The sequence below is a fragment of the Melitaea cinxia genome, chromosome 20, assembly GCF_905220565.1.
Source record: "Melitaea cinxia chromosome 20, ilMelCinx1.1, whole genome shotgun sequence".
Taxonomy (NCBI): Eukaryota; Metazoa; Arthropoda; class Insecta; order Lepidoptera; family Nymphalidae; genus Melitaea; species Melitaea cinxia.
The window spans coordinates 2,873,224-3,000,922 of record NC_059413.1 but is presented as its reverse complement, the minus strand read 5'-3'; the positions used below and the strand labels follow the sequence as shown (position 1 = coordinate 3,000,922).

At 33.5% G+C, this 127,699-nt stretch overlaps 1 protein-coding gene across 1 annotated transcript; it reads left to right on the top strand.

Annotated features, from left to right (window-relative positions):
- Positions 1–22,258: 22,258 nt before the first annotated feature.
- On the top strand, positions 22,259–80,110 carry LOC123663636 (LIM/homeobox protein Lhx1). The gene is made up of 6 exons (XM_045598304.1): positions 22,259–22,467; positions 32,570–32,778; positions 55,649–55,806; positions 56,768–56,986; positions 78,865–79,123; positions 79,956–80,110. The coding sequence occupies exons 1-6, from the start codon at positions 22,259–22,261 to the stop codon at positions 80,108–80,110; spliced, it is 1,209 nt and encodes a 402-aa protein (XP_045454260.1).
- The last annotated feature ends 47,589 nt before the right edge of the window (positions 80,111–127,699 follow it).

Sequence of the window (127,699 nt, the reverse complement as noted above, 5' to 3'; positions counted from 1 at the left end):
ATCCCTAGTTTTGTACCATGATAAGGAAACCAGGATCTGATGATGGGATCCCAGAGAAATCGAGGGAAACTCTTGAAAATCTGCAATAACTTTTTACTGAGTGTACCGATTTTAATAATTTTTAATTTAATCGAAAGCTGATGTTTGTCATGTGGTCACATATAAATTTTATTGAGATCTGATAACTACGTTTTGGGTAATCTTTGATAACGCGTAGTTACTTGACTATTATCGTCGATCTACGTTGCGCTCGTCGATGTAATTGAAGTCGGTTTTTTTTTCGTTTGAGAGCAAACACAATTATGTTATTTAATAATTCTTTCAGCATTACTAAGAATAAAGTACAGTACCTACTGCATTATTTTAAAGGCATGTAGATAAGGTACCTAAAAAACCGCTAGTGAAAACATGTGGGCTGTCTAGTCAAGTATTGAATACACATAAAATTTTTCCGTGTCTATCACCAGCGCAGTCCCATTACAAATTAATTTTATTTATATATGTTGATTAATAAAACGTCAATAAAACTGTAATCAACGTGCTACAAGCTCGTGTGTTTATTTCACGTGTTTTTGTATCATATTCGCTCTCGGGAAACATAAACACTGACAACAAACTACTACAATAATTTCGATACAATTTGTCTGTTTGTTTTGTTAAATCACCGTCTCATTTGTTATGCTGCGCTAAGCGTAATTTAAACTGTACCTACCAAATAATTGTATTTGCTAGCATACGAATAAAAAAAACCTACTTCAAATTACATTGACAAGTAATACAACATATTAAACAAATAAAAACCGAAATCGGTTCACCTTCACCCAGTAAGAAGTTATGAGGCACATAAAGATCCTGTCGAATTGAGGACCTATTGCTTTTTTTGAGTCGGTTAAAAATTATAGTTATGTATGTGCCTATGGCATATACGATATTAATTTATAATTTGAATCCGCGATCAGTCAGTTGATGAGACAATCGCACCAACACCCCGTCATGATAATCTTTGCGTATTTAAAAATATACTAACTTGTTTGAACTGTTTCTTATGAATTAGAAATTAGAATTCGGTATATCCGGGTTTTTTTCTTCATTATTTTATAAATGGGTATACGACTCTCAGCCGAAATACAGGCCATGCCTAGTTCGGTTACAGATGCTAATCTCATTACTTCTGATATTGTTGCCACATTATCATTGTAATATAGTTCTAAGTTTGTGAAATAAAGATATTATTATTATTAATTATTAAGATATGTTGTCATCATCATCATCATCACATTATCACTTCAGCCTATCGCAGTCCACTGCTAGACATAGGCCTGCCAAAGTTCGTGCCAAACATTATGTCGCGAACTCATGTGTTTTGCCCATAGTTACCACTCTGGGCAGGCGGGCTGGTGACCGCAGGGCTGGCTTTGTCGCACCGAAGACGCTGCTGCCCGTCTTCGGCCTGTGTATTTAAAAGCCAGCAGTTGGATGGTTATCCCGCCATCGGTCGGCTTTGTGTTCCAAGATGATAGTGGAACTGTGTTATCTCTTAGTCGCCTCTTACGAAACCCTCGGGAAGAGAACGGGTATATTCTTTACTGCCGTAACCACGCAGCTAATATATTGTATGAAATATTTATTAATATTTAAGATTTTATGATTTTGATAATTATTATTGAAGCTTGATAAGTATCAAATGTAGCTTTAATAATAATCGCTATAAGCGATATTGTTGTTTTTCGTGGTCTGTGCGTTTATAATTGTATTGTGTTGCCGAAAATTTATATTATTAATTTTATATTGTATTTTAGAAAGCTGTATTTTTAGAACCGAAATAACAATATAAATATTTTTAATTAATTGTCCACCAAAATATAAATATTACATACTAAAGAATTCGGCCTTTGTACCGTTCGTACCTTTGTACATTAGCTTTATCGCAGAAATGCGATCTTTTTCAGATATCCTTGGGTCAGAGGGAATGATCTCGTATAAGTTTAATATACTTACATTTATAGTAGATAAATGTGTATGCATATATTTATACATACACATATAAAACTAAGGTTAAAAAAACATGTAGGTACATGTTTCATGGAGTTTTTCGAAAAACCTAAAATTTACATTGGTATTAAGTTCCATAAGGTTTTTTACTATTTTTACATCAATAAATATATCTATCTATCTAATATATCATTGTATTGTAATGATAGATTTGCGTTTGATCACTATTTCACCTGATGAAAAGTGAAAATACGGACTAAGATATGGAGCACGCTTACCACACAAGTAACCTATTCACTTACATACAAGTAACCTATTCACTCGCGACTTAAAGATCCCCAGGTTATAGTTTTTCGGAAACACAGACGCTGGTAATCGGCCCTGTGGCGCAACGGATAACGCGTCTGACTACGGATCAGACGCTGGTAGAGAGTTCAATTCTTTGGCCGTACGGATCAAGAATGTACTAGCGAATCGCTTAGTGCGTATAGAGTATATAATATTCGTATAGGTATAGTAAATGTAGGATATACGTTAATTTAATATTTTTTTCTGAATAAATGTAAACGTATATTACATAAATAAAATTATTAAAAAAATGAAAGGAAATATACGACCGTTTTGCCTATTACACGAACTCATTCGTAATCAGTAAATAATACATACCTAGAGCTAAGTTAATGTAGATAAATCGCAGATATAAACTAATTGGAAGTTTATGCTTTTTTTTTACTACAATTGGAATGGAATGCTTCATTAATCAATTTAAATCTCACTTTTTCATCATCATCATCATCATCATCATCATCATCATCATCATTACAGCCTATTCAGTCCACTGCTGGACATAGGCCTCCACAAGTTTACGCCAAAAATAGCGTGAACTCATGTGTGTTGCCCATAGTCACCACGCTGGGCAGGCGGGTTGGTGACCGCAGTACTGGCTTTGTCGCACCGAAGACGCTGCTGCCCGTCTTCGGCCTGTGTATTTCAAAGCCAGCAGTTGGGTGGTTATCCCGCCATCGGTCGGCTTCTTAAGTTCCAAGGTGGTTGTGGAACCTTGTTATCCCTTAGCCGCCTCTTACGACACCCACGGGAAGAGAGGGGGTGGCTAAATTCTTTAGTGCCATAGCCACACAGTACACTCACTTTTTTAATGTTAGGCAATTTTTAAATAAAGTATGTGTTATTGTTATTAAATAAAAGGTAGGTATGATGCGCTCTTTCAATTTCTATAAAGTTATTAAATATAAGAATACTATCACAAATAAATATTTTAATAAGAACTTGATTCAATTATGGTTACGACCCAACGTTCGTCTTTCATACTTTCCAATTAGAATATCCAAACAGCCGCCGACGAGATTCTACCGTGCTAAGAAAACAATATCTAGTTGAATTCTTTTTTCCATTCCCTGGAAATGGAAAATAAATTTAAGTGAGGCAAAGAAAAAATAATGGAGAGAAAAACAATTTCATAAGTTTTCGTAATATCTGTAGGGATATTATAGTACATAGGGATAGGTACATAGTTGTAGAAATGATTGTTATGTTATAAAAAGTGTGTATCTATGTGTACGTGTAATCGACGGGAGTTGAACTCATGTGTGTTGCCCAGAGTCATCACGCTGAGCGGATTGGTAACCGTAAGGCTGGCTTTGTCGCACCGAAGACGCTGCTGCCCGTCTTCGGCCTGCGTATTTCAAAGCCAGCAGTTGGGTGGTTTTCCCGCCATCGGCATCGGTCGGTAGTGGAACTGTGTTATTCCTTAGTCGCCTCTTACGACACCCACAGTTAAATATGTTATAGTTAGTAAGTACCTACATACGCCAGTTGATTGGTACCTAAAAAGAGTTTACCAACCCATTGGAACTGTAGGTTGGTATCTAGGCAAACAAAAGCTAAAGCTATGATTATGAAATGATAAATATTTATTCCTCAACTTGCACGAAAGTTTTCTAAGCAAACATAAACAAAACAAAACAAAAAAAAATCATAATAGTGTAGGTAGGTATAAATACCTACAACAGTCATGTTTTTAATACTAATATGAAATTATATTAGTAATTGGTGATTTGAGAATTTGTTAACAATAAATATAATTAATTATCAATTCAAATTGATTGTTTTACTAGTGTTCAATTTGCATAATTAAATGATTTTGCAAATGTTACGTAGAAAAGACAACTTAGACACATAAGACACGAGAGATTGGTTTGGTTGAGATTACATACAATCTCAGTAGAACTTCGAAAATCGTAGAATGTGATTTATTTTTACAATTTATGAATTAAGTATTCAAACGATATGATACTAAGACTTTATTTTTTTATTTGTATAGGTACCTACATTTATAATTTGTAACTACTTAGGTAGTAAATTCTTTGTAGAGCTTGGCAGGCAGGTACCTATGGTTCATGGAGCATATGCTATGGTTTGTTAATATTGGTAATTACTTTATCCACAAAAAATCGATTGTAAACGTAAATATAATCAAAATATTCTATTTTATTCTTAAGGAATTATAAAGAGTGAGTTCTTTTTATAAAGTTTGTTTCTTTCGCATGATTGAATGAGGAATAATTTCATTTATTTGATTACACAATGAAATAAGAAACTTAATTTTTAAGAATTTCAAAGCTTCCAAAATTGTAGGAATGAATAGGGATAGGATGTCTTTAGTACATAGGTATTCAATTCTTCTTTGAATTAGTTATCTATGTAGAGATACATTAAAAGCATAAAATTAACAAAACGCAATCGTAATAAGAAAATATATAAATATAAATATCTTATAACACACACACACACACGGTCGTCTGTTCCTATGATAAGCAACTTAATGCTTGTGTTACAGGTAACAACCGACTGGTAAAGCTACATATTTTTTTATATACAAATATCACAGCTAGACTCAGGCGGGAATCGAACCCGCAACCCGCGGACCAGAAAGCAGGGAGAGGGCACTACGAACTGCGCTAACGGGCTCATCAAATAGAATGAAAGATATTCATTGTCAAGGATGACAAAATTAATTAGGTACAATTTTTCTATTGATCTTGATCAGATTATTATATTTAATTTTAAAGATAGTTTTAAAAAGTAGAATTTTAATATCACGAAAACAGTAGACAGTACAATGAAATAGTTATAACCGTTGAACTTAAAGCTTAGATAACACCCACTCAGCATCGTTATTCGCGAGGGCAAAGTGGAATCGTCAAAATAAAGAATAACTCGTAGCTCGGAAGGCGGGCGCGGGGCACGTCTACACAAACATCCATTACGTTACTTACGCCCCCAGTCAAAACATCGAAACATGAAAATCATAAGACGAGACGTAGCTAGGCGAGCAACCGAAAAATTCAGACTATAATTATACAGCTACCCGATCTACCAGCCAATTTAAATTTACTGCGGACGCCGCACGTGTCCCACAAAATGAAATCCCACTACCGCGCGGTACACGCACGGAAAAAAATACTAGAAGAATATACAGGCGCCACCCCTTCGGCGAGAGTGGCCGTTCTCTCGAACCACGCCCGCCTCGAGCGCCACTCGCGCGCCCTCCCTGTCTCGCCTGCCAGCCGTTCATCTGGCCGTCCTCGTCGGCTGCCTGGCGAGGCGGAAAAGCTGCGGGGCTGCGATCAGTACGCGTCAAGATACCGCGCGTGTTGGAGTGTCGCTGCTCCGCGTCTGACCGCGGTGTGTTTGTGCAGTGTCGTGTCAGGGTGTCGAAGTGGCGGGATTCCTTGCCGCAGGACGGGGGGCACATGCCCCCTTCCACCAGCACCACATTGGTAAAAGTCAGTGTCTCGTGTCGATAAAGTAATTGAGAGAAAATAGAATTTTTTTTTCACGTGTTCTCACGACTGAACTTTGAATGTGATTAGCAGCAATGCCGGCGTGCGGAGGTTGTTTTGTTTGTTTTTTTTTTTAATTTATTTACTTAACAATTTTTTATTAATATTTACTTATACTTCGAGAGAAATTATAGGGTATTATTTACTTATATATTAATATTTTCTGTTCATTATTTTTACTGAACATAATTTCTACTTTAAAATAGTAATTAATATATCATTATTTAGGTTCATTGATTAAACAAATAATTTATTGAACGAGGACAGCAAATTATATTATATTGAAAGGAGTGTGAACTTGTGAAGTTTATCTACCTACCTACCTTAATAAACATTTTTTATCAATTTAAATCAAGTTTTATGATAGTTCAAAGTAAACATATATTACAATGCAGTTTATGTTCGAATTCATATGTAATATATGAAAGAAAGATGGCAATAGCTTTGTGTTTTAGGCCTATGTTGACGGGCGCTGTATCTCTACTCGGAGAGCTTGCGAAAATTTCGCGGAAAAACTTGTAACTGTTTATATATCATTCGCTATATTTTTTGCTTAAAGCTTACATAATACTAACCATGATATTTTATTTTAAAATAATATCATTAAATTCATTAAATATTGGAATTAATAATTGAAATTTGCTCAATTAATTAACGCAAACAGTATACAACAGTAACAGATGAATACGGCAATAATATTAATTATTACTTTATTTTTATTTTATTTTGATTTATGTGGAAAACAGACAGTGTACAGAGACTTAGTTCAAAGCTAATTACATAAAAAAGAAAATAAAAATACACCATTTAAAAGTTTTCACATACGGTTGCTACATAAAAAAACTAGAGCTTGTACAGTAAGCAGTGACTAATATAAAACCATTGCACAGCGTTCAATTAAACATATTTACAAGTTATACAGAATTACGTTAATCCAGTGCTTTGTCGGCACAAAACCTAACTTTAAAGCTATTACACAAAAGACTCACACGTTTATACATACAGTTGCTAAATAAAGACCAAAGCTTAAACTGCAGGTAATGATTAATATAATAAATTATAATGATTAATATAATAATATATATTGATTATTACAAAAATGTTTAAGGAATAGATATCACTATATTGTATATTAATTATATGTTATAATATCTGAATATTTTTTTTTAACTTATGAGGCAAATAGCACACTTTTAAAAATACTTAAAAAAATTAAATTACATAGAGTAACCAAATAGTATAATATTCCTACTTACCAACTAGGAGTTAAAATGTAAAAAAAATTCTTTAATTAATTGAAAACAGTATCTATAGATGAAAAGGTTATTATAATTCAATTTTTTTACTTCACTTTTATAAGGTTATTACTATAATAACATATTTATTTAATATTAAATGTTTAGAACTTACACTAAGTACCTCTATAATAAAATAAAAACATTAAGCGGAATAATTCACAAAAGTTATGTTTTTAACTTTACATTAAATAATAGTTAAGTAGTATGAAATGATATTTTTATCATGTTATGTTGTCAAGGTGATAATTATAATGTTGATTACGTAGTAAAATCCACCCGTTTCCACTCGCTTTGACGCATGGCTACCATCTCGCTACTCCTTGACTATTGCTTGACAGCCTGTCATGTCGAATAATGTACATTTCAAACGATGAGAGGATTAATAAAATCGCTTTTTTTTGTCTAATTTCAAGAGTTTTTCGATTAAGTCGGAATGAACGCAATAACTAGTTTAACCTTATGGTAACGACGTGTGGTCTGACAGACACTTTAAGATGTTGGTAGGTCTCATCACTTCAGCCTATCGCAGTCCTCTGCTGGACACAGGCCTCCCCAAGTTCGCGCCAAAAACGGCGTGAACTCATGTGTTTTGTGCATAGTCACCACGCTGGGCAGGCGGGTTGGTGACGGCAGAGCTAACTTTGTCGCACCGAAGACGTTGCTGCCCGTCTTCGGCCTGTGTAATTCAAAGCCAGTAGTTGGAAGGTTACCCCGCCATCGGTCGGCTTTTTAAGTTCCAAGGTGGTAATGGAACTATTTTACCCTTTAGTCGCCTCTTATCACATCTACGGGAAGCGAAGGGATGGCTATATTCTTAACTGCCGTAACCGCACAGCAAAGTCTAGTCTTAGTTCTAGTTATATATATATTAGTGAAGACGTATTGCGGTCTTTTAGACCCCTCGGGAAGTCGCCTGGAAAATATCCCGAAAAGTGGCTACGCTGGAACATGTGATTTCGGTAAATTATGATTTACAAAATTGCGAGTGGTCTGTCAGTCGACTCAACTGTACTTACGTGACATTTTTTGGATACGTACTTTACCAGATTATATCGTTTTTCTCTTTTATTTTTAATCCATAATAAAAATAGATAAGCCAGGTATTTCGTGGAATAAAACAGGGCAGTCACTTATGCAAATAGTAAATTTAGTAAAGATGTTTCGCTGATTTCCCATGTGTAAAAAAAAACAAAAAAAAAAAAAAAGCTATTCTGATGCATTACGACGATGAAGACAGTAAACCGGAAATTATATCACACTATAACTCCACACATTGGGAGGTTGGACGAAATAAACTTAGTGTTCAATTTATAGCAGTAGTCGACGAACACGGCGTTAGCCAACGGTAATATTATTTCGGATGTTAGACCTAAGCGCCATAGAGTATTTCGTGGCCAGTAATTTGTACATCTCAAACTCGCATATAAAGTAGAAGGCAGATCTGTCCACTTCAAACTAGTCTACTTACAAGACAATTGCACTTCTCGATAAATAGAGTTCTTGGACCTGATGTAACAGATAAAGTAAGGAGATGAAAATGAAACAGAGGGTATCAAACCAGAAACTTTGCCATATATATTTATCCTTCAAAAGTAAAGTGCAAGACTGCTTACAAATGTGACTCTTGTATGAAACATGCCTACAATGCAACAACTTTTTGTACACTTTGACATAGTTCCTACAATTTTATGCCTTTGATTGCTTATATAACTATTATTCTTTAAGAAAAAAGTATAATCAATAACAAAAAAGGTTTAGTTGATAAATAATAGTCATTAAAATATAAGTGATTTTTTGTCCCAAATTATTTCAGATTGTAATATAAATCTTTATAATTAGTAATAAATGTAAAATTTTCTGTATTATGTCTTACGTATATTATAAGTAGATATACAAACAATATATAATAAATTTTAAGATGACTATGGAGAAACGTAAAATTCATTACTAAGCTACGGCTGTGTACCAGATCTCACATCGGTATTTATATAACCAAAATAGGACGTCGGTACTTTAGGGTTAAACAAAAAATTAAAGTTTTTATTCTTACTAGTATTATACCTGTGGGTACTTTATGATAACGAAGCTAAGACGGCAAAACTTTCTTTAAAAAAGGTTAACTGTGTTTACCGTTGCTACGATTATAGGTAAATAATGTATTACATATTAGGGAATCTCACAGAAGATAACAGCTAAACAGTATTGCTCCCAAGTTGTGTTGTATAGTAGGTAGGTTTCTGTGGTGAGTAAGGTAGTCAGAGTTCCTGGGGATACGCTATTTTGACAGATGTAGAGTTAACAACGCGTTTGTTATGCTCCTGTAATTGCAGGCGCGAATAGGCTAGGTAACTGCTTATCATCAGACAAACGCTTGTCGCCTTGATGGTATAAAAAGTGACGCTAATTTTTCTCCAATACACATTACAATTTTATACATTACAATATTATCAAGAAGTAATACAGGCTATAAAAAGTAACACCACGAGATTTAAAACAGTTGTCATAATTTATCGAAATAAATCCTAATAAATGTCTTTTTATAAGCGGAAGATTATAGCTGAATACCCACGAGTAGTGTTATGTTCCTGTAGTGAGGTAGCCAGAGCTCCTGGGAGAGACGGGGCTAAGGTCGGTAAAGGACTTGCAATGCTTTTAATATTGCAGGGGTCTATATCTAAGCTACATCACTTTAGCCTATCGCAGTCCACTGCTAAACATAGACCTCCAAAAGTTCGCAACCAAAAATGGCGTAAACTCATGTGTTACTCATAGTCACCATGCTGGGCAGGCGGGTTAGTGACCGCAGGGCTAGCTTTTTCGCACCGAAGACGCTGCTGCCCGTTTTCGGCCTGTGTATTTCAAAGCCAGCAGTTGGATGGTTATCCTGCCATTGGTCGGATTTTTAAGTTCCAAGGTGGTATTGGAACTGTGTTATCCCTTAGTCGCCTCTTACGACACCCACGGGAAGAGAGGGGGTATCCGCTTACCATCAGACGGAAGGTACGCTTGTTTACCACGATACGTATACGATTTCTATACAATTAATTTCTTTCATAGAACGTTAAAGACTATCTCTGCATCCGTCCTGTCTCAATTTATTTTCTCTTTCATCAGTACTTTGAACAGAAAACAGAAAGGAAACTACATATAAATTGCTTGTATAATTATAATAAAGAAAAACTTGTTTGTTCGTTTTTGCTATTCGTGTCCTCAAGAGAAATTGTTGTTGAAATTAAACCTTTTCTGTCAAGAGTTACTCGGAGAGCTTAGGATAAAATATCTATGAACTGTTTTTGTTGAAAAATACGTTTACTTGTACATATAAGGTTTATTTGGTTATTATTTTATATATAGTATAAAAGTATATACTTCTGAAAATTATGTATTATATTTCTGTTCAATAGATATATTTAACTTAGGTATTATAGTTGCTTTAGAAATTCGAACAAATTTGAAATAATTGTTTCTTTATTGAATTCAAATTTATTTATTGAAGTTTATTGTTATTTAATTATATAAATAAATGATTATGTTTTAACATACACACACGGTCGTCTGTTCCGATGGTGAGTAACTTAATGCTTGTTATAGGTAACAGCTGACTGCTTTAGCTATTTTTTTTTTACAAATATACAAATACTAGCGGTGCCCGCGGCTTCGCCCGCGTTGAAATCAGTGTGTCACAAAGTTTTCCCGGCAAACTTCCAGTGAAACTCTCATCAAAATCGGCATAGCCGTTACGTAAACCTTCCTCTTAAACCGCATGAAAATCCGTTCAGTAGATTTTGAGGGAATCTATCACATACGCTTTTGGAGACTTTGTTTTATAATACACTAACTGTTGCCCGCGACTACATCCGCGTGGTTATAAAGATATGCATTACTATAAAGATGTTTAACGCAAATTATTGTTTTATTTCAGTTACTTGAAATGCTTATCACACTGAGTAACTTTTTAAAAGGCACAATTTAGTATAATTTAATAGTTGTTTTTATAAAACCTCTCTATACACCACATTCTTAGTTTTATTTTCAGGCAGCAGTATAAATAATCTATCAGGCGAACTTATATGTTTCATACAAACTATCAACCCCAATTAAGCCCGTTAGCGGTGGAATATCGCAAAATCCGTTCTTAGCGGACGCCTACTAACTATAATCTACCTCCCTGCCAAATTTCATCTTTGTCCATCCTGGATGAATGAACCCTCCAGCGGTTTTTGAGTTCTCGTGATGAGTGAGTCAGTGACCTTTCTCTTTTATATATAGAGATTACGATGCATTATTTTGACATCATCTCATCATCTATAGAGTACACATTTTACATTTCAAGTCTCTTACTTCAAAAATATAGAACTTTCATACAAACTTCCAACCCCCGTTTTACCCCTTTAAGGGTTGAATTTCATAAAACCAGTTCTTATCAGATGGCTACACCTCATAAGGAAACTACCTGCCAAATTTCAAGTTTGTATCTGTTATAGTTTCGGAGATTTCGTTATGAGGGAGCCAACCTACCATTCCCCAGTTTAGCCCCAAAAAGGAGTTGATCTCTGAAAATACATTATTTGGACACCTTTTCACCATCTATAGAGTTTATATTTTAAATTTCGTGTCTTACTTCAAAAACATAGGACTTTCATTCAAACTACCAACCCCCGTTTCACCCCCTTAGGGGTCGAGTTTCGTAAAATCGGTTCTTAGCCAATGTCTATGTCCTATAAGAAACCTACCTGTCAAATTTCAAGTTTGTATATGTTATAGTTTCGGAGATTTCGTAATGAGTGAGTCAACCTACCATCCTCCATTTTAACCCCAAAAGGGTGTTGATTTCTTAAGATACATTATTTGGACACCTTTTCACTATCTATAGAGCATACATTTTAAATTTCAAGTCTCTTACTTCAAAAACATAGGACTTTCATACAAACTACCAACCCCCGTTTCACCCCCTTAGGGGTCGAGTTTCGTAAAATCCGTTCTTAGTAAATGTCTACGACCTATAAGGAGCCTACTTGCCAAATTTCAAGTTTTTAAGTGTTATAGTTTCTGAGATTTCGTGATGAGTGAGTCAACCTACCATCCCCCGTTTTAACCCCAAAAGGGAGTTGGTTTCTAAAGATACATTATTTGGACACCTTTTTATCATCTATAGAGCATACATTTTAAATTTCAAGTCTCTTACTTCTAAAACATAGGACTTTCATACAAACTTGCAACCCCCGTTTTACCCCCTGAGGGATCGAGTTTCGTAAAATTCATTCTTAGCGGTAGTTTACGCTGTATAAGGAACCTTCTTGCTAAATTTCAAGTTTGTAGGTGTTATAGTTTCGGAGATTTCGTGATCAGTGAGTCAACCTAAGATCCCCCGTTTTAACCCCAAAAAGGGGTTGATTTCTAAATATTCATTATTTGGTCACCTTTTCACCATCTATAGAGCTTAAATTTTAAATTTTAAGTCTCTTACTTCAAAAACATAGGACTCTCATACAAACTTCCAACCCCCGTTTCAGCCCCTTAGGGGTCGAGTTTCGTAAAATCCGTTCTTAGCGGATACCTACGTCTTATAAGGAGCCTACCTGCAAAATTTCAAGTTTGTAGGTGTTATAGTTTCGGAGATTTCGTGATGAATGAGTGACCTTTCGCTTTTATATATATTATTATAGATTACACCTAGATTCAGGCGGCAATCGAACCCATAACCCCCGGGGCAGAAAGCAGGGTCGATAGAATGATATAGATATAAAATAACAAAATATCAAACGCAAAACGTAACATACACAACATAAACAAACGCCCTGATCACGACATATGTTTTATGTCCTATACAAACATGAGGAGTGAGCAAGAATCGAACACGACACTGCTAACATATAACAGCCAGCTACTATGACTACTAGCGCACTGTCGCAGTATTTACTAAATATGCGTCAAATTATGTTCAGATACATTTGTACTTTATGCGTTTTTTATTTTAAAAAAAGGGCTTAATGCCGCCATTTTGTACCTTTGTTTAACGCTTAAGTTTTAACAATTGAATATAAAAACTCTGTAAGTATTTCAAGCGTCTCTACCTACTGCCATTATCATTATCGAGCAAAAACGAGCAAAAAGTCAGGTTTATTGTATGCGAGCCCCCTTAAATATTTATTTTATTCTGTTTTTAGTGTCTGTTATTTGTTATAGCGGCAACAGAAATACATGATCTGTGAAAATTTCAACTGTCTAACTATAACGCTTCATGAGATACAGCCTGGTGACGGACGGACGGACAGCGGCGTCTTAGTAATGGGGTCCTGTTTTACCCTTTGAGTTTCCTCAGTCGTTGATGACGATTCACTGGCTAAAAAGCAGCCCCCGCTATACGCCTCCACTTGATACGGTATTCAGTGTCTCGAGAACTCTGGACTATGGCGGTCTGTGTCGCAGCTTTGATGAGGACTGTCCAACGCTGAGATGATCGAACGCGTGACCGCTTGCCCTCTACCTGCCCCTAGACAATGAGTCGCTCCATGGATTGTTCGTTTCGAACAACGTGTCTGAAATATTTAAGGATTCGAGTGTGCACAGTCGACAATAATCTCTGCTCGATTTTTAATTCCTCCTGGATCGAAACATTGGTCCTAAACGCGGTCCAAGGGATCCGCAGCAGTCGCCACCAGCACCACATCTCGAGTGCATCGATTTTGCGTCGGTCTTTGAGTCTAACCGTCCACGTTGCTGCGCCATAAAGAAATATCGGGAATATAAGGCTTTATTAGGCGGACTTTCGTGGCTTTGATGATATTACAGTTGCACCAGACTCTTCTCAACTTGTCTACGGCAGATCGTGTAATAGCACATCTCCTTCGAATCTGGTCTTCGCATCCATCGGTGTTTGTGATAGTGGAACCATTACATACCTGCGTACCATACACATAAGATTGAACAACCTCACAGTTGCCAATCATAGAGATGTCAGGGGGACTTAGTTCAGCTCGATCCACTACCATCATCTTGGCCTTGTCTCTGTTGACCGTAAGCCCAAAGGAGAGGCTTGTTGTCTCTAGAAGTGTCAGCAGGTGTTCCATGTTCTCTTTTCTTTGAGTGAGAAGAGTAGTGTCATCGGCATAACTAAAGTTAGATATCTTTCTACCTCCCACTGAAATTCTCTTGTCCCAATTTTCCCGAACGATTCTCATAATACACTCCGTATAGATGTTGAACAGGAGCGGAGAGAGTATGCATCGCTGAAGCACCTTTTGAGAGAAACTTTTAAACCCTTTGAGTACGGAACCCTAAAAAAAACGAACCTAACAATACTTGTGTGTGTCAAAATATTATTTACAGTTTTATTGTGACATTGTGGTTTCTTTTTTTTTTAAACAATAAAATTTTTGGAAAACAATGCAGTGATAAGTGTATTGCAGAGACACATAATCCGCACAATTCTCCACGGGTAGCCAATTTTTTTTATTGTCTTAAGAAGTGCCCTTTAGAACCGATATTCTAGGAATTATTATTTTGAATACACATTTCAAGTTAAACATACAATTGTATGGATATACTTGATTTATTAAACTTGTGTTTTTATTCTTTTGTCTCAATTCTAACCGATTTGGACCATAATCCAACTCTTACGCTTGAACTATTATTTACAATAACTACTATAAAAACTGTACACATAAATCATTTGTAAATGAGTAACAAATACTGTTTTTAGTGAAGTGAAATTCTTTCTTCTTTAGAATCGTTGTGGTTTGGAACTCGATGAAACGAAAATGCGTCACGATAAAGTAACAAAAACATACATAGGATTAAGTTGGCAAGACTATGAGATAGAGTACATTACACAGTATCTTATATTCTCAGTGAACATGGAATTTACCTAGGCGTACTTTCCAGAAATTTCTCTTCTGCTGTATTTGACACACACATATATATTTTTTTAACTGACTTCCTAAAAAGGAGGAGGTTCTCAATTCGACTGTATTTTTTTTATGTATGTTACATCAGAACTTTTGACTGGGTGGAGCGATTTCGACAAATTTTCTTTTAATCGAAAGGTGGTATGTGTCAATTGGTCCCATTTAAATTTATTTGAGATCTAACAACTACTTTTCGAGCTATATCTAATAATGCGTTTTTACTTGACGCTTTTTTCGTCGACCTACGTTGTATTATACCGCATAACTTTCTACTGGATGTACCGATTTTGATAATTCTTCTTTTGTTGGAAAGGAGATATCCCGAGTTTGGTATCATGATAAGGATCTGATGATGGGATCCCAGAGAAATCGAGGGAACTTCTTGAAAATCCGCAATAACTTTTTACTGGGTGTACCGATTTTAATAATTTTTAATTTAATCGAAAGCTGATGTTTGTCATGTGGTCACATATAAATTTCATTGAGATCTGATAACTGCTTTTTGAGTAATCTTTGATAACGCGCAGTTACTTGACTATTTTTTCGTCGATCTACGTTGTATTACTCGTCGATGTAATTGAAGTCGGTTTTTTTTCGTTTGCGAGCAAACACAATTATTGGAAACAAACGGTATTACGGTAATATATAAAATTACGAACAAGATAATATTGTTTAACAAAAAAACAGTTCCCGATATTATAATAGAATATAGAACATAACAAAGTTAAGAAGAGATGCATAATAATTTGACTAGCCCGTTGGTGCAGTTTGTCACTACAAATGTAAAAGTATGGCCACTGCCATGCTTCCTGTGCCGCGGCTTGCGGGTTTGATTTTCGCCTGAGTCTGGGTGTAATAGTTGTATTTATATATTTATAAATGTATTAACTTCTATGGATATTTATCAAAAAAAAAAAATGTTATAACAGTCGGCTGTTACCTGTAACACAAACATTAAGTTACTTACCATAGGAACAGACGACCGTGTGTGTATGTTATAAGATATTTATTTATAATATTAATAGTTCCATATTGAATAATAATAATTACAATTACAATTATTATAACAAATAGCGAGAGAGAAAAAATATTATTGTTGCAGAAATTTGTAAGTAAATAAGAGCATTACCGAATAAAATACACATTGTTAACGGTACATAATCTTCACTAGCTCTTAGTACCTAAATGCAATGAGAAAAAGACAAAAAGTAATTTAGTATAATCCTAATTACCTATTGAAATGATACGTCGTAAAGGATACATGTATTGAGGTTACTATGCGATTCTTTGATTGAATCTTGAAGTTAGGGAAAGTAAAATAAAAGGGCAGACCTTTAAAGTAACTTTAAACTATATTATATAAATATACTTTATTGGACTTAAAAAAAGAATATACAGAATATTACACGTATAGTTGATGGCAAAGGTGAACTTATCTCTAGAAGAGATCTCTTCCAGTCAACCAATGGTCATGGGAGAGAGTGTCATATATTATATTGTATGATGTATAGATTACAAGAGACATATACTACCGCTTACAATAAACTACATATAACACACGTTTTAACGCCTTTTGTACAGGGGTTTATTTTTGTCATACTAAGACAGAGGTAGAGGCGAGGTAATATTTTAACTGAGGTAGGGCACAGCAGGAGGGGTCCTGCTCGCAATCTGAAGCACCCTGACTAGGGACGTACCTCGACTTACAGAAGATCACAGCTAAATAATACTGCTTTCAAGCGGTGTTACGTTCTGTGGTGAGTAAGGTGACCAGAGCTCCATGGGGGGATTGGGAGTAGGGTCGGCAACGCGCTCGCGATGTTTCTGGTGTTGCAGGCGTCTGTAAGCTCCGTAGCTTACAGACGCCTGCAACACCAGAATATTATTCGCTTACCGTCAGGTGAGCCTTACGCTTGTTTGCTGAACTAGTTGTTTAAAAGAAAACACTCACGACCATGGCGTCTGCAACGTCGCCAAAATATCGGGTGTATCGAAATAACACTTGCGGTAAGTCCCGTAAAGTAAAAGTGTTGATAGTGTCCACGAAAGTATAAAAAATTATGACACACCTTTATTTATATATTATTAGGATTAAAAATTTACATATATTGTATGATAATATTACCGTTAGTTCTTTTAAATGTTAGATTAAAATATCATCTTTAGTATTATTATTTTATTCAGACTTATCCATATTTAAAAAATATGTCCTATAGCTAAACATTATATAGGTTCAAGATTACCCTATATTATTAAACTAGCGACCTGTCCTGGCTTTGCATAAGTGCAAAAACTATCAGTGTTCCTCCACTATATTATGCATGTATTATACATATAACCTTCCTCTTGGATCACTCTATTTACTAAAGAAAACCGTATCAAAATCCGTTGCGTAGTTTTAAAGATGCATACAGACAGCGGGAAGCGACTTTGTTTTATACTATGTAGTGATGGTAAAGTTTGGGCTTAGTGGCGCTGTAATTCATGCAAGATATTATGACTGAATCTTTAACAAAAGACAGTAACTTTTTTAAAGACTAACTTCGAAGTTTCTTGTCGATTCTTCTCTGAAGATTTTACATTCCGAGTCGGTGGTACCATCATTTTAACATTAATAAATTCATTAAAAATAAATAATAAAATTATTATTTAGTAATGACTTAAAAGTGTTTTTGAAGCCTATGTGAATAAAGTTTTAATTTTGATTTTGATTAGAACCGTGAGAATGGTTTCCGTTTTTACATCACGTATAATTTGTATAAAGTCGTTTTGGATAACATTTAAACAAATCATGTTCTACGAGATATTAATGTGGTAATTTCATTTATCTCAACAACAAAAAAAAAATGTTACATATATGCACGCGATTTTTTAATTTTTTTATTTATAGTAGTAGCAACACTTAAAGTAATAATTTTTTTAATCTGTTGTTCGTGCAAAAGCGTTTATATATTTTTAGATTATTCTCTATACAAGCCAAAACAAATTCATTCACAATGTATTCTTATACTTTAGAAATAATTAGTTAAGTCAATGTATGTTCCATAAAAGCTTATTGTCAATAAATTGTCTCATGTATGTGTGTGTATGAATGAGTGCGTATTTGTATATAATATAAAGAATATCAATTCTTTTTGCTACATTATACCATAACAGCCTGTAAAAGTCCGATTTTTTTTTTGACAAATTCTTTACTCCCATTAAGGAGACCTCTCTCTTGTAGGAGTAAAATTTGAGCTGAGTTCGGCACATCGCTACTCTGCGGGTGGCGAATATATTAAATATTTATGCAGATTTGAACACTACATTTTAGTTTACTGCTAAGTTACAGCTTTAAAATACAAAAGTATTTGCCCAGATTTGAATTCACAACTATGTGTTATGGTTTTGCGATAAATTTTGTCTGTACCATCTCTGTTATCTTTTCTGGATATTACTCCTTAACAAACTATATAATATTCAGCATGTAAAATTCCACTGCTGGGGATCTTCTTTATGTAAAAGAAGGACCATAGCTTAATCCGTCACGCTACTCCACTGCGGGTTGGCGGATATATTCCCGGATATATATATATATACTATGAGTAACGAACGCTATCATGTGTATATGATAACAACCAGGACCGACAGCTTAACGTGCTCTCCAAGGTACGGCGAGGAGATCAAAAAGGACAGACAATCAGACCGGAAAGAAATATTTGTACAAATTCAAATGTTCATCCCGAGCAGGAAATAAATCTGCAAACTGCTTAGGCGGGTACATGGAACACGCGCTAATATATAGGTACGATTATATATATATATATATATATATATATATATATATATATATTTTTTTTTATTTTTTTTTATGGAAAGTAAAACTATTATAAAATTACAATGTATGCAACCATCTGTTGCGGTGAGATGTTAAGTGCTCATACCACGCTTATTAGCGAGCCCGGATCCTTCGCAAATTAGTTCAGCGGTTTTTCCGTAATTGGAAGATAAACATTCAATTTTATTATATTTTCGCGCACAGTTTATACGAAGTAGGATAGGTTAAGCCATAATACATTTCTAAAAAAGGAATTTAAGTTTTACGACTTTTTTAAATATAAATATATACTCTACAACATTTTAAAATACTACCTACAATTATTTGACAATTACACAAAAATATTCGCATTTTTGTAACTTTTTTGCAAATTAACCGGTTTTATCGATTTTATCGTCTCGGGCCTAATTAATACATATTTTTTAAATATTATTATTATATTAAACTTTGATGATTACTTTGACCAGTTAATTTCCCAAACAGTTCAAAAGATTAACATAATTTCCATAGTTTTAAATGCGTAACTTCACCTTAATACTATTTACACATTTTAAACCAAGTATTTATTTTTATAATACATTATTAAGAAGGATTTAACATCTTAAATAGATTCTTGTTAAGTTACAAGCTTAACGCAGCTTAAGAAGCGTGACAGCGTAAAATTTTAACGTTTAAAAAATAACACGTAACCCCTGTGAATAGCCGTCAGAGATTCGAACGCAATGTATGAAATGGTGCGCGACCAATCGGACATATAGATTTGAATATGGTGTTTAAAACCATCGTGACCTTCATAAATTTAACCAATAAATGTCACAATTTAAAATGAAAAAGAACTTCGCTAAGCGTTTCATCTTTCTTTTATTTTACTTATTTTAAGTCGTTCAGTGTTGACTTGACGTTGAAATTCCGTTATCAATTTTTGTTTTCGATTTTGTATAAGTAATTATAATTATAAAGTTATAAGAACTTCGTAATTTTTAAAACTGTCTAACTCTGTCGTCATCGAATGCTTAAATAAGGTGTCACAGAAACCAATAAATAATATTATACTGCCAGTACTATTTATGAGAAATAGCATATTGCAACTCTTCTATAGCTACTAAATTATATGGTGTAACACTACATAGTATAAAACAAAGTCGCTTCCCGCTGTCTCTATGCTTAGATCATTAAAACTATGCATATGATTTTGATGCGGTTTTCTTTAGTAAATAGAGTGATTCCAGAGTAAGGTATATATATATATATATACATATATATATACACTTATATATATATACATATATATATATATATATATATATATATATATATATATATATATATATATATATATATATATATATATATATTCATAATATAGTAGAGGGGCGCTGACAGTTTTAGAAGTTTCTAATGTGATGTCTTAAATAAACATATTTTTTTGCGCATATATTATATTAATTGTATATTATATATTTAGTATTAGGATTGCACCCGTGCGAAGCCGAGGTTTCGCTAGTTATGAATAAAATCTGTAAATCTGCGCAATATAGCATTTAACCCGAAACTTTAATAACCAAACTTTGCGAGAAAAGATTTGTTGTGTAATGTTGGTCTAATTTGTTAATTACATCTTAAAATGTAGTCAAAATTGTCTTATTGTACTTGATTAAACAAACACGCTTATATTAACTTCACACGTAAGTATGTATCTAATCTTTTAACTTAATTTCGGCCTACTTTAAGAAGTCTGATTAGTTAGAAAATATGTACAAGGGTCGAAGGCTACTAACAACAACTATACTAAGATTCTGACTAGTATCATCAGAAAAAATGTAATTAGCTACAAAGTTAGGCGTATACCACCAATATGACGGTGGTAATAATGTAATTCTTCCTTATCATCATACTAGATACGACTTTCTAGTGTCGTTTCTTTAATTTTTTAACTGTTAACTATAACACGCTTTAATATTATACACAATGAGTGTATACTTATATTATATTTTAGAAATTTTTATACACATGATCTATTTAACAATATCAATATAAAACGAATACCATGTGTATTTATGTTAACTCAGCGACGTAAATACAAATTTAATTAAGTTAAATATATACTATATAACGGTGGAACGTAAATCACATTACATTATATTTACAAAGGCCTATGTACGCGGACGGCAATAACGTATGTTAATAAAACTTTATTCAGCTAAGCTTTATCGATCGTAAAACACAATCCCATTATGCTTCAAGCTGTTATAGCTGGGTTTGCGATAAAGGAAAATATAGAAACATTTTCATATAATTTTATAATATCTATTTATATGTATAACTAGCACAGCCGGCTAACTTAGTACCGATATTTTGTTTGTGAAGACAAATATTTAAAAAAAAATAAAGTTTAATAATTCGTCTACGTATACTGCCATGCATAGGTAAAAGGTAACCTTTTCTCGCTGCTTTTGAAAATTTTTGACGCTATTACATAACTTTTTATTACACGTTTTTTAACTGACTTCAAAAAAGGAGGAGGTTACTCAATTCGACCGTATATATATATATATATATATATATATATATATATATATATATATATGTTCGGGGATAACTTCGTCGTTCATAAACCGATTTTGATCATTCTTTTTTTTTGTTGGAAAGAAGATATTTCAAGTGTGGTACCATGATAAGGAAACCAGGATCTGATGATGGAATCCCAGAGAAATCGACGGAAACCCTCGAAAATCGTAGTAACAACTAGTGCGTTTGTTAATTTTTTCGTCTACTTACGTTGTATTACTTGTCGACGTAATTGGAGTCAGTTTTTTTCGTTTGCGAGCAAACACAATTATTATTATTAGCTTTACGTGTATGTTTGTATGTTGTAGCCTACTCCTTTGGACTTCACTTTGACCCACTTCGAAAGTTCAGATTTCATTTAAACTCAGTAGATTATCGAGGACCGATGACAATACACTAATTTGATAGGATTATTTCTTTTTAGTTTGGTTTATTTATAAAAGCGTGTTTTTTAGTTTTTTTTTAAACTATTATTTATTTGTGTATTACGAGACAATGGTAGCTATCTTTGCCCGCCGAACGTGACAGAGTAAACCTATACACTTATCTACCGTGTCACGATGGTATTTTTGCTGGCAGGACAACTACGAGTATATTGAGTTTACAACACACTTGATAGAAGATCACAGCTAAATAACACTGCCCCCAAGTAGCGTTGTGTTCCTGTGGTGGGTAAGGCAGCCATAGTCCCTGGGGAGACTCAGGGGTAGGCAACGGTCTTACGGTGCTGCTTGTGTTTCAGCACTCTATAGGCTACGGTAACCGCTTACCATCTAGGATACGCATATTTGCAGACCTAGTCATTGCGTTACAATGATAACTTTGCCGGCAGGACGTGGCGAGGCAGGCGGCGCGATGGCGTGCGCCGGCTGCGAGAAGCCGATCCTGGACAAGTTCCTGCTGCACGTGTTGGAGCGCGCGTGGCACGCGGCGTGCGTTCGCTGTGCGGACTGCCGCGCGCCGCTCGCGGACAAGTGCTACTCCAGGGACAACAAGCTGTTCTGTAGGAACGATTTCTTTAGGTAAGTTAATGTATATTAGTAACACCTAACTTAACATTTCTGACTAACTTAATAGTGATAGCTGGTTAAACAAAGCCGTTTTGAGCGGGTATGTGTAAATAGGGAACGACGAAAGAGAGTTTATCCTACAAAAAACCCTGAAACCAGTTCGAACAATATATAAAATGGGTATTTTTGGGTATGGGTACACACTAAACTTTTTACTCAAAATATATTTTTTCTTTTTTATATAAGCACTTCTTAAAAAAATCATTACGTAATGAATGTCTAAACGAGTTTAAAACATTCTGACGACATTCTTCTGTAACAAATGAAAGAAACTAAGAGAAAAACTGTTTAGTTTTTTGCGGTATCACTAAATAGATCTTGTAATCAGTCACGTCTAGGTAAAGTCTATAGTGTCTAGATTATTTGTAGAGTCATGATGTTTCGAAAATTTGTGATGAAAAGTTACGAGAATTATTGTACAAGATTCTCAGTACGAATGTTACTATTTGAGAATAATCTTAACATACATAGGCATATTAAAATGTTAACCGGCAAAGGCTTTTAGGTGAGAGCTTTTTAGGTAAGACAAATTTTAAGATATCTAGGAAATAAAAACAATTGTTTTTTCGAAGTAGAACTTCTTTATGTACTGGGACTGGACTTGGGGAGTAAGGTGGTGCGTGATGAGAGCCTTACGCAAAGTGTGATCGGGCGAGACGAACGGAAGTTGAGAGGGAGAGTTAGTGTAGATAGAAATAAAGAGAGAGTTACGTTTCGTAAGTTTTATCTCAGTCGTGTGGTCTAAAGCACGAGTGGTTTCAGCTAAATAATACTGTTTTTAAGCAGTATTGTGTTCCTGTTGGTGAGTAAGGTGACCAGAGCTCCCGGGGGAGGGAGGGGGGGGGGGATTAAGGTCAGCAACGCGCTTGCGATGCTTCTGGTGTTGCAGGTGTCTATAAGCTACGGTAATCGCTTACCATCAGGTGAACCGTACGCTTATTTACCGACCTAGTTATATAAAAAATTCTTTTTTTACAATTATACTTAATATAAATGTATATTCGTATAAATTACTGTTTAAATTTGTAACCCTGCAGATCTAATATAGAATCTGATAAATATTTCATCTTGACACACCGTCTAGAAGCAGAATTATCAATCTATAAACAAATGTAGTTAAATTGTAACGAGGTCATTTTGTATTCACATTTAGTGCAAATGAAATCGCATGGCTCAGTTACTAAAGATTAAATCGACACCTTTGATCCAATACAATCGCGATTTAGCTTGTAGCATCCCACTGCTGGGCAGGCTCTTTCTCCATGCAGAAGGGTCGGAGCTTAATCCATGTTGCTGCTATATACATATATTTGCAATATGCATATATTTGCAGATATAATAATACAATGGGTCTAAGTAAAAAAAAAAAAAAAAAAATTAGTATTAGATGTTGGATCGAGTTCGATGATGTATTGATGAATAAGTGTTAGTGTCTTTAAGGGAATTCTATTTCATTCTCACTTCATATTAATATTGTGTCTATTTCTACTATGAGGTAACTTAAATTGTATATTTCATTTAAATGACTAAGTAATGTAACATTGACGAAGGATTAGGCGAAAAGTGCAATGGAACGAGCTAAGTTTGGGGTCTCTCTCAAAGATAGGGTCAGAAATGAGACTATCCACGAGAGAACGAAAGTAACCGACATAGCATATAAAATAAGCTTTAAACGAAGGAGAAGGTTCTCAATTCGACTGAACCAAGGTTTTTCTTTTTTGTTTAGAAGTTCCTCTGTGTATAAAGTGTTTTAGCGCAACGGTCACTCCATTAGATTAGGACTGTTCGATCCCTGCATTTGGTATAAATTTGTATTGGCCAGATATTTTTCAGATAATTTTGTTTGGTCTGGGTACTTGTGCTTGTGTATTTTGATTCCGGACCCCCGACACAGAAGTAAATCGTAGTGGGGGCCGTTGAGTGAGAGACATTTTTTTTATTGTTAGCCACATTTATTTGAACTGCAGTTTTTTTTTTTGAATATCGAAATTATAATATTATGAAGATAAATTAACATCGCGATATAATGCTAAAGAAATAGTAAGTAAAATTGTTTTGACACTTAGCATTCGACAAACTAGCTTCAGATTATTGCAATCAGCTTTACAGTTTTAATGATGTCATATTTTATAATATTAATAATAACGATTAATTCGATGATAAATAGTTCGTTTTTGCAAGGTGGTTTTATTCTAGATTTTAAGTAAGAATCAAAATCGAAAAAAGTTTTACTATAAAACATGACATTTTTTAAAGTATTTAGTACTAGTGAAGTAAATCATTTATTGGGCTATAATTATATTTGAGTAAATAATAACAATTATTTTGGCCTTTCAGTACAGTGGTAAGCGATTTTTCCGCGGCTGGAATCGATTCTCATTTCAAATATGGGTACATTGTATATTTATTTAAAAATGTATATAAGATTAAAATCTTATATAAATGTCAGACGTCTGTTACCTAAAACCAAGCATTAAGTTGCCTACCATAGGAACATACGACCGTGTATGTATACAAGGTTCTTAAACAAATTTATTTATTTGGTAATGTTGGATATATTTATGTACATTTTTTACATTTATTTATATTTTTTAATATACATAGAAACACCTAGTACCTACTCACACTTAGATATAATTCTAGTCATACGACTTTATAAATTTATAGTTTTAAATATGAATTGCGTAAAAAATATATTTCTAATTTTATTTTTGCAAGGAAGTAAGAAATTACCGCGAACGGTGTCAAGTTGATCGCAAGTTTGTGATAAACGATAAATGCAAGACAAATTTGTTCTCACATTATAAACAAGAGCAAAGAATTTAACATGTGAAAAAGATTTAATGAGATAAAATTTTAAACTGCACAGTATTATTAATTACCTCAAAATAATTCAAGTAGAATTTCTAAGTTTAAAAATTAAAAATTAAGTAATGTCATTAATATTCAACATGTTACTTTTGTTTCTTTTTTTTTCATTAAAAAAAATTCCATTCCATTTATTTAAAAAAGGAACAAAATAGTAGTTATCAAGAAAGTAATTATTCAAATATAAAACAAAAAATGAATAATAGTACTGTTGTTGAGTGTTTGCAATTTATAAACGAATTTTATCAATTGTAATTACTGAAACGTTCCATATAAATTTTATCATGTAACTGTTTAAGTTTAAAAATAATCTTAAAACACTTCTTGTTTGAAAACTTTTTGTTTATCTGTCGACTGTCTTCAGACAAGAATGGAATGTCAATTACTTCAATTACTTAATTCTTCGTATCAACCATCGACACTGGCTTTTTATTTAGATTATTAATCTTACATACTCTACCATTTAAATCAAGTTTTGCGCGATCTATGTTGATCCGCATGCCTTCTGTCGGGCGGTTGACAACTTTTACATATTAAATTTTTGCAAGATAGTAGGATTCGTTTGAGTGGTTTTTTACAGTTAATAAGTTTATTGTACTCATTTGCGAATGACTGTAGTAGAACCTTCGACAAACTTTCTATGTTTATGTAGAATATAAAATACTACTACACTAGTCTGTGGTACTTAGGTATTCTACAGATATCTCGCAATTCTATCTACTTTTATTGATTCTTAAATTATGGTAGAACAAAAAATAAATGCAAATTCTAAAATTTTGTTCAATTTTAAACGATATTCTTTTGCAAAACTTAAAATAAATCTGTCTAAAACTTAACTGTCACAGTTGAGATATCATTCGTACAGGAACTTAAAAGATAAAACTTAAAAACTTTTCGAAGTAAACTTTTTTGTTAAAACCGCAACCACGCAGTAATAACCATTATTAGCTATAGCGCTTCTCCAAATATAACTAAAAAACTTATAATATTAGATTGTTAAATGATATGGCGCCAAAATGTTAAAAAAAATAAGTAATTTTGTTTTGGGTCAGCGGAAAGCGGTTCACTCAGCGCTTCCGCTCTTTAATACTTTAATTTCATTCATTATAAAAAAAGAGACGTTTTTAATGGTTTTTTTTTAGAATAAGAACAAGGCACGATTTCGTGCTTTTATGATAATAAATATCGCTTGATGAATTATTGCGTCATATTTTAATGACTACTCGCTTTCTGGTCGCGGCTTGGCCCGCGTAGATTACACGATTGTGATTCTTCCACTTTTTCCCGTTACAATACAGCTTATGTATTTTGTACATATGGATAATATCACAGCGTTCAAAGCATTGACTGAACTAGCGCTTCAGCCGGTCGCGGGTTCGATCCTGGCTCGCGACGAATTTGTATAGGTCATACATGCAGCATATTGTGTGTGTTTCTAGTCCCCGACACAAGTGAAAATCCTACTTATGTCTATCATACTACATATAAAATTATTATGTACTGTTTGTTTTTATATAAATAAATAAAATAAATAATGGTGCAAGAATTTGTTACTCGGTTCCATAGTTTTTGGATTTAACGTGAATTTTAATTAGAATCATAATTTTCATGATCACTATCATTAAAATTATGATTCACTCTAATATATATACCTACATATCTATAGAGATAGAGGGAGAGTGAGAAATAGAATTAAGTATACTATTCCGTACAGTCACACATACGTCATTTCATCGATTTATTTTATTTATATAAATATGTTATATTTACAAACAGACAGGCAAGAATAAGTATATGTGTACAACACAAAGATAAAAATCGTTACAATATTTGAATATTAAATCAAATCATTGAATCATAATTAACTTGAATATGCATATTTTTTGTTGAAGGATGCGGATGTCAACAGCGTTCTGATTACTAAATTTTATCTTATATTTATTTATATATAAAGAGGTGAATATGTTCTTGTGTGTGCAGCTTCCACGTGCAGCTTTATGCTGTTTTACATATACTATATTTTATTAGAAATTTTTCAATTTAACTTATAAAATAGATTAACAGTATAAATTATGACTGTAAAGCAAACGACTACCAAAACGCGAAAGGAACGTCGTTGCGATCGGGGACCATAAACAAGTTTAGTGAATGAAAAATAATATATAAAAATTTGGTATCAGGTATGATTGTTTTCTATTCAATTTTGTTCAAGCGCTAAAAATGTTTTTGTATAATTTTCGTGTAATGCAGTTAAATTTTGTATATTTCAATATGTATGTGTATATATTATTTCCTGATTTCTTTTCTTTCTCGTTCTGCTACTCCTACTTTTATTCAACAGTTTAAATTACACTTAAAGGGCTAACATCTAAACAATTTAGGCAATAGGTATTAAGTGTAGGTAACTTGATGACTTCATTCAGTGATATTTCGACTTCGTATAACTTAAATGACGTCATTTCCGTTTCCCGACATGACAACGTTTTTGTTAAATTATAACAGTAATATAGGAGGTATTGTTATTTAATATTCTTTTTTTTTTATTAAACCTCATTTACTGTAAAAATTGCAAATATAGTAATAATCTATCATTTTCCAAACTCTGTAAAAATTTTCATTTTTCTGTAAGAAATTTAAGTTTTTTTTTGTACAATCTATATAAAATTAAAAAAAAGAAAACAGACTTTATTAATCTCGATTCTAGGCCTAATCTTTTGGCAATACAAAACTATTCAATTCGATTTTCAAACTCGAACTATTTTAGGAAAGGCGGCAATGTTCAAACTAACATGGCGGCTTGCCAGATTAGCGCCAAACGTAAATGTTTTATTCAAGCGGCCTCCGTCGTTTATGCAAATGACGCTGGTAATAATTCATCGTGATCATAAGATAATAAAAAATATTGCCGCCAATGTTTCACATGGCGAACCGCAACATCCAATACTTGTTCTTATGACACTTATTGCTTTACTAGTCAATCTACACGGCTTTATCTGCTTTGACATTATTTTTTATTTTACCCATTGAATTAACAGTCAATGATATTTTTTTAACTTGTTTTGATCGACTTGAAAAATAGGCTGAGTTCTCAATTTGCGTATTTGTTTTATGTTTGTCACTTTAGGACTTAATTTTTTTAAAATCAAATTTAAGGGCTTTATCGCGATTATGTCGCCATGGTCAGGAGACTTACATTAATACATATATACACAACTTAAGTTCTCTTATCCAAGTTAAGAACTTAATTTATGAACCAGTAGGGAAAATTATTTTTTGATTTTGAATAGCTTTCCGTTTTGTCTTAGTTAGAACCTGCAGTAGATCGCTATAAGGATTAAATTGGAGGTGAAATTTTTATTGGCTAACTTTATTTGTCATTAATCAGTTTATTTGAAGTATTTTTTTTAGAATATTATTGATTTTCTTATTATTAAAACTTGTATAGCGATTTTTCCAGTTCATCTTTGTTACATTATTCGCAAACTCTTCGAAACTTCTAAAAAACTAAAACTATTCGAAAACTTTATTTTTCTTTCTGTACTCCGGGTCTAAATCTGATCCGGGTCTTTTGAGCTTCAACCCTAATCAACCGAGTACTGGAATTTGACCGATTGCAACCCTTCTTATAAACGATGTAACAGTGACTACGCAGTATCAAAACATAACACTATTAGTATAATTGTAGCACGTTTATTTAATTTATTATGATATAACTTTGAATTATAGCAAACAAAATTTTCATTTATTGATTGTACAAATCATAACGAATTTATGACAGGGTACGAAATAAGATGATAAAAAGTCACAGTTTATTGAACAACCATTTCAAAATAATTACACCTTTGTATACAAATTTTATGACACTGACAAAATGAAGTTGAAATAAAAAAGGCAATCATCATCATCATTATCATTTCAGCCTATTGCAGTTCACTGCTGGACATAGGCCTCCGCAAGTTCGTGCCAAAAATAGCGCGATCTCATGTGTGTTGTGTTGCTACCACGCTGGGTAGGCGGGCTGGTGACCGCAGGGCTGGCTTTGTTACACCTAAGACGTTGCTGCCCATCTGTGTATTTCAAAGGCAGCAGTTGGATGGTTATCCCGCCATCGGTCGGCTTTATAAGTTCCAAGGTGGTAGTGGAACTGTGTTATCTTTTAGTCGCCTCTAACGACTCCTACGGGAACACTATACACTATATACTACGGGTGCAATATTATTTTTGAAGTTGTAAACTCAAAATAAAACAGAATAGTCTAAGTCATGTAATCTACGGCAAAGCCGCGGACAGAGAGCTAGTAATTAATAAAACAGGTGCTCGGTCGACCGGTTGCGTGTTAGACGATGACCGTCTGTCGTCACGATCAGCCAAAACACGATATTTCTAATTCGACCTAAAACTCAGATCATTACTCACAAATCAAGCGGACACCGTTATCGCATAATTTTAAAATTTTAATAGCTGTCATAACCGCTTACCTGTTTAGAGTTCTTTCGTTGCTATACAAACTCGTGAACGCGGGTTTGTTTGTGTATATTTATATTATTTATTTTTATCGTATCCGAACGATTAGTACTACGTCCATCCGAATGACTGCACCGAATTTGAAAATTCCTTTTATGTGTTCGTTATTTTCAGGACAAGGTTAAGCGGTACGAAGTTCGTTGGATCTGTTTATGTTTAACAATTATTTATCTATTTATTACATAAAAAAAAATTAAGGGACATCTAAGAAATACTTATGCAATAAATACATAAATGAGTTAAAGTAACTAACTGAGGTAGGGCACAGCAGGAATTTCCTGCTCAAAATATGGAGCAGTCCGACTGGGGTAGTACCTCGACCTTACAGAAGATCACAGCAAAATAATACTGTTTTCAACCAGTATTGTGTTCCTGTTGGTGAGTAAGGTGACCAGAGCTCCTGGGGGGATTGGGGATTGGGTCGGCAACGCGCTTGCGATGCTTCTGGTGTTGCAGGCGTCTATAAGCTACGGTAATCGCTTACCTTATCAGGTGAGCCGTACCCTTGTTTGCCGACCTAGTGACATAAAAAAAAAAAGTATTTATTTTAATTTCCCACATAATAACAGGGACCGGTTTTGTGTTCGACGTGTCTGTCTGTGTATTTGTGTCTCAGCTTCTACGAATGTAGCGATTTTATTGCGGTTTTCTTGTTTGACAGCTGACGTGGTCGAGATGGTTCTTAGCTATGATTTATGAGTATTCGTTCACGAGTTTAATGATCAAAGGTATCTTATTTTCTACTTGATATTATAGTCGATACTTATCCTCAATATATGAATTACTAAGGTACTTTTAAGTAACTGGGCTTTTAACTGAGGTAGGGCTCAGTAACCTGCTCAAAATCTGGAGCGGCCTGACTGGGGAACCATACAGATTACAGCTAAATAACACTGCTTTCAAACAATATTGAGTTCCTGTAGTGAGTAAGGTGATTAGGGCTCTTGGAGGGGTGGGGTTGAATAGGGTAGGCAACGCGCCTGCGATGACTTTGGTAATCGCTTATATTTATATATGTATATAAAAAGTAGGTAAAAATCCAAGCATATTAATTGTATTATTTGACTTTTTAGCTTATTATCTTGTGCCCGGTTTTGCTAAAATTTATAATTCTATATTTATAGTTAACTAGTCAATCAAATATCAAACGAATACTATCAAGATAGAAACATGTCAACATGTGATAATTTTTATGCTAAATAAGTATTTAGCATAACATATATCTTGACATCGTGACATTATCGTGACGATTCGAAATGCGTTTAAATAATAACGTATATATTATATTATTAAAACATATTTCTGCTATAAATTCAAATATTAAACATTAATAAATGGTATAATTTTTAACGTTCTTTTTTTATATTATTGCATTGTAAAGTATAGTATTTTAATTTGATAAAATTAAAAATATAACAGATCCAAAAAATTACATTTTAGAATTTATCTTTGTAATTTTTTAGAATTAATTTGACCTTGTTCTAAAATATGTGGTCGATCTTTATCTGAAGTCATAAAAGTCATAAAGATTGGCGTAGTTCGTTCTATTTTAAGAATCATATAAATTATTATATTATATTGAATAATTTGCAGCATTAGCAGGTAAATAATATTTAATAATCTGTAGAATTGGCATTTATTAAATCAGGACACAGTGGGAAATACCTTGAGCTGCCCGATTCCCGCCTGAGTCTGAATTACGTAGTAACAATTTAGTAATCTGTGGTCTGAGTGTTATGTGTATTTATATATTTAGGTACATATATGTATTATTTCCATGTATATTTATCTAAAAAAAAAAAAACAATAGGTATAGCAGTCGGCTGATACCTATAACACAAGCATTAAGTTGCTTGCCTTAGGAACAGACGACCGTGTGTGAACGTTATAAAAAAAAGTCGTATGTCCATTTCATCACAGCCAGCTACCGAATACTGCTTCCGGGCGGTGGTCGACGTTATAAAAAAATAATCTTAAACATTTGCATTTTATTTTTTCCTCTGCATCTTAACGAATGTGAATAACCTGTCGATACTTCCATTTATTCGTATATCATCCTATTTGCGTTTACGATGAATATTTCATAATGAATCCCTACAAAATGTAGATGTCCGTGTTTTATTATTTTTAATAAGTATCTGACATATTTAACGCGATAGCTATAAATTTTTTTGCAAGTGCGACATAATTTTAGAAATCTAGCTGAACCAGTGTATTTGGTACCGCCATTTTTTTGTGACATCAGTCTTTTTTTAATTTCACTTCATACAAACCTCGTCAAAAACAAAAAAAAAAAAAAATCAAAGCTGCAGTCGTTTGTAAGTTAGTAGAACTAGTAGTTACTGAGATTAACGCGTTTGAACCAATAAGCAAACAAACTTTTCAGCTCAAAAGTATATGTATACACCTCCTCCTCTTTTTTTGAAGTCGGTAAAAAAGTAATAAATAGGGCTAAAAAAAGATAGTTCATTGCTATTTACGTCTTTCTTATGTTGTATATAGATTTTGTATAAAGAAAAGGATTATTTTATGCAGAAGTGAGCCTAAAAAAAACAACACAACATACAAACCATACAAAATATTCCATACCAATTATAAAATTTATGCTCAATAATAGTCAGATTTATAAGTGCTTAAAATTAAAGCCAAATTTATTTTCCAGGCGTTACGGAACGAAGTGCAGTGGCTGCGGGCACGGTATATCACCTTCTGACCTCGTGAGGAAAGCACGGGAGAAGGTGTTCCACCTCAACTGTTTCACATGCCTCGTCTGCAGGAAGCAGCTGTCCACGGGCGAAGAGTTATACGTCCTAGACGACAACAAGTTTATATGCAAAGAGGATTACCTAGCCGGAAAGGCGCCAACGCATTGTAAGTACCAACCTAAAATAAATCCACCATTCAAAAATGTAAATCTTTGACACCTAAATTTTTATGTCCTCATAAAAAAGTCACAAAAGCAATTAAAAATGGTAACACCGATGTGCCCCATAAAATTATGTAAATGATTCGGAGCTCACATTTAGAACTTTACATAATTGGTTACATAATAGGTGCAATAATGAATGATTAAGGAACATATAATAGAAAGTAAGGCCAACAATCGCACAAACGTGTCGCAAAAATAGTATACGTCAACAGCTAGATTGCTTCGAAATTGCTTCTACGCTAGCTAACTGAGCTTTATTTACGTAAGTCCAATCAAATATCGACACACGGTGTCACGTTTGCAATAGAAGGCATTGTGGTCGTTAAAAAAATAAATTAGGTCTTTTATTGTCCTCGCCTCGAAACGGACCCAATCGATGTAGAATAATTACTTTTCTAAAACACGACCAAGTCGCCTTCAATTTCTGAACGTGACATGTGAGAATTGCATTCTTGGTTTTAAAACACTTTTTTATTATTATTTAAGAACGTATCGCAACAATAAAACTCACGGAGCACCCATTTCGAAATCGGATTTTTCGATCAATACGAACCGTAACCGAAACCGAGAGAAAAAAGAAACAAAAAGATCAAAGCCCTGGACAAAAATCCAACCGCATTACACATTAGCTACGTCTCCACGCGGTAGTGGCGTAGACATCTTGTTTTTTATTTTTGAATAACAGTTTTGTCGAAGGCAACACTTTGGTATCAAAAAAAGTGACGGATCGTAGACAACACGCGAGAAATGTTGGTTAAAGAAAATTTAAATACATAGGCCCGTTGTATAAATATTTTGATTGGGGGTGAGATACCAACCCCTTTTAGGAAATTAAAAAGGTCGGATAAGAAGATGGTAGTCGTTACATTTTGATATTTATAATTAATGCATAACAAATTGTATGTCTTACGATAGCGTCAATAAGGTTCTGATCCGGATTGACTGGTTTTTAGACGGTTGATTAATATGTATCCCGTTTTAATTTATTCTCTTTGCGGTACTTTATCGACTTTTTACATAATTAAAGTGATGTAGTATTAAATTTCTATCAAAACATTTTAAAAGTTATCGATACTTTTTTAAATTATATTTTTAAAACTCTTTGATATTTATTTCTTTTTGCACACGCTGCCTATCATTTTTTTTGTTTTTTTTTTCACGTTTCTTAAAACTAATCGATATTCTATTTTCAAATAATGATTTTTTTAGTACGAGTAGTCTATAAAATTAAAGAGCAGAAAGAGGTTATTTTATAGGGTAGATGTTGTTTACTCGCTTCTACCCACAACATGTGCACGCCCGCGGCGCCGGCTGTTTGCTCAGGGTAATTGTGTTTAGACATTGTTACTGGAATAATACTCGCAAATAAACAACCGACGGTTTGTGTATCACATTATAAAATATTAAACTACTCTTAAAAATTACAATTTTATGTATGTAATAACTTATTATAAGTAGTATGGCAGATTATAAAATGATTATATAATTTTTTTTCTAAAAATAGTTTTTTTTATTTTGTAAAAAAAAAAAACACTTTTATATTTCGCAGTTTAAAAAACTGTGTATCTAGTTCATAACAAAACGAAAATGTGAAAATACTTTAGTAAAAAGGTTTTATAAATCCAAAAATTAGTAAAAATCAAAGTAGAAACAAATTATTTCGTAAATTGAAAAACATTTTTTTTTTTAATTTCTATATTGATTAGAAAATTTTGTCTACAAAGAAATATTATTAATATTAATTATAAATATTCCGTTATCATGTCAAAGTTATGAGTTAAGGGATAAGGACAGATAACATCGCTGCCTCCCTCTCGGGTGCAGCGAGCTGATACAGATAATATATGATATAGCAAACAAGGAATCGCTTCCACTGGTTGCACTAAGCCGTGAAGGAGATTAGAACCCCTCGAGGGTTAAGGAGCTTACGCGGTTATTGATACACGATGTAGTTTTGTTTATAACGTATTTTTAATCTGTGATACAGTTTTTTTTTAATATTAAAAAATGGAATACTCTACAATCTAATATTTTTTTTTAATTGAAAAGGATTATAAAATAATTGCTAAAAAATATTGTAGTACACCTGCGGTCATAGGCTGAAGTGATGATGATGATGATCTGGCAGAATCTAAATTTAATTCTTTAAAATTTAATTCTTTTTTTATTAATATTTGTAATTAAGTAATCATAGGACATAACGCAATTACAAATATAATTTACATATTGAATATAAATTAATTGAATTACAATAAAACGAGTAAATCCAATATTTAATTATATTTCATGTCTAATTTTAAAAACAATTTCCGAAAAAAAAATACCAGGCTAGCATAAAAGAGAAGCGTTAGAGCGCAACAACGCTAAACAAAAACATATCCACTCCCCATATCGGTTGCAAGGTAAACAGCCGGGAGCGTGGACTATGGGTATTTGCAAGATGTTACTCCATGTCATGGTTATACCACTTAAATAAAAAGCCATATTTTTTATTTTCATACTTGAAATTATAAAGTTTTGAAACAAATTAATAAAAATAAGTTATAGTTTGTAATTAAAGAAGTAATGGGAAAAATAATCATATATCCTACTTAAGTTAATTTTTCCCCTATATAAAGGTAATAATCACTAAAATAATACTTAAAATAAGTTTTTAAATTGAATTTTATTTTTTTTAGAATTGAAAAAAAAATTGAAATAAGCGTGCGAATAATCTTGACTACTAGCGATATCATTATCATTACAGCCTATACAGTCCACTGCTGGACATAGGCCTCCACAAGTTTACGCCAAAAATAACGTGAACTCATGTGTTTTGCCCATAGTCACCACCGCGATACTAGCGATAATGCTACCAAATATAGGTTACATAGTTACACTGTTTTATTACACACAGATTATATATATTTATATATTTTATTTTTTATTTATAGTCAATGGTCTTGTAATAAAGTATATTTCATTTATTTATTCATTAATCTTTACAAAACTAGTATAAGTTACTACAAATAGTGTAGGTACCTACTACCTACGCCTGCGTTTGATTGATAAGCTATCAGGATTTGCGAGAAGGGGTGCACTGGTGGCCGGTGGTTAATCGTTTTGATTTTATACCTTGACTAGACAAATCGTTATAATAAAAAAAATATATAAAAAGTAAAAGAAGCAAATTGAAACTCTAGGCAGTATGAAGTAAGTAGACAGTTATCGATTACATTTTTACTTAAATATGGCGTGTAAAAAGCAAATGCTTTTATTTTCCATCATCTTATAAAGTTAGTTTTGTAGTTTGATTTATTGTTTTTGAATCCCGTCAAATTTGTTGATATTTATAGTTGGGAACTGAGGTAGGGCACAGCAGGAATTTCCTGCTCAAAATCTGGAGCAGCCCGACTGGGGAAGACCTCGACCTTACAGAAGATCACAACTAAGTAATACTGCTTTCAAGCAGTGTCGTGTTCTTGTAGTGAGTAAAGTGACCAGAGCTCCTTGGGATTGGGGTAGGGTTGGCAACGCGTTTTGGTGTTGCAGGCGTTTATAAGCTACGATAATTGCTTACTAGGTAAGCTTTACGCATGTTTGCCGCCCTAGTTGTATTTAAAAAAAGTAGTTGTAATGGAACATTCTAGTATATTTTACTTTATATAACAAAATTGAAATTAGTTCAAAATTTTAAGAGTGCCAATTCCATACAACCGAATCTTCCTGCTTTATATTATTACCTACTTTGCGACCGTTGTTTTGATCTTCATTAAAATCCACGATTGAAGTAAAATACTATTCCAGTAAAAGTATTCACGAACTACGTCTAACACGAATGTCAACTCGAGAAAAAAAGTATAAAACACGAAATTACAGACGTAAACAAAACCATTGAACCGCAAATATTTGTGAAGACGATGCGAAATAGTCCTTATTTCGTTGCATTAAGAGTGTACATAAGCTGTAGAATCGTAGCTATGTGGAGTCACGTTGAGACCCGGACGGCGTGGAATGGAGGAGTCTGATAGAATCCTATTTCGTCCCACCCCCTTTGGAGGTTAGATGGCCCTGTATCCGATGGATCGAGTTAATAACATTGGCGCGAATGACGATTTAAAACACGGTATTAATATTTGCGATGTTGAATAAGAATTTGTGGTAATACGAAGAATAAACGATTGTTAAAAAATATTTTTTTTTTTACTTATAAGAATTTCATTAAATTGTGTAAAAAAAGAACACAAATAAATGTCAAATATTTTTAGACAGAGGATTCGTTTTGTACTTTATGCGGTCTTCAATTTTAACGCAGGGATTGATAATTGAACGTACAAGTATTAAATTGAGTAAAATTTTATTTTACGGTTCGTTTTTCGAAGCGAATTTTTCTTTATGCGCTAGAGCGCGGCTCTCACCTAACACCGGCCACTGCGGAGTCTGTCTGCCATTAATTTTTATTTATCGTTAAAACGATCGATAGGTAGCGTGCTCGTAAAATTGCTGTAGTAAACGTTTATGTTTGAGTTTTATGATGTTTTAATGCAGCGTTTTTGAAAGCGCGTGAGTCCAGAGTTTCTATTTTATATGGACTCGGAATTACGGGCAGTAAAACATGTATCATGATGCGCTTGTTGTACTGTGTACGAACTCGTCTAGACATCTAGCAGATTGACATAGGAGCCTATATAAGTCATAAGATTCACTAATTTACACACAACGACCTAAAATCTAATTCTCGATAACAAATCAAGGAAATCAACAACATTTAGGACGTTTAGCGGACTACAGTCGAGTGTATTAAACCTCGGCGATCAAGTAACAATCAAATCAGTAAAAAAACTAATCGATCAACGATTTACAGCGTCGGGAGCGTACCCCGAAGGCAAATTATCGATAATCGACGGACTAACCAAATAGCCGGTGTCGATACAAGTTATCGACAATAATCGTTATAATCGCTAGTGCCGCGCGATTGTTGCCGGTCGCTATTATGGGACGTGCGCTGCGTTTTAAAACGGAACCATTATCTTTGAACTCTCGCATTTTATCTTTAAAAGGAACTTGCTTCGAAACTAATGCAACAGACGAGCTCTGTTTATAACGGTCTTCTGGATAACTTTTTTGTGTACGCTTATTATTGAAATTATTACTTATTAAATGTAATTGTCGGCGACGATTCGATGGCTAAAGTCGAGCGTTTAGCGTAATTTGGTCGGTTTGATGTTTAGGGGCTATGAGTAATTATTAGTTGTCAAACTATGGGGTCGGGTTTAATCACGGTTAAAGAACCCATTAGGAAAGTATTAATGAACGATATGTTGAAGGAAATAGTACCTACTATAAAACAAGTACCTACTATAAAATAAATTGAAGTAATAATTTGCACGTTAAGCTGTCGGTCCCAGACTCATAATAATAATATATGCGCCAATCCGCTGTGGAGCAGTGCGGTGGATTAAGCACTGATCCGCTTGTCCGAATTCTGGAGAAAGAACCCTACGCCCAGCAGTGGAATGTCACAGGCTGAATCGTCGCCATTCACTACAAAAAAAAAAAAAAAATGCACTTAAGTAGATAAATGAAAAAGTATTTTATTAACGTTCGAAAATTTGAACTACAAATTAATAGTAGGAATTACCCGATAAAAAATTCTAAGCAACTTAATGTAATATTCTATAATAATTTCAGAATATTACATATCTGTAATGGCACCTCTCGTGTTTCGCTTTACGTGTCGTTGCGAATAATTTCTTTCTTTTTATTTTATTTTTGAAATTATTATTTTTTTCCTTTGCGACGGTATTGTGCGCGGGTAAGTGGCGTGAAATTGACGGTTGGCCTGTGTTTGCCTGCATATGATCTGTACACTTAAATAAGAGTCATGGAAATTAATATACAGTACATATGGAGGTATATTGGAGATAATTATGTTTCATGTTTTTTTTTTATGAAACTAGCATAGCTAACAGACTCTTTCCTATCTGGCGACCTGTTAACCGTGTAAAATAAAAAGAACTGTTAGGTATATTTTTGGAAGTTCTCCAACTTTCTGCGCAATTTTCTAAGCGGAACTTAAGTTTTCTTTTACGAATATAATTGATGGAGCCGTTCTTGAGTTTTGCTCTTAACAAAGTATTTAGTGATTAATTTTTATTTATATAGACTAACTGATTGACATCGTACGCGCCATTTTTTTTATGTTTTGTACCGATTTTTTCTAATTTCCCTTCATAAAAACATACAAACTTGACAGCAAACATACAAAAAACGATTATCCAATTTGCTGCAATCGTTTGTAAGTTAAACGCGTACATACATTTCAGCGAACCTTTTTTATTTTTGTTATATAGGATTTTTTAATACTAAATTACTGTGTAAGGTATATAAGATATATGTGTTACTGAATAAGATTTTTCATTATACATTGCAATTTGGGCTAATTCAACACATCTTTGAAAAAGTGTATTACAAAGAAGGGACAATTATTATTATTATTTTTTAATTAATAATGTCGTAAAACCCTTTTTACGTTTACATTTCGTCAGCTGACCTTCGATTTGTTTTGTGTTTAGACTGTACACTAAGAGTTGTGACATTTTAAGTTCATTATTACATAAAGAGTTAAATGTAGTTGTATTTGTAGGGTTGTTTTGTCCCGTTTTGAAGTGAAACTTCTTAAGAGTTATTGTGATTTGAAATTCGATGAAACGAAAAAGAAACAGACACATAAAGTTATAGGAGAGAATGGGATAGAAATACATTACACAGTATTTTGTATTTACTGTGATTTTTTTTTCTCGTGCACACACACACACAACGGACACACACACAAACACACACACACACACACACACACACACAACACACATACACACACACAGAAACACACACTTTTTGGTTTTTCTTTTGCCAATTTTGTCTATCATAATAGCCGTATGTCCGTATGTTACCTTTGTATCCATACTAGGCAGACATTTATATTTTTTAAGAATAGGTGTATGTATTATATAAAATGACAGACACATTATTATTTTTTTAACTTTTTATATCTTATAAATAGATTATGTTAAATAGGTACCTACTATAATTAACGTGGTTGAAATAAAAAGAAGGAGAGTCAAATATTTATGCAGATGGTAGTTTGCTAAATCTTTTTTTTTCCTTTTTTTTATATCATTAGTTCGGCAAACAAGCGTATGGCTCACCTGATGGTAAGAGATTACCGTAGCTTATCTGCAACACCAGAAGCATCGCAAGCGCGTTGCCGACCCTTTACCCAATCCCCCCAGGAGCTCTGGTCACCTTGCTCACCAACAGGAACACAATACTGCTTGAAAACAGTATTATTTAGCTGTGGTCTTCTGTAAGGTCGAGGTACTACCCCAGTTGGGCTGCTCCATATTTTAGCAGGAAATTCCTGCTGTGCCCTACCTCAGTTCCTATTTTCCTCTTTTTAATTCCGAAATTAAATAAGCAAATATTTATTTAGAAGTTAATTTTAATCGTGAAATTAGTGAACTAAAAAACTTTTCCATAGATTAGAGTTTACCTTATAATTTTTAATCATGAAATTTAAACAGTAAAAAAAAATTATTCACATTTAAGTCACCTACACATTTTAATCTGTGTTGTTTATAGCTAGTAAATAATCTCAAAGTATAAGTAGGTAGATATATAAACGGAGAAGCAAAGGGAATATTATTTCCTTATCTCCCCTAACCACCGCGGGGTTTAGAGGTCGTTTCTGAACGCCTCGCCACGAATTCTCCCGGGTATTTCAAAATATCAACATTGATATAAAAACTTTTTCGATATTAATTTTTTGTGCTTTACTTTAAATTTGTATTATTTGTAACCCGATCATTTTTATTAACCATGTTGCTGAGAAAAGTACCGTGGATTAAGCTATTGTTCTCCTTTAGGATAAATCCAATAGGATAAAAAATCATTGCCTAGCAGCGGAAAATCGAAACCTAGTTTTAGTTCAGGTGAACATCATCTTAACTGTACTTAACCGCTAAGACATGTAGGTGTAGACATCAAATAAATATTAAAATTTTTGGGTTTTTTTTTTTTGTTAGGGAACATTTTTTAGACTATCTAAAATCATATTTCCGTTTTGACAGCAATAACTGCGCAAATCTTGCTAATTGCTATCGCTAGTCTGTTGCAAGTTATCCACGTAGTAGCGCAGAGGGCATCGCAACTTATTTTTTTTATTACGTTCATTTCTTCAATCAAGTTTTATTTCCTATTAACACATTCCTTGGTAATTGGTTTGTAAATAATAATCATTGAGCATTTATAGTAATCATTATAGAGAGATCATTAACACTAAATTCCTATATTTTGACAATCACAGAAACCTTTAAGAATTCCATATATATATTCTTTATTATATTTTCCATATTCCGAATATTTTTTCATATTTATTAGATACAAGTGATCGTAAAAGTATATGTGTTTTAGTTTCAAACAATAAGAGGATTTATAAATATATGTATTATATCAAGGTCATTGACCTCATTTCCTTACAATAAGCAAACATTCTCAGAATCGCATAACTCATCTATACAAAATAATGACATCCGACACTCAATTCAACGCTTGTTCAGTCAAAACGGTCCATTCATACAAAACATATGCTAACAAACCGACCGTGGCATTATTCAAGTTAACCTTAACACTTTAATAGCCTGAATCGGGAATCGAACTTGTAACGCCTCATTTCATTTCGCTTCCTTACTAATGGTTATACCAAATTGCACTCTAAGCCTTTGTAGTAAAGTAAAAAATTGTTTCTTAATTTTGCTAAGAGTTAATTGGCTTTCAAATGACATAAGAATCGTATGTTGTAAAAGTAAACAAACAAATTTGAACCCAATCACTACAATATTGAGTTTGAAATTCTTAGTAAGTGGGAAAGAAATGCGAAATTCTTAGTTCTGCGGTAGTTTTACGCCATTCGGTAATCTTAGTCAAGAGTTTAAAGCTAGCAATTTCTGATAAAGCTATTATTGAAATACTATCGACGTTATGATTGACTAGAAGTGGTTGCATTTGTAAGAAATATAATATTTACTGATTCTTACAAAACGATATTTAATAAAGAAATTGATACAGTTGATATTTTGACGACGCTTCCCAATACAACCAATTTGAAACGAAAAGCCTGTCAAACGATGCCTGCTACCAAGTCAGACCTCCACCACTTTTATTGTTTTCAAAATTTTATGGCAGGCACTAAATCATTATGTTCTTCGAAAGAGTTCGTTTCGCGATTCGCGACCGTGAATTTCTTAATATCTTTCGATGAGTTCGATTTTATTTTCGACTTCTATTCTAAGAACGTAAATTAACCGACACTAAAATGCTCTATCAGCAGTTCCCACACCGAACCCTTAGAAAAGGAGGATGTATGTAAATAACATAAAACAAAATACGACCGCCGCTCAGATATTAATAATGCGAAAAAAAAAACCTTTTCGAAAAACAAAAATCGAACGGCGGGAAACATCGATAGACAATAATGGAGAGAAACAAAGAGGTAAAAAAGCGGGAACCTGTCGACGCCATGTTGTGTGGCACTCGGCCTTCACGCCTCGGTCGCCGAAGATAATCTTAGGAAAAAAGAACCGAACAGGAGGCCCTGCTCCGCGGACACAAAAGACTTATACGCGTGCTGATTTCACGGAGTTAGGGTTCCTTGTCGCTACCGAATAAGGATTACAATTGCTTACACAGCTACGTACGTACAATCGTTTGTTGCGAGAGTGGCGGGTGAAAGAAAGAGCATCGTCACCGAGCGCCTGCTCCGTCACTGATGACCTGTCAATTCCGTCTTGTACGCTGTACGCCGGCCTGAAGAAAAAAGTGACATTAGAGTTGGCCATCTATTATTTTGACTTTAAGTGGGGAGATGAAGATGAGATTGATCGTGTTTGGCTCGGCCCTTTTAATTATAGCGCGTTCAGGCTTTGTATTATGAGTTTCTACTGTGCGGTAGAAGCTACCTAATTTATTCTATGGTACGACGTTTCCTAACTACGTAAGGCATTAATCTTTTTGCTTCTCGTGTTTGAGTAAACTATTTAAATTTTGAATAAATTCAGATAGAAACAGCGTTGATAAAACGGTAGGTTACATTTCATGTAATATGTATGTTGCTGCAGATAAAAATGTAAAATACATATATCTATACATGCAGTGTCCTACCGCTGTGCATTGTCGATTTGCAACGCCGCGTGCGTGGTTGCGCGCGCGTCGTCTCGGCTCATCTCATTGTACGATTTCGTATGCTCACTCGTCATTAGTGTCAACCATGTCATTACTTGACAACTTGTTCCCCGCTGTTTTATTTATTTTGCGATTATGCTCATTTGCATTTTTTGCACTCATCTGCCTGAATTATCTCAGAACATATTTATAACATGATTTCTTAATAATACTTGTAATTATAGATTACGTAACTAGCTGTAAAGTCTCATTCTGCGAATCACTATTATTGATCGGCGCGGTAATCAACGGGTAATGATAACATTACCAGTCTCGCAACTATGTTAATGACACCTCTTTTATAGCACTCTTAGTTTCCTTTGAAATTACTATACGAACAAATGAACAAATCTCCTGTAGGTACCTACCTTCTATAAAACTAAATGGCTAAAATGTATTGCTTAGCGCAAAACTTTAGGACGGCTGGATTAATTCGTCTGTATTTTGTTTTTAAAGTTTTCTAATTATTTGTAGAATATTCTGAAGGAAGGAAGGAAACATACATGAGTTCACAACAACGGCAACTTCTGCTGGGTTAAATTATAATAATGCGGAAATAAATAAAATAACGTATTCAGTCCGTAGCATCCCACTACTGGGCATAGGCCCTCTATCTACATGCTTTAGGAGGATTTGAGCTTCATCCACCACGCTGCTTCACTGCGGGTTGGCGGATATGAGTAACGATCGCTATCGGGTATTTATGATAATAACCGGGACCGACGGCTAAACGTGCTCTCCGAGGCATGGTAGGGAGACACACAAAGACAGAGATCCCAACCGGAAAGAATTATACAAATCAAATATCAATCCCGAGCGGGAATCGAACCCGCAAACCGTCGATGTTTTAGACGACTACTAACAACTTAGGCGACTAGCAGCAACACTACACACAAGCGGTGGTTAAATCAAATTAAAAAAAAATGTTTCACAAAATGTCTACAACTAAAATCCCACAGTTTAGTATTTTGATACAGTTATTCTGTATAATACTATCCTGTTATAAAATTTAACATTACTGCAAATACGAGGATAAAAGCAAATACAAGCTGTGTATAGATAGCTCCGTAGTCGAAACACCGTGACTACAAGCTCACAATCACTGGAGCAAGACTAGAATTGTAGAGAACAAATAATGCCACCGCACACGCACGCGGCCAATCTCGCCGGGTCACGACTTGCGGTCACGGAGATACGCCGCCCTGGTATACACGTATACCTACTGTACACTATACATACAAAGTGTACTATTATAGTGTGTATAAATTACTAAGCCATACTATAGTAATTTTTTCGTGATTCAAATCTATAGTGATGTTACAAAGTTGATGATATCTTTTCGTCTTTGGCTATTCTGTTTTCAAAAGTTATTTTCTTTGTTTTGTCTATTATACGTTGCTTATAATATTTAAAAAAAAAACATTCGAATTTCAAAAATTTCTAGTAATCAATAACGCAAGATTCCTTGGACTTACAAATTACCTTTGTATCATACTGTAATAATGTCACTGGAGATAATTTATATCTTCTTTTGTTCATTACAAAAAAGAAAATATAAATATAACTACATATACTTAAACATCCGCTTAATTAGAATGCATGTATGCTTAGTATAATAACAAGTTAAGTGTTAATTTATCTGACTACTAATAGTATTTATCCGTTTATCTTATAAGTTTCATTTTTATTTTATTTTTTTAGAATTTGTTTTATTGTAGGTAAAGGCTATAGCGGGTAATGCTATCTTATATTTTAAAAATATGATTAAATAAAACCGATAAAGTTTGACATGATTAGTGATGTTTGAATTTTTTTTTTAATAATTCGGTACATAATGAATACTAAGCTGAGTAGCGAGAGAGAAGAGTTTGCGAGAGAGCTTGTAAAAAATAGGAACATTTGCTGCATTGCTGAAGCCTAGTAATAGATATGTAATATTGAGATTACTGTGTATTACATTACTGTGTAATTTTATCTATCTAACAGGAAAAAAAACCTAAAATCGTATAAGCGTAAATTATCATTTGAAGGTGTCATATTATTAGAATCATACATAGTTTCATATTTACAGTTTTACAAAATCAAAATGAAAATTAAAAACAGCTTTATTCAAATAGGCTCCAAGAGCACTTTCGAATCGTCATTTTACAAATTAAAAGTTTAAAAATAAACTATTATATTTGTAGAAGTAAAGCTACCACCGATTCGGAATGTAGATTCTGCAGAGAGGAATCGGCAAGAAACTCCGCAGTTACTCTTTTGAAAAATAATATATAAATTGTGTTTTAGTACAAAATTAGTAACATGTTGCATAAAATGCAGCGTCACTAATTCCACACATCTTTATCAACTATGTAATCCTGCACCGAGTAATAAGCTTTATCTATTAATTTTTTTTAATAAAAACTTTAAATTTATGTTGAGACAATTCCAAAATTGTTTGTTTCCAAATTCCAAAATATTTATAATTAAAAACAAGTAAAATGAACAATATACTTATAATAATTTCTACTTCATTATAAACTTTAGTTCTGTGATCTTAAAACTTTATACTCGTATTAAAAAGGCCGTAAAGTATTGAAGCCTCACAAACTATAAGCACTGATTAGATGCCACTCACTTCAGACTATTTACTAAAACCATTTATCAATTCTGTCCATGGGTTTAGCATAAAGTTTCGTTCAGACTGATGGCTAATGAGTTGAGGCATAAGGGACTCCACTGTCCAGTATGATGGATGACTGACAAGCGCTGGTAATCGAGATGTTTGGAATAATTTTTACCCTATTTCCTCGTGCTAAGAGGATGATGTGATTGGAATGATGGAATGGATGATGATATTTGGAATTATTTTTTGTATTTATAATTGTTAATCTCCTATCTTGAAAGGTATATAAATGTGTTGTATTCCCTTTTACGTTATATCCGCTAGGGTTATTGTGACATTATTTTTCTGTCATTTTTTTCGTATTTTATCTTAAAAATTCTGTTTTATCTGTAGTCAAATGTAGTCTGTAGGATTTCTTATCAATAGCTAATAGAACAAATACTTTATTTGTTTAAGTAATATTTTTGGGTAATCAATTACTTAGGTATAAATAAATATTTTTCTCAGTGAATTATGGTAACTAGTGGTCGCCCAGAGGTCGAAGTTCGACCATAATTAAAAATTTAAATTAAAGAAAACAAAAAAAATAATGAAAATAAAGAACCTTTTTTAAATTTTTAACCCACTTCAAAAAAAGGAGAAACCGTATATATATATATTTTTTATGTATGTTCGGGGATAACTTCGTCGTTTATGAGCCGATTTTGATAATTCTTTTTTTTTTTGGAAAGGAGATATCCTAAGGGAAGTACCATAATAAGGGAACCAGGATCTGATGGTGAAATCTCAGAGAAATCGAGAAGAACCCTCGAAAATCGTAGTGACGACTAGTGAGTTTGTTAATTTTTTTCGTCGACTTACGTTGTATTACTTGTCTATGTAATTGAAGTCGGTTTTTTTTCGTTTGCGAGCAAACAAAATTATTCAATTTGACTACAGTTTGACAATCAAAAAAAACGTATAATAAACGTGTGTGTGTGTGTCAAATACATGGTAGTGTGTGTAATGTTTTTTTTTATTGATTTAATATACTTTTTATGCATAATTTAAAAAAAAATTATGAGCATTCTGCACTTCTTCTCTATATAAACTATAAGTGTGCGAAAGTTCATACACCTACGTCCGCGTAATTTTCGTAAAAACGGACACAAAGTTTTTGCTTCACGTATCTATTAATATATAGATTAGTTTGTTACATACAGTTTATATGAGGTTAAATAGTTTAATGAAGTTACAATTAAAATTATGTAAGCATTTGGCATACAACGGTCTATTACACAAAGTAAGTATATATCGTATGTACGTGTAACTATGTATACTGATACTCGTTTGCAGACAGAAATACGCTTAAGAAGAATCTATTAAAGTTTTTGTCGTAAATGTTCATTTAATTGCAACAGCTTCTTAGTAATGGAAGTAATTTAAAAGTGTGAATAGATATATTTATCGTTTGACCTCCCTTATTATCATTACTGGAAATATAATAGTGTCCTTTGTTGCTGGTATTATTACAATTTCGTTAAGGTACCTAATTGTGCTCTTACATCAATATTGAAAAGCAAACAATCATTATCCGAAGCACGGATCGAAGTTACGAGGTCGTAGAATTTGACTCGCCGTATAAAAAAATAATTTAACACCGATTTTTCACAGCTATCTGATGGATAGGCTACTAATTTGTCTAACTGCCGGGCTGCGTTTGCGCATCGTATTGTATTAGATTAAACGTGGCGTTTCTAATGGCGGCCGCGCCGGGGACGCTGACATATTGCTTTTTCGAACTCTCTTACCGTTATTTATGACTATTTCTTTGTTTATTATATCTCTTGAATTTGGGAGTTTTATGATAGTGGGGTTGTCTGACTTGACCTTCCGTTATATATCATTTTGGAATTATTGAATATCGTTAACGAGGCGTTTTTTACGTGTCCACGGACGGAGCACTAAAATACTTTTTTATGTTCGTAATTTAAATTAATTTCTATTTGAAATAGGAATCTCTATCGCTTTATTCGTTTATGTAATTAAGTAAAGAGATGTTGATTTAAAAGTAATCAATTATCGTGATTACGAGTTTTCATTTTTAATGTCGTAAAAAATAAGAATTAATACGTTAGTTTCAGTTGGTATAACTTTAGAAAATAGTATGTTAGAGAGAGAAAGTAGTATGTTCAAATAGTATCGTTGATTATATGGTAAAATTAAGTTGATATTATTACAGTTAGTAAGTTGATATTATAACATAGTTTGTATATTGAGTGATAAATTATGGCAGAGGCAGAAAGTCAGGAAGTCACAGAAATGGGCATCTGTTATTTACGAGGTTCATTTGGATTAATTGTTCGTTAAAAATGTATGTCCTTGATAGAACTTACCTATGTGCCTATATAACTACTTATAATTATCATGAACAGAAATGTTCGATAATTTATAATAACATTTTGATATTCGCCAATAATACAATTGCCAGGTATGATCAAGGGTGTACTACCGTAGAATGTAGTTATACATATCTATTAAAAGGGTAGGAGTGTGTAGGTATTATGGTAAAACCTAATTACAATTTGTGTTAAAGATGATGCATTACCTATTTGTCATTTGCTACTAAGATAGACAAAAAAGCAATTATTTACAAAAAAATTACAACATATATAAAATACTAGTTAAAATCAAAAATAGAGTAAAAATTAAAACACACATCGAAACAAACAAAAACTCATTTACTTTTAGCTCAAGGAATAAAAACGGTCGTGTAAAGTTTACGTAAAACTTCTTACCAATAAAAAATATATAAAGTATTATTTAAAAAAAAAAAAACATTAGTCATCATATTCACGTCCGCCGCGGAGGCGCCGCGAATCAAAAGTTAGTAAAAGCTCGACTCATGCTGCCGTAAGTTCTTTGATTGTCCATTCTTACCCTCCCATAGCTACCTGGGGCACGTTCACGACTACCTTTGTAACGCCGACCAGACACGATTGACCTCCGACATCGCTCTAGCTGTATAAAACTAGATGTCGATTTGATTTGGCGTATATATAGCCATTTGTAGGTGTATACTATCTCAGTTTGACGATATGTCGAGCATCTGAAATTGACAAGGTTATCAAGGATGTTAATGAGATTTGGCGCGCTCATCAAATGGGTATAGCTAATCACTCCGATGTAGAGCTATTTTTAGAGCAATTCAATTTGTTTCAGAAATTGACTAAAAACTATGTTAGTTGTATTATTATTTAGTGGATATCTACTAAGCTAACTTAAATAGAATATTTATTCACAGTGGTAATTTCTGGTTTTTAGAGGTAGGTATTTACAAAAGTTTTCAGAAAAATTGTAGAGATGGTCTTCGTAAAATGATAACACACGATCTGACAAGACGTCTGAAGTAATAATATGACAAAATCACGCAATAACACCAAGCTAATGTCTCTATTAGAAAATCGAGTAAAAAAATACAATCACCGTAACCGTACAATCAGAAGCGGATAGAAAAAGATCCTTTGAAAAATTGAAGCAGAGATTCCCCCCAGCCGGCAGACGGGGTGCCCAATGGAAATGTCATTTTAAAAACGGCCTAACCTATAGCCTATTTTACATATACGGATATTTTAGCACGCACGTTCCCGGCGCAACGTCGATAAAAGTGGGCGTGGTCGTCGCCATCGTATCCACCAATCACAAACCGACGTTCAACGTTTGCGTACAGCGCCCTTTCATGTGTGCCGCGTCAGTGGATAAGTGTGCGTGCCCGCCGTATTGTATATGGGCGTACATAAGTATACGCCGGCTACCGGCTTCACAAAGAGTTCCCATATCTTTTATGTTCTTAGATTCTTATCTCGCGGTTTCTTATTTTACATTTAAGATGGTGGTCTCGAATTAACGGTCGGCCCCATAAACACGCCATAACAAACTTTAATATGCCTGTAATACGAAATAATCTGTGATTTTTATAGCATTTACTACACTAATGGGTTGTTACTGATTTTTAGATAGTGGATTTCATTTTTTTTTTGGAAATAATTATTCATGAAGTACGTTGATTGAATTGTTAATCGCTTCTAATTGTTGATTAACGTTCTTGATTACTAACTTCATGCTTGGATAGTAATAGTAGGTATTAGTTCTTTGTGTTCATCTTCCATACATATAACCCCTGTATTATGAACCCCTATAATTAATACGAGTACTACTTACTACTAAAGACCTGCAATATCTGCCGCGTATTATGATTAGATCATAATAACTTGAATGGTTTAAACTATTCCTTAAAGCTTTCTTAGATTCATTCCTGTCTCAAACCTAAATTCAATGTAATTGTACAAATATGAACTAACTATGAACACTTATAATGTCTAAAACTATCATGTGTTATCATTATGTTAGAAGTACCTACTAACTTGTTAGCGAATTTACTTTCCCGACATCAAAATGTTTAACATGGCTTCAGCTACTAGATTCTTTAGATTATGTTAAATTTACAAAAAAAAAAAAACCTTTAGAGCGTTTTTGTTCCTTTTTTAAATTAAAAATATCAATTTTATTTATTATATTTTTTTTATACAACCAGATCGTGAAACAAAGCATACGACTCACGTGATGCCTGCAACACCAGAAACATCGCAAGCGCGTTGCCGACCCTACCCCAAACACCCTAGGATCTCTGGTCACCTTAGTCACCACAGGAATATAACACCGCTTTTTCAAGCAGTATTATTTAGCCGTGAACTTCTGTAAAATCGTGGTACTTCCCCAGTCGGGCTGCTCCAGATTTACCTACCTACCACAGTTAAAAAGTATTAAGTGTAGGTCACATGATTCTGAAATCGATATTTTTAACTGAATATTCCTCATCCACAGTCGATAAATTAGTTTCGGTCACTTCTTTACCTATATTCCTACATACGACAAAATTACTTTATTTAGAAGCCAAGAAATCCCTTTTTGAATATTATTGAGAAACCGATCGTTGAAATTTCGAGAACAATAAAAAGCAGTTAGCCGCTAAAATTCGATTAAGGGGTGAAAGGAGGGACAAAGGAAGCCGTTTATATTGGGGAGGTTTAAAATTGATTTCAGGGTTAGGGCGTGCTTGTCGGTACCTAAATTCGTTGCTTGGACATTTTTATGTTTTCTCATTTTCTTGAGTTTTTTTTAAATATAAAAACGGAGATTACTCAATGAGTGGAAGCTTTGGATATTGATTAAAAAATGTCGTGGAGAATATCTAATGATAATGGAATTTCAAACCCTACTTGTGTTAATATTTACCTAATTTTATTATATTATTTATGTTTTAATTGACTTGTTATTGGGTACATCTTGATTCTCGTAAATATTTTTAACTGAGGTAGGGAAGAGCAGAAAATTTTCTGCTCAAAATATGGAGCAGCCCGACTGGGGAAGTACCTCGACCTTACAGAAGATCACAGCTAAATAATACTGTTTTAAGCAGTGTTATGTTCCTGTTGGTGAGTAAGGTGACCAGAGCTCCTGGGGGGAATTGGAGATAGGGTCGGCAACGCGCTTGCAATGCTTCTGGTATTGCAGACGTCTATAAGCTACGGTAATCGCTTATCACCGGGTAAGCCTTACGCTTGTTTGCCGACCTTTAAAAAAACTACAGAATCTCGAGTAAAACTGCTTATCACTATTCTCGTTCAGTTGATCAAAATATCTTTTGATAAACTGAGAATAAAGTTAGAAAATATTTCAACTCATAAAATTTCATAGCACACATGTGACCACAGAATCAAACACACTTCAAACGCAGTTTTCATATTCATCGATACTCGTATAAATTCTAAAACAAACCGCTCAATGTTTCCCAACAGGCCCTTCAGGGCGAGTGTTTGTTCCTCGGAGGGTGCGCGAGAGTCCTCGATGCCCGGACGTTTTACTTTCTAGTGTTTGCTAACATTAAGTGCGATCTGATCTTATAACAATTCATTTTATCTTCACACGGGTTCTTTTTATAAGTTTATTGATATTGTATAATAATAAAATGTTTAGGTTTTATAAATCGTTTATAGACAGTTTACAACTAAAATGTTTTCCAATATATTTTTATGACTTTTTATAAATTACAATTAAGGAAATTTTATAATTTACAGGTACTGAAGTGAAATACCTATATATATATTTTTTTTCTTTCGTCAGACTGTTTGTATCTTGGCCAATCATCATGCCGAAACCACTGGATTAATTAAAAAAAGTCATATTTGAATTCACGTTTGAGGCTAGCATACTGTATTCTTTTTATTCCGAAATTTTTTGTGATTTTTCTGTGATTTTTTTGGGAGAGAGAATGAAAATCTTATTAAAAAATATTAGCTTACTTTTGATTTATTTTCCTCATATTTCTTATTTTAAAATAAAGCCCACTATTTTTATTTATTTATATACCTACGGCTTACAATAAATTACGGCTTGCTAATTAGACATTAAGAAAAAAAGTGTGTATGAAGAAACGGCTGTAAATAATAAATGTTTGAATACAGTTTGTACCCTGCCGTGTTTGAGCGTACCACAGCAATGATTTGCACTATTCTAAGGGCCGCTCGGGAGCGGAAAACTTACAAGATTAATGGAAGTCAAGTTTTTTGAACCGTGACATAGTTTTATACTTGTTGGTGTACAAAACTGTCTCATGTTAGCCTTTTGCGGCTTTACATGTGAACTAGAATGTAGTCACGATTTTATCTAGTCCATTTTCTCCCGCTAAAATATAGCCTAAGCCACTCAGTGGTAACGTAGCATTTTCCTAGTGTTTTAAAATCGGTCTAGTAGTTTTTGAATTTATTCATTGAAATGTAACAAAAACAATCAAATCTCTATTATAGAAGAAAAAAATAAACTTGTGTTAAATTACTTAAAAGCGTTACTTTAATTTTTTACTTAAAATCTAAGTAATTTACAATTCACATCTTAGGTACTAAATATTTACAGATAAAAATGTAAATAAAATCATAAATATAGACTAATAAAAAATAATTTAAGTAATATTTTATATAAACTAGCGACCCGCTCCGGCTTCGCACGGGTATATAACATAATTATAGCCTATGTCATTCACTGAAAAAATGATTAAAATCGATCCAGTAGTTTTGATTTATTCATTACTGCCCGTGGCCCGCACGCGTTAACTTAGAGTAAAAGCCGGCCGGAACCGTCGCAAACGCTACGTACCGCGATTTTTAAATCTGTAATATCTTCGAAAATATTCATTTAAATCATATGCTGTAAAGGGCCATATAGATCTATATTAAATAAAAAACATATTTAAGGTATTTAATTGGATAAGGATTAATGCTGTATTGGTTAAAATCGCTTCGAAAATTAGCCATTATTTGTCGTAAAAAGTAAATGACAAAAAAATGTTATTGTGGGATATCCATAAGAGATAGGTATATACCATCGCGGAGTTTTCTGTAGACCTTTTCAATGTGTACAATACTTAGTACATTATTTTGATAAATCTCGTAGGGTTTAGCCTGCGTTTGCAATTTAAGCGAAAAAAAATTAATTATTTACGACATAACATTAGAAAACTCAAAAATAACAGTATTTCTCCACTATTTAATGGATGTTATCATACATATAAACCTTCCTCTTGAATCAATCTATCTATTAAAAAAAACCGCATCAAAATCCGTTGCGTAGTTTTAAAGATCTAAGCGTACATACATGAGCAGGGACAGAGAAAGCGACTTTGTTTTATACTATGTAGTGATATTTCCCGACGACAGATGTTTTACGCATCGCCTCGAGCGGCCGTGAATCGATTGGTATAGTGCGTATTTTACATTTGATATCGACGGGAATACAAAACAATTACATACCAACGTTTAATAATGTCATCAAAAATACATTTCGGAATTATGTATTATATGTCTCCGTTTAAGAACATGTAATGATTAAGTAAAGGCTTAATTGGGGGCGTAAACATAGTTGATCATCAACATCACATCAACTATAAGTCGTATTATCTATTAGTAAGTAGGTAATTATTTGTAACTTTGTAATCGATATTTGATATATATAATCAATACTTTTATATTAAAAATAAGATCATTCAAAATATTAAGATTTAGGAAACCAGGATCTGATGATGGAATCCCAGAGAAATCGAGTGAAACCCTCGAAAATCGTAGTGACGACTAGTGGGTTTGTTAATTTTTTTCGTCTACTTACGTTGAATTACTTGTCGATGTAATTGAAGTCAGTTTTTTTCGTTTGCGAGCAAACACAATTACCAAAAATAAAATAAAACGCGTACTCCTAACATTCTTAGATTATTTTCATCTATTTCGAGCATGAGTAAAATTGTTTTTGCGGTTAATTCACCTCCCTATGGGGGAGATGAGGGCGAAATTACATTTTTATTTAGTTAAACGGGCGAAGGGTCGAACGATTGCTTTTTGATAAGTCAATTTTATCTCGAATACGCTGTAAAGTGTTACGATAGTATTTTATATGTAAATGTTATATGCAGCTTAAAGGAAAAATAATGGAACGATTATTCGTACGTTTAATATGATTTTTAATAGTAATTCTCGTGAATATTGAAAAGAAAATATACAGCTTTTTTTCCTGTTTTATTTATTTATTTATTTATTAATATTTTATTGCACAATACATTAAAGAATTGTACAAAAGGCGGGCTTAATGCTAAAAGCATTCTCTACCAGCCAACCTTAGGACGTAAAAGAGCAGAGGTTTGTAGGTGTGCAAAATCGAGTGTTAGTAAAATTCAGATAAAGAAGAAAAAAGGGGGGAATATAAAGTAACGTTGGCGGCTTAGTAAATACATGAGCAAATAAATGTTTTGTGTAATAAATTTTATGTGTGAGATGTCTAAATACTAAAGTTATCTACTCATACGAACTAAGCTTAATTGTGACTTATAATTTATTAATATGATGGTAATAAAAAACGAGTGTGCTTTAGACCATACTAATGAAGTCTTCCTTCTTTAGCCATAGACCTGCAGAGTATATTAGGTATACGAAAAGTAACTGGCTATGAGTGAAAGAGAGAAAGATAATGTGTTCTCGCATCTATCTCTCTTGCTCCATTCGCCTCGCCCGATCACAGTTATACTTCAAAGTTATACTTCAATAAATTACATATTACCTACTCGTAAAATGAAACTACTTATATATGTTCTAATATAAAAAACTCTTTACGTTAATTTGTAAATCGTTAAAGCGTTCAAATGCTATAAATATTTACCTTTATTCACATTTATAATATGACTTTCTTAATAATTTGACAAGCTCGTTGACGCCGTTGTCAGTAACCCTTACTTCCGCTCCATGTATTTGGGATCGATACCCGCCTAAAGTCTGTGTGTACCTATTCATAATTTATTTTTGTATCTTATGCATGTGTAGGTACCTACCTACATTTTTTTATAAGTAATGTATTAGGGCACTGTTAGGTAAAAGCTTACCACAGGTATTAATGCTCCATGCTGTGTGGTTACAGCAGTAAAGAATATAGCTACCCCCTCTCTCCCCGTGGGTGTCGTAAGAGGCGACTAAGAGATAACACAGTTCCACTACTGCCTTGGAACTTACAAAACCGACCGATGGCGAGATAACCATCCAACTGCTGGCTTTGAAATACACAGGTCGAAGACGGGCGGCAGCGTCTTCGGTGCGACAAAGTCAGCCCTGCGGTCACCAACCCGCCTGCCCAGCGTGGTGACTATGGGCAAAACATATGAGTTCACGCCATTTTTGGCTCGAACTTGTGGAGGCCTATGTCCAGTAGTGGACTGCGATAGGCTGATGCGATGCGATGCGATTAAGCTCTATGTGAATAGGTAACAGACTACAGTTATGTTACCTCACATCCAGTCCCGTTTGTGCATAGTGGACATATTTACATAAAACCAAGCTTAAAAAACAAATATAAAACTTAATTATTTTCTTCAACAGCAGATTCTCTGCTCGGTTCCGGTTCAGACGAAGAAGAAGATGATGAATCAAGGGCGGCAAATAATTCCAGTAGTCCAGCACATGCGCCACATCCAGCTCTACACTCCGACCTATCACATAACGGTGATACGAAACCTCATGAAGATTCAGAGGATCAGGTTAGTGGAGCTCTGACTATCTGTTCTAATATTACAAATAGAACGTTGGCTTCAAACTGCTTTCTTTATTAGCAAGTATTTAATTAACGTAAATTTAATTTGAAATTCTGCAATATTATACATATTTACAATAAACTTCTCAAAAAGTCTTTAAACATTATTACTGTACAAACTATGTCTGTCTCATTATTAGGAAGTAATTAGCAATTATTATCCAAAAGCTGACAATCAAATTACTATATTGAGTTTTGACTAGCTCGTTGGCGCAGTTTGTATTGATCTTGTTTTCTGCTCCGGGGGTTGTGGGTTCGATTCCCACCCCGAGTCTTGGTGTAATATATATTTATTTATACATGTAAAATTTATATTTATGTTTATCGAATATATATATATATATATATATATATATATATATATATATATGTAGCTATGCCAGTCGGCTGTTATAACACAAGCATTAAGTTGCTTTCTTAGGAACAGACGACCGCGTGTGTGTGTGTTTGCACGTGTGTGTGTGTGTGTTGTAGATATTTATTACTTAAAAGGAAATCTAGAAAAGCATTGGCTACATATGCCCAAGCAAAAAAAAACTCAGAGATTGTTTAGTTATTCGTCATAATTTGTAACAACTTTCGAACTAAGTAGCTTCCTAATCATTGTTTGCCCAAACTTACTTTTTATTAGATTGAAGATGTTTGGTTTCGTAATTATTGTCGCATTTAAAATCAAGAGAAAAGGTTAAAAAATTAGAATGTTCTGGAGTTAAATATCAAAAGAGTTATACAGGCGTTTTTATGCTCTTGGTATGAGTAAGAAAAAATTACCATATCCATATCATAAAATTTGACCATACTTTGTCACCATCTTACATAAAGTATCACATATCGCCTTGACAATCCCATATGACATACATGGGACTGGACCACATAGTTGCATTCAGTTGTTCCTCTTCCCCACTCAGGGCTCATTGGACGGAGACCCTGAAACTCGTGACTCGCAGGCGGAGAACAAATCACCTGATGACGGAAACGGTGGCTCGAAAAGAAGGGGACCGAGGACTACGATCAAGGCGAAACAGTTGGAGATATTAAAGTCAGCGTTTTCACAGACGCCGAAACCGACCAGACATATACGGGAACAGTTGGCGAAGGAAACTGGATTGCCCATGAGGGTTATACAAGTAAGTCAGCATTTTTTCAGATATTATAAACACGATAAAATTATATATACATATACACTAGCTGACCCCGCAAACGTTGTTTTGCCATATATGTTAATAACCCCATTAATCCGCCCCCCCTTATAACTTAGGGGTATGAAAAATAGATATTGTTCGATTCTCAGACCTACCCAATATGCACACAAAATTTCATGAGAATCGGTAAAGCCGTTTCGGAGGAGTTTAACTACAAACATTTGATCATGTCATGATCTTGAGCAAAGTGTTGTGCATGAGCCCACAAACTTTCTGAGTTTGTACGACCAAAAAAAAAGTAGCAATGCGCGCAGCTGTAATTGTAAATAAAACCTTATGAAGGTAACTTTATTAAGATACTTAGATAAGAGAAAATATGTTGCTAAAAATTTGGAGCAGCCTGACTGGGATATTCTTCTGGGATCACTATAGATTATTACTTTTTTCGAGTAATATTATTTTATCTGCGGTAAGATAACCAGAGGTCGTAAAGAGTCCGTATTCAATTTAACATAAGTTTTTGTTTGAAATACGAGGTAGATAAAACTTTTGAGAAGGATTATAAATTACGATGTCATCAAACTTGAAACAGAATTGAAATTGTAAACTCAATTCGATGGAGTAACATCTTTCTAGTTCAGTTAGTAGTTCTTAGGATATGACATTTTGAGGCATAGTTCAATTTTCTTGCGTAATCTTACGGGCAGCAGCGTCTTCGGTGCGACAAAGATAGCCCTGCGGTACCAACCCGCCAGTGTGGTGACGATGGGCACAACACAATAATAACTTGTGGAGGCCTATGTCCAGCTCAGATCACCCCGTGGGCTTAAGTAATTCATTTAGAATTACTTTAAAGTTTTTTTTTACTTTTGGTCTTCTGATATTTGGTTTATTACTAAATTGTCAACATTATTTGCCACTGTTTAAAAGTGCTATATACGTTTATTATATATCAATAATAAATAATTAAATTTAAGAGATAAAAATTAATTATTTTGACGAAAATATTACATTCAATTGAGATCACGTGGTACACATTCTCCAGTAACCATAACAAATTGTTTGTACTTTATCATGGCGTCTGGATTCACAAATTGAATATACCGCGCCCGTCCGTACAGGAACAGCTTTCTTGTTACTGACATGACAAATAACCTTATTACAGCTTAGGGATTTAGAGCATATCTTTTTTTTTCCATCGATGCAGTATGTAGTAACCCTGATTTCATATCCAGGGGTTGTGGGTTAGATTCCAGCCACGAGTCTGGGTATAGTTCGAGCGTTATTTGTGTATGTGTTCTTAGGACTATTATTTTAGTCTTATAGAGTCTAGTATAGGTATTATATGTTTTTTTAAATAAAATGTAGCTATAAAAGTCGGCTTTTACCTATAACACAGGCATTAAGTTGCCTATTTTACATCGACGTGTGTACGTTAAACATTTATAAAAAAAAAGTGTGCATTAGACCACACGTCTGAAGCAAAACCTCTTTAGTTGCCCCTACAGTAATTCTTTCTATCTTCACTAACTTATCCTCGCCTTATCACACTTTTGGTAACGCTCTCGTCATACATTCACCAACTCACTCCCCAAATCAAGCGTGTGAAGAGAAGCTCCACTTACAAAATATATACTTTTCACTTGTTAATCCTCCAAATGTTTAGGATATCGATAAGTTTTGTACCTCAAATCGTAATCTAACACACTGAGCCACGCGATTCTCCACGGCGCAGCAACAGATGTCTGTTGAAAGATTCGGTCACGCTTTTTGCTACTTCCTCTTTGTTTCTGTTTTTGTAGCGTTCGATTTTTGAACGAAAAACGAATGTTTTACGGCCCTCTTGCGACGTTTTTACGAATACGATAAGCTTTTTTTTTTATTTAATTTATATCGAAACTAAATAATAGTTTCGAGAATCATCCGACATTTGTGAATTTTATGGTATATTTTGAATGTACGGGTGCTCATCAGTCATCCGTGACCACGTCGGCAACGTCGCCAAAATATCGTGAGCTTCTAAATTACAACCACAGTAAGTCCCATACAGTCAAAAGTGTCCACAGTGACCCTGAGAGTTCACAAACTCATATTGTAAATTCTTTTGCTGTGTACTAAATTAATAATTTTAATCAATTCATTTTTATCCGGTATGATAAAAAATCATAAATATTTTCCTCTAACTTTTTATTTGTAGTTAAATCACAAATGTAACAAATATAAAGAAAAAAGGGAGGTGCCTTAAACCACACGACTGGAATAAATTTTCTTAAAAACGTAACTCGCTATTTCTGTCCTCACTAACTCATATCTCCCTCTCAACTTCCGTTCGACTCGCCTGATCACACTTCTCGTAACGCTCTCGTCACGCATTCACCAGCTTACTCCCCAAGCGAGCGTGTGCAAAGAGGTTTTACTTAAAAAAAAATACAAATGAGGTTTGATGTATAGACGGCATAGCGTTTGTATATATTTGTACATTATGTTCACGCCTTTGAAGATAAATATTTGTTTACACGTGCGTTGACTATCAATATTAGTTCAGTAACAATGTCGAGAATGTTAAGTGGGTTCGTAAACAGTGTTTTTTGCTACCATTCGTCAAGTCGCGCCAGATCGCGCGTGTCAAATGCTCATACCGTACCACATGTGGCTTCTAACTGTATATTTTTTCTAAATAATCCGCATTTAACTAGTTAACACCGGTTCGTGTGAACGATTTCTTGAAGATGCCGAATATCGGTAACTTTGATGTTGTAGTTTTGGAAAATTTTATTTTAATCATCACTCGATCAATAATTATTGACATTATATAATTATGATTATAAATTAGATCTTAACAACTTTAGTTATTTGAGTTAATAGATATACCGTTAAGTATTTTTATGTATTGTAATTAATTTTGCTTTTAACAAAAACAAGTAATATTTTGATAACGTAACTTTGATGATTTGTAAAAAATTTCTACTTGTATATCTAAATTGCTTAAGCTCTGACCCTTCTCCTACATGATGAAAGAGGCCTATGCCCAGCAATATTACAGCAAAATCAATCAATAAATACCATCTCTTAGATACCTCCCCACTAAGAGTGGATTCACACTACTTTTGTAAAAACTGAAACTCAAATAATCTACGATCATAATAAAAAAAAAATAGTAATACACGACACATTAACACGATGTCATCCGACCGCAAAACGAGAAAAAAAAACCATAGATATTTTAATAAGTTCATATATCGTAATTCCTTCAGCGTGACGGCCCTGTCGTCGAGCGACGCGCCCTTATTGGCTCATATTTTATTTTGACAGCTCGTGTAGTTAGCGGTTAGCTCGGGCTGGCGATAACTTTATAAATTTCGCATTAATATTTATTATATACTAGCTGTGCCCGCGACTTCGTCCGCGTGGAATTTAACAAAATACTTATTGTTCAGTTTGCAGATTTATAAAATAAAAAAAGTCTAAAATAAAATTAGCCAAGTTACTCCTTCTTAATCAGCTATCTGCCAGTGAAAGTACCGTCAAAATGCGTCTAGCCGTTTCAGAGATAACTTACATAGCTATCTTAAGCTATCGGGAACTTCTAAATCAAGTTACTTAAAAACTTTTTCAAATCTCATGTCATTCTTTTTTTTATATTTCGAAAATCAATGATTACATTTTTTTTTCTAAAATTTAAAAAAAAGTTGGATTAATTAGTAATAATATTAAAGTGACATTTTTTTTATTATTGTTTTATAATTTATATAAGCTGTTGCCCGCGACATTTATTGTGGTAATTTTATTCTTATTATTTTTTAATTGAATTCTAGTTCTACTCCAGACTATAATCTATCTCTTTATCTTATTTCACCAAGATCCTTTCAGTTGTCCACAGAGTCACAAATACACATCCGAATTTTCGCATTTATAGATAGTAATAATTTTACCAACTTCTTTTATTTTAACGCTAACGATTATTTCTAGCGACAAGTTTTTTATAAAAGCAGTAAAAATGTTGACGGCTCATTTGCCACTTTTCTCCTTACTTTGTTTTTTGACAGTAATAAAAAATGATTGCATTTTTTCTTCTTCTTTTTAGATTGGGAAAGGAGAACCACTTTTAGACCAATGTATATTATATAACTTAAATATTAAAAATTAATAACTACTTGCTAACATACTTTTTTAGAAAAAACTTTAATTTCTTCTAATATTAAAAAAATAACTAACTAGGCGCTAAATGAAATTTTTAAATTTAATTTTTTCTAACTTTAATTTTTCTTTAAGAGTGACTTATTATTCGTCTAAAATATCATAAAATACTTCCAGAAAAATAAAGGAATTAAAATGAAAAATTAAATTCCATAAAAGATATGTAAATATCCGCAAAAACCTGTTTGAATTACCATCCATGAAGACGTGACGGATGAAATGCATTATGCATAAAACAACCAATAAATTAATTCACACCTATTCATTAAGTTACTAGCGAGTGTCATCGGCGTGCGGTTACGTTACAAATTACAATATTACTCAAAAGAATATTCACAGCTAGAATTACAATTTACAATTATAAAATATGATCATTAATCATTATTAATTAATCACTAAACAATTCCGTACATGTAAAAGTAGAGGGAATCATTCATAATTACGTGTCATTTGTTATACGTACGCTCGAATTAAAATAATTAAATAATTGCAATTAAAAAAACGCCTCCAATTAGATGTGTCGGTTCGCTTGTTAGCATCGCGTTCAACTTTCAAGAACTTAAGGGCCAGTTTCACCGGACATAACAGCAGGAGGTAGAATAGGAAATTAGGATCTGTTTCTCCTTAATTACACACACTACAACTCTTAGATTCAAGTTTGCGAGTAGAATTATTTCATAAATATAGAGGAATTTGATGAAAAAAATAATAATATATCAAAAACATTTATCTGTTGGTATCGTCCTCTTTCAAATAGTTTAACTAAGGTAGGGCGGCACAGCAGGGAATTTTCTGCTCAAAATATGGAGCAGCATGACTGGGGTAGTACCTCGATCTTACAGTGGATCACAGCTAAATAATACCGTTTTCGAGCAGTGTTGTGTTCGTGTTGGTAAGTAAGGTGACCAGAGCTCCGGGGGGGAATAGGGGATGGGATTAGCTCGCGTTGCATCGCAATGCTTCTGGTGTTGCAGACGTCTATAAGCTACGGTAACCTCTTTCCATCAGGTGAGTCGTACGTTTGTTTGGCGACCTAGTTATAACACGTGGTTCAATAAGTCCCGAGACTAAGTACTAAAAAAAATCTTTTTTATAAAATAAATTTTTTTCATCAACATAGTCTCCTCCAAGAGCGATACAGTCCCTCCAACGCTTTTCTAACTTTTCTATCCCATGTGTGTAGAACGATTTGTCTTTGGCTTCAAAATAAGCCTCCGTTGCTGCGATAACTTCACTATTTGAGTCAAATTTCTTACCCTAAAGCATTTTTTTGAGGTCTGCAAACAGCCAGTAATCGCTGGGGGCCAAGTCTGGTGAATAAGGGGGATGAGGAAGCAATTCGAAGCCCAATTCGTTAATTTTGGCCATCGTTCTCACGGACTTGTGACAAGGCGCGTTGTCCTGGTGAAACACCACTTTCTTTTTGTTCATGTGAGGCCGTTTATCCGCAATTTCGTACTTCAATCGCTCCAATAAGCACATGTAATAGTCACTATTTATATTTTGCCCCTTTTCAAGGTAGTCGATGAAAAGTATTCCATGCGCATCCCAAAATATAGACGCCATAACCTTACCGGCCGATTTCTGAGTCTTTGGACGCTTCGGGCGGCTTTCACCAGCCGCTCTCCACTCCGCTGCCTGCCGATTGGATTCCGGAGTGAAATGGTATATCCAGGTTTCATCCATTGTTACATACCGACGTAAAAAATCCTTTTTATTGTGATTCATCAGCGCCAAACATCGCTCTGAATCATTGATACGTTGTTCCTTTTGATTAGTTGTAAGCAAACGCGGCAGCCACTTAGAAAAAAGCTTTTTCATGGCCAAATTTTTATGTAAAATAGTGAAAACACTACCAGCTGAAATCTTCACTATCTCGGCTATCTCTCCCACTTTTACCTTCCGATCTTCCAATACGATTTTGAGGACTTGGTTAATATTTTGTTGAGTCACTGCTTCATTTGGACGACCTGAGCGTTCCCCATCATTGGTGTCCATGCGACCGCGTTTGAAGTCGGCATACCACCGACAAATGGTTGCTTTAGAGGGAGCTGATCCTGCATAACATTTTATAAGCCATTGCTGTGCTTCAACGGTATTTTTTCCCATTAAAAAACAACGTTTTATCAACACGCGAAACTCGTTTTTTTCCATTGTATTGAAATTACAACCGTAGCGTCACTTAAATCTTTCAAAATCAATAATTTTATTGTTCCATTTTTAAAAATTTGACACATATTCTTGTATTGATAGCCAGTACTTTTTAAAAATCAAAAGAGTTTTTAATATATGCGCCATTTCCAGGTTAGTCTCGGGACTTATTGAACGATCTAGTATAAAAAAAAACTATTCACTACAGGTGAAATAGGCACTAAATATAACCCACTTTAAAAGAAAGATAGTCCCATGTTTGTCTGTATGTTGATTTATCTTTGAATTCGTGAAAGTAATATACACGGAAGCACGCGTCGTCGTTTTGATTGATAACGCAAGTATAAAAACTTGACGAGCTATTATTATGTCAGCTTCCCGGTGACGGAGACCTTCTGATAAATGTATCAAGCCTAATGTACTCTCGTCCTTCATTACTTGTCTGTGGTCAGTGAACAGACAATAATTACGCGTTACTAACTTACTACTTAACGAAATTAAAACTAAAAAATAAATAAAAACTCATTTGTTGAATATTTTGATTTATTTCGAAAGAGCGAATTTTTGTTCTAAAGTTTTAATAATTGACTAACATTATTTTGACTGACTTCGTCCATAAATATATATTTTTATAACACCAGAATTATTTTATTATTTTACAAGCTTTCTCCGACACGAGTTCGGTAAGAAGCCAACAAGAAACACGCCGACGCTTATTATTATTGGTTAAAATAAAAATTAACTTCAGCAACCGGTCAATCAGGCCTCAATCTATGGAAACGTCGGTTTCCGAGTTGAATGAGCCGTACGTTTGGTCGCACGACCATATCTCTTCTTTTAATATCCGTCGGCGGCTTTGAACTGCCCTAAATACTATAACTTGAACGAGTTACGAGGTAAACTGGTGAGACTATGTGACCGCGGGTTTACGGCCAGCGTCGATCTCGACTCGGGAAGGTTTACGACAAATTGTTTCGTCTTTTAATTCGACGTCTGTTTTATAATTCATTCTTACTACGGTTTTTTGCTGTTTTTTTTTTTTAAATATATTGTTTTGTATTTTACAATTGTTTATCTTCAATAGTTACGGTACATACAAGTTAACCCTTTCTCGAAACTGTCACACAACGATTGACCCGTTTTGGTGTCGTTTCGATCTTTAGATAATCTCTTATTATCTCAAAAATATGTACGTATAATGTGCCAGCGAACCGTAAACCGAGTGTGGCGATGGGATATTCTCAGATTTTTCGGTTTTTTTCTTTTCGTGGTTAACGTTAATAAACATAAAAAATATAATTTTACAACCGAAAAAATATTAAAGTATGTTGTTAAAATAATATCGCAGTTGTAAAATGTTATTTTATCAAAGCGCGATCGACGCGCCGATGTCATCGTACGTGAAATGTTTTCGATAATGATTATCGTCGGCAATTTAACAAATCCCCGCTGTCGAATACGCACTTCTAAAAACATCGATGTTATCACAATAAATTTGTAATTTTAATAGTTATTATTGAAACAACGAGAAATTTGCATAAGTAAACAATAAAATAGAATTTTTACACCGCGTCCGAGGCAACTCTCGTAAAATTGACGATGTATGTACGATGTGGGATTTGCATCAATATTCGACGTTAAACGTGCATGTTATGAATATTATCATTTTGAAAATAAACGTCTCTATAGACCTATGTTTCGACGTCGTCTTTTATTATTATAAACATTGTAATACTGACATATTCCTTTCCAGTAAACAGGTCTTAAACATCTAGAAACACATTTAAAGTTTGTTGTGAGGTTGTTTTTATGTAGACAGATACAAGAGGTATAAGGTTAATTATTTTGACGTAACAAGCAAAACAAAACGCGTAGGTATACTAGTTGGAATTATCAGTAAACTATTTGATGTTAGACGTCAAACGATTATGTATGACTACACGGTCCCTCGCGCGAAATAACGAAGTCATATGATTTATCACTTACAAGACAGAAGCACCTTGCGATAGTCAGCAGGTGCGGCTTTACAAAGACGCTCAGCGAAAGTAATAAATTATTAATTATGATAAAAAGCATCGTCATACGAATAGAATATTCCTTTGCGAAATATAATGTAAAAACTGGTGAGCGGCGCCTAAAATCCTTTGTCTATGGACGTCCTGTGGATCGGGCGCAGTGGTCCAAAGGTACGTTGTGCCGCCGCGGCCGGAGGACAAAAGATCCCCGTGCGGACAAAAAATGACATCATTTATTTTATTGCCGTGGGTGAGAATACGCTACATTAATATTGCGTAGGGCCTTAATGTCCGATCGCCCTAGGCTCACCATCCGTCAGCTTCGTTCTTTTATGTTCAGTGTTTTCGAATTTTAATTATTAATTTATTATGAGGACTATTCTCGTGTCTGAAATCTCCATGACAGATTTGAAAAATGTAATATCAGTTATTAAGATTTTACGGTCGCTATCACTTTATTTAGACGGGACTTGCTCTGTCATTTTGAGATTCCGTTCAGAGATCATGGCGTCAGCAACGTCGCCGAAAATCGGAAATGTCAAAATGACAACAGCGGTAAGTCACGCTTATGAATGTGTTCAATTTATTATGCAATATTTAAAAGCACTGCTAATTGAAGTATCATTTATATTCTATAGGTACTGGCTGACACGGGAAACTTTTTTAAACATTCTTTTTTTATCGTAAAATTATTATTTTTATACAAACCTTCTGTCAATAACGAATCATCATTACAGCCTATACAGTCCACTGCTGGACATAGGCCTCCACAAGTTTACGCCAAAAATAACGTGAACTCATGTGTTTTGCCCATAGTCACCACGCTGGGCAGGCGGGTTGGTGACCGCAGTACTGGCTTTGTCGCACCAAAGACGCTGCTGCCCGTCTTCGGCCTGTGTATTTCAAAGCCAGCAGTTGGATGGTTATCCCGCCATCGGTCGGCTTCTTAAGTTCCAAGGTGGTTGTGGAACCTTGTTATCCCTTAACGAATACAAAAAGAGAATAAATCCAATTTGATGTGGTCTATCGGTAGTGGCGCGTACATACAACTCGGCGATTCATATTCATTTGTATAGATAACATAATTATATACACTCGTACAGCTTCAATTTTTTTGACAAGGTCCGTAAACATAAACTAAACAAGTCATTAATATCAACGGGACTACCAGCAATCACTTGTAAAATTATTAAGCAAAAACCTTCAGCTCTGAAGCTTTAAATCTAGAAGTAGATTAATGACGGTAGCTCCGTAACTCGTAGTCGTAAATACAAAGTGCATACGCAACGATCCATCAGAAGCGGCAGAGGTACCACTATGATTTATTACATCGCTAGTTGAAGCCTCTAGACAATATTATAGTTAATATAGTCAATCGATTGCTTAGCTGTGACCTGTATCTGTAATTTTAATGCCTATACGTACATGTATGATTTAGGATATTGCAAAGTTCATAATTTGTATGATTGATGTAATATTTATATAATTGAAATACACGACTGATGTAGGTATCAGTCCCACAGCTGGGTAAAAGTTTCTTATGCTTGGAAACAGTGAATTTAAAGTTCACAGCTGCATGTTATTGTGAAATTAAAGTGAAAAACGAAAACTTATTTCTTTAAAACAATTTAATAACGATAATTACAAATAGATACATCATAGACTTTAGGAAATGTGTGTCAAGCAAATAAATTTTCAAGCGGAAATCGAAGTTTTGCACCTGACAGACGACAGTTGATTTCTATAACAAATGATCAATCACTCACAATAATTGGTGTGAAGCGTAGAACGAGATACGACGATATCATTAAAGAAGTCTTAATCATGAATTCATGACCCTAAATGTCGGGCCTGTTATTAATACGATAAAAAAAATTATATGTCATTTTAAAAAAAAAGTTCGTTGACCGATTTCAAGAGTTTGGCGTTTCGCAGAGATGACCACGTAACTGTCACGCTTCACGCCGCTAGTGACGTGACAATATCGATGTCAACGGAGCGTTTTATTGTCGATGATTGATTTCTGTGGTTTTTCAATATCACTTAATAGTTTGACGTTGATTTATACCTTTGGGACGTGATTTCATTTCTCTTTTTCGCATTTCCTAATGTCACACGGTTTACTTTTACTGTTTGTGATTTTTATTAAAATTTCTTAGGCTTTGTTTAAGTGCAATATTTTTTTTTTCTATCCAAAAGAGATTTGTCAATTAGTACCTATATCATTGAAATCTTAATACGCCTATTTGAAATCATAGACATAATATAAGAAACCTATACAGTAATATCAAAAAATTCGATACACACATTCAAGTGAAAAGCTAATAAAGTATTAAAAATAAAGCTTCTTAAAATGCGTGTGTGTTTATGTATATTTGGTTAAGTATAATGATAGCTCGTAATCGTTACAATACAACATTCATATTTACAGTTTATTTAATTTGAAATCAACATGTCATTCTGAAAAATCCCGATTTTTCGGGGACGTCACAGACTAAATTAAATTAATCAAACGCTGTGGTAGTAGCTGTGTAAGTTTAAGAACTTATACCATCCTTATGTACCTTTTTAATATATTAATTTTTGTAAGCAATTAGTTAGCGATAATTTCGCCTTTTACGTGTACATCACTACGAGCGCTCAGCAACGCTATGCTTCATCGGACTGTCGTATTCCGCGTCATGACGATTGCCATCAAACTTCCTACTTTTTTTAGACACAAAACACAATTCGTAGTATTGCGAATTGTATCAAAACAATGTATCCAAAAAAATATGGCAGGATTATTTTAATGATTTCTATCTTCATTCAGTTCGTTTTAGGGTGAAGACAAACAAGAATAATTTTGTAAGTCGTCAGTCGCGTAATTTCTGGTGCATTCGGTTTCATACAAAAGTCCAGTTCGTACCAGACGGCGACGCAAAATGAGTTGTGTGTCAACTCACACTTTTGTATGAAACCGAAAGCACCAAAAATTACGCGACCAAAATCACGCGGTTAAAAATTAACAAAATTACACTCGATTGGCCTCACTTTTATAGAATAAATTTTTGTGGGTATATCGGGACTGTCTTTTTAAACTTATTACTTCTAGCATAAACGCAACTAAATTATTTACCAATAAAATAAACATTTATACACATAAATACCTGCTTTTAAAACTAACTTTTTTTATTCATCATTTATATGCGAACTAGTGAAATACGTATGTATTAAACGACTACATTAAGAAGGTGTCTTCTCTTTCTCCTTTTTAAAAAGGTGTCTTTCTCGTCACGTAGAGTTAGACGTTTCAACAAAATATATTGTGAATATGTGTGAATAGAATACAAAAAATCTATGACATTGAAATGTCATTAAAATCATATGACATTGATATGCCATTGAAATCAAATCATCATCATCATCATCATCATCATCATCACTGCAGCCTATCACAGTCCACTGCTGGACATAGGCCTCCACAATTTGGGTTGATGACGGCAGGGCTGGCTATTTGTCACGCTGAAGACGCTGCTGCCCGTCTTCGACCTGTTTTTTTCAAAGCCAGCAGTTGGATGGTTATCCCGCCATCGGTCGGCTGGAGTGGAACTGTGTTATCCTTAGTCGCCACTTACGACACCCACGGGAAGAGAGGGGGTGCCTATATTCTTTACTGCCACACAGCACAACAGCAACACAGCAGGAAATCATATCTAGAACTATTATGAAGCCAGGATTAAATATTTATTATTGTCATAGATTAAGAAGAATCAACGATTAAGACTGAAGTTTTCACAATGACAGTACAAATATCATACATTGTATTTTAAAATAAATCATTTAACTTTTATGTCACGAATAAAGATTAAAACAGCGACTTTGTTTCAACACTACACGGTAATACACAGTAGCGATAACTTATCTTGGTCGTAAAACTATACAAAAGCGCTTGAAATGGATTCAGATAAAGACGGCCATATTGAAAACCGTAACCAATAGTTTTGTTTTGTGTTATCAACGAATGATAACATTTACGAACAGCGCACGACTATTGGTTGAATGTTACGATGTAGATGTTTTAAATTAAAAAATAAACGTTTTGAGCTATTGACTAGTATATTCAATAGTCTCAATTTGGGTTTATTGCATTTTTCATGTTTAGAAAATATATAAGTACTTACCTATTTATAAAGAAAATTAAGCATCTGTAGAAAATAAATAGATTCCGAGATTTTTTTTTAATTTTGTAATATTTTTATCAAATCAAAAATCGAAAGTAATTTTTTTTTTCTCAAAAAATGGGCTTTTAAACGCCCACTGGCTTTAAAAGCAATAAGCTTTGTTATAGTTTTGTTGTGGTAATTGTTTTTTTTTTTGTGTTTTTGTTAAAGACCAATCTTAAAATACAGTTTCATGTCTTCACGTACTTTTATTTTAGTAATAATAATTAGTTTACTTAATCAGAGATGTTATCAAAGTTCGTGTACCTACATAACAAAACAAACAACAAAGCATGTAATTAAAATTATAAAACAAATAACAAGATATATGAGAAAGTTAGTTTAAATAGAAAGCGTACGAGAATAACGAAACACACGACGTCTAATTAAACTAAAATAAAACGAGATTAGTTATTTTACACGACGAAAACGCGCGGTAAATTTAGCGGGAACCGTTTTTTGGAAATAACTTTTTAATTATGACGTACGACATTTTTAAAACGTAAAGAAAAATAAAATAAAACTAATTTTGAATTAGGAAACGCAAATTGCTTTACATCTGTTATTTTCAAATACTTTTTTAATTTTTATTATTACGAGTAGCTTACACTCATAGCTTACAGTCATAAACAAAATAATTTTAAATTAAGAATGTGAAATCTATTTTTGTTATACTCAGATAACTATTTTTTAACATATTTATTAATTTTCAATCAAGAGTTCAAATACATTTTTAAACTTGTAGTAAGTAGATTTCTCATTCAGATTCAGATTCATTTAGACTCCTAACGTTCATAGAGTTTTCTTTTTAATATTTAATAATTAATTACAATTTTTGTACTTAAGCAAGTTTATTTAATTAGGTACCCATTTTGGAAAATTTGACGCAAAACCTTTACTTTGAATAAAATTTTAATTAGCGATGTGTTCTACCATATAATAGAATAATGGAGTTATAAATATAAAAAACGAAGTTACCTATTTAATTTATTAGCTATGGTATTTAAATTTTTAACTGTCTCTACGGCTCACAATCGTAAAAATATTGGACGATCTCGATCACGATTTCGTAATAATGGAATAGGAATGAAATTTTGCGCTTTTATCGACCGTGAAAACGGCTGAGGTGAATATTTTTTTTGCTAAATCAGTTGTAAGTAGTAAAGTAAAACTACGTTGTCGTAGGACTCTTCATTGGAATTGTTATTAAACTCTTATTTTCCAATTTAACGCCTATCGCAGAGGTTTTATTATTTTACTTTTTTTCCATTTAGATGAACAGGGAGGTAACACATCAATCCCCACTTTTTTTAAATAAGTAACTTGACAGATAAATTATTATTTAGATATATTTTAATTTGTTTAATTTTTTTAGATCTGTGACAACAGAAATTAAGTAATTATAATATTTTCGAATTAACACTCAATAAAAAAAATCTCAGAACACCTACATAAAACATTTTTTTTTAATTAAAATAAATATTCAAGTAAGATGTATGAAATGAAACAATTCACATTTACCTTTGGCTACGCCAATTGACTGTAGATGGTGCATGCAGAGCTTGCGGTGTGGTCGCGTCTTCAGTGACGCCATCTTTCATTTTTTATTATTTTTACGCCCGTGCATGTGTGTGTTGTTCCTGGCGTTTTAAATTTAGAATCTTATAATTACTTTCGTTAATCAGTAAATATTTTTAGATTTGTCATACAGTAATTTGAATCTGTGTTCCAAAAATAATTCAAATATGTTCCAAATACCTTTGTTATTAATGTGGCGGAGAATAAATACCACGAAATTAGTTTATGTAACTGTATAATTGTATATGGCTGTGAAATTATTTATTTGATAACATATTATTAAGAAAGCAATAATTTTCTCTGATTATATCTTTTATAATCTAGTACGTCTTAAAACGCTGGGGTGTCTAAATTTGCGTTCAACCATTCCCATATGGTGCATGACGTTGTTTATAACGGAAAGAAAAATGAAAATAAAATGCACGCCTCGAACAACTGTTCGGTGTTTAAGTATTATAGTTATGTTAGGTATTGTGTCGCTCGCGGTAGGGAGCCGACCGCCCGCCGGGTCGCTCTCAACTCTCTAAGCACAAATTACTAGTTCACCTCGGTCACCTTACCGCCAGATTACTCGTTAGAACTTAAGCCCCCCCGAGAATAGATAAATATACTTTAAATTTTACGAAAATAATCTTAAAAAACTGTTTTATATACTACATTAGGTAGTTGATTGTATTATGCGTAATAATTTGATTTCGAAAGCATGACGCGAAATTATTAAGCACCAGTTCGGATTCCAAGCCCTCGTTTAATGTATGAAATCGCATAAAATTTACCGAATTATGTCGATGTTTCGTTTTATCGACGTTCAGACGTAGTTTATCCGCGCGGTAATGTCGACTCATTAGCACTGGGGGGCGCCTGTGCGCAGGTAGGCGCTTCGGCGTTATTTATACCGAGGCCGAGGGAACAATGTCCGTGCCGATATCTTATTAATCATCTCTTTATACCACAGAGCCATTCTCCATATGACAATGAACCACAATAGATTTATTTGTAAAATTAATCCCGTCGGTCGCGCAAACGCCGGCGATGAGCACTCTCATTCGCAAATATTAAATCGTAAAAGCGTTAACATTTTTATTATGTGCTAATAACGTAATCGTTATAACCTTTAACAGCTATAAAAATAATTCTAGCGATTAATTTCATTCGTAATAAGATTATAATTTTTAAAATTTCATTAAGACGTACGTATACGTTTTAATTGAAATTAGAAGAATAAATTAGAAAAATGAACATTTCGAATTTGTGAAACGCCATTAGTGGTTGATAGCAAGACTTTATGGGTTTTACAAGGCGTCGGTGTTACGGTAAAAGAATGGACCCTTCTCAGCGGTGGATGTATGAAATATAGTGTTTAACACCACGTAGCTTGTTCGGATTGTATCCCGCGGCGCGCGAGTGTCCGGAACCTCCGCGAGGCATCGTCACCTTAAACTAAAATCTAGTGACCAAATCATAACGTAATTTTATCAAATAAATATAGATACTACAAAAATAAGATATCCTAAAAGAGTAATCTAGGCCGAATTGGGACTAGTGATCAGAAATTAAATGTTAACTGCACTTAGATTATAAAATTACGTGTTGTAATGGACATCAAATCCATCCATGGACATCAAAATATTTAAAAAAAAAGAAAAACAATTTTTTTGTTTTTTTTTTATTCACTAGATAAATATGTGAAAGTAATATAATGAAAATTAAATCTGCATAATTGTTTTTGATGAATGCAATTATGGTATATGATCATATTGCATTGAATTATGTAATATACATACAAATGTATTTAGAACTACATATTTTTGTCCACTACGTATTATTACAAATTCTTATTATTTAAAATATAAAAGGAAGTATACGCGGTAAAGTGAAAGTTTATCCTGCAGCGGACTTAAAATGCTTAGTAATAAAAATTTAAAGTTAAATTCTTGAATCTTGTATCGATGTTAATAATACCTACTTTCGATATTACGAATACTATTTAATAGGTGCTATGTGTATATCTACACACATAGAACCTACATACCATTTATAAGCTATGTAAAAAAAAAACAGTGAAATAAAAGCAGTATTGGACGTTCAAATATAAACGTATCCTATGTCTAAGCTAATATACTCTTTACTGTACACAAAAAAAAAAAACAATTATAAAAAACAGTGTACGGTCTTATCGTTAGGAGAGCGATCTCTTTCAGACAACCAATTAGGTATATAGGACACTGCATAGGGAAATCTATCGGCTACCTGCTGTCTAAATTAAGTATTCTTTTTATTTCGCTGATCTTTTGTATGCAGCTTACAAATTGAATGTAGTGTATGTGTTTTAATTCAATGTCCTTTTTAATTATATTACATGAAACCTTCTTTTTAAATAAAAATGAAACCCGGTAATTTATGTACGGAGCATATCTTCGAACGAGTTTACCAAATAGGGTATTTCTTTTTGAAGTTATACTTCTTGTGGCACGTTAGGAAAAACTTATGAGAGTAAATTTTTACGATGCGTGCGCAGACCGTCAAAAATAACCGACACCCCAAGTTAGCCAGTCAACGAAGAAGTTAGCAACGTGAAGTTAGCTAGCCAATCTATACTAATATTATAAAGAGGTAAAGTTTATAACTTTGTTTGTATGTAGGGGGTAATCTTCGCAAATACTGATCCGATCATGAAAATTCTTTCACTAACAGAAAGCTACACTATTCAGGAGTGACATAGGCTATATATATTTTATTGTAATTGAACAAAAAATTCAGTAAATAAGAAAAAGATTAAAATATAATATCAAAATGGTAAATAAACTAGCGCCATCTATAGCTATTAGAAAACAATTTATTAGTCTTTCGACGTTATTAATTTAGTCTTATTTTAGTCTATCGACAACGTTTTCTCGATTTTTGATAGATGGCGTTGGAGCAACATATTATTTATTTAACTGTTATAAAATTTGTTCTTTAAAGTATGTTATTTGGTTAATATAATAATAATTAACGCCCAACGAAGTGGGCATGGGTCGGCTAGTGATGTATAACTTTTTACGTGCGCACATAAGTACACACACATTTTGTGTTGAAATTGTTAGGACAAGTTTTGTATAAAATAAAGTACAGGAAAAATTACATATTAACCATATATTAACGAAAGAAAAAGTGGTAGGTACTTAGTTTGCTGTGTCAGATAGTTTATAATAAAATGAACGTAAATCGCCTACAATCTCGTATCTCGTTGTATTTTCAAACTAATCGATGAGAGCAACGATTAAGTAATTATCGTTATAAGTTCGCTCACAAAATAACGGTCCACAACGATTTCAATGGACATGATTTTTATACGAATAGGCGTATGTATATAAAATCGGAATATTCAAGGCCATTAGCTACCGCTTTCGTAATGCGATACAAATTTTATTAAACTATTAAAATTCAATGATATTGTACGCGTTACGAAAGATATAAACTTCGCGATATAATTAGGCGTTCTAATGTTTGACCGTGATATGTTCACTTGTTTTTAAATTACGAAACCTAGTTTGACAATTATCTGTTTTATGTCTTTTTATAATAATAAGGTAGGACATAACAGCAAATACTAAATCTAGAGCAGCAAGACTGGGGAAGTGCTTCACCTTGCAGAAGATCACAGCTAAATACTTCTGTTCTCAAAAAGTGTTGTGCTCTTGAAGTAAGGCAGAGCTCCTGGGGAGGGTCGGAGGTAGTGTTGACAACACGCCTGCTCCAATCATTCCATCATCATCATTCCTACCTATTGCAGTCCACTGCTGGACATAGGCCTCCACAAGTTGGCGCCAAAAATGCGTAAACTCGTGTGTGTTGCCCATAGTCACCACGCTGGGCAAGCGGGTTGGTGACCGCAGGGCTGGCTTTGTCGCACCGAAGACGCAGCTGCCCATCTTCGGCCTGTGTATTTCAAAGCCAGCGGTTAGATGGTTATCCCGCCATCAGTCGGCTTCTTAAGTTCCAAGGTAGTCGTAGTGGAACCTTGTTATCCCTTAGTCGCCTCTTACGACACCCACGCTCCAATGCGCAAGTGCTAATTGTTCGTGGGCTACACGCTTACCACACGAGTGGTATATAAAAGAGCTGGACTTATTGTTTTTAAGGGATTTCAAAAAAAGGAGGTTCTAAATTCGACTGCATTTTTTCATGTGTGTTACCTCAGAACTTTCGACTGGGTGGAGTGATTTCAATGTTTTTTTTTTTTTTTTTAATAATATAGATAGTGTTGTCATGTGGTCCCGTTTCAATTTTATCGTGATATAGTGTTTTTTGGGCTACCTCTTATAATGCGCATTTACTGGACTATTTTCTTTTGTCTACCTTCGTCGTATTTTACTGGTCCATGTAATTGAATTTGGTTTTTTATCTTTGCAATATATCTTTATTATACGAGTGTGAAAGAATGCCCGATGTACTTTTTTTTGTATACCAAAGCGAGATGAAAAGGCATACTCTGGATGTGCCTATTTCCTTGTGGTTAAAAAAATATAACGTTATTTCAAATTAAACATATAGAAAAATCATTATCATTGCGATCGCTGACAAACTTTAACTCGCAACAGCAATAAATATCGATAGAGATGCAAATAGAACATCCGGACAATAATTATACATCGTAATTACGTGTCTTGAGTGTACTATCAATAACGCTTATTATTATTTAAATCGCATTTATTAAAACCGCTCGATGTTTTAATCAATATGCAGCGCGAAATATAAGTTCTGTGTAGCAGGTTGTAAACCGGTAAACGTCTGTGCGAATGCCCGCGTGGGTGCAGGCGAGCGGCGCGTTCTAACGCCCAGCGGGATCGACAATGACGCTTTGTTTCCTGTGTTTTATATCTACGCGTAATCTATTTCATTGTTGCCATTTTGCCTTGACCTAACGATTAACTTTTACATATTTCAATGTACTTTATTAAAATTTAATGCAAGTTTTATACTAACGAATAGTTTATGGAATTGTCTCTGAACGAAGTTTGAATAAAATAATAATTGTGATTGAAATTGCAAATACAAATTACAAAAGTACAATATATTATTAATACAACTATTAAATACTGTTCTGATTCATAGTAATTCTTAGACAGATTGTTTTATGACTGCAACGGTGAAAAACAAGCGTCACACTTGAATGCGGTATTATTTTTGGTCTTTTGTAAGGATCAGCACTTCCTCGAGCAGTTCCAGACTTTGGACAAGATATTGCTTACCGTTCCCTATCTCAATTGTGAAATTGTTTCTTATAAAACAGACAATTGTCAAAGTAGGCTTCGTCATTAAAATGCAAGTCGCTTTCCCAGTTACTCCAGATTTTGAGCAAGATATCTCCTGCTGCTCATCACCCCTATAAATGATTATAACTTGGGGGTATGAAAAATACATGTTGGCTGATTCTCAAACCTACCCGATACGCACACAAAATTTCATAAAAATCTGTCCATCCGTTTCGAAGGAGTATTTTAACTAACATTTTGATACGAGAATTTTATATAAGCAATGACAGGGCTGTAAGTTATTTAAGGAAGCGTTAAGAGATTCGATTATAGACAAATAATAAGTGAGACGATCAGACGACACTACTGTTAAACGTATTAATTTATTTATAACAAGTTCTGTAGTAAAACAAATTGTTTTTTAATGTGTGTGAAATGACCTTTTGATGAATTATTTTCAGTCAATTTATTTTGTTATTTCACACTAGTAATTGTCTTGCTAATTCTAATGAGATGTAACGCTCCGTCCTTGATATATATTTTTGACATAGTAGAAAACTAAACTAACAACGGAGATAAATTTTCAATCTATGTTAATTTGTTTTGTTTTACTAAAACAATTTAATAAAAGCTTCACATTTAACGCTCCTAATTTCATGAAAATCTTATCGCATTCAGAATACACACAACACAAGCGTTTGCACCAATGACATAAATCTGTATGACCCATACAAAAAATTATCTTTTGTGTATGGGTCATGCAGATCATACACGCAATTTTCTTATCATAATCTTAAATTTTTTTGCATAATGTTTCGTGAAATATCAATGCCATTGTCATGTTCTAAAACTATGTCATTGTGAAGCGTGACCAATGTAATGGCGTTCTCACACGTGAGGCGGTATCGCGTTATAGATTAGTCGCGCGACGGCACGCGGCAAATATACCATGACTTGTGAACAACTGTCTGGACATGATCTTACCACTAGAAGCGATAAATAAGCCTAATCATGCTTGAAATATTTATTTTAATGGGATTTTAATTATTAATTTTACGCCATATTTTTGATGATACATATTATTTTCAAAAAGTTTTACTTTTTATTATTATTTCACTTTAATCGACTCCGACTAAACCTAAAAGGATAGTTATGTCATTCTTTTTAACTAATAAATATATGCTCATGTTTATTCGTTTTATTTGTTACAAAACTGTCGCTAAAGTTTACTACAATAGACACTTTTATTAACTTGAAAGTGTGAGTTAACCGTTGGTAATCTGTTTGTTTGAGGGGAGGAAGTCACTCATCAAAAAATTCTATACACTATAATCAAATAAATGGAGCCATTCAAACTTTGCCTTTATAATAGATGCTTTTAGACGATATGTACTCAAATTGTAATTGGAAAGTTTGCTTGTTTGCTGCTATTACCAAATCGACTTACTTGAAAATCTGTAGTCAAGTAACAACCAAAGAAATAATAATAAAACCGTGCGGTGTTGTGGGCCACCAGATAGGAACGAAGTTTCCTATTATAAAAAAATAATTTCAAGTTCTATTCGAGGTATAAAAAAAAAAAAAATCGGGTATACATTTTTATTATATATTTTTTTATCGATAAAAATAAAATAAAAATATACTTCACAAAATTATCTTAACACCTTTATTTTATTTACAATGATTTATAAGAATATATAATAATTCCCGTATGATATAATAATAATAGGAAACTGCAATAATAATAACAGTTATCAGGTAGACTATACATTAAACACTGTATAGCCATCAAACATAGACTATACATAAAAACCCTACCCTTTTTTAACGTTATGGACGTTTTTTGCCGGCTAAGGTACCCCTGCAATGCCACATAAGGAACTTCGTTCCAACAAGTGTTGACAAAAGTAGCAACCTCCTTCCTTTAATGAGTAAAGTAGCCAGAGTTTCTGTGGGTGCAATGTATTGACAGCAGGGTTAGGATTGGCAGCGCGCTAGTGATGTTCCTGGTTTTGCAGGCGTCCATAAGCTACGGTAACAGTTTACCATTAGAAACCGCTAATTAAATCTAAGAGCTAAATGCTTTTAATACTAAAGTACGTGTAAAAAAGGGATATTAAAATACGACCTGAAAAATTGGCATGTGAAGCTTATTTTACTAACAGGTATATACCTATGTCAAGGTTGAATATCAAACAAATTAAGATATAGTCTCGAAATACGTTTTTAAATTAAATTTGCTTATTTTGGCTAGTTTATTTTGTTAACTAAATTAAAAAAAAAATCTAAATAAAACCCGCTCTGTACTTTTATTAAAAAACAGTTACTGATTTTTAAATCTTCATACAGGACATTTCTATAATTTGTTTATTAAATTAATGAAACATACAGGAATATAAAAGATACTCATTTTTGTACTAGGAGTTGTAATGACTTTTCAACTGTCCTATAATATAAAACTAAGCAGGCCATTTCTTCTGCAGGTCTGGTTCCAGAACAAGCGCTCGAAGGAACGACGTCTGAAACAGCTCACGTCTATGGGCAGGGGACCGTTCTTCGGCTCTTCCCGCAAGATGCGTGGGTTCCCCATGAACCTGTCACCCGGGGGCTTGGAGGAGGGGCCGCCGGGGTTCCCATACTTCGCGACAGCCGATGGCAAGTTCGAGTTTGGCTATGGCCCGCCGTTTCACCATGACGCGCCATTCTTCCATCCGCCGCCGGCGATGCCGTTCAATCAGCCAGGTTGGTAAAGTTTTAATAATCAAAAACGTGCCAACAACTTGGCCCAGAACCTGCATATTAATAAAGTTTTTTCAATCAATTATTACAAATCAAAAAGAGAAATAAGACGAAGAATTTATATTGTTCTCCTAAAATAGACTTCTACTAAAGCATAACCACTTATAACGTAGAAAGATGAAAAAATAGTCAAGTAAATACGCGATATCAAAGATTACTCAGGAAGTTGTAATCAGATCTCGATGAAATTTAAATGTGACCACATGATAAGCATCAGTTTTCGATTAAATTAAAAATCATCAAAATCGGTACACTCACTAAAAAGTTATGTTAAAAGTTATGCTAAACTAGAAATGTCTACTTTCCAACAAAAAAAGAAATATCAAAATCGGTACATCCAGTAGAAAGTTATGCAGTAGATATAATACAACGTAGGTCGAAGAAAAAATAGTCAAGTAAAAACTCATTATTTGATATAACTTGAAAAATACTTGTTAGATCTTAAATAAATATAAATGGGATCAAATGATCCGCAACACCTTTCATTATTTTTTTTTACCAGCCAAAAGTTCTGATGTATATATTGTATGATATGTTACATAAGTAACAAAAGAATACAATCGAATTGAGAAACTCCTCCTTTTTTGGAAGTCGGTTAAAAATAATAATGCCGTAACATTTTGAATTAGGTATTGTACAGATATACATAAATAAAACAACCCAAAGGATTATCATAATATTTTCTCATATTAAGTTAATCCTATCTACACATAATATATTTACAATTATTAATATTCATTTTCACCTAAATGTGCCAGACGTTTAACGGGAGCAGGTCGTTTCGCAGGCGGTATGGAGACGCTGCAGGGTGGTGAATTTCCCGAGCAATTCCCACCGCCCGACCATCTCGTGCTCCCTCGCCCCTCCTCACCCGAGTTCACGTTCGGGGACGCTCCGCCCCCCCTCCACCCCGAGGGTCTGGTCTGGTAGCTGAAGCCGGAGCCGCGAGACTACCACGACTGATGCGGCTCGACGGGTTTCTAAGTGGACTAAGTGATTTTATAACGAAGTGACGTTTGTGTAAGACGGTCTGAAGTGGTTATTCTTTTTTGGTTATTTACGTCATTTTGTTATTAAGACCAGAATAGCGATGTTTAATTATTTATAATAGAAACTTTTTTAAAATAATCGGACACAGCCACATATGATATGATATCCGGTCTTTATGAAATTCTTATTTACATTTTATACTTAAGCATAAAATAATTTTTATTTTTCCATAATAATTATTATTATTATGAGTTTACCTTACTATAGGTAATACATCTTTAGCCACTACTAATACGAGTTTATTCTGATATTTGAAGCATTTTATTTGCTATTTAACTTGTGATTATATCCATGTGAATAGTGTACAGAAAAGTTTTTTATAATATTAAATATTGTATTAAGTTAAATAAAATTAATTTATTTACAAATAAATATTTGAATATAAGCGATACTTTTTGTTCCTATTTTAAGAGTAGTTACGTATTTTAATTTTCATGTATTTATTAAATAATTTCTAATGAATAGTTGATATAGTTATTGTACATGAATAGTTAAATAAATACTTCATGGGTATATAAGGATACATTGATATATTGACTATGTAAATATAATATTTGTACATAACATATAGCTGGGGTCTCCTGTACTACAATTTATATGTAATTATGTACTTTTCGACTTAAATGTAACATAAAAATATGCACTATTAAATTAATTGTTTTACACGTAAAAAATAGTAATTTAATATAAATGTCCTACTAATTTTAATTTTTATTTTATATAATTCTATTTTAGCGTTATTACTTTTTTGAACATCAATTTGTAAATTTTCATTAGTTTACAAGTCCATACATAAACGCTTTGTAAAAAATGTAATATATTATTATCGGGAAATATTTTTCGAATGCATTTCTGTAATTAAGGGAACACGATGATTTTATATTGTTTTTTGTTTCACGATTTCCTTTATGTTTATTAAAAGGGAAACAAATAATATCGAATAATTTGTCACGAATATAATTAAAATTTCAACACGAAAAAAAAGCAGTAAAAATAAATTGAAATAATTAACAAGACATATGCAAGTCCACAAACATTACGTAATATGCAAACGATGAGTCAAGTTTGACAAAATTGTTTGTTAAACCATATGATTTTTTCACAATTAGGTCGGCAGTCGGATACGGCTCACCTGATGGTAAGCGATTAGCGTAGCTTATAGGTGCCTGCAACACCGGAAGCATGGCGAACACATGACCACCTTACCCCGATCCCTCAGGAGTCTGGCCACCTAACTCCCCACAGGAACACTGCTTGAAAGCAGTACTATTTAGCTGTGCTCTTTTGTAAGGTCGAGGTACTTCCCAAGTCGGGTTGCTCCAGATTTTAAGCAGGATATTTTCTACTTTATATAAAAGAACTTAGAGAAATAATCAAAAATATGAACCTATATAATGATTATTGAAACACATAAAGCCATAGAATGAGACAAATTAATATTACATAAAAATATGCCGATTCAATAAAATTCGTGCCAAGTTAAATCGATTGAATTTTTCAGGCAGTTAGGGTGCACTGAATACTTAATTCTTATGTCTTCATTTTTTTTTTGTTATTGTTAAACAAATTTTCTACCAAATACATCATTGTTCGTCGTCGTCTCGTTCGTCTTTTCAAAGACGCTGGAAATTCTATATTAGCTTTATGTTTCAATAAAACTGTGTTGCTTATGGAAAGGACCTTACTCTATGACCTTAAGAGGAAAGGGTATCTGAGAGACTTAAAAAAAAAATAGGTATTTGAATTAAATGTTTCTGCCTCGCTGTATCTGTACCGCCGCCGCGCCCCGCAACAAGGAAAGGACAACTGCAGCTCATACCGTTTTAGGTAGATAGATAATTATTGACCAGAACAGCATTTCGTAGTCGACTATTTCCTTCCCAAAACCCAAATTCCAGCCCAATATTGTTATTTTTTTTTATGTAACTACAAAAAACCTTCACCTATGTGCTTGTGTTCTGTTTTTTTTTTTTTAAATAAACGTATTTTTTTTATAATCAGTGTCTGAAAATGTATAAAAATTAGATAATAGTTCTAGTTTGAAGACAGAATAAGAATATGAAAAAAACCAAGACATAGTGGCATGGTCATGGCAGTTAAAGGTTTTTTTTTTTTTTGATCTAGTGTCAGTATCCAGGGAGAAAACAGTCGACTACGTTTGTATGGAGAAAGAGCCGGTATCCTTTCCTCTTACGGATAGATTCTTTTGCAGTCAGAGGGTGTTGTAAATCGATTATTCCACTGATGACGGGCAAATACCTCTGTGACAAATTGCCTATCAATAGTTGCCATTTAAAATGTTAACTATGTACCTAGTTTCAGGTTTTTTACTGTTTACATTTAATTTGGAGTCACGAAATCGATACAAAAAGTTTTTATATAAACAAATAATTTATCTGATAAATCTCTAACCTTAAATTTTTTGCAGATGATTTTTGATGATTTTTTTTAGATACCTTTTATTGCGTTGTGCTTGTAATTAAGATAACAATTAATTTGTTTAATAAAGTTACACATAATTTAGATACAAGAAACCTGTTTATCAAACTACGTCAAGATATTTATTCGTCGCCCTAAGTGAGTGACAAGAACGACGAAAATTGGCATGAAGAGATATGCTGTAACACGAAAAATATTTCACGCGACAAATTAATACTACAAATTTGAACATATTTTTATTGATTAAATAAATACAAAGCGTCGCTTCGTCTGATCTAGTGTCGACGCTTTTGTCGACCACTTAACACAAATGGGCAGTCTGAATGCTATTAAAAATATTACTATCAAGCAATAATAAGTAGCTAAAACTATTCACGAGACTTGTGAACATGACATTCGTAGCTAAAGTCGATATATATCGTGCTCGATAAAAGTGAAAATAACAAACATGGTAGAAATCCCGTTTTTGAATAATTTTAGCAATAAAATAACCATGTTAATTTAAAATAAATTTTTATCTTAATAAGTAGCTATTTATTCTTCTTAAACACCTATATGGTAACTTAGTTATTGTAATTGGTATTTTACATTATTTCAATAAAATTTGAATCGTGAATCAAAAATCAAGAGAAAGCGTGTAAAACAGAATCATTAAATAATTATGTATATTACTATGAATGTTAATAATCGGTACATACTATTATCTATATGTACTTAGCAAATAAATAAAAATATAATGGAATTGTCTGTAAGAATAAATCTATTCGATAAAACTATTAATGACTTTTATTTCATCCGTTGATTCATTTATATGTCATTCTCCAACTTTTATTATTACTCCTTCTCTATTCTTTACATGTTTTTTATTTGTTAATTCTTCATTAGATACCAAAATGAAAACATATACAAGAAACCAAAGAACAGGAAAAATGTACAAAGGCGATCTTATCTTTAAGAGAACGATTTCGTCCCGACAACCTTTGGTCATAAGTACTTGATTTAATAGCAACAGGTAGAAAGGTTATAAATATTAAGAAGAAACAAAATTATAAAGAATAGAGAGTAACAAATTTGTTAAATATTTAACAGTAAAATACGACTCAAAAATAATTACATAGGTATAAAATATTCCTACGAAGATCGCATCGCATTCAGCCTGTAACATCCCGCTGTTGGGCATAGGTCTCTTACTCCATGTAGGAGAGGGATCGGAGCTTAATCCACCACGCTGCTCCAATGCGGGTTGAGGATATATTCCCTACTATGAGTAACGGTCGCTATCAGGTATACCTGATAACAACCGGGACCGACCGCTTAACGTGCTCTCCGAGGCACGGTGGGAAGACCCACAAGAACTGCACAAACACCCAGACCACGGCAAACACTTGTATGGCCAATTGAAATGTTTGTCATGTGCGGGGATCGAACCCGCAACCGCTAGCGCAACAGATACAATCCATGGCTGTAAGCGTTGCGCCAACGCTGCGTAATAGATATATATATAGACAAACAAATAAGTACATAAAAATATATACTTACTATTTTTATACAATGTATCTGTCGAAAGCTCTGAATAAAACTTTATAGGTATATTAAAAATGACCTAAAAGTGACAACGATACTTTGTTACATATTAGACATTGAAAGTGTTACGTAGTGTGTCTGCTTAGACTTCTAAAGATCAGATAAGGGTTTTATTGCTAAGGGTTCTAAGGGTTAATTAAGTTCTACAACGCAACATCGCAATTATTTTATACAAAGTAATAAATATCGTTGTAATAAGAATGTAATCATCATATGTTACGAATTTCCGACTGCACAAAATAAACGTCTCCTTTTTGGGTTATGATGTTCGCATGTATAATAAAATCTCCACATAAATTTTAAAGTGTTTATTAAAAAGAAATTAATAGAAAAAGCGTATTATTCGGTGCAGGATTACATAGTTAATAATTCTGTTTGCTCGCAAACGAAAAAAAAAACGACTTCAATTACATCGACAAGTAATAATTACAACGTTAGTAGACAAAAAAAAATAGTCAAGTAAATATTTACTATCAAAGATTACTCAAAAATTAGTCATCAAATATAAATAAGACTGACTACATGACGATCATTAGATTTCAATCAAAGAATAATCAAAATCGATAAAGCCCAGTAAAAAGTTATGCAGTTTAATACAACGTAGGTTGACGACAAAATAGTCAAGTAAATACGCATTATTAGATATAACTCTAAAAGTACTTGTCAGATCTCAATAAAATTTAAATGGGACAAAATAAAACGCAACACCATTCAATTAGAACAAAATTCATCGAAATCGGTCCACCCAGTCAAAAGTTCTGAAGTAACATACATAAAAAACATAGAATAAAATTGAGAACTTCCTCGTTTTTTGGAAGTTGCTTAATTAAGATGTGACTTACGCTGTATTTCATGCAAGACGTTACTTATTTTGTGCTAAAACATAGCTTTTTATATTATTTTCAAAAGAGTAACTGCGGAGTTTCTTGATGATTATTCTCTGCAGAATTTGAACTCCGAAACGGTAATAGATTCACTTTTAAAAATAATAATCACAATAATTCGAAAGTGCTTTTGAAGCCTTTTTAAAAAAGCTGTTTTTTATTTTGATTTTGATGCACTGTCTGGTTTTTTTTTAAATAATGAGTTGAATACAACTGTCTTCACTTATTGGAAATATTTTTTAATTGTAATTACTAACGATTCTTATTAAAGTTTTTAATATAAACTGATACTAATCATCTCTATGTGTATATAAAAATAAATCTAATGTACAGACAATACCAATCCGCCTGCCCAGCGTGGTGACTATGTGCAACAGACATGAGCTATGTTCACGCCATTAGCAGTGGACTGCGATAGGCTGAAGTGATGACAGACAACAAAGTGCCATGGCTGAACGAATAAGATAATGGATTTTAATAATTTGCGACTAATTTCAATCAAAGATCAATTTGCTATATGGTGGTATTATTTACGTACCCCCACGGTTCAAGGGTAAGCAACTTATACTAGTGCTATAAGTGAAAGGAAAACTGATATATAGAAGTTATACATCTATACAAATAAATAAAATTTGAGTGTCTGTTTGTAATATTAAAATAACCGCTTTTTACTAAATGCGTATGGATGTGTATACACGGTACCTACATATACCAAAACAACATTTTTTACAATTTTTGTCTGTGTCTGTCTATCTGTCTGTTTGTTTGTTCACTGGCAGATAGCTGATGTAGTAAGGAGTAACTTAGGCTACTTTTATTTTAGAAATTTATTTATTTTGTAACTCTGCGAACTGAACAATATTTTTTTTAATTCCACGCGGACAAAGTCACGGGCACAGCCAGTATAAATATAATGGTCTGGCTGTAAATATAAATATTGCACCCAGAATCAGGCGAGAATCGAACCCACAACCCTCACAACTACGCCAACGGGCTACTAATAATACAGTAAGAGCGCAGATAGGTTTAGCACCGCATTCTTTATTTTATAAGGTTGGCTAACAAGCGTACGAACCTCTTGATTTTAAGATGATACCGTTGTTTATGGACACTTGCAACGTTGCTGACCCTATCCCCGATCCCCTCAGGAGTTCGGACTACTTAGTAATTATTTAGACGTGATTTTACGCTTGTGATACTCCCGGTATCACAAGCGTTCATAGGCTACGGTAACCATTTACTATCCACCTTAGTGTAGACCTTATGCTTATCTACCACAAAGTGATGTAAAAATATATAACCGTTTGCAATTAAATAGGATTAACTACGACAAATAACGAATACGCTTTTGATAATATTCATAGGTACATATATTTTTTGTTGAATTTCAATTATTTGATAAAAGTATAAAAACAGGTAATAAGTCAAGATAAATGTGACAAATTTATTTGGATTATTCGATTGTAAAACTTTATATTAATATTTTATTACAGAATGTATTTAAACAGTAGTCTCATAAGCAATATTGATTGAGTATTTATACGGCGGGGCAGGTGTCCGTCGACCGAATTCAAGAAGGAAAATCGTGAAGTGCGAGTCGATTTTATTAATCGAGGATCGCGCACTACAGCTAAAAATATATGTAAATATATAATACTGAAGCTTAAAATATAATTATAACGTAATAAACACGTTACACGTATTTTTAAGTATCGAAATTCTATGTAATTTCAGTAAAAACTCATCACCATTAAACAAACAAACGCCTTATCTCCCTATAGCAATAATATTCGTCTGTAACCGCGAGGTAACTACCCTCCGCCGGGACATAAAGGGAAATTGGAATTCGGTAGGGCACGAGTCCATGTGGCGGTTCGCACGCTCGAATTAACAGCGGTGTGCGATCGTTACCTTGTAATTGGAATTGGTGTTTGTTTATCATATACATATAGCTATAGATTAAATTGGCAAGAATTTGATGTAACACTTAGTCACATTCTGCGGCTTTTTCTGTTCCAATATTCGATATGTAGCTTCATATTTTTTATTATTTCTTTAAGTTCTTTTATCTAAGGTAGGGCACAGAAGGATATATCCTGTTTAAAATTTGGAGCAGCCCGACAGGGAAAGTCGTCGGGTACCTCGACCTTACAGAAGATCACAGATAAATAATACTGCTTTCAAGCAGTATTGCGTTCCTGTGGTGAGTAAGGTGAGTAAGGTGTAAGGGCAATGGGGATAGGGTCGTAAAGCGCTTGCGATGCTTCTGGTGTTGCAGACGTTTATAAGGTACAGTAATCGCTTACCATCAGGTAAGACGTACGGTTATTAGCCGACATACAACTTCTGAAATAAGAATAACTATAAACAATCCATAGTTTTGTTAACATGATTATAAGAAATGTAACTACGTATATTTAAAGAAAAAAATACCTACGTCAAAATTTGTTTTCACTACTAACAAGATTCAATAACTCGAAATAGTTTCTTAAAAAAAAACTCTTAAGCGACGAAATCATAATTAAATATATAGATAGATATATTTAGTCGATTACTTTTAATGGAATCGTTACTTGATTGTACCGTACCATATTTTACCTTTTTGAAGTAATCCTTTTTTTGGCACGTTATAGAAAAATTATGAGATTAAATTTTTACGACGTGCGCGCACATCGTCACAAAAAAAAACCGACACCCTGAAGTTAGCGAGTCAATGAAGAAGAACGTGAAGTTAGTTAGCCAATGAATGCGTGCGCACACCGTCACCTGAATTAGCTAATCAACAACGTGAAGTCAAGACGCACACACACACACACTTTTTTTTAATAGATACTAACAGTGCTCTAAAATAGTATCCTTGCTACATTTGAAAATGAAAATATTTTCCTGCAAGGGAAGCTTCAAAAATAAATTAAAAACTTTAGAACACATTTGAATTTTTTTTTTAAATATTATTATAAAAGTATCATTGAAAAAAAAAACAAATATATCAATTTAAAGATAAATTAATAAAGAAAATTAAGTTTTGTTAACGAGCCATTATAATAATGAAGCTACCCTTGTCCTTCATATTTTATCCTTCATGTCTTAGTGATCTGTTGACGTGTGTAATTTAGGGCGATATTAGTAAACGTGCTTACGGAATTTTATTTTATTACCAATCATGAAGATTCTTATCGACGTTTGTTCATTTGAATTCCAGTGTCCTATGTAATATTATTAGATACTAACAAACAGCCATTTTTGATGGCGCTCTGCTGTAATGCAAGTTGGGGTCCGGTTCGATATTTTTATTCGTTCAAATATTTGTTTCCGGTCTATCTTTGTGTGTGAGTCTCCCCACCATGCTTCTAAAAGTATATTAATTAAGCTTTTGGTCTCAGTTGTTATTATACACCTGATAACGATAGTTACTCATAGTAGAGATATATCCGCCAACCTACAGCAGGGCACCGTGGTATCTCCGCCCCTTCTCCTATATGGGAAAAGAGTCCTATGCCCAGCAATGGGATACTACCGGCTGATTCGTGATCATCATTCGAATACTCTAACTATGAGTATTTAAGTTCTCGTAAGAGAATTGTCAATAACGATTTTCACATTACCTACTATGTAACAACTTCTGTCAGAATAGATAATGTTTACAAAACGTCATCCTTACAGATCATATAATAAGTTTCGAAGTAACAGAAACTTTTTTTATTAAGAAACTAGCTGTATTTTATTAATTTGTATAGATATAGACTAGCTGACCCGGTAAACGTTGTTTTGCCATACCTACATAAAAATTAGAGGTTAGTAGTAGAAGGGTAAAAATTTAGGGTTGTGTGCGTATTTTAATTTTTAATTTTTTTTTTATGTCAAAACACAATAAAATAAAAATAAAAAAAAAGTTGCCAAAAAATGTAACGATATATTTTGGGTGGACCGATTCTCAGACCTACCAAATTTTGCACAAAAATTTTCATAAGAATCGGCCAAGCCGTTATGGGGAGTTTCTATCTTGACATTTCTCAGTTGTGTAGCCATTTCGAAGGAGTTTGGTCCCTAACACTGTGACAGTAGAATTATATACCTATATTAGATATATGAGGAAAATAAATGACATACAATGAAAATGGGATAGTGGCGAAAGTTAAATAAAAAGGTTTAATAAAAGTTTTTTTATTGAAAATTCATTTAATCCTTACCACTATATACTATTTTAGTAATTATTTCTTTCTTAGTCTTGTAATGCCCGTTATTATGTAGCTGGCGTATTTATTTTAGGCCTACGGGTTGCTTTAGCGAAGCGTCGTGGTAGAATACGAAAGCTATGCCATGGCGTCCTAAGGTACCGCCGGAAACAGATGGGGTTTTGGTGGATAGTCTGGGAGATCAACACTCCCGTCGCTTCGGTGGCGAGGCTAGTGCGCAAAAATCATTTCCCCATCTATAAAAAAGTTAAGGGTTGCTCGAAAGTTCTATAAAATAGTGGAGGTCAGATAAAAATCACTTACCTTATCCCATACAATATATAGATATATAAACATAATAACAAAACACATGAGTGCACGCCATTTTTGGCGCGAACTTGTGGAGGCCTATGTCCAGCAGTGGACTGTATTAGGCTGAAGTGATAGACACAATGACACCTCGAAATAATTCATCAACTCAATTTATGGTTAGTATTTAATGAAAGTTTCTAAAGAAAAAATATCGACAGTTGCTACATGTTGCAAGTTTAGTAATTTTTAATAGTAATAGAAACATAATATTAAGAAACTAACCAGTGGTTTTCCCCTTACAGGTACCTTAAATTAAGCTGCCGTAATATTCTTTAGAGGTATTAAATACCTATATATGACTAAAATAATAGGCAGACCTTTGTACCAAGAAAATATTATATAGTATCATTAAGGCAAATCGTTTTTATATCATAATTACTTTAAAGCATTTTGATTAGAGTGCTAATGAAAGGGTAACCAAATTTTAAGACATCATTCTAAGACCTAGCCAGATCTAGTAATTACGTATAAAATTAATATATATTTTATCACGGGTTTGTTATAAAAAACCACTTACATTTAAAAACCTGCAATCATTTAATGTATCAGGATGTTGGAATCCTCAAAATAATGTTGGACATAGAGCGGCGAAGCTGCCCGCCGACCGTGACCAATTCTGATTGATTGAATATTGCTCCCACACTATCACGCCTCTTAGAGTATACCTATATTTATTTCTGTATCGATCTTTAATCGTGACGATACTGGACGATTCTGTTGTGAATAGTCTTATTTAAAAGATAACAGCAAGACTGGCAGACTAATTTACAATTGACGGTCGGTGACCTTTGTGAAAATATTCTGTACCAAACGAAAAACATCAATGCAGTATAAGTTTGCTATGACTACTTCTAGTTTACTAAATATGCTTTCAAGCCTTGTCGTTTTCATGTAGTGGGTATTTCCACCAGAGCTCCTCAAGGGGGATTGGAGATAGGTTCGGCAACACGTTTGCGATGGCTCTAGCTCTGCAAGCTGCAAGCAAGCAGCGGTAATCCTTACCATCAGTTGAGCCGTACGCTTGTTTGACGATTTAGTTGTACATAAAAAAGGATGACAACCAAATAATAGTGCTCTCAAGTAGAGTTGTGTGCTTGTGGTGTGTAAAGAATGGGATGTGGTGACAGCTAGGTTAGGTAAAGGCGTTTATGATACTTCTGGTGTTGCAGTCGTCTATTGTGGTCTAAGTGGACCGTAGACGTGGGTGCCAACTGCCAGCATTGTGTATCCTAACAACTCTAAAAGTCTTATAATATTAGTGTAGATTTTAAAGTAACATCAGTTTTGTCACATGAACAATAAAGATCCCAATAAATTTTAATACTAAACCTTAAATGATTATTCAATAATAAATAATAAATTTTATCGTTTTTCTACAATAAATAATTTAAATTCGTGATGCAAAATACCTCACATAATTTAATTTACTTTATACTTCTTTGAAAGAGTTATAAATTATAATTCGCATAATAAATATTGCTAAAGATTTTTGTGCGTGATATAATAAAAATATATACAAATAAATGACGACGCGTTGGAGCAACGGTCACAGCACTAGTTTGTGGCTGTTGCGCTGGCGATGGCTGTAGTAAGTTCGATACCCGCTCATGACAGACATTTGTATTGGCCATATAGATGTTTGTCGTGGTCTGATTGCTTGTGCTTGTGTATGTTTTCCGGACCCCCGAAAAAGGCGAAAATCTTACTGGAGACCGTTGAGTGTAAAGCGCTTATATATTTATTTATAGTCTTCAAGGATGGACATTTAATACTCCGGATGGGTGAGATGTGTAATGTCCATAAGCGTATTTTAAGCATTTTTCCACTATAAAGCTCTGTTACCTATATTACGTACATAACTCTATGACAAATACATTACTGCATTGTAAGTACTACCCGATTTCAAATGATGGGCTCGCGCATTGTATAATCCTTTATATATTGTAGGATGCATCAACTATGGGATGGGCCTCAACCTGTGATAACGAAATGACTAGTGGGTTGAATACGGTAAGCGAAAGCGCTCGTCATGCTAATAATTTGGGCATATTTTCAACTTTCTTTAAAAACGTAGACTATGGCTTATTAGGACTGTCAAATTTCTTTTAAGGAAAGCTACCACCACAGTTATTTGGTAGGTAAATCGTGTGGACCTCTAATTCTCACACTTCGCGAATATAACTAGAGTTTTATGGTATTGGTATGAGATACGCAACACAACGGTACTCGTGTCTTATATAAGTTTATCTCACAACGTCGTGGTAGACAGGGAATCGCGTCGTATATGTAGGCGTATCCAAACATCGAGTGGAAATTGTCTAGCCGAACTTTATAAAAGTTGTCAGAATATTTGAGATGCCTGACGAAGATTTATGACGGTGATATAAATAGAAAGTATTTAAAAAAACTTGGTTGTCTGTAAAGTTGGTTTACGGACGATAGTTTAATGTGACAACGTCATAGCAAAACGTCTCCTGGGACGGGTCTGGGACGTCTTCGGGACTGGGATAGATCAATCGAGTGGAAGAGAGATAGATACGGCGCAAGCGTACAATGAGCGTAACGGGACAATGAGTCATCCTTTTATTTATTTATTTATTTACACTTTTTGTACACCAACACAAAAGTAACATAAGTTTAATTAAGTTAAAAAAAATTGCATTAGTTGCAACAGGCGGCCTTATCGCTAAAGCAGCGATTTCTTCCAGGCAACCTTTGGGCAGAGGACTAGATATTTTTTAATTTTTTGTATACGCAATATATGCGTTAAGTTTTCAATTTTATTGCTAATGTTTATTGTAAAGAGTTTAAATATGATTATATTAGAAGCCCTCCCCCGCTCCCATATTTCCTTTTGCCCAATATAAAAATATCAACATAGGCAGACGGTTACTCTTAACTAAATGAGGGTACTGCCACACCGGAAGTAGGCAAACAAAAAGGCGGAAAAACTTTAAATCTCAAAGTCAGTGCAGATGGCGGTAACGACGTGTGTACTACACGTGGTATACAGAAGTACAAAACCCTCATAAAATTATGATATAACTTCACCGAGGATTAGTTCGTTTAATCATTAATTACTATTTAACAAAAAGATTGCAAAAATGTGTTAAAGCCGGTCAAGATCGTCACGGTGTACCTATATGGATTTTTTGACATGTCATAATTTATTTGCATTCATAACTAGCTGTGCCCGCGACTTCGTCCGCGTGGAATTTAACAAAAAAGTTATTGTTCATTTCGCAGAGTTATATAATAAATAAATTTCTAAAATAAAATTATCCTAAGTTTTTCCTTACTACTAAGTTTTCTGCCAGTGAAGTTTTCATTAAAAATTGTCCAGTCATTTCAGAGATTAGCCGGAACAAACAGACAGACTAAAATTGTAAAAAATTATATTTTACTATATGTACCACGTATACTCCATATGCATTTAGTAAAAAGCGGTATTATAATAAATTTAGAAAACATTACAAAGAGACACTCCAATTTTATTTATTTGTATAGATGTCAGACGCGTTCAAGTCACAAAGGCAATAAAACTGCGTTTAATTCCTACAACAAAATTATTAATAAAAATTTTATTTGAGTATTTAGTGGATATTTATGAAATTATAATTTATAGTGCGACCTCAAACTTTGCTATTTAAAAGTTTAAAAAAATATATTTACATATAAAAATAATAATAATAAAAACGAGGGTATTTGTAAGAAAAATTATGTGTAATTGTTGAGGTTGGGGACGATGACAAATAAACACGAAAATTCCACACGTAACTGTCCATTAATTAGTACGATTGTTGTTAGAGGGGGAAAAACACGTACGACAAAATACAACGATATAGAGCTGCAATTACCCCTGTACATACTTATATTGTTTTCGTTTATTAATTGCATTATAAATATATATTTAAAATAAATATATAACCTTTTTTTTGAAAATAGTATTTATAGCTCTTGTGATTAGACAACTGTGTAGGACTTTTTTATAATTAGCTAAAATATAAATCGTAACAATTAATTAATGTAGCAATATTAGTAATAATAATCGTATAAAAAATAAATATTTAATATAAGAAATAACTATATTCAAAATAGCTCTTACTCATAACGTGTAAGTAATAAAGTTTATATTTATCAATGTTTAATATATAAGGAATACTTAAAAATGAATAGAAGGAATGTATATACGCGTAATTTTCGAACGACAGCACAAAATGAGTAATTATTATTTTTTGTTCGTTGTTGTCAAAGGTTTGTTTGTTGTTTTTGTTTTATATATATATATATGACGATTCAAAGTTCACCAAGTCAGTCAGTTGTACTTAAAATTATTAAAATATGTACAAAGTCAATAAAAACAATTTCTATATTAATTTATACAGAAAATCGTTAAAATATAATGTCATCCCTAAGTCTAATATTTTAAACGAGCAACATTTACGATTAAAGTGAGTAAAATTTATGATCATCTAAATAACAATATACAAATCTTAATTTATATCTGGATTTAATTTACTATAAAATTTTGTTACCCTTTTTGTAATAAATATAAAATAAACACTTTGACACTAAAAATAATATAAATCATTATTATAAAATAAAACTTCTTTACGTATGCTTGACTTGGGGAGTAAGCTGGTGAATTCGTGACGAGAGCATTACGAAAAGTGTGATCGGGTGAGGCGAACGGAAATTGACAGAGATATATAAGTTAGTGGAGATAGAAAGAGAGACATATACGTTTCGTTAGTAATGTAGAAGCTAAATAAGTTTTACTTCAGTCGTGTGGTCTAAAGCACATTCGTTTTTATTAACTAGGATTGATAGCTTTACTTTTGAGAGTACAGATGATTTCACCAAAATCACGTTGAACGTCACGAGAGAAGACACAAGGTATATTTTGTCTTTTAAGCCACAAAAGTGACTAACAAGCCTATAGAAGTATAGACTCTTGCATTACCAGGCGCAACTTAATATATTATTATCAAACACTTTACGTGAAGATGCCAAACTAACGACAAAGCTCGCCTTGCGGTCGCTAAGCCCGCCAGCCCACCCAGCCGCCCAGCGTGGTAACTATGAGTAAAACACATGAGCCAAAAATGGCGCGAACTTGGTGAGGCCTTCTCTCGTATGTCCAGCAGTGGACTGTGATAGGCTGAAGTGATGATGTCAAATTAATTAATTCTGTTACTGGAAATAAGTTCACATATGTAGGTATTATTGGTCTAACCCGTTGATGCAGTTTGCATTGAGACAACTTTCATTTCCGGGGTTGTGAATTCATTCCCACTCCAAATCCAGATTTTAGATTTATAAATATTATTTATTATAATATTGTTATGAATATTTTTAAATGTACAATTTACATGTATATTTTTTTACAAAAAAGTATCTATATCAGTCGGCTGTTACCTAAAGCAAAAGCATTAAGTAAACTTACCTTAGGCACAGACGACATTTCCGAGCATTAAAAAAAGGCACAGATGACTGTGTCTATATTATGCAGATATATTATTTCATTATTATTATTAGTTAATTTAATTATTAATTTATTTCAATTTATTAATTTCTGTTTCAGTAATCCGCTCTATGTGAGTGCCCATCGCACGTGTTACGTTTGACATTTGCGTGCGCGCACCCCATTGGTCAATGGCGTGTGATCTTCGCCGACCGACCGTGGTCACGATGCTTCGATGTACTTAATTTATTTATCGTCTTTCCAAAGGTTACGATACGTATACAAACTTATTTTAAAATAACAACCTAGCATCTGCTTAGAACTCAGTTTCATATTTCCTACAATTAAAAATTTACATTTATTGGATAAAAGTAACATTTATTACTAGCTGACCCCGCAAACGTTGTTTTGCCATAACACAAAATTTCAAATATTTTTCTCAATTTGATCGCAGCACCAACTGTCGGGACAAACTGAAATTAAAATAGAATAATATTTAATAGTTGATGCTGCGATGGTAGCGCAGTCTACCGGATCCAATGTAAAACATTCCAAAATTAACAACTACTTATAAATGAAAAATTAGTTAAATAAACATTTTCCAGTGGACCAAATTGTGAATCTAAACCACCCTCGAATCCCCTTGAACTCACACAAAAAATTTCATCAAAATCCGTCCAGCCGTCTTGGAGGAGTTTAGTGACATACACACGCACACAAGAAATATATATATAAAGATGTAACTGAATATAATTTAAAGAATTACATAATTACTTAAATATAAAATTGAAAAGTAATTGATGTCTGAGTACTTACTTTATGGATCCCTTGTACATTAAAATAGCATTATTTCAGTAAACATGAAACTTGGAAATGTTGTAATTCACTACAAATAGTGACTACAATAAATGTATGTCTAATTTATTAACGTAACTTAAATGTTAACTAAGTTATGTCACAGCAGGAAATATCCCACTCAAAATCTGAAGCAGCCCAACCGGGGAAGTACCTCGACCTTACAGAAGATCACAGCTACATATCTGCTTTCAAGCAGTGATGTGTTCCTGTGGTGAGTAAGGTGACCAGAGCTCCTATGTACGTGGTAAAGTTAGCAACGCGTTTGCGATGCTTCTTGAGTGCCGACATCGCAATCGCTTACCATAAGGTAAGCTGTACGTTTGTTTGCTGACCTAGTCTTATAAAAAAAAAACACTATTTATCTTTTTATGCGTTTAAAACTGTAAGTAACGTGTAATAAACATCTCATTGTTGACCACATTTTTTATACCTTCATACATAATGATGTAACTATGCGATGCAAAACTCAACACTGTTTTTGGAGACTAAATTGAACTTTATTAGTCACTAGCTGTGCCCGCGACTTCGTCCGCCTTTTGGATCTTTACATGTTCAACATGATTCTTAATATTGGCATAACTTTTTATTTATGAACTGATTGACATGAAACAAACACTAAATGTCAAGTGAAGCTTACCACAATATATAAGTGAAAACCAAATCTAAATCGTACAAGCCATTTCTGAGATTAGCGTGCACAAACGCACAGACAGACAGACCAAAATTCTAACAATCATTGTTTTTGGTGCTATTTGCGTTGATAAAAATCTCAACAATATATTTTCTCATATATCTTTCATGTTCATATGTATTATAATAAAAATATAACGGATATAATATTGTTTACGACCTAACAAACGAGCTTAACAAAAATGGTTATGTGATTAATTTATACGCGGTAGAATTAGGAGCGAGAGGTATAACAGCAAAATTTCTCTACAATCTTCTGAATGACCTTGGCCCGTCGAGAACTGCAGTAAATTTTATTTTAGAACGAGTGTGTAAGGCTGCACTAACAGGTTCCTACCAAATTTGGCTAGGCAGGGCGGGAAACTCGAGCAGTGAAGGTGAGCGTTGATGCGCATCTCAAAGGGGGCCTCCTTAAACCTACACCTAGGTCGCAAGTCCTAGGAACTGCTCTGAATTTCTCCTTCTGCCACACGATGGACCCGGCACCCGCACGGTGAATCCATGGAATGCTAAGAAGTTTGTCTTCCCCCCGATTTCAATCTACATGGACATAATATATATACTACCATACACATTTTTACAGATAACTCAAAACTGCAGATCTTCCTCAATTTTAAATGCGACCACGTGATAAGTACCAACATTCGAATAAAATAATCCATCAAAATCGGTATGCCCAGTAAAAAGTTACGATGTAACTAAAACAAATAAAAGGATAAACTATCCTATATTGAGAACCTACTCCTTTTTTAAAGTCTGCTAAAAATAACTATTATTAAGAATTACCGTGGTGCTGAACGACTACGAGTCATACAGTAATAAATAATTTTTGAGGAGTTAAACATTTAGCGATAGTATAATCATATATATATATATATATATATATATATATATATATATATATATATATATATATATATATATATATATATTATTACGTGAAGCAAAAACTTTGTACGCCTTTTTGCGCGGACGGAGGAGTATGAAATTTAGCACACTTATTAGTTTAAATAGAGAAGGAGTGCAGAATGATAGTATTTTTAAAAAATTATGCATAAAAATACATTAAATCAATAAAAGCTTAATACTGTTCAAACTAATAATTTAAATTAATTATGGTTGAATTTCGCTCACTCGGCGACCCCTAGTGTATATAAATACGCTAAAGTTAAGATGTTTGCCTCTTTTTTTAGAAAAAACCTCACAATTACTCCACTTACATTAATTATATATGTATATCATTTTATAGATAATTGCTTGCTCTACCGGCATGCACTAAAAATTTATTATTGCTTTTTTTTTGTAAACTAATTAATCATTCAGATTATATTTATAACGGCTTTAATTTTGAAACAACGTCAACATGACTGACGGTCGGTAAATTTTTTACTTATTAAGTGCGAATTATTCGCACGGTTATTGCTAGTAAAACTGTAATAATACACATTTATGTATGTAATACAATTCAATATGTACAAGAAAATTTAAATCGCCAAAATGCATAACTTCCGAATTACTGCACTAAATTGGATTATTATTTTCTAACCGACATCCTAAAAGGGGGAGGTTCTCAATCCGATTGTATTTTTTTTTCATTTATTATACCTCAAAACTTTTGACTGGATAGACCAATTCCGGTGATTCTTTTATTCGAAAGATGGTGTGTGTCATGTAGTCTCATGTAAATTTAATTGAGATCTTACAAGTACTTTTCGAATTACATCTAATAATGCTTATTAGCTTGACTATTTTTTATTACCGTTAAGACAACGTTTATTTAAAAGAAATTAAAAAAAATCGATTTATAAGTTATCGCGGTATATACATTTATCGGTAAACCGCTAAATTTTTAAATAGAAAAATTATTAAAATAAAGATAAAATACTAAAAATTCTTCTAGTTATCAAACATTAATAATCGCTATATATCATACCTAGCTTCACCTGTCCGAAAAGAAGTTTTAAGCCGTCCGCCCCGAAAACGCCAAAGAATAAAATTAATTATTGTTTTTTTCGCCCTTCGAGAATGTTATAGCAGAAATTATTTGGTGTTTAGCCGCCAGAGGGCGGGGCGAGACGTGATTAATATATTTCTATGGAAAAACATTAATGAGTTGGTCCTTGGTCGACGGATTCCACTGGGTTCTGTCATTACCACACGAAATCGGCGCGGACTAGCCTAATGAACTTGAGTTATGATTTTTTAAAAGAACTGTCTATTCTTTTGGAATTTTTACGACTTGTTTTAGTATTATTTATTGTTTGCGTTTTTTTTTTGTGTGTGTGAAAACTTTTTTGTGTTATTTTAAAAATACATTTTAAACGTGTATATACCTATAAATGTAATGATTACAAATATTATATATTTGGTAACATATCTTAACAAATATTTAAAAATATATCTGTTTGAATGCTTATGTCAGGATTAATTCGTTTGATGTCACATACATGAGGCGGAAAATGTAAACAAAGTGATGTTTAAAAGTTACAAATATAAAAAGTATTCTTCATATTATATTATTTTTTCATCTGTATTAAATTTCTCCTTCTTTTAATTAGGTTGTCTGGAAGAAATGACTAAATTAAGATAAGTCCGCCCATTGTACTTCACAGTCTGTAACTGTCTTTAAGGTTAAAAATGTAGTTGTGGTGAACAATAGAGTATTAATAAATAAAATAAATAAAAAGTTGGTGTCTCTTTTATTTGTATTAATATACAGATGAAATCACAAGATAAGTATACTATACATACGTCATTATACATTATCTCCTTACGTAGTTTGAAAATCTAGTGAAAATAAAACATAACTATTTAATAACGAAAATTAATTGAAAATCGACAATATTTATATTTTGGAAATTAATTTATATTTTGAACATAACATCTAAATATTTAAATTCGAAAAAGAATATCCTTAACAACTTTATTCATAAAAACAATATATATGATTTGATATATGCAAGGAAAAAATATATATTATATTTAATATGAATAAGACGAACGAAGTCGAGTATTATCCCTAGTTGTGTATTATACAATAATTATGGCGAAGACCAAAACAGTGTCGTTTTGTGAGCCAAACTCGAGACACGCCCACGCTGTGGGAATTTGCATTTTCTTTTATCTGTCGCTTGGACTATAAAAAGAATATAAATTCGCATCTCAAATCGCGTTTTATTTATGCCATAAAATATATAATCATTTTTATTTGAATTTTTTTATAAAATATATGTATTTTAATTTTCGTATTTCTTGATGATTTTGTATAACAGGAAACAAACCTGTGTTTTTTGTTATCCAAAAAATTTTGTTTAAATTTTTTTAATTTTATTTCAAACAGAGATTTCGAGTATAAAAAACGTGGATTTTTATGAGCTTATTTCTGCCCGCAGACGTATATATAAAAAAAAAAAACTTTTCCACAAGTAAAAAATAAAACAAATAAATTTGCTTCAATTTTTTAATATTAATTGAACTACCAACATTTTTTCAGGTTTTTGTAATTGCTATTAAAGTTATTACATTTGCATGAGCAACGTGGTGGATTTTTTCGTATGAAAAATAATTTTTATTGTCATTATGACAAGATTTTGGTTGTGCCGTGTGACAGCTATACACACCTAAAACATTTTTTTACACCTGTACAACCAACTCCTACATTCAGAAAGAGGCTCGTTATAAATTTTCCGAATATAACAAACATAACATAATATGTTTAAAATAACATGAAAGGTAGACATATTAAAGCTTACGTCGCGTTAAATACTGGCATTAGGCAGACTGCCCTAGGAACAGACAAATGTATAACCGTGTTAAACATGTTACATATTTATTAACTACATCATCGGCCATGCGTTATCTCTGTCGCAGGACCGATGGCCGTTGGAGGAGACGGGTCCTGAAGTGGAGACCGCGTCTTGGCAAACGCAGTGTGGGACGTTCTCCGGCCCGTTGGATCGACGATTTACGTAAGGTTTGCCGGTGTAGTCTGGATGAGGATTGCGAAAAACCGGGATGTCTGGCGCTAACTTAGGGAGGCTTATGTCCAGCAGTGGACTGCAATAGGCTAAACTGACTGACTGAACTACATATTTAATTGTGTGTGTCATCTTACTAAAGGATATTGATATTGATTTCGTTCTCCAATACACGAAACTCTTTCTCACAATAGGTTGACTGAAAGAAATCTCTTTCAGAGATAACCCCAACTTTTACCATCAACCCTATAATTATTTCACTTACTTGCAAAAGTTTTCTCATGACGTGTTTACGAATTAAAAAACAATGTAACAAATTCAAAAGTACAATAGTTATAATCTATAAGTAAGTATACAGGATACAAATAAGTATAACTGTATTTCTTAAATATTTTAATCGGCATCACGTTGCGAACGGATTCACATCGCTTCTGTATCCGACCCGTCCTATTATTTTGTACAATTACTATTAATACGTTTATTGGAGGCAATAAATTTCGACCAGCTGTCAGTCAAATGGTACCGATGACCGTTAGACCGCGTTTCCATTTCCATAAACTTGTAATATTTCTATTTTAAGTCTTGTGTGATTTAAAATTATTTTTAATTACTATGATTTATGTGTAAAACGGTATATATACCATGTTTGTTGTTGATCATTTTTGATATTGCAAGAGCTACGGTCAAGGTTTTTTTTTTTTTTTTAAATAAATTCGTGATCACGAACTTCAACAAATTTTACATGCCTATATATTTTTGTATATAGAATGCGTTATTAAACTGACGTCCTTCCGTTTAGGGTCATACAGAGATACATAGAGGTAGACCATAGCCAAGATTATACGTAAAAAAAAAATGAAATGATTAAAAAACGACAAATTTGAAAAAAAAAATTGAGAAGTTATGGGCGAATTAGTTTTAAATAACCGATTTCATTGTAAAACTCAGGTGACTCGGTCATTGAGACGACACTAACGTACACACGACGGTAAAATAAATAATAATTATTTAATAATTAATTTTATTATTTTTAAAGCGATAGAGCAAGTAAGTTGCATATTTAGGTTATAGCACCGATTAGGATTTCGCAATAGAAGGACGCCAGCTTAATAGCACGTTGTTTAGTTATAAAATTATTTTTTCTAACCCTCCTAATGCTAATATATAATTAAAAATATTTTAGAAGGAAGTAATAATTTTACAAATTTTTTTTTTCTGTCGCAGAAAGTTAGGGTTCACCAATTTTATAAATTATTTCGTGTTCAATAACGCATTTGTAAGTAAAGAATAAGTTGGTGAGTTGTGATACATAGTAAACGTTTTCATAATAAACACTTATGTATATAAATAAATACATAAATAAATAAATTATAAATGTCTTTAACATACACACACGGTCGTCTGTTCCTAAGTTAAGTAACTAATAAATAGGTAATAGCCGTCTTATATAGATACATATTTTTATTAATAAATACTGTAGGGTGCCTGAGCTGATCCATAGGTCGCTGGTTCAGATCCGGCTCGAAGGACCACAATGTAGGGTGCCTGAGCCTTAGCGAAATGTTTTGTTTATGTTTAAATGTTAAATCAGAAAGAACTATAGGTTCAAGATGTTTATTAAATTTAAATGTTATTAATGTTAAAGAATGTTAATGAGCGCATCTGATGATAGACACGGTGAATTATGCACTGAAGTAACATGCACGGCGTCGGCCTAATTTATTTAGTGCGGCGCCATGCATGTGCGGTGTTGTTTTGCTGAGCAACACCTAAATGCTCGGTAATTGACCGAACAAATACATATATTGCACTTATAATTGGGGCGGGATTCAAACCTACAACTGACTGCACTCTGCGCCAACGGGTTAATCAGCTAATCAGTATTTTATTATTATATTGAGTGTGATGCTATAGAGCCTAATTATCGATTCGATGTGTAAGTAATTACTAAATATGTTAGGATTCGTTTAAAATCGGTCTAGAGTTCATATAAAAAAATAGAGTGTGTGCCGCACGGCAGAAGTGAAAACTTCATTGTGAATATACTAAACACAGCGACACAACATCGAAGAGCAGCCTACTGTGTCTTTCTCGCTCGGGTACACTCGGCGATTCCGAGTTCACCCGATCGAGCCTTTCACCTCAGAGCGTGACGGATCAGCCTTAGCCCTTACTACCTACGAAAAAATGTGTGTGCGGTGCGTCAAAAGCAGTGTTCACTTCAAAAATTAAAAAAAAAATTGAAATATCATCATCATTACAGCCTAAACAGTCCACTGCTGGACATAGGCCTCCACAAGTTTACGCCAAAAATAACGTGAACTCATGTGTTTTGCCCATAGTCACCACGCTGGGCAGGCGGGTTAGTGACCGCAGTACTGGCTTTGTCGCACCGAAGACGCTGCTACCCGTCTTTGGCCTGTGTATTTCAAAGCCAGCAGTTGGATGGTTATCCCGCCACCGGTCGGCTTCTTAAGTTCCAAGGTGGTTGTGGAACCTTGTTATCCCTTAGTCGCCTCTTACGACACCCACGGGAAGAGAGGGGGTGGCTAAATTCTTTAGTGCCGTAGCCACACAGCACAAATAAATGAAATATGAAATACATGAAATATATTGTTTAAATAATAGCCTGACTACGAAACAAATATTGTTTAAAAAATTAAAAACGGAATAAGTCACTTAGGGTTTTATTATATTGGATAGAACTTTGTGTATAAAAAGGGGCCGAAGCATTTTGTCTTGTAACTACAATGATAAATACTTATTGTTGATATACTGCAGCGAAATTATTTCGCCATTTTGCTTTTTTATACAATCACGTTATACTGATTTTTGTACCTATAAGCTATAATTGATTAGAGAATTTGAGATTATCATGTTTTTCTGAATAGTAAAGTAATATTATACACTATGAGTTAGTTACACATGCAAATCATTTATCACAATCATCGTACATTATTAAATATATATAAAAAATCATACACATGGTCATTTAGGTGTCACGATATCTTCGGAAACGATATATCGCACCTATTAAAACGCCTATGTACTAAAAATTATAAATTAACCTGTTTAAAGCGAAACGCACATAAACGCGACGGGGGGCTTTAGGTTCCCTAAAGCAATCTTTACCGTTAAATAATTTAGATACATTGTTGCACTCATTCAGGTTAATAGACATTCATAACCCTCCTTTTGGCTTTTACGGTTGAGTAAAAATAGTAATTTATTTACTATGAAGTCGCACACGTAAGTATATAGCGCTGCGATAAGGTTTTAAATCGCAAAGTCAAGGAAAACTTTGCATTAATTTTTTTATAGTATTGATATTACTAGTGGTCGCCCAGAGGTCGAAATTCGATCATAATTTTAAAAAATCATTAAAGAAAACCAAAAATAATGAAAATAAGGTACGTTTTTAAAAAAATTCAATTTGACTACATACTGACAATCAACAAAAAAGTATAATAGGTGTATGTGTGTGTCAAATGCATTGTAGTGTGTGTAAGCTTTTTTTATTTAATATATTTTTATGCATAATTAAAAAAAAAATATTATCAGTCTGCGCTCCTTCTCTGTATAAACTCACAATTTCCGTAAAAAAGGGTACAAAATTTTTGCTTTACTTATTAATAGGTATATAGATTATAAAAACGTAGGTCAAAAAAAAAATTTTTAAGAATTTTGTGCTGTATATTTTTATTTATTTGTTTTAATTTGGGTTTTAAAATTTGTCAAAATAGTACAGATGGTTTTGCTGATGTACGGTCAATACAGTTGGTTATAATAGTATAAAAAAGTACGCAATACAGCTATCAACAACCTATGTAGGTATTTTTTATTTAAAGTACTATTCTGTGACAGTTTATAAACGTTACTTCATATTCCTTTCTTACTGATTTAACGACATATTTAAAATTTTAAATTATACTAGGATCCCACTCCGGCACGGGTATTTAACAACAATTTCAAAATAACTTTTTTTCCTAATTTTTTTGAAAATATAATATAGTCTATGTCACCCGCGGATAGTGTAGCTTCCCAAAAGTGAAAAAAAAATATATGTATATATATTTGTATGTATGTTCGGGGATAACTTCGTCGTTTATGAACGGTTTTTGATAATTCTTTTTTTGTTGGACATATGGTGTGGTACGATTTCATAGAGATCTGATTACAAATTTTGGAGTAATCTCTGATAATGCGTATTTACTTGACTAATTTTTCGTCTCGTTGTATTACTTGTCGATATAATTGAAGTCGGTTTTGCAAACACAATTATGTAATATTAGTATAGATAATATATGCCATGCTATCAATATTTACTACGAGTAGACTGGCTTTTTCTGGCGTTACACTTTTGTAAACTAAGAATATTGTAATTTTATAAATGTAATTCTAAATGTACAAAAAAAATTAAATGAATATATATTTTTTACTAATCGAAAGTAGTCAAGGTGTAACTGTATTCACTTTAGTTCATTATTCAATACAACTATATAACTTGTGCTACGTCGAAGGGAATCGAATCGAAACTTCGGAAGCTCAATAAAGCTTGTGTAATAAAAACTAGAGGCCGGCTTTTACACACGCAGCATCATAAAATCATTTGTATTGATTAGTATCTTGTGAGTGCTGATTTTATTGTGGAAGTTCATTAAAAGTTTTTTTTTTTATTCACGTTGTAACATTCTTTAAATTTATTTACTGCAATCGATTACGTAATAATCCATTTCTATGAAACTAATGTATAAGTTTTTGGTACATTGCTTTATGGAAAAACCTCATAAGCGTTATAAAAACATGGAAATTATGCAGATGAAATTCATACCAAGTTATGAGAGGCTACATACGCTCTATGAGGATTTGGTTTGCATCTTTTGTATGGTGTCCATGTTTTTATGAGGCTTATGAATTTTTTTTCGTGAGGTGCATATAACAATGCTTTTAAAAATTCATTGTCTTAAGAGAGATGTTAAAAGAACCCTTTAGGGTTACTTTTTTTATATAGCTAGGTCGGCAAACAAGCGTACGGCTCACCTGGTGGTAAGTGATTACCGTAGCTTATAGACGTCTGCAACAACAGAAGCATCGCTAGAGAGAGAGTTATATATTTATTTATACGCTTTAATGTCACTTGTGTACCATCTTTTATTAATGAAGGTATGAATGCATCTGGTACATCAAGAATGCTAATGAAATTGTAGGGGGTGGCCGCTGTTTCCAGACAAACAGCGGCCATCCCTACAATTTAAGTATATCTCATTTTGAATCGATATTAAATCTGAATTCATAATCAATAGTACTCTTGAATTGTAATTGTACAAATTAAAATTATGTTTTTTTTTTTTTAATAAATTTATAATAAATATATTAAAGTGAAGCTACATTCGCAGAATTAGAAGAAGCAGATTCTGCGCAGAAGAATCCGAAAGCAACTCCGTAGTTACTGTTCAAAAAAATGTACTATATTACTTAAACTCATTACTGTCACGTCTTTGTATGCTTGATTCGTTTTAAATGGTTTCTTTTGTTGTGAAATTGAATCTATTTATAGTTATAAATAGAGGGGTAAAAACAAATAATATAACAATAAAATTATTCTCCATTGCGCAAGACTCATGAAACAACGAAGATACAAATAAAATTTAATTGAATAAAAAAAGTAATGGAAACAGTTACTTGCAGTAAAAACAAAATTAACTCAAACAAAAAAAATCTTAATATTCATATCGCCGTGTTGCCCGCGGCATCTTCGCGAAATTATAACAAAATAAAAACCAAACTCAACCGAGACTTATAATGTAAAAAAACTAACGACCGCTTTATCAAGACCCCTAATTGCGGTATGATAGAGAACATTTAAAGATCGTTATAATTTGGTTTAGTATCGCAAAACAATGCGTTGGACGTAGCAAGGCGTCCGAGGCGAATATATTTGTTCGTATGTCATTAACATATACAGACAGACAGCCCGTAAACAAGATATGTAAATGATACGGTTTTGCCTTCAGGATAAACCGTGATTATTATACATTTGACATTTTATGAAATAAAGCGGCTGTAACGAAAACTGAAATAAAATCTTTAAAAAAATATAGCTATTCAACGGGGAAATGATGTCAGCATTCTTGACCAATTCCACGCGGACATGATTTGTACCAAAACTATCTGTAAATATTTAGATCTTAAGTTGTGAATTGTAGATATTTATAATGTTTAATAAAATTATGTTACTCTTAAAAAAAATAGATATATATTTTACTTGAATTGTTCTGCATTGTAATATCCATGTACATACATATATAGGAAGTACAAAGCCATTGTTTATCGTTGTCACTGCACTGTCATGGCCCAACTTTCTTTGATGTCCGCACAATATGCTTACCCCCTTTTATTCCCTTCTTTGAGATGTCATCTTAACGGTTAACTTTCCTTATATATCTAAATATATCTATCGTAACATATTTCCACATTTTTCAATATTTCATCCAAATTCATCTACATCTTTACCTTTTATTATTATTTTCTTTTATTTCGGCACGTCATATATCACGGTAATTTTACCTCTCAAGGAAAGAAATAAATAAAAAATTAAAACGCTAATTTCGGGTAAAATTAATAAGAAGTTGCTATACTTTCTTAATCATCAGACTCCCAATTCTCTGAGAATTACTTTCTTACAATTGATACCTCAAATAGAAATTAATCAAAGCATACAATTTTTCATTGGTTATGATACACTTGCATATATTTGTATTTTATTGAATATAACTTATTGAAGTTGATGATATTGATGTAAATGAATGAATAATTGGCTTGGGTTGTCTAGAAGAAATGGCTAAATAGCCATAAGTCCGCCCATTGTACTTCACAGTCTGTAAATGTTTCTTTAAATGTGTTTATTGTTTAAAATGTAGTTGTGGTGTACAATAAAGTATAAATAAATAAATAAATAATGATGTAAGTAGGTACATCTATTCTTTACTGTACTTCATATTTTCATTTTTTGATTACAAAAAAAAAAAACAAATGGCGGACTTTCTCTTAATATATAATAATAATAATTGACAATAATACGGTTTTACCAATATAATTTGGTATTTTGGTTTTACCTATAAATAAATTAGTTGATACCTATTATAACCAATAAATATTTAAGTGGGAGTCAAATAGTTATTTTACCGCTACTTTCGTAAAAACTAGGTATGATTAGAAAACCGGTCTAGATAATAATATTTATACTATACTAACCTATGAATAGCAGGTTTTAAAATAAACATAGTTCGGTTATAACTATATATAGAAGCGGTGGGAAACTGAATAAGAAACTGCCTAGATAAAAATATATAATTTTTTAATTTGTTTATTGCATGTATGTTAAGGCTTAAAATAATATCTATACATATAATAAAACGGTAGGAAAGTCAAAACTGTACATTAAATATTTTTTTTTTTTAAATATTTGCGGTGTGATCTACAATCGATACCGAAGCCAAAAATATGGTTTTTAGAAGTTTTGTCTGTTTGTCTCTTTGTCTGTATGTATGTTCGGGATAAACTCAAAAAGTACTGCATGGATTTGCTTGAAATTTGGCACGAATATTATTAAGAAGTCGGGTCAACATATAGGCTACATATTATCACGCTATCACCTACGGGGAACGAGCAGTGAACCTTTTTTTCTTCAACGCATTCTGTAACAACGCGTAATCTAACGACGCATATTTGAATGTTGTTGTTATTATGTTAATAATAACCATGCTATAAGCTAGCTTCACACTATTAATAAAGACATTCTGTAGTATATTTAATATCAGCATTGCATGCGAAGCCGGGGCGGGTCGCTAGTAATAAATATTTGAATAAAATTTCACTTGTATTTGTTTCCATTATAGTTTCAATTTAATTATAAAATTTATTTAAAATTGACAACAAAGTTATCAACTGTATTAACTCTATTGGAAACTTATAATTGGCTGGTCTTCATTGCTTTATTTGAAGAATGGATTACGTCTTTTTAAGAGAATGCCTCACTGTGTTTTATTATTTGTATTATTTTATTATTATTTTTGATAGTAATAAAATTACTGAATATTAGTAATATTAATAATAGTTTTTATTCTTTGCACATAAATACTTACATAAAAACGAAAATCACAAAGTCAGATTATAATATCGGGATTAACATATAAAGACGGGCCTCATTAGGAAATGTAATGAAAGTACCTGATATTGTTTTATCATGCTTACGCGAATTTCACTCGATATAATGAAACAACTTTTTCAAATTTTATCGCGGCTTATTAAGTTTTTTAAATGTCCGAAGTTTTGGACATTTAACGGCAACCATGGTTACGGGAGGATCCTTATATAATATAATAAGTAACTATATTTATGCTTTTTTTTTGGAATATATTTGTGGTGTACAATAAATTATAAAATAAAAATAAATAAATATAATAAACCGCTATAAAATCTGAAAAAGTTGATTCATTATTTATTTGTTTGATTTATTTATTTATACTTTATTGTACACCACAACTACATTTTAAACAATAAACACATTAAAAAAACATTTACAGACTGTGAAGTACAATGGTTGAACTTATGGCTAAATTTAGTCATTTCTTCCAGACAACCCAATTATTATAAACCCATTATTATAAAGTTTTATTATTATTATTACAGCCTATACAGTCCACTGTTGGACATAGGCCTCCACAAGCTTACGCCAAAAATAACGTGAACTCATGTGTTTTGCCCATAGTCACCACGCTGGGCAGGCGGGTTGGTGACCGCAGTACTGGCTTTGTCGCACCGAAGACGCTGCTGCCCGTCTTCTGCCTCTGTATTTCAAAGCCAGCAGTTGGATGGTTATCCCGTCACCGGTCGGTTTTTTAAATTCCAAGGTGGTAGCGGAACTGTGTTATCCCTTAGTCGCCTCTTACGACACCCACCGGAAGAGAGGGGGTGGCTATATTCTTTAGTAGTACCGTAGCCACACAGTATCTACTATTATAAAGTATCTGTTACTTATTATTTTGTTTAAGTATATTTAACATCAATTTGACGTCAATGCTAACTGACCCGCTGGCATAGTTGACCGAGAATTCCGTTCCGGGTTTGGTCTTTTAATAATATTATAAGTAGAACAGTTACCAAACACATTACACTACACAAACTGTTAATATTTTCAACCGAGTCCAAAAAAAGGTGGAGGTTATCAATTCGACTATATTTGTTTTATGTGTGTGCTACCTCAGAACTTTTGACTGGGTGGACAGATTTTGCTGATTCATTATCAGATAATTAAAAATAAAAATGACATAGTCACAGAATACGGTAGTGCGAAGTTCGCTGAGTCAACTAGTTAAGTATAAATCAATAAAAAATACGATTTAAAATAAATTTTATCAAATATTAAGCCCATTTAAGATAAGATATATAGGAATTAAATATGAACAGATATTAATGAACTCAACAGTATTATTAGCTCGTGGTCCAGTAAGTAGCGATCGCCAGCGGAGGTGGGTGGACCGCTTCTTTATAATACCAGCGCAGTTCTCCCCTAGGCGCCGAGCACGCCTTCGACACAATTCTCTCCCCTTCGAGGAATTAACAGATATGCAAACAGGTATGTTTGTACATCTATAGATGTGTGTAATTTATTTTTGAAGTAAGACTTCTTAATCCATGCTTGACTTGGGGAGTAAGCTAATGAATGCGTGACGAGAGCGTTACGAAATGTGTGATTAGGCAAGGCGGACGTAAGTTTAGAGGGAGATATAAGTGAGTTAAGATGGAAAGAGAGAGAGTTACGTTTCGTAAGTTTTACTTCGGTCATGTGGTCTAAAGCACACTCGTTTTTTTTTTCTAAAATAAAAGTTATTTCTATTGCCTTAATAATGTCTTAACGTTAATTTCCCTTCTCTGTTATTCATCATCATTATTACAGCCTATACAGTCCACTGCTGGACATAGGCCTCCACGAGTTTACGCCAAAAATAACGTGAACTCATGTGTTTTGCCCATAGTCACCACGCTGGGCTGGCGGGTTGATGATGGGTCTCTGTTATTACCCTACAGAAACCTAATAAAAACAAGGATAACTGCAGATCAAGTTCTCATAGGTCTTAGTCTCTTATAACTCGGTATGAGGTCATTGGTCAGAACTTGGTCTTCCTTTGTCCATGTTCTTATGAGGTTTACGAGATTTTTTCTATAAAGTAGCCCAACTCATGTATATTTACATTACGTGTGTTCTATATAATCTGTGTCTGTGTGTGTGATTTTTGTAAATCTCTTCGAGAAATAAAGTTCTTTATATTTAAATTGGCAACATTGGTATATTATTTTTATGCATGTTTCACGTCTGGTCACTATAATTTTTTCTTATTTATGTATTTATTTATTTATTTATTTTATTGATTTAATGTTATTATTTATTTTATGTATTACATATATATCTCTTTAATTATTTACTATAAGTATATTATTGACATTGACTTTGACTGTTAAATATGAGTGAGCATCTTTTGTGTGAGTCTAGTCAGGCTGTATGACTGTTATATTATTATATATTTCTTTTCTTTTTTTCTGGAATATTTTTATTGTTACTTCTGTTATTTTTTTCTCATTATTAAGTTTTTTTTTTTACGTGTCTATCTTTCGTTGATTTTTATTTTATATTCTCTTTTTATTAAGCACATTATGTTCTTGTGGCGTTTGGCGTCTGAAGTCGCCGATGCAGGCTCTGACGGAAGAGCAGCGCCTTAGCAGTAACAATTTGCTGCTAAGCAATGCTGAGGCAGAGACCTGGTTGGCCTTATAACTTAAATGTATTATTAAAATTTTAAATGATAATGGCCAATAAAGAACTTTTCTTTCTTTCTTTCTTTCTTTCTTTATAATTATCTGCTAAGCGTTAGTAATCACGTATTTCCATACACGACAAATGTTTGTATTAATCACACAGACATTATGTTCTGTATAATGTAAACACACGATCTGTTCTCAGGGCAACTTAATTCCTTTGTTTTAGGTGAAAGCAGACAAATATATGTGCATTTTTATATGTTTATTTTTAATAAATACAAAATACTATATAAATATTTAACCCAAACTTGGAGTACCAATCTAACCTATGACCTAGAACTACAGAAGGATATAGAGTCAAAATTTGTATACCATGATTATCCTTACTAATATTATAAATGTGGATGTAAGTTTGTTTGTTACGCTTTCACGCGAAAACTACTTAACCGATCATAATGAAACTTTGTACACATTTACTTGGAGGTTTTGGAAGTAATATAGGATACTTCTTATTACAATGTGAGCAAAGCTGCGGGTAAAAGCTAGTTTATTATAAAATATAACGAATTTAATATGTTAGTAATGCGAAGCGTCTTTGTTTGTCGCCGTTACATACTAATAATAATAAGTTATTAGTCAAGTTTTTTACATCACCACCTAATGGAGCCTCTTTTTAAGCATGTCGTTGCCTGTACTAAAAGAAAGTACACTTAAATAATATACATACTTGGAACTTTACTCAACTAGATAACGCACCTACATACAACCTTACCACATTCTTTAAGTTTTAAATGGCAATCACGATTCGACCTGTTACGTCCCACTGCTGGGCATAGACCTCTTTCTTCGTGTAGGAGGAAGGTCGGAGCTTAATCCACTACGCTGTTCCGCTGCGGGTTGGCGGATATATTCCCTGCTATGAGTAACGATCAAGTGGCCATGATAACAACCGGAACAACATCCAAACCGGAAAGAAATATATGTATGTACAAAAAATATAAATAACCTTAGCGGGAATCAAACCCGAAAACCGCCGGCGCGTAAATGAAGGACGCACCACTACACTAGAGTGGTTGTTTAGTTATAAATATCAGCTTATTTATCTACCCTTACCATTAACTTTATGTTTTTCAAACTATAATTTAGTGAAGCCCGAAGCGTAGGCGTGCTTCGCTACTTGTTAATACCAGCTTAGAAATGCTCCGAGCAACGACACACCCTCACTACCTCGTCATTATGTTAAACTAATTTATTTTACCAACCTTCCTTACGAATTCGATCATTTTTACGTTTATATAAATTTGCTTATTATATTCATTTCAATATAGTATATGAAACTGTACCGTCTGTCGGTCCGATTGTATCCTATCTTATCGGATAGAGTAGATCAATTTACTCTGTTTTAATTCTTAACTTAATAATTATATGCCCTTTTTAACTAAGTTAAATTATTAATTATGGTTTGGATGTCTGTCCTTGTGGGTCTCCCCACCGTGCCTCGGAGAGCACGTTAAGCCGTCGGTCACGGTTGTTATCATGTACACTTGATAGCGATTGTTACTCATAGTAGGTAATATATCCGCCAATCCGCATTGGAACAGCGTGGTGGATTAAGCTCTGATCCTTCTCCTACATGGGGAAAGAGGCCTATACCCAGTAGTGGGATATTACAGGCTGAAGCGAAATTATTTATAATATTAATTTTATTAATATAAAAGTTATATGTCACTACGGATCTTTTCCACGTCTTTACGTGACGTGAAGTTTCCTTCTTACGTGGTGAATATTTATACGCAAGGAAAGTATTGCATTTCTATTACGTATTTAAAATATTAGCGTTTTCGGTGCGACAAAGCTAGCCCAGTGGCCTAGTGGGCGAAACACATGAGTTCGCGCCATAATGTCGGGCGCGAACTTGTTGAGGCCTATGTCCAGCTGTGAACTGTGATAGGCTGAAGTGATGATGATGACTATTTAATATATTACAATTAAACTTTTCATAGCATCTCATCACCGCAAAAGTTCCATATTAATAGAATTGTATAGTTTAAGACCATTCGCAAAATTAATTAAAAAAAAAACTGTTTCAATTTAAGAAATAAAACATTAATTAACTATTAATGCAAAATAATGACAAATATTAACTAAAATAAAATTGATATAGTTTTAAATATTAATATTTTAAATTACTTGAAACATTTTAAAGTTTATAAATAGAAATATATAGTAGTAATAATTTCTATAATAGATATAATTTCTCAACCTGTGATGAAATGTATCCGTTAATAATGGCCGTAAATAACTATGTAAATTCTTATTACATATAATTATTATTTAAAAACTGTGTTCTAAATTGGAATATTAAGAGGAAAACTAATTATTTACGATATAACATTATATATTTCGAACAAAGTATTTAAATTTAAACATTTGAATGAATATTATTATATTATACGAACTTTTCTAATTTTAGTATTTTTAATTATTTCTTTATTTTTTTATTTAGGTAGGTATGTTTATAAATATGATATTAGTTGTAAGTTATATTTAATATATATGAACGAAAATATAGACTCAAAAACATTTTTATTTTTATTTTTATCCCTAGTATCGCAACCAAGCGCTCGGTCCGGTAATCATTACAATAAATATTTTGCTAGTTTTAGTTTAAAAATATATAAGATGTCAGACCGTAAAAAAAAATAAACATCTTTATTAACTGATTTCAAAAACGGAGGAGGTTATTCAATTCGACCATATATATATATGGTGTATGTTCGGGGATAATTTCGTCGTTTATGAACCGATTTTAATAATTCTTTCTTTTTTGGAAAGGAGATATCCCTGGTGTGGTACCATGATAAAGAAAGCAGGATCTGATGATGGAATCCCGGAAAAATCGAGGGAAACTCTCAAAATCCGCATAATTTTTTACTGGTTGTACCGATTTTGATGATTTTTAATTTAATCGAAAGCCGATATTTATCATGTGATCACATTTAAATTTCATCGAGATCTGATTACAGCTTTTGGAGTAATCTTTGATAATGCGTATTTACTTGACTATTTTGTCGTCTACCTACGTTGTATTACTTGTCGATATAATTGAAGTCGATTTTTTTTTCGTTTGCCTGCAAAGACAATTATGACAAAATAATTTATGACTCTCTGTTTTGTTGTGAAATTGTTATCATTGTGTTGTAAATGTATTTTATTCTTGTTACATAGATAAAAAATCAATTCATCTTTCACTACTTTAGTTTCAATTACTATTTCAATCTAGAGTTTAATTAAGACCCAATTAGGCTACCAAATTGAACGGTAATTTAAAAATATTTATTTTTTATTTATTTATTTAACACTTTATGTACACAAGGATAGCAATAGGAAATAGCACTTATAAACAATGCTGGTACAAAGGCACTACTTATCCCATGATGAAATCTCTGCCAGTAGTCCTGCCACTGGAAAATCATAAAAAAGTCACAAAATTAGCGTGTAGAATCTAAAGATATTGAGAATAAAAATATAATATATAATAAATACATAATTATACAATATATAAATGCACACATACATAATAATGTATACACACGTAGATACAAATAATATCTATGTTTTCTTGATACAAATCTTTAATTTCCTACCACAAAGATACAAAAAGAATGTTACCATCACCAAATATATATTGATAGGTTCCAACGTACATGGTTGCTTTTTTTAAGCTGTGCCTTTCCCACAGTCCCGCCCAGTAGAAACTGTTAAGTCATCGGCCTTTCAAGTTTTTGTATGAAATAAAATTTAATCACAGTTTAATCTACTATTTTCTATAGATAGTCGTTTTTGTTATGAACTCCTATTGGCTTGTGAGAGCATGTGACTTCGATCGGATGAAATTAATTTATGTACTGCCTAGTTTTATTATTTATTTTTGTTATTGAATGAAAATGATTTCGGAATAAAATTAAATTACTATTTGATTTAAATTACGAAACTTTTATTTTGCATTAGTTCGTGGGAATTTGTATAACTTTTCTCAGAATTAAGACATTCGCTTGCTTTGAAAAAAAAAATTGTTGTAGTAATTTAAATAAACTTTACTTTCAAAATTATACACGGTATAATTTAAAATTAATACTCTAGTGATTTGACCGCTTTTTGAAATTATAATGATTTTTACTGTACTAGAAAATTATTCTTACTTGACTTCAATTTATACAATGTATTATATTTCTATAAATTACGAAACCCTATTTTCGATTCCATTTTGCTAACGCTTGTCCGCATTATCTCGGCAAGAGATTTTGTATAAATCATTACCACGGTGAGCGCACTAAGAGAAGTCCACATACATAGAGCATAGTACAAGGAATTAAAGTAAGGAAAAAACTCAATAATTTATAATTGCTTTCAGATATACTAAACAGATTTTAATCATTATTTAACTACTAAAAAGATAGATTATACAGACGTAAAATAAGCCAAAACTCTTCAAGTAACACCAGTGGACGAAACAAATGTGAACGAAGATGGAACTGGGCGCGATGTTCAGTGTTAAAAAGATTTAAACAAAATTGTAATTAATTAATTACCATCGTTAAAAATACGTAATAACTGTTAGGTGCTATTTTATCTTTTTACGTGAATGAAGTGATAATGGAATAAAAGATAAAATATAAAAGTAAATTAATAATTATTAATTTAAAAATTATTAATAAAAAATACTTACACTTTAAACTATTAATTTAAATAAATTTAATAATCCGCGATAAAATCCAAAGAAGTTGTTTATTATAATGAAAAAATACTTTATTAAAGCTATCGAATCCAAGTTAAAATCATAACGACAATAGTTGCAAATCTTAGAAAAAGTTTTTTTTTTATATTACTTCAGTTCCTAATTAAAATTTTAAATATTATTACTTTAGCTAATATTTTAATGTGGAAGCTGCCTTACCGAGGTCGTATTATCTGCGGCCAGGTTCTACGAGGCAAGAAGCCGGCCAGCCGCGCTACCCCGTAATTAAGGCTGCTGTACGCGCACCGCCCACAAGGTACCATAGACATTCTTTTATTTTTTATTTGATTGTACACAGGTTTCATGTAGGCAGCCATGTACTGATTCTTTTGGGAAATAATAATATGTTTTGCGTCGTATACTGTGGAGTTATTTATACGTTCATTCTAATGTTATTTCTTGGGGTTCCGTAACTAAGGAATGACAATGCTATTGAGCTATAAAAAAAAATGAAATTAAAAAAATATTATGTTTAAATAAGCTTTAAAAGTACTTTTGATTCTTTAATCAATAAATTTAAATTACACTCGTTTTTAATAAATTAATAATAGTTAGCGTGAAGCTACCATTATTCGGTATGTAGAGTCTGTCGAGAAGTATCGTCAAGTAATTCCGCTGTAAGTATTTAAAAAATAAAACAATTATTATAAATTAATCATGGCTTGTATGAAACACAGCGTTACTTTTTACAAAATCCACGCATTGTTCTTATATATATAAGCTTTTTAATTTATTTTAATATTTAGATTTTGTTATATGTTGTTCGATTACTAGCGTTCCTGTATTTCATCGTCGGTTACAGATATGAACATTTAGTAAACGTAAGGAAATATTCAAAGAATATAAACGACTATAGCCAGTTTTGTAAAATCTAAAATTTGCTTATTATTTTTTTATTATTTCATGTAAAGTGGACCGGGAGAGAATCCCACTATACATTAAGATCGCTGTTTAATCGTATTTCAACGGTTTTACATAAAATTCTTATTCATCACATCACAGCTATATAAGTAATAATACTGCTTTCAAACAGTGTTGTGTTCCTGTGGTGAGTAAGGTGACTAGAGCTCCTGGGGGATTGGGGGTAGGATCGGCAACGCGCTTACGATGTTTCTGGTACTGCAGGCGTCTATAAGTTACGGTAATTGCTTACCATCAGGTTAGGTGTTCGAAATCGGGAGTAGCCTAAATAGGAAAGTACAGAGAGTACCTTACAGAAGATCACAGTTAATACTACATTTAGGTAGTGTTGGGTTATTGTGGTGAGTAACGTGACCAGAGCTCCAGAGGAGATTGGATTGGTCGAAAACGCTCTTGCGATGCTTCTGGTGTTGCAAGCGTCTATAAGCTACTGTAATCGTGTACCATAAGGTGAGCCGTACACCCGTTTTTCGACCTAGTTGTATCAAAAAAATTAAGTAAATTAAAAATTTTGAAGACAGAGAAAAAGAGAGATATTAATATAGCGTTAAAAATTCTACAAGAAACATCTACAATTTTTAAACTATATTTTTTTAAATTATATTTATAACTTAGTATCTTGGCTACGCTTAGCGATTATATAGGTAAGTGCTAGATTTTTTTCTTTTATATTACTACAACATACACGGTCGTCTGTTCCTATAGTAAGCAACTTAATGCTTGTGTTACAGGTGACAGCCGACTGTTATAACTTATAACCATATTTTTTTTTATAAATATACATAGAAATAATATATACATCATAATCTTCTTCCTATATATAAAATTCTCGTGTCACAATGTTGGTTACCATACTCCCGGGGAGGCTAAGGAGGTTAATAATATATAAAGCAAAACAGCGTTTGCGCGGTCACTTAGTACAAAATAATCTAAAAAACTCACAGTATTGTACATAAAGAAAAACTCACTAAGATTTACATATATGTATGATGTATAAACATTTGTATTGGCCATACAGGTGTTTGCCGTGGTTTGGGTGTTTCGGTCACAGTTGTTATCATGTACACCTGATAGCAATCGTTACTCATAGTAGGGAGTATATCCGCCAACCCGCATTGGAGCAGCGTGGTAGATTAAGCTCTGATCCTTCTCCTACATGGGAAAAGAGGCCTATGCCCAGTAGTGGGATATTACAGGCTGAAGCGAGATGTACATTACATACGTCAATTTAGCTACTAAAGTACCTACAACAATATTTTCTATGATGGCATAAACCGGATTTATAAACTCACACACAAACTCATCAAGGGCCTGTTTTTGTTTTGTTGTTAGTTGTGAATAACGTTTATCCGGCATATAACATACGAATAAAAATAATAATAAAAAAGCAGCAGGAATCAGAATAGGTCATTAGGCCTCTTTCGCTTCAATTAAGAATCTACAACATTTTGATTCACAATTGCGATTAGAAATGTTCATAAAATTAGTGCAATTCGATAGTGAAAAATAATAATGCCATAAGCCGTTGGATACCGTTATCTATCAAATAACGTTATCCGCAATCGGTGGAACATGCCCTAAGAGATATAATTAGACCAAAACAGAGGGTTCGACTTATACCTACACTCCAACTTAATCATTACAAAACTGGACCAAACCCTTCACACGGGTCCGTAATTAAAATAAAATTAAAAAAATAATAAAAGTTAAAACTCATGAATGGATACCGAGATAGCCTCATGTTTATTAAAATCTGGCTTAAGATCGCACGTTCGGTTCCCGGCCATGATTTATGTTCCAGGGAGCTTGGACCGCCTCCATTCATTTGTTTTTTAGCTCTACTCTCTCGGCGAGGTTTTGTTTTACGTTTTCCAGTTCGTCTTGATTAGTTTTTACTCTGAATTAATCGACTTTTTTATATGGTACGTTCGTTATGTATATTGTTATTGTGAATTGTGTTATACTTAAATGTATATTTTGTTACATATGTTTAGGTGAATTTGTTTTATATATATTAATGAAATTATGAAGTAATTCAATTGAATTTTTGGTAGTGCTTTTGGTTGTATCGGTTGGATGTTTAACTATCAATAATTTTCAATTTAATTCCAATGCCTATACGCCTCTTTCTCCACGTAGGAGAAGGATAGGAGGTTAATAAACCACGCTACTCCACTGCGAATTGTCGGATAATTAAAACAAATATCATTTTTATTTTTAACCGACTTCAAAAAAAGGAGGAGGTTACTCAATTCGACCGTATATATATATTTTTTTTATGTATTTTCGGAGATAACTTCTTCGTTTATGAACCGATTTTGATAATTCTTTTTTTGTTGGAAAGGAGATATTCATAGTTTGGTATCATGATAAGGAAACCAGGATCTGATGATGGGATCCCAGAGAAATCGAGGGAAACTTTCAAAAATCGTAAGGGTGACTAGTAAATTTAATCATGTTTTCATTAAGTACTATAAAGCACTACTATTTAATAAAAGTCTACTATTTAATAAAGATGATGGAGAAGAAAGATAGTCGAGGGAACTCTTCAACAATTTATAGCAATTACCTGCTTTTTGAACTTAATTCGTTTCTATTGATGAGAACTTTGCACCTGTATGAGTTATAAGTGCCATTACAGTCTGATGATGGAGACAAAAGATAGTCGAGGGAACTCTTTAACGATTTATAGCAATTACCTGCTGTTTGAACTTAATTCGTTTCTATTGATGAGAACTTTGCATATGTATGAGTTATAAGTGCCATTTCAGTCTGATGATGGAGACGAAAGATAGTGGAGGGAACTCTTCAACGACTTATAGCAATTACCTGCTGTTTGAACTTAATTCGTTTCTATTGATGAGAACTTTGCACCTATATGAGTTACAAATGCCATTAAAGTCTGATGATGGAGACGAAAGATAGTCGAGGGTACTCTTCAACGATTTATAGCAATTACCTGCTGTATGATCATCTGTGTCGCAGGACCAGGTTTGATGATGGAGCCCATAAACACTCGAGGGAATTTCTCAACAATTTACAGCAGTTACCTTTTGCTGTTTGTCGACCGCTTTGATATAATGGTGCATGTGCCGTGTCGGCGGCGCCTAAATACTGACGGTCGCGGGTTCTATTCCAGCTCGGAGTGGATATTTATGTTTATATAAATATTTATTTTTGGTCTAGTTGGTAATCCTTGTGGTTCTCCCAACCTAGCCTCGGAGAACACGCTAGGCTGTCAGTCCCGGTTGTTATTACGTACACCTGATAGCGAACTTTACTCATAGTATGTCGACGCGTTAGCGCAGCGGTCACAGCACCGGCTGTTACGGTGGCGTTAGTGGGTTCAATCTCCGCGCACGACAGACATTTGAATCGATGATTTCTAAAAGGGCACTTGTCACACTGTATTCTCTAGGTTAAAATTTTACAGGAGACACAAAAAACATTATATTTTTTTAAATACATAGAAGAGGATAATAGTTTTCGCACATGAGATAGAATACTTATAATCCTAAAACTGTCTGAAAAAAAAAATTCATTTTAATAAATAGTTTTTGAGAAATATGTATTACAAAATCAAGGACAAGTGTCCTTTTTGAAATAAACGTGACATTGTGCCCTTTTAACAACTAACACTATTATTTTCATACAAAAATTAATTTAAAAACAACAGTTAATCACCGAATTAAATTTTTATTACATTATTCCACTGACCAATCATAAATAGCACCCCAAAATTCCATTGCTTCATCTGGAATGTAATCTTTAAGCTTTTTTAGATCATCCATTTTTTTTTTTATTGGTACAGTTTCAGAATACAGTTTTTCTGTTGGTAATTGAAGATCAGGTACATTGGTTTTTCTTAAGATAAATTGAAATGATATAAAACCATTAATAAATTCTTTAACTGTCAATCAATGGGGCTCATCAGAATTAAAATTAAATTCATGATACTTGGAAATGCTAAACTTTTCTTTAATTTGACCAGGCAAAGTATTGTTTGCCACTTTAGTTTTATAAAAGAATTTTTGATACCAACTTTGAAAATTAAAAATGTCATTTTGACTCATTAAATATACAATAAATTTTTCATGAATATTAGAGCATTCTAATATTATTTTTTCAACATAATCATTTATTGTGTAGATTCTGTCAATAGTTTTAAGCTTTCTTTTTATTATACCAAATCCACGATCACAGGGCAAAAAGGAGTGGCCCCGGATCGGAAAGTATAAATTAATTTTTTTGAAAACCTTTGTTTCAACCAGAGCCATCATGAACCTTATCATTGAATGATTTTTGTTCTGCCCAGCACAGTTATCGCAAAAAAGGTTTAGTTCATCATAGTCTTGGTCCAAAAAAAGAGGGAAAATTATCTGACATGACAGAACACAGACAAGACAGTCGAATGAAACCACAGATTAGTAGTTACAAGGGCACTTGTCCATGGACAAGTGCCTTTTTAGTTCTAAACGAATATTTTGTTCGCGTACCAACCTAAGGAAAAAGAAGTGACATGTGACTTTTTTACACAAAATGAAAGAAAACATTGTCTCCAATAGATTCCATTAAAAAAAAAAATGCCTTCGAGACGGACAAGTGCCCTTTTAGAAATCAATGATTCATTTGTATTGGCCATATAGATGTTTGTCATGATCTGGGTGTTTGTGCTTGTGTATTATGTATGTTTCCGAACCCCCGACATAAGAGAAAAAGCATTCTTGTTAGGTCTACCCATCACTAAAAATTGTAAAATAAAATAATTTTTAACAAAAAATAAAACCGACTTCAAAAAGGAAACTAAAAAGTGAAAAATAAATTTACTTAGTACAAAGTAATTCGTATTTTGATTTAGTTAATCAGAATTAAATAAATATTTTATAATTTTGAAGTTGGTGCCAAGTAAATACTACAACAACCTGGCTACAATAACAAATACAAACAACACACACACAACAAACAAGTACAAAAAATATTATTAGATATGTCAAAACAATAACAGAATACTAACAGTATTCAACCTAATAGTCAATGAAACAAATTATGAAAGAAAACTGAATACAACTTACGAGTAGATACTAGAGTAGTTATTGTTTTACTTGGCACCGACTTCAAAATTATAAAATATTTATTTAATCATTTCTGATTAACTAAATCAAAATACGAATTACTTTGTACTAAGTAAATTTATTTTTCACTTTTTAGTTTCCTTTTTGAAGTCGGTTTTATTTTTTGTTAAAAATTATTTTTGTAAAATGACGATTGAAATGTGCTTGTAAAGCCTACTTGAATAGAAGTATTTTTTTAATTTAAAATAAGTTTGATATGACACACGCAATTTTGAAAATGAAAATTTGAACGGAGAAGAATAATGGAGAATTTCGGTGCGGTCAAAATTAAGTATTTACACGTCTTTCATCTATTTACTTGACATTCGGGCAGTAGTGATGGACCTGTATTGTCGATGATTTTTGATGGTGGGATAAACCATCCTAACTTCTTAATGCCCAAATCCAAAGTAGATACCATTATCTGCTTAATAATGCTTCTGATTAATGTAGCAGAATATGCTTAATATACTACCTGCCTTTGGATGCTATGTCGTAAACTAAATTTCGATCAACTTAGGATTTTTCTAGAAACCTTTAATAATAATAAACGCCTCACACTCAATGGCCACCATAGGGATTTTTTCCTGTGTCGGGGGTCGGGGTTCCGGAAACACAAACAATACACAAGCACAAACTCCTAAGCCATGAAAATATCTGTAGAGTCTTTATAAAGTATACCATGTGCGAGGATCAAACCCGCGATCACCAGCGCAACAGTCGCAATCCTGCTCTTGCGCTAACGCGTGTCTGAATATTATATAGTTGCGGTGTAAAATAAAGTAAAAATAAATATAATAATGTAATTTTTCAAATGAAATAATTTTCAAAATTATTATAAACATATTTATTTTAATCTACATTTCAAGCAGTATTATAAAAAAAATACCATTTACCTCTTTCCCATGGCATTATACGAGGCTTATAAAGTAACAAAAGTTTGCGGTGTAGACACATAACCGTGTTTTAGTGTCAACTTATGGTTATTTTTCTCATAATATTTGCGTCGGCGTTCACAAAGCTGTCGTCCATGGTGTCTGCGGCTAACCACACCAATCGTGCCCGAACATTTCTAGAGGTTTAAAGAAAAAGTTTTCTTTTTCTTTTTTTCAGTTTTTTTTTAGGAAATTATGATCAGGTTATTTTCGTATTTTTTTTAAATGTATTTTTTGTACTTTATAGAAATTATGGACAGGACTAGGAATCCTTGCAGAACCTTTTTGTCGTTTTGACGATTATGAATTTAAATAAAGTATGGATATTACTGGCAATACTTGCGTCATAAAACCTACTTTTTGTAATAATAATAATAATAAGACTTCATTTTAGAGTAATTTATCCCATTCAATAAATAAATCCGCCACGCTTTTCCAAAATTGAGAAAGTCGCCTTTGCCCAGCATTTGGCCATTACAGTCTGAATCAATTTATCAATCAAAATTAATTATAAATAAAACTTATTTATTAGATTGATTCGTTAAAATTCGAGGTTAACTTGTACATATACATATGTTGTATATGTTCTTTTTTATCAGAAATAAGAATTTAAATAGGATTTTTATCATTGAAATAAAAAATGTCCTAAACCTCTAAGTAATTTTATAACTGTATGCGTATATTTTTATTTTAGACTAGCCGTACCCTGCGCGCCTTGCTACGCTTTTTTTTTGGTCGTACCAACTCAGAAACCTTTGTGGGCTCATACACAACACTTTGCTGAAGATCGTGACATGATCAAATGCATAGTTTACAATTCTATAAAGGACATACAGACAAACGTTCATTTTTATATATATAGATATTGGCTATGTCACTAGAGACAAATAAGATCGATGACTGCTCTCGGGAGATGCCAATCCGCCCGGGCGAGCGTTGGCAGCTCCCAGAGGAGTTAAGAGACCTCATTAGGCGTAAAAACGCACAAACCAGAGCCCATGACTCTTACCCGACTGACGACAATCGGAGGAAACTCCGTTCCCTACAGAGGGAGGTGAAAGCTCGCTTCGCCGACCTCAGGGATGACTACTACAGTAGACGTCTAGGAGAACTCACCCCGTCGCACACCGCTTACTGGTCGTGGGCGAAGAGACTCCGTGGCGTCACCGTAGCCTCTACACCTCCCCTCATTAGGCCGAATCTCCCACCAGCCCTCGACGACCTGGACAAGGCCGAGTGCCTTGCGAGTAGTCTGGAGAGCCAATGCTCCCCAAGCACTGAGCCGTGCGATCCCATACACCTCTCGACGGTGGACGGGTTCGTCGAACGTAGGGCGGCCTCACCGCCATCCAACGAAACGCTTCCACCGACGACGGTGGAAGAAGTTGAATCGATCATTAAGGAACTCCACGCGAAAAAAGCCCCGGGTCCCGACCGAATCACCAACAAGACGCTCAAACGCCTTCCTCAGCAGCTTATCATGCTGCTCGTCATGATTTACAACGCCCTTCTGGCCGGTTGCTCGTTCCCTGATCAGTGGAAAGAGGCGACCGTGATAGGAATCCCCAAACCTGGAAAACCCAGGAACCTCCCTTCGAGCTATCGACCCATTAGTCTTCTCAACACCCTCGGTAAGGTGTATGAGAAAATTATCCACACCCGCCTCAAGGCAGCCACGCAACAAATGCGTTCTCCGCTCATCGACGAGCAATTCGGGTTTCGAGCCCATCACTCCTCAGTACACCAGGTGCACCGCTTAACGGAGCACATCCTAAAAGGTTTCGCCACATCCCGTACTCACACCACGGGGGCTCTATTCTTCGATGTCGCTAAGGCATTCGACAAAGTCTGGCATAACGGCTTGATATACAAGCTCTATCAACTAGAACTGCCAGATAATCTCGTGCGCATCATACGAGACTTCCTGTCAAATCGCACTTTTAGATATCGGGTCGACGGCACTCTGTCATCGCCCCGTCCTATTCGCGCCGGAGTCCCTCAGGGCTCGGTGCTTTCACCGCTTCTATATTCGTTGTACACGAATGACATCCCGATTCCTAAAAATAAAGCCACCAAGCTGGCCCTATTCGCCGATGACACGGCCATCTTCACGACCGGCACCTCCGTCGAGGCTATAACTTCTCGACTCCAATCCGCGGCCACCGCCCTAGGCGAGTGGTTTAGGAAATGGAGAATCGAAGTAAATCCCGAAAAGAGTGCAGCAGTGCACTTTGTCAAGCACACCAGACGCGTCTTCTGGACAAAAGGTCGACCCGGGAAAATAACCCTATTTGGCACCCCGATTCCTTGGCTAAAGGAAACAAAATACCTAGGCGTTATACTCGACAGTAAACTTACATTCAGAGCCCACATTAACCGGGTCCGAAACAGGGCAGCGTTCATATTAGGCCGACTGCACACACTGCTATGCGGGAGGAGTAAAATGTCTCTTAGAAATAAGACGACATTATACAAGGCCTGCATACGACCTATTATGACTTACGCGTGCCCCGTCTTCGCTCATGTGGCGCCAACCCTCATCCATAGGCTCCAAATCATTCAGAATAAGTTTCTGCGCACTGCCACGTACTCGCCGTGGTACGTGCGTAATGTCGACTTACATCGCGACCTTAAGATCGATTCAATCGCGAAGCACCTCAAAATACTCGCTACAGCGTATTTTGAGAGAGCGCGCAGTCACCCAAATCCTCTTGTAGCAGAGGCTTGCAAATACGTAGGTAGAGGTAACTTACAGACCGTACAAAGGCGTCCCATGCACGTCTTAACCGACCCTGACGATAGGATCACGGCGCTTAACGCCATATACACCACCACACACAGGACACACACACACCGCCCCCGCCGGCGAGGGCGAGGTCCCCGCGTTCTGACGGCTCGCACGCGCCTAGGCGCGTAGCGGACCGTCCGTAAGCCGTCTCAGCGCTCCGCATAGCGCCTCCTCCACTCCGACGACGCTCTAAGCCGAGGTGCGATCTCGCTAGGAGACACCCTTAGGGCGGGCGTCTTTCCCCCCCGAGCCCTCCCAGAGGGCTCCCATTCTTCCTTCGCGGCCGGCTTGCCTAAGTGCCCGGCCCCTCTCACCGGTGACGCTGTAAAGGCCGCTAGGGCCAACAGCACTCCACAATTCGAAAAAAAAAAAAAAAAAAAAAAAAAAAAAACTAGAGACTTCTCAGAAAAAGCTGATTTTACATTACGAAAATAGTGTCATGAAAGTATTTTCGTGATCTTTACAATATATGCGTCGATTTCACGGATTTTTCAGGATTTTTGGATAAAACAAGTGTCATGCAATTAATATCATCGTATAAACGTACTGCGAAACTAGTGTCGCAAAAGCGTCTGCGCGTCTATATGACGCGTGTCTTTTAGTCGTGGGCGGTATGAGTCGAAAAAAAATCCAGATTATGCCTTGCTAGCTAGCCTCGAATCCATCAATGTCTTTCTTTCGAGACAGCCTTTCCTTAATTTTATACAAAAACATCTGTATAATCTGTATAATTTTGCAATGCAAAATAAAGCTTTGATGTTGGCAGAGCCATGAATATCAGACATACTGATTTCACGACACTGTTATTTTTAATGAAACAGTGTCACAGATAATTAAAGGAGTGTCATTAAAAAATTTCATCATCCATTATTTTTTTTAATGACACTCCTTTTACGTAATGTAACTGTCAACTATGATATTTATGAAAATAGATTTTGAAATTTCATTGTTAATTCAGTTTTAGGACCTACTACGTTCCTAATTTCAAATAACAGGATGATATCATTACAAATTAAAAAAAAAGTGTCATATGTCATGAATACTGACGTCACAGGTGCTCTGGCGCCGGACGTTTTTCAAATTTCGAATTTTAGAACAAACTTTTTATTGATTTTAATGTTTAAATAATTTCAAACTTTATACGAGTCTGGACAAGTTTCAAACTTGTCTAACATCACAAATTTATAAGTGAGATGACCAAATTGAAAATTGTAGTAGTTTAAATTATTATATCCCCTATTACGTCGGTATAAAGGCGTGTTTGTCTTGAATATTTTTTTCTATTGTTGCGGTCGATCGACCATAATGGTATAATGGGTCGCGGGTTCGATTCCATGCAATTACGCGGCACACGATCGATTATTGTGATCAATACAGGGGTTAGACGGTTCGCTGCCAATTTTACATCTTTTTTTTTATAAATAATTTCAGTAACAAATAATGCGGCTGATACACGTCATCGATAACTGTTTCAAACATCTGCTAGGGAATTGGAATCAAATATATTAATTAAAGATGACCAACATAAAGTAGGGAATTAACATTTAATCTATATAAATAAAAATGAAATACATAAATATATTTTACGTGAAAATTTTCCGAACGACTGCATAAAATTGGGTTTTTTTTTGTTTTAGTTATTGTCAAGACAAGGC

Coding starts and splice junctions, on each gene's coding strand:
- LOC123663636 (XM_045598304.1), top strand. CDS start 22,259: ATGATAACTTTGCCGGCAGGACGTGGCGAGGCAGGCGGCGCGATGGCG. Junction 56,987..78,864: donor TGCCCATGAGGGTTATACAA/GTAAGTCAGCAT, acceptor TTTCTTCTGCAG/GTCTGGTTCCAGAACAAGCG. Junction 79,124..79,955: donor GATGCCGTTCAATCAGCCAG/GTTGGTAAAGTT, acceptor TAACGGGAGCAG/GTCGTTTCGCAGGCGGTATG.